This window comes from Cetorhinus maximus, chromosome 3, assembly GCF_964194155.1.
Source record: "Cetorhinus maximus chromosome 3, sCetMax3.hap1.1, whole genome shotgun sequence".
NCBI classification, from domain to species: Eukaryota; Metazoa; Chordata; class Chondrichthyes; order Lamniformes; family Cetorhinidae; genus Cetorhinus; species Cetorhinus maximus.
This window is the reverse complement of record NC_135881.1, coordinates 135,134,255-135,278,433: the sequence shown is the minus strand read 5'-3', so window position 1 is coordinate 135,278,433 and position 144,179 is coordinate 135,134,255. Positions and strand designations below refer to the sequence as shown.

Genomic DNA, 144,179 nt, shown 5'->3' with positions numbered 1-144,179 from the left:
ACACAGTTAATCACTTTATTATGTCAAAGCTGTGCAACTTCCGCCATTGTCTTTCACAATGTTCCATCTAGACAAAAAGTCATAGTGTTACCAATCAGCTGATTAGTTTACACAGCAGTGATTTTTCCTTATTAGCTTTGCTCTCAAAACTTGAATCATAACGTGTTCAAATATAATTTAAATGGGTTCTTAGCAACAATTTTGCTATATAAATAAATTTACAATAGTTGATTTTGAAAATAAGTGTGACTTTTTGAGAGGAAGGTTCTGTCAAAAAATAAACAGCTGATTTATGCACTTTTTTTGTGCTTCAAATGGATTTAAAGGTAATGGATGATAATGACCTTTTCTTGACTATGACCCATGGGTTCCATCCAGTTATATACTATATATTGTTAGAACAGTGTTCAATGCATCAAAGTTTTGAATCAGTTACTTGATTCCCAAAAGGCAGAATGTTGCCCTTGATTGGCGGGCGGACCTGACCAACTTGGCAGCCGGCGGGCAGCCGATCCCTGCCGCCAAAACGGGTCGCGCCGCCATTTTGCGCGGGCGGGCCAATTAAAGCCCGTCCAGCGGGGTTCCGACTCCTGTGTTCATCAGGAAAATTAAATTGGCGGCGGGCATGTTCAGACCGGCGGTTCCAATGGGGAACCGGCAGTCTGTATAAAGAGCGGCCAGGCAGCCTCCTTTAGGCTGTTCACCATGGCCAGTCACCGGGCAGCATAAGAGGTGAGGGCAGAGGAGGAGGGGGACAGGCTGCAGGAGAGGCCAGCAGGGGGCCAATGTGCCCCTTGGTTCTCAGATGCCTGCCTTGCTGTCCTCCTCCAAGAGGTGTCCAACCATTGGGATGTCTTGTTTCTGGAGGATGGGAGGAGGAGGACCCCCCATGTCACCAGGCAGGCGTGGCAGGAGGTGGCAGAGGCAGTAAGCTCTCATGATGCTGTGCGGCGCACCGGAACACAGTGCCGCAAGCGCTTCAATGATTTGCTGTGCTCTGGAAGGGTGAGTACCATGTCGGCCTTGGTCATTTAACCCAGCAGGTAGCCTTAGCCTTTGAGGCCACCCCCCTCCCCCTCACGTCTTAGTGTCATTACTGCGTTGGGCATTTCCTGCACGATGGGTGGGCAAACAGATAGTGACCATGCTTACACCAGCCTTAGTGGTTGAGGAGAAGATGGGTTCTCCCCGCAGCATATGTTGGTGTTTGTCGCATTTGAGTAGTCTGGGGGCGACCTGCAGGAGACGCAGCTAGGCACATACTCAGAACTCCAACACATGTCTTATTGATGGTGATGAGATGGTGGAAGGGGAGCCTCAAGGTGTCGTGGCCAAGAGCCTTCTGCTGGCATTGGCGCCGCACCTAGTTGCGCCTCCTTGTCATGGGCGATAAGACCCGTGTGTTATTCAAAGTGATGGACGCTGAATGTGTCCAAGGTGTCCGTTGGGGGAGAGCTTTGGGACCAGCTGTACTATCTTCTGGGGACTGATCACCAATAGTGTGGACAGGAGCTGCTGGAGGCCTCAGATGAGCCACTGTAGTTGGGGTGTGGCGTGCTGTTACAGAGTACCTGAGCGATCAGCCCCAATAAATGCTCTTTTATGTTCTGCAGGCAAAAACTGAGAGCACAATATGAGGGAGCGTCAGCGGACTGGTGGTGGGCACGCCATGCTGCAGCACCTCACCACGTATGAGGAGCAGCCCACGGAGCTGGGGAGGAGGCAGGCGGCCAGGGCGGCAGGTGTCGGCGAGGCTGGGGTGCTGCAGCCAGGTATTTGAGGGCCACAGTCCCATCCACTCTGTCTCCCCACCATCCAAAGCACTGGTGGTTGCTGCAATCGTTAATGCAGCAACACTGCTCATTCACAGACTGATACAGTCAGACATGTGGGTCATACACAAAGGTCCCTCGGCCCCTTGAGGATGCGCGTCTCTAGCACCTTCCAAAGTTGCCTTATCCCATTTGTGACCACTATCCCCATGGCCTAACATGTCATGGCATCACTGCTCCACATCCAAAGACTTATTGTATCTTAGGAGGGTTTGTACCTCCACCACCCTTTCAGCCAGTGCATCCCACATTACTCTGCCCAAAAGGTCCTCAGCACCTCACCTGTCAACCTCATGGTACTCAACTTAAATAAATGCCACCACGTTAGTCATCCCTGCGCCAAGGGGAAATGTTGCCTTCTGTCCACCCGTTCTATGCCCCTCATAACGGTATGAAGGTCAATAATGTGACCTGTCAATCTCCTGTGCTCCACGGCAAATGTCACAAGTGTATACAATGTTTCCTCATAACTCCAACTCTCTAGGCCAGCATGCATCCAGGTCAGGAACCTCTGCACTCGCCCCACTCCAATGCCATCCCTCCCATGAAGCGCAGGTCACAACTGAACGCAAAAGTGTAGCTGTGGCCTCGACAGCATTTTCTGCACTTGTAACATGACCTCCCTTTTCCTACATTCTATTCCTCAGTTAATAAAGGCAAGTCTGGCTTCGACCTTGTTAAACGCCTTATGTTCCTGTTCTGCTACCTTAACGGGTCTGCCCAGCAAGGTCCCTGTAATCGTCGTGACTTCCCACGGCCCTACCATTACTCATGTATTCCTGTACCTTGTTTGTCTTGCCCAAGTGCTTAACCGAACACTTGTCCACATAACATTCCATGTGGCATTCCTTAGGCCGTCTGACCAGCCTGTCTGTAAGCACGTGTAATGTTTGGGCCTCCTCTTGACTATTTACCACCCCACCAATATTCGTCTCCTTAGATTCTTGAAGGATGAGCGCATTATGAGCCTGGGGGGGAAAGGGATGAAAGGTGTTACTGACTGAATGCTAACTGATGCACTGTCCTTTTTGTTAATTTCAGCATCACCACCGCATGGCCTCCAGCAACACGTCCAGAGCCCCCCCCTCCACACCTGAGGGCCAACACTTGCAACTTGCGTCACATCATTTCAGCGAGCCAGGCACCAGCGCAGCAACAAACACTTCGGTGGGGATTATGACGTTGGCTAGTGTCCCGGGCACAGTGGAGAGGGCACTTTACAATCGCTGGAGGAGATTTCACGGACAGAGAGTGCCGATGGCGCCAGCAGCTGGAGGACAGCAGGGGACCAGGCACATGCTGAGTCAGGCAGTGATGATGTGCCTCTGGAGATGTCAGCCATGCAGCAGCTGCAGGACAAGTGGTAGGGTGCGCGGGAGCATGAGGGTGTGCTTCACTTGGTCTCTGTGGCGGAGGAATACAGGCAGAGTGTCAGTGAAGGCATGAACCTCAGGACAGAGCTTCAGGCTTCCTCCACTGAGAGATTGGCGACTCCCATGGAGAGGGGCTGCAATCGGATTGAGAATCTTCTGATTGGGTTACGCTCTGACCTGCAAGCCCTCACAGCGATAATGGCCACAGGTGGTCATTGGCAATGTGGGAGATGTTCTGGGCACCAAGCGTCGGCGCTCGGTGCCCATCCATCCGTGGTGAGCAGGGAGGTCCAATGGGATCTCACATTGGCACAGCAGCTGCCTGTCGTCTCTGTGAGCTCCTCCCAAGGCACTCCGGATGAGGGCAGCAGCTCCTCCGCCACTCTGCCAGTGACCGTTGCATCCATTGAGGCTGCAACAACTGGGGAGGTGCCAGTTCTGGAACTGGCCACTCCCTCGCAGGCGGGGCCAGCACAGGCTCCATGGGCCAGAGTTCGGCCGCCAAGGTCATCGAGGCCAACAGGACAGCAGAGTCAGCGGGCTGTCTCACAAGCCACTCCGAGCGATGGGGTGGCACCAAAACGTAGCACCCGCAGATGTAAACATAAAGCACGCTAGGCACTCCACGGTTATTTCACTGGTGATTTTGTGTTGGCTCTAGATTAGGGAATATATCATTATGTGCGTCAGAGCGACGTTTGTGGTTTATTTTGGTGGGAATATAGTCCACTTTTCTGACCATGGCTGAGGGTGTTTCCTTTGTGCTGCATTTGTATGTTTCACAGACGTATCATCAGTGTTTGAGTGGACATTGATGTTTCTGTACTAAGCCCTTATTTGCAGCTGAACAGGTGGAAGATGTGGCACCTAAGTGCCACGTGTGGAAGTGCCAGGCAATGCTGGTCCTGCTGATCCATGTGTGTGGAGCTAGCTGAAGGTTCATTGGATTAAATTGTCCCGGGTGTCCCTGCCTCCTTGGTGTAATTGCGGGTCGGCGTGCTGCCCCTCATCATCGCCCTGTGCTTCCTCATCCTCTGAGCCACTGCTGGATTCATCATGTGCAGCCGCATCCAGGGCGTCAAGGTCTTCATTGTCCACTGCATCCCCCCTTTCCAGCGCAAGATTGTGCAGGGCGCAGCACGCTACCACTATCAGAGACACGATCTGGGGGGTACTGGAGTGCGGCTCCCGAGTGGTCCAGGCAACGGAAGCGCATCTTGAGAAGACCAATGGCTCTCTCCACCACAACCTTTGTGGTGCCATGGCTCCTATTGTAGCACTCCTCAGCTTCTGTTCTTGGATGGCGGAGAGGCATCATGAGCCACCTTTGCAGGCGATAGCCCTTGTCATCCACCAGGCAACCATCCAGCCGAGCCGGAGCACTGAAGAGCCCCGGCACCTGGGAGTGTCTGAGGATGTAGGCATCGTGGGAGCTGCCTGGGTACCTTGCACAGACTTGTAGAATCAGCATCCTGTGATCACACACTATCTGCACGTTCATGGAGTGGAAGCCCTTCCTGTTGACGAAGGCACCCGGCTCACCTGCTGGCGCCTTGATGGCCACATGTGTACAGCCTATTGCACCCTGGACGCGGGGGAAGCCAGCAATGGCCGCGAAGCCTCTGGCTCACCATGCCTGACTTGCCTGGTCGCAGCGGAAGTGGATGAAGGTGGATACCTGTCTGAACAGAGCGTCTGTAACCTGCTTGACACAAATGTGGACAGCTGATTGGAAGACACCGCAAAGATCACCCACCGAGCCCTGGAACGAGCCAGATGCATAGAAGTGGAGGGCAACTGTGACCTTCAGAGCCACTGGCATGGGGTGTCCACCCACAGTTAGGGGAGATCTCAGGGCCAATCATCTGACAGATATAGTTGACTGTTTCCCTTGACAGATGGAGCCTCCTTCGGCGCTGCACCTCAGTCATATTGAGGTAGCTGTCCTGCCGCCTGTATACCCTGGCAGCAGGATAGTGGCGTCTTCTGTGGCCCCTTCCACCTTGGACAACCTCTTGGCCCTGCGCCCCTTGTGCCTGCACCTGGCCTCCCAAAGGTGGCTCCCCTGGACGTTGATTGTCCATTCCTGGCCTCCTCCTTATTCTATCCCTCCCTTCTTCCTCAGAGGAGCTGCCTCCAGTGGAGATGTCAGAACCCATACCCAGGCTAAATGGAGGCCTCTGGAAAGCTGCAGGCCTGATTAAGATTACTGTCTGCAGACTGCTGAGCTGAAGCTTCAAAGTACAGAGAAAGCTATTGGAAATCGATCTGAACTGCTAACAATCACACAGGCAAGTTTAAAACACTTTCAGCATTAAATACTTCAGAAAAAACATGAACAACCCCTCTGAGCCCATATATCCCGCCCGTGGATGAGTTTTGTTAAAAAGTCACTTACCCGCCTGCCTGTTGGGCCCGTGCGCCGAGCCGAAGATCGCACGGGCTCCTCAAAATCAGCTTCAATTGCTGAGTTAAGGGCCTTAACAAGGCCTTTAATTAATGGTGGGTACGCGTCGCGCTTCATAGCGTGCCCACCCACCTAAATATCGCGATGGCGTGTGCTGATGTCGGGACGCTCGCCCGATGTCAGCACACGACATTTTAAGCGCTGACGTGCGGGCTCCGCCACCCGCACATCATACATAAAATTCTGCCCATAATTCTGATCAATCTTTGGGAAAAAGTCAATAGATTTGCGGCATAATATTCTGTGCTTGAGTAATGTATCTATTAGACCAGTTCAGAAACAGATTATAATTCATCTTCATGTCTATTTGACAATTGATTACTGAATATTGAAAATTCTTTTTAAATAAAAATACTGGCGGGTGACATCTTCTGGCCACTATGGTAATTACTATGTGCTAAACATATTAGGAAGATTTCCTTGGGTCGTTATTTCTAGCAAGGTCCATTCTTTTAAAATGTTTTGACAATCACACTAGAAACGGCAACAGTTACTATCCTCACCATGTTTATAATCTCAATAATACATAGTGACCTGAAGGAATATTCTCAGCTATTATTGATACATTTAAACAATGGAGGATTATACTACATAGAGATGTTATAGATCAATTAGTAAATATGCATACAATAGTCAATCCCAAATAACCTTTTAGTTCAACCAATAACCACAACAATTTCAATTCAGACATGACTGAATTTGAACAGTATTCCAGGCTGATGAAAATAATGCCTGCACATATAGCGTAGTACAGAAATGTGATACATTGTTGACATTCTCCAGCTTTTAAAAGGCAGAATGCAGAGTTACAAGAAGATACACTGTCTCATATTCATCAAGATGTGCCAGGAATATTTATGAATGATTTAAAAAATGTAAGGTGCACAGAAAGACTAGAAGGAAGTATCAAAATCTGTCTGTTTGTCTTTCTTTCCTTTAGTTTTATGGATACACATTTCCATTGCATAATTCCCACCATCGATGGGAATAAAGCAATTAATGGTGTAGCCATTTGTGGAATATGGGTTTGAGGAAGTAATTATTGCAACCTAATAACCAGAGGAAGAATCAACAACTGACGATGTAGCACAATCAAAACTCCTTTTGACATATTTGATAGCACTGTCACAACAGAACAATTTGACTTATTGGAAATATAAAAGACACCTTCATAAGACATCAGCAAAATATAGAGAGGAGCTTTCAACTTGGAAATATCTGTTTTACCTTCAAAAATGAATCACTGAGACATTGAAAGTCAAGTTGCAATCTAATACTCCTGCTTCACATGCAGAATGCTCCTATTGCCATTTTGAATTGGGCTTTCTTTTTGGTGCCCAGCAGGTTCAACTGAAATCAGCGGGCACTTTTTAAAACATGCTAAATAGGGCCCAAATGCCCTTTTCAATAGCTGTGGCATCCTAGTCGCCAATTCTAACTCAAGTCACAAAAATCAAGGGCATGACCAGTTTGGAGGACACATGAAAGGAATCGTCAGCTGCTATGAGGAGAATTACTGGTTACTTTATATGGACTGCCAGTGTGCTGCTTTGGTGCATTTTTGGAGTTTTGATTGTGCTACATCGTCAGTTGTTGATTCTTCCTCTGGTTATAGAGTCAGACACCTTTTGGCCCTCTTCCTCCTGTCTCACCTTCTGCAAAATCTCTGGCTCTCCCTCTGCCTGGATATCTATCGCAGCTGATTCAACAGATGAGAGCCATGTGAGAGGAATGTGAACTGGTGAAGGTCAACATTTTTAATGATGCTTTTACGTTAAATGTAGTGCAGGGCTGTGCTGACAATGACACCAAGACTATGAATGGGATTCTTACCTTGTCAACCTGAATTAGGTCATTTAACTTTTTGCTGCACTGGTTCCAGGTCACAGGAGCTTACTTTTGGAATTTACTTGCCCAGCCATCTCAGACCTATTTTTCCTGGCAATGTGGGAAGGCATTCTTTTCCATCTGCTGGAAATATGATATTCTTCCTTTATCTGACTTCCTCCCTTAAAGCTGCAAAGTGCCTGGGCTCTCTCTTAGTCAACATTTTTGCCTTTTAGTACATTTGCAAAAACTTGGATTAGAGTCATAGAGTCATAGAAGTCTACAGCACATAAAAAGGCCCTTCAGCTCATCAAGTCTGCACCGGTCAAACAAGTACCTAACTATTCTAATCTCATTTTCCAGCACTAGGCCCATAGCCTTGTATGCCATGGCATTGCAAGTGCACATCCAAATACTTCTTAAATGTTATGAGGGTTTCTGCCTCTGCCACCCTTTCAGGCAGTGAGTTCCAGATTCCCACCGCCCTCTGGGTGAAAAATTTTTTCCTCACATCCCCGCTAAACCTCCTTCCTCTTACCTTAAATCTATGCCTCCTGGTTATTGATCCCTCTACTAAGGGGAAAAGTTCCCTCCTGTCTAGCCTATCCATGCCCCTCATAATTTTATACACCTCAATCATGTCCCCCCTCATTCTCCCCTGCTCCGGGGAAAATAACCCCAGTCTATCCAATCTCTCCTCATAACTAAAACTCTCCAGCCCCGGCAACATCCTGGTAAATCTCGCCTGCACTATCTCTGGTGCAGTCATATCCTTCCTATAATGTGGATTCCAGAACTGCACGCAATACTCTAGCTGTGGCCTAACCAGCGTTTTATACAGTTCCAGCTTTTATATTCTGTGCCTCGGCTAATAAAGGCAATTATCCCAAATGTTTTCTTAACCACCTTATCTACCTGCCTCACTACCTTAAGGGATCGGTGGACATGTACACCAAGGTCCCTCTGATCCTTGGTACTTCCCAGGGTCCTACCATCCATTGTGTATTCCCGTGCTTTGTTTGTCCTGCCCAATGCATCACCTCACACTTATTTGGATTAAATTCCATTTGCTACTGATCAGCCCATCTGACCATCCCGTCTATATCCTCCTGTAATCTAAGGCTATCCTCCACACTATTTAACACCCCACCAATTTTCGTGTCATCCGCGAACTTACTGATCAACCTCTTACATTCAAGTCTAAATCATTTATATATACCACAAACAGCAAGGGACCCAACACTGATCCCTGAGGAACCCCACTGGACACAGGCAACCAGTCACAAAAACACCCCTTGACCAGCACCTTCTGCTTACTGACACTTAGCCAATTCTGGATCCAATTTGTCAAATTGTCTTGGATCCCATGGGCTCTTACCTTCGTTATCAGTCTCCCATGCAGGACCTTATCAAAAGCCTTGCTGAAGTCCAAGTAGACTACATCAAATGCATTGCCCTCATCTACACACCTGGTCACCTCTTTGAAAAATTCAATCAAATTGGTCAGACACGGCCTCCCCTTAACAAAAGCATGCTGACTGTTCTTGATTAATCCCTGCCTCTCCAAGTGTAGATTAATTCTGTCCCTCAGAATTACTTCCAATAGTTTCCCCACCACTGAGGTTAGATTGACTGGCCTGTAGTTCCCTGGTTTATCCCTTCCTCCCTTCTTGAATAACGGTACCACATTGGCTGTCCTCCAGTCCTCTGGCACCTCTCCTGTGGCCAGAGAGGTATTAAAAATTACTGCTATCTCCTCCCTTGCCTCACTCAACAGCCTGGGATACATTTCATCCGGGCCTGACTAATGAATGATATCCTGCACAGACTTGTTAAAGGCAAATCATGTCATATCTGAATGAGCTCTATGATCAAGTAACAGTGAGGCTTGAAGAAGGTCGTGCAGTTAAAAAACAGAAAATGCTAGAAATACTCAACAAGTTAGACAACATCTGTGGAGAGAGGAGCAGAGTTAACACGTTGAATATTCCCAGCCCCATGGAGATGGGCTTGGAGGTGGAAGTCAGCAAAATAGTTGGGAGCTGTGTTGAGATGGCTTCCCAATGTATTCCTGCCTCTGGGGCAGACTGGGATTCAGGTCAAAACAAATATAAAAACAAAAAACTACTGCGGATGCTGGAAATCCAAAACAAAAACAGAAATACCTGGAAAAACTCAGCAGGTCAGGCTGCATCGGCAGGGAAGAAAAGAGTTGATGTTTCGAGTCCCACGACCCTTCAACAGAACTGAGTAATATTAGGAGAGGGGTGAAATATAAGCTGGTTTAAGGTGGAGGGGGGGGAGGTGGGGGGAGAGAAGTTGGGTGGGGAGGTGGTTGTAGGGCAAGCAAGCAGTGATAGGAGCAGATAATCAAAAGATGTCACGGACAAAGGAACAAAGAGGTGTTGAAGGTGGTGATATTATCTAAGAGAATGTGCTAATTAAGAATGGATGGCAGGACACTCAAGGTACAGCTCTAGTGGGGGTGGGGTGGAAAGACTGACAGGGCATCACAGGTATAGATTTAAAAATAATGGAAATAGGTGGGAAAAGAAAAATCTATATAAATTATTGGAAAAAACAAAAGGGAGGGGGAAGAAACAGAAAGGGGGTGGGGATGGATGAGGGAGTTCAAGATCTAAAGTTGTTGAATTCAATATTCAGTCCGGAAGGCTGTAAAGTGCCTAGTCGGAAGATGAGGTGCTGTTTCTCCAGTTTGCGTTGGGCTTCACTGGAAGAATGCAGCAAGCCAAGGACAGACATGTGGGCAAGAGAGCAGGGTGGAGTGTTAAAATGGCAAGCGACAAGGAGGTTTGGGTCTTTCTTGCGGACAGACCGCAGGTGTTCTGCAAAGCGGTCGCCCAGTTTACGTTTGGTCTCTCCAATGTAGAGGAGACCGCATTGGGAGCAACAAATGCAGTAGACTAAGTTAGGGGAAATGCAAGTGAAATGCTGCTTCACTTGAAAGGAGTGTTTGGGCCCTTGGACGGTGAGGAGAGAGGAAGGGAAGGGGCAGGTGTTGCATCTTCTGCATGGGCATGGGGAGGTGCCATAGGTGGGGGTTGAGGAGTAAGGGGTGATGGAGGAGTGGACCAGGGTGTCCCGGAGGGAACGATCCCTACGGAATGCCGCCAGGGGGGATGAAGGGAAGATGTGTTTGGTGGTGGCATCATGCTGGAGTTGGCGGAAATGGCGGAGGATGATCCTTTGAATGCGGAGGCTGGTGGGGTGATAAGTGAGGACAAGGGGGACCCTATCATGTTTCTGGGAGGGAGGAGAAGGCGTGAGGGCGGATGCATGGGGGATGGGCCGGACACAGTTGAGGGCCCTGTCAACGACCGTGGGTGGAAAACCTCGGTTAAGGAAGAAGGAGGACATGTCAGAGGAACTGTTTTTGAAGGTAGCATCATCAGAACAGATACGACGGAGGCGAAGGAACTGAGAGAATGGGATGGAGTCCTTACAGGAAGCAGGGTGTGAGGAGCTGTAGTCGAGGTAGCTATGGGAGTTGGTAGGCTTGTAATGGATATTGGTGGACAGTCTATCACCAGAAATTGAGACAGAGAGGTCAAGGAAGGGAAGGGAAGTGTCAGAGATGGACCATGTGAAAATGATGGAGGGGTGGAGATTGGAAGCAAAATTAATAAATTTTTCCAGGTCCCGACGAGAGCTTGAAGCAACACCGAAGTAATCATCGATGTACCGGAGAAAGAGTTGTGGGAGGGGGCCGGAGTAGGACTGGAACAAGGAATGTTCCACATACCCCATAAAGAGACAGGCATAGCTGGGGCCCATGCGGGTACCCATAGCCACACCTTTTATTTGGAGGAAGTGAGAGGAGTTAAAGGAGAAATTGTTCAGTGTGAGAACAAGTTCAGCCAGACGGAGGAGAGTAGTGGCGGATGGGGATTGTTCGGGCCTCTGTTCGAGGAAGAAGCTAAGGGTCCTCAGACCATCCTGGTGGGGGATGGAGGTGTAGAGGGATTGGACGTCCATGGTGAAGAGGAAGCGGTTGGGGCCAGGGAACTGGAAATTGTTGATGTGACGTAAGGTGTCAGAGGAATCACGGATGTAGGTGGGAAGGGACTGGACAAGGGGAGGGAGAAAGGAGTCAAGATAACGAGAAATGAGTTCTGTGGGGCAGGAACAGGCTGACACGATCGGTCTGCCTGGACAGTTCTGTTTGTGGATTTTGGGTAGGAGGTAGAAGCGGGCCGTCCGAGGTTGGGCGACTATCAGGTTGGAAGCTGTGGGAGGAAGATCTCCAGAGGAGATGAGGTCAGTGACAGTCCTGGAAGCAATGGCTTGATGTTCAGTGGTGGGGTCATGGTCCAGGGAGAGGTAGGAGGAAGTGTCTGCGAGTTGATGCTCAGCCTCCGCGAGGTAGAGGTCAGTGTGCCAGACAACAACAGCACCACCCTTTTCAGCGGGTTTGATGACAATGTTGGGGTTGGACCTGAGAGAACGGAGTGCAGTAAGTTCAGAGAGAGACAGATTAGAATGGGTGAGAGGAGCAGAGAAATTGAGACGACTAATGTCACGCCGACAGTTCTCAATGAAAAGATCAAGAGAAGGTAAGAATCCAGAGGGAGGGGTCCAGGTGGAGGCAGAATATTGGAGGTGGGTAAAAGGATTCAGGTCAGCTGCCTATTGCATGGAGGCAGACAGCCAATCAGTGTGATTAAGGCCCCACTTAGGGGCCATTCTGTGCCAGTTCTGGTATTTGTCCGACGGCGGAGCTACCCTCCTCGCTGTGCGCGCTGGCCGCAGGCTCATTCCAACTCCATGCCCCAATGACAAGGCCATGGGGATGAAAGGCCACAGCCCTGTCCATTAATCGTCCTGCGGAGGAGTTTCCCCCCCATCCCGCTCCCCCTACTGACTTCAGGTCTCCTTTTACATCACATCTCCTGCTGGGGCTGCCAGCTTGACATTACTACACACCCTCTGATTCAGCCTGCAGCCTTGGGAACCCACCCGCTGTCCTCAACAGGACGGTAAGCGCGGAGGCAGACAATTAGGAGGCTGTCTCCTGGAAGGTTGCACCAGTGGGGGAGCTGACAGCCTGGGCAGGCTCAGGACCCCCATATGGGCCTGACGTTGGGTTCCCAAATCCTGCTGTAAAATCTAGCCTAATATTTCAGGTCAATGATAAAACTCTGTTTCTCTCTCCACAGGGACTGCCAGACCTGCTGAGAATTTTCAGCATTTTCTGTTTTCATTTCATCTGCAGGATTTTGCTCTTGTAGTATTGCAGTTGACATTGTGTACGTAGACTTTCAAAAGGCACTTGACAAAGTGGTACACTATAGAACCCAGTTTGTAAAAGTGAAGGAATTGAAGTGGCTGCTTGGACATAAAATTGGTTAAGAAAAAGAGCGTAGACAGTAGTGGTGATCGGCTATTTTTCAGACTGGAGAAATGAGTCTGTCAGGGGTCAATATTTGGACCATTGCTCAATTTGGGATATGGCAGTGACCTGGCATTGGGTATAGTGGGGAAAATTTCATAGTTTGTGGATAGCACAAAACTTGGAAATGTAGTAAACAGTGAGGAGGATAGTAACAAGCTGCAGGAGGTCATGGACTGATTGGTATAATGGACTAATGATGAAAAATGAAATTTAATGCTGAGAGTTGTGAAGTGACCTATCTCTGGAGGAAGGGGAGAGGCAATATCATTTGAAGGTCAGAATTTTAAATGGGGCAGATACAGAGACCTGGGGGTTCACATATGAAAAGTTGATAAATCTGTACAAAATAAAGTGATCATTGCCTTTATAAACGTATAACTGTTATGGTGACCGTTTATAAATCACTGGTTAATGTTGTATGTTGTATGTCTGTTCAGTTGGTCTCACAAAGAGGTTCTGAGTCTTGTATGGTTAAACATTAAGTGTTTATTGATAACACATAACTATGTACATATATACAGAACATAGCCCAAGCTATGAGCTAACTCCATGCTTGCTTCCACACCGGTCTCTGTCCGGTCCACAACTGACTAGTCTCAGGTCATGTGTCTCTTTGCATCACACTGGGGGTGGTACTGTTTCCCCGTCCCACATTAACCCTTGCTATGCCAGATACATTTATACTACATTTAACCCTCATAGGAATATCGTGTCAAATTCTGGGCACCAAACTTTGGGAAGGATGTCAAAGGCTTGGTGAGGGTGACAGGACATTTACCAGAATGATAAATTGGACGAGGGATTTCAGTTATGTGGGAAGACTAGAGAAGGTAGGATTGTCCTCCTTTCACTAGAAGAGGCTAGGGGAACATTTCAAAGAGATGTTCAAAAGCATTAAGGTTTTGATAAAGTAAATATAATGACTGTTTGTATTGGTAATAATAAGGCACTTTAAAAAAAATAATTGCCAAAAGAACCAGAGATGAGAATTTTTTTGTACAGCAAACTTTTACGATTTGGAATGAATTGCCTGACAGGATAGTGGAAGCAAACTCAACAGTAATTTTCAAAAGGGAATTGAATATGTACGTGAAAAAAAAGATTTTCACACCTACGAGGAAAGAAAGGGAGAATGGGAATAATTGGAAAGCTCTTTCAAAGAGCCAGCACAATGGGCTGAATGGCCACTTTTTGTGCAGTAAGATCCTATAAAGATAATCCAAACAGCTGTTATGTTACACTTTAAGTGTACTTCTAGGCACTACCCATTGTAATAAAGTGTTAATAAATCTGGACAGCAGGAAACAGCGGTGAATAACAGAAAATGCCAAGCAAACGTTACAATATATCCAAAATAAATGATGCATAAATATAGATGATTCAAAATTAATACAAGGGCTCCATCTAGTGGAGTTGTGTGTGCAATTCTTGCAACTTGTGACATGTTTGTTGCTATATTAGGTCACCAATCAAAATGGACACAGGGACCACGATGCGTGATTAACCTGAGCCTGTTGTTTCAAATACAAGCAGCGCACCTATGCTGCCTGCTAATTAGTGTGATTTTTGTGTGCAGCCAGCACTAACTCCGTTGTTCATTCCATACATCAGCAGGGGGCCCAAAATCATAACTTTCTTGCACTTCATAAAGCTAACTTACACCACTTCAAGGGGAGGTCCATCATGACTATAGCAGGTGCTGGGGAGGTCATGCAAGGACCTGACTTGAGAAACAATGAAAAATGATACAACATGGCAGAGAATGGACTCCAAGGTTTCCCAATGCTGCACTGAAGATCTTGGAGGAAATGGAAAGGAGGAGAGACGCCCTGTATCTGCAGGGAGCCAGGAGGTCCTCCATATATACAGTCAAAAGTCAATGGGAGCAGATAACTGTGGAGGCCAATGCCAGCAGTCAAGCCCTGAGGACCTGGATGCACTCCTGCAAGAAGTTCAATGACTTCACATGAATGATTAAGGCCAGTGAATGTAACTTTAAATGTCATACGCTACGCACTGTACCAGCAGCTTCAGCCACTCCTCAATTCACCAGACCCCCATCACTCTTCTACCAACATTCTCTAGCATGACTCACACCTAACATTCATATGCTGCACTGCACCCTCGCCCTGCACACACTCAGCACTGCTGCAAGCCTCAAATCCACATCTCACAGTTTTCATACACTGCCAGCTATTCAACCATGACATCCACATCATCCAAACAGATTGCATGACACTCACTGACACACTTCCCTCTCTCTTGCAACACAAGGTGGCACAAAGAGCTGACTGGAGGGGGACAGGCACAGCTGCACATCCTTACCCACATGGAGGAAACTGTGCTGGCCATTATCAGAACAGCCATTGCTAAGGCCGTGACCAGCAATAGGGCAGAAATCATTGAAGGTGGTGATATTCTGATACCTACTCCCCCTCCTCACATCGCACTTCCCCCTCATCACACAATCTTTTCTGGTTTACCAGCTGTATATAATATAAGCATGCATCTCTTACTTTCCCCTCCTCCCTTCACCACAAACTTACTCTTGTGTCATTTAGCTTTCAGATACCCAAGAACTTCAATCTGGCCAGACAGTGGGGGAACACTAGGATGAGCTTGATGTTGAAGACACATTATAACTTGATTTCACACTCAGAGCTGCCAGCTCAGGTTCTTGCACTGCACATATCATAGAGGATAGATTGGAAGTGGTATTTGTGTGTGGTGAGATATCTGACATGAATGAGCTTGAGCAAGGGAAAGGGGCCAGGATAGCACAGGTGCCAGCTTGCTTGAGGCAAGGTCGCATGCAAGTTACATATGAACATACAAACAAAGAACGTGAGTAGGCCCTTCAGCCCCTCGAACCTGCTCCACCATTTAATAAGATCATGGCTGATCTGATAGTAACCTGCAATCTGCATCCCACCTACCCCCGATAACCTATCATCCCCTTGCTTACCAAGAATCTATTCACCTTTGCCTTAAAAATATTCAAAGACTCTGCTTCCACCACCTTTTCAGGAAGAGAGTTCCAAAGACCCTCTGAGAGAAAAAATTTCACCTCATCTCTGTTTTAAATGAGCAACCCCTTATTTTTAAATACTGACCCCTAGTTCTAGATTCTCCCACAAAAGGAAACATCCTCTCCACATCCACCCTGTCAAGACCCCTCAGGATTTTGTATGTTTCAATCAAGTTGCCTCTTACTCTTCTAAACTCCAGTGGAATACGAAGTTCTGCTGCAGTGAACTCAGATGAGGTCATTAATGGTGCAGGCAGTGGAAGAATGCTGATGGGCATGCACAGTAAAACGCTTGGTACATTGGGAAGCCTGCCAGGAAGTTTGTATTCAATATCAAGGAGCATGGAAGAGTTGGGCACCATCTTGGCACAGTGCTTTGTTTAGAGCTCAGGACCCATTCTTTCCAGCAGGGAAGTGGTGGTCACCTCCATTAGCACACTTGTTAGTTAATCATAATGGTGGATGTCCCAGCACACCCAAAGCTGCTTGAGGTCACTCAAAGCCATCTAAAGGCTCCTCCATTGGACACCAACAGCCTTCCACCAGCCAAGCTGCAGCGACTGGGATAGCAGTGCCTATGAACAGTCAGACGGCGTATGGAAGGCAGACACTAAGGGAAGATACAAAGGTGATTAATAGTGTATAAGGTACGTCATGATTTATTAATTTTGTGTGCTATGTTTATTTTCTGGCAGCTTTTATTTTTGCATTGTGGCTAAGAGGACACAGTAACAGACTTCTTCAAAGTCATACAGACTCGAAATGTTAACTCTGTTTCTCTCTCCACAGATGCTGTCAGACCTGCTGAGTTTTTCCAGCATTTGCTGTTTTTATTTCAGATTTCCAGCATCCACAGTATTTTGCTTTTAACTGTTCGCCACTAGTCTGTTTCCTGTCACTCAGCCAACCTCTTATCCACGCTTCTACTGTCCCCTTTATTCCATGGGCTTTAACTGTTAAGAAACAATAGAGGTAACATTACATTACTGGGTCTATTCTATAGGCCATTGTGTAGTGGGAAAGACAGAGAGAAAGAAATTGCAAGGAAATTACAGAGTTGTGCAATAACTATCAAGCAGTTATACTGGGGGAGTTTAATTATCCTAATTTGGACTGGGAAAGTAACAGTATAAAGGGCAAAGAAGGGGAAGAGTTTATCTAGTGCGTTCAGGAGAATTGTCTAGAACAATATCTATATCTGGCCCAATGAGGAAAGAGGCACTATTGCACCTGGTCCTGGGAAATGAAATAGAATCATAGGAAGTTTACAGCACAGAAAGAGGCCACTTGGCCCATTGCGTCTGTGTTGGCTGAAAAGTGGGCCATCCAGCCTAATCCCACTTTCCACAATTTGCTCTGTAGCCCTGCAGGTTATGACACTTCAGGTCCATATCCAGACACCTTTGAAATGAGTTGAGGGTTTCTGCCTCTCCTATCCTTTCAGGCAGTGGGTTCCAGACCACCACTGCCATCTGGGTAAAAAAATGTTTCCTCATCTCCCCTCTAATCTTTTTGCCAAACACTTTAAATCTATGCCTCCTAGTCTTGGACCTCTCTGCTAAAGTAAATAGGCCCTTCCCATCCATTCTATCCAGGCCCCTCGCAACTTTGTACATCTCAATCAAATTATCCCCTCAGCCTCTTCTGTTCCAAGGAGAACAATCCCAGCCTATCCAATCTTTCCTCATAGCTGCAATTATCCAGTCCTGGCAACATCCTCGTAAATCTCCTCTGTACCTCTCTAGTGCAGATAGGTCAAGTGGATCAAGTATCAGTAGGAGAACATTTAGGGGGCAGTGATCATAGTATCATGTGGGTTAGGTTAGCTATGGCAGAGGGGAAGGAGCAATTCTGAGTAAAAATAATTAATTAGGGGAGGGCCAATTTCAATAGGGTGAGAACAGATCTGGCCCAGATAAATTGACCTCCTGCTGAGAGCCCTTCTGCCTCTCCTCCACCTCCCTCTTGTAACAGTTTGTCCTGCTTGGCATGGTCTCTGCTCATTCTCACGGTTATGCTCTTGATCTTAATAACCAATAAACACAGGAAGGACTGTGTGGGAGAGTGTGCTAAAAGGGGTGAATTCAATATTGGATCTGCTACAGAAAGAAAAATAAAGAGGGACAGAAAGATTGGATGAAGGGAAAGCGATTAAAGAAAAACAAAACAATGAGTAAATGTAAATTAAAATTCAACTTTTTAAAAATCTGCCTGAAAAATTCAAAACCTCAAGGAATGGCACTCCAGGTTTGTAATAGTTAATTTTTGGTGCCAGAGGTGTTAACTGGCATCCATCAATATTTATCAAATCGTTAAAAGGGTACTTATGTTTATAACTACTAGCACTAAATATATATATAGTGGGTTTAGTTTCTACTAAACAAATACTGCAACTTCACGGGAAGAATTTTCAGGTTGGCGAGTGAGGGCGGGGCTCACTCACCGAGGTGTAAAATGATGCGTGGTGACGTTGGGCATGCGCCCCGAAGTCGCGGCACATCATTCAGACTTTCAGTTCAGCGGGCGCACACCGGAGTCGGGGGCGCACACCGGAGTCAGCTGCGCACCTGCCGAACTGTCAAAGGCCTATTACGGCCATTTAAATATCAATTAAAGTTATTAACTGAGCTGCCCGTCCAACCTTAATGTTCGTGGGCAGGCGAAGAGCCCAGGCGGTACTTCGCATATTTCATGGAACCTCATCCACGGGCGGGACGAGGTTTCATGAGGGGTTTATAAATTAAATAAATTTTTTCATGAATGTTCCTTGACATGTCCCAGCTCATGTGACACTGTCAAATGAGGGGACATGTCTTAAAATATTTTCTTTTCTTTAAACTTTTAAACCTTAGACTAATCTCCCTGAGGCACCTCTGTGCCTCAGGTAGATTTCTGCGCTCTTTCGCACACATGTGGCACATGTAACGCTGGGCAGGCCTTAATTGGCTCGCCCACGTAAAATTGCGGTGCGGACCCGATCGGGGGCATGGATCGGCTTCACGCCCGCCCCCGCCCACCCTCCACAATACCCCCGATGGGGGGGTAATTTCTGCCCCACATCATTCAATGCACAGTGTGAATGCAATGAAATGCTATTTTGTGAAGCTAACGATGCAGCAGCGTACATCAGGCAGCAACTTTTGGATATTTGCTTTTCACTGCACATCTGTTGCTCATCTGAATTTGCTGTAACATTTTGGCAAAAATAGCAATGAATGTCATTAGCCTCACAGTTATTTTGACAGCAAGTTATGGCACAATAATTCAAGAAAACTAATAATGCAGAACTCCAGCATCAGTGTTATTAGGCTAAAGAATTTGAATTGAAGCATGTACAGGCCTCCTCTGCAATTTATATGACAGACTCAGCTTGCCCTTTATGACATGATGTGAACCCTATGTATACAACCGACTTAGTATTCCAGTGTTCGTAGCTCTTTGCTAATAGTTCTACTTCAGCATATCTTTGTTAAGAAATCTATTGTAAAAATAAGGAGCCAGAATTTACTGTAACAGATGAATGAATGGCAAAGTTGTAAGTGGGAGACAGTGCCCTCTACAGGGATCAGGGCCTATGTGTGTATAGGGCAAGCAATAATGAAGTACTGTGAAAAGAACAGCATAGAGACTGAACTAGGAATGTAAGTTAGAATAGTGACTTCACTGCCAAATCAGGTATTGATGGCAAAATAAAGGGGAGAGAAAGAAAGACTGGATTAAGTGAGAGAGAAAAAAAGGGAGAAAGAAGAAGTGGAAATTGTACAGTTTTGGCATATTCCTGATGAAAGTAATTTCCTTTGGCAGGATAACCTGGCACAAGCCATATATATGCGTTTTTTTGTACTTTTGGCCCTTCCTGCGATCTGTCTGTCAAATCTTACATGTCTGAATTTACATGTCTTACAATGAAAGCCAGTGACACTGCAGGTCCGAGATTTTACTCGTAATGCACTCCAGGTAATTTTGACTGAGAATTATATGGTGTAGCTACTGCCAGCACTAAGCGGAACGGGTACAATGGAGCTTTTTCTGAGCCAGAAGAGTCAGGTACACCTCACCAGTGATTTCTGTAGCAGGGAAATACTTTTTGCAGAGCTATATTTGCCATTCTGCCTATACAGACCTGAATTTGCTTTTCACTATCTCTGATGAAGTGAGACCATAGATAGAATTTTGCCTTGCCTTCGCAAAGTAAGTGCGTCACAGGAACAGATGTGATATTCGCTGCCATGGAAAGCTATTATCGTGGAGAAAGACCATGGGAGCAGGAGCCCCTTAAAACTGCTCCTCCATTCATTGTTCAGTGACCTAACTCCATATATCCACCTTTTCCCCCCATATCCCTTAGTACCTTTGGCTAGCAAAGACCCATCAGTCTCAGATTTAAAATTTACATTTAATGTAACATTGACTGTTGTTTGTGATAGAGAATTCCAACCTTCTACCAACCATTAGGCTGCCCAACCACGAGAAATTGTTTCTATCTACTCTATCTGTCCCCCCTAATATCTTGAAGACTTCATTCAAGTCTCCCCTTAATCTTCTAAATTCCAGAGAATGTGTAACCTCTCCTTGTAATTTAACCTTTGGAGTCCAGGTATCATTCTGGTGAATCTATGCTGCCCTCTGTCCAAGGCCAATATATTCTTCCCAAGGCATGGTGCCTAGAATGGTTCACAGTACATCAGGTGTGATCTGACAAGGAATTCGTATAGCTGTAGCATAACTTCTATCTCCTTGTATTCTAGTCCTCTCGATATAAAGGCCAGCATTCCATTAGCTTTTTTGATTATTTTCTGTACCTATTCACAACATTTTAATGATCTATATTAAAGAAGTGCCAAGCAGCATATAAGTAAAATGCAGCTCACTAGATGTTACCCTTCCCAAATAGCATATACAGATGTCATAAGAGGGTCTTACTGAGGAGATGTGTACAAGAAAAGTGTAATTCATCAAGGAGACAATGGGGCAGCTCTGCCAACCACCCCATAAGAAGCTGCATCCATGTTCATCGGCCTGCATTACTCTGTCTATGCTAGGAAAGTGAGCAGTACATTTAATTTGTATGGCACATGCACAATTCAGGCAGCCATCAGTGATCTTTGTAATATCAATAAGACTGTAATGCGCAATCGTCACGTGACTACACACAGAACAGCGGAGCAATTATGCGGGAAGTTGTCACAATGCACTTTCACCCTTTAAAATTTGCCCTTTTCTGACCTCTTCAGGGCAGAGAATAACTTCAGTAGGCTTATGGGTGACAAAACCTACCCCCTGCTCCTATGGACAATGGCCTAACGAATAGTGGTCTGAAAAGCAGAAGAGCTGTTGTTGCCTTGCTGTCGAGACATTTTCTGGGTGGGTGGCATACATGGACGAATGGCTTTATTAATTCAACCAGAAGTGCCGAGTGGATGATCCATCTCGGCCTACTCCGGAGGTCCCCAGCATCACAGATGCCAGTCTTCAGCCAATTTGATTCACTCCACATGATATCAAGAAACAGCTGAAGGCACTGGATACTGCAAAGGCTGTGGGCCCTGACAATATTCCGGCAATAGTACTGAAGACTTGTGCTCTAGAACTTCCACACCCCCAGCTACAACACTGGCATCTACCCGGCAACATGGAAAATTGCCCAGGTATGTCTTGTACACAAAAAGCAGGGAAAATCCAACGCAGCCAATTACTGCGTCATCAGTCTACTCTCGAACATCAGTAAAGTGATGGAAGAGGTCATTAACAGTGCTTCAAGCGGCACTTGCTCAGCAATGACGTGCTCACTGACACTTAATTTGGGTTCCGCCAGGGCCGCTCAGCTTCTGACCTCATTACAGCCTTGGCTCAAACATTTTAAAGAGCTCAACTCCAGAGGTGAGGTGAGAGTGACTGCCCTTGACATCAACGCAGCATTTTGCCAAGTGTAGCATGAAGGAGCCCTAGCTAAACTGGAGTCAATGGGAATCAGGGGGAAAACTCTCCGCTGGTTGGAGGCATAACCAGCACAAAGGAGGATGGTTGTTGTTGCTGGAAGTCAAACATCTCAGTTCCAGGGCAACACTGCAGGAGTTCCTCAGGGTAGTGTCCTAGGCTCAACCATCTTCAGCTGCTTCATCAATGACCTTCTTTCATCATAAGGTTAGAAGTGGAGATGTTCGCTGATGTTTGCACAATGTTCAGCAGCATTTGTGACTCCTCAGATACTGAAGCAGTCCATGTCCAAATGCAGCAAGACCCAGACAATATCAAGGCTTGGGCTGACAAGTGGGATGTAACATTCGCGCCACACAAGTGCCAGACAATGACCATCTCCAACAAGAAAGAATCTAACCATCACCCCTTTATATTCAGTGGCATTATGATCGCTGAATCCCCCACTATCAACATCCTGGGGGTTACCATTGACCAGAAACTGAACTGGACTAGCCATATAAATACTGTGGCTACAACAGCAGGTCCGAGGCTAGGAACCTTGACTCCCCAAAGTCTGTCCACCATCTACAAAGCATAGGTCAAGAGTGTGATGGGATACTCTACACTTGTCTGGATGAGTGCAGCTCCAACAACACTCAAGATTTACTGCTGTATTAACATACTTGAAAGGTATGTGATTTGACTTTGATAATAGGTGGAACCATTTCAAAACTTAAGTTCTTCAATTTTAAAATAGGGAGTTCTTGATGGAGAGCCATTGATAATATCTGCACGAAAGGGGCAACTGGATAATTGAAACATTGGTTAAGATGTGTTGCACCAAATCACAAGCAAGAAATTCTAAGCTCAAATGCCTGCTAAAGAATATTTTATATGTACTACAAGTGTGGGAAAAGTTTTCATTTATTATTTCAGCTTGATTAATCAGGACCATTATAAGCACAGCAAGTGCTTTACTGTCTCCCATGTCGAATTGGTTTTTCACTTCCCTCCTTAGCTCTGCTGAGAACCTACTTCACAGTTTCTGATCTCAGCCGTGGCCTTGCAAAGGAAGCCCCATGAAAAGAAATGGTTCACCCACTTCAAAAATTCATTACCAAGACTTGTCACAAATGAAAAGCAGGTACAAGTTTAACTAATGTATGTTTTAATTGTGAAGAGTGAAACCCAAGGGCTAAATTTTGTGGAGACGGCACAAGTCCCCTCATTGGGGCCAAAAGCAGGAGGTGATCCTGCTCTGGCAAGCAGCGATACGTGGGCAGCCTCTTAATTGGCTGCCTATGGGGCTGCCGTCCAATTAAAAGCCTCCTCTCAAGAAGGCCAGCAGCTCAGCAGCCTCACTGCTAGAGCTGGCCATTGGGGCATAGGAGCAGGACTAGGTTATCTGATCAAGTTGCTCCTTGATGAGGCTGTAGCTGCAGGGGAGGGAGAGCACCTCAATGGCTGGGCACCCTCAAAAGGTGTTCAGGAAGACTGGAAGAAGCTGGGGACTGGCAGTCATCCTCCAGCAATTGCGAGTGGGTGGCCGTGGAGAACTAGCAGCACCGTTGCCATGGGGGCAGTCGTTGCAACGGGGGGGCCCTCCATGGGCCAAAGAGTGCCCATTGAGAAAGGCTCCCTCCACCATGGCAGTGGGTCTCCGGAAGTGGAAAGTGTTCCTTATTTAGTACTTAAGTGGCTTAATTGGGCACTCTGCATGCACCAATCCACCAATTTTGCTGCTGCTGGCAATATGGCATGATGACAAGAAGACATTGGGCATTCCTCCCACATTGTGCACCCGCCATTTTGCCAGCCCTTCCGCCTCCTCTCAAGTCCCCAAAGGGCCCAGAAAATTCTGGCCTAACTTCCTGGATTCATGACTTGCTTGCACTCTATCTAAACATATTTCCTCGTGGCAAGGATGAACAAAACCTTTGGCCATTAATCTCAGTAACATGGATGCAATTTCTTTTCTCCCCAACCTGCGGATTTTAGGTGTAACTGTAAAATCTGCCCTCAGTTACACTTTTATTCAGATTTTGAAATAATCTGCAAACTTGGGGTTTTACTTTATCTGCTGGTAGAATTGTAACTTCGTTCATGGCCCTAAAAGTTGAGTGCCACTAATGCACCAAATGTTATAGCATTTATTACATTATTGCAATATTTATAGTTTGAGGCACCAAGTTTGTAATGTAAACCATAGGTTCACTGTTGATGTTTTCAGGCCTTTAATTAAGATATTCATGGATACTGAGTGAAGTGCAGGAAATTGGAAACAGGGATTTCTCATCAATCAAGAAAACTCTCAAGTAGAATCAGAACATGATTTTCTTTCAGTGGTATTGTTTTAGGCAGCTCTTGATACAATCTCACTCTCATAAGAATGCCTCTTGGACTTGCAACCCTTCCAAAACCTGCCACTAAATAAGTTATGCAAATAAAATGCCAGGCAATGACCATGTCCAACAAGAGGGAATCTAATCATCACCTTTTGATGTTCAATTGCATTACCATCGCTGAATCCCCCACTATCAACACACTGGGGGTTACCACTGCCCAAAAACTGAACTGGACCAGCCATATAAATATTATGGCTACAAGAGCAGGTCAGAGGCTAGGAATCCTGTGGGGAGTAACTCACCTCCTGACTCCCCAAAGCCTGTCCACCATCTACAAGGTACGAGTCAGGAGTGTGATGGAATACTCTCCACTTGCCTGGGTGAATGCAGCTCCAGCAACACTCAAGAACCTCAGCACCATCCAGGGCGAGGCAGCCCACTTGATTGGCATCCCATCTACAAACATTCACTCCCTCCACTACTGGTGCACAGTGGCAGCAGTGTGAACCATCTCCAAGATGCACTGCTGGAACTCACCAAGGCTCCTTAGACAGCACCTTCCAAACCTACGACCACCATCATCTAGAAGGACAAGGGCAGCAGACACATGGGAACACCACTACCTGCAAGTTCCCCTCCAAGCCACACGCCATCCTGACTTGGAAATATATCGCCGTTCCTTCACTGTCGCAGGGTCAAAATCCTGGAACTCCCTTCCTAACAGCACTGTGGGTGTACCTACATCACAAGGACTGCAGCGGTTCAAGAAGGCAGCGCACCACAACCTTCACGAGGGCAATATGGGATGGGCAATAAATGTTGGCCCAGCCAGTGATGCCTACATCCCATGAATGATTTTAAAAAAGGGCATGGCTGGAGGTGGAAGACATAGGTGATTGGCCTTTAGAATTACAAACCAGAATCCAGCATGAATTAAAAAACACCCGTGAAATGTGAGGCCACACGGCAGACGCATGCATGGAGCAACACCAGGTACCAATGTTAACATTGAGATGCCCAGTTCCCTCACATCTAAAATCCATGGTCAATGATGGGTGAACACTGCATTGAGATGACTGAATACATACATTACCGTGCCATCCCAGTGGCCTGGTGTTACGCATTTACACTGCCACAGAATGGCCAGCATAGATGTGCCAGGAGACAGCAGTGACACTATGTCTAACTATGCTTGCAGGAAAAACACGCTCAACATTCTAGGGAGCATCAGGCAATGGGAGGTGGACTGCCTTTCATTGCTGCGGTGACACCGATGAAGGACAAGGGGGCCATGGAGATCAGGTGGGCCAGCCTGTCACCAAGGGCAAGGCAGGTTTAGAAGCTATGGAGAATGAGTAAAACAATGATTGTGTCCATCATTCCCTCGACTATGTGTGAGCTGTGGCACCTCTATGGGCCTTTAATGCCACTGGAAACTCCTCTCAAGGGAGGCACCAAGGGTTGGTTGAAGGAGCAGCTGTTTTAGTTAAATCATGTCTCTCTCACCAGTGCAGATGAGGAAGAGATGAAGGCTCCAGCTACAACAGAAAACTCAGAGGATGCAACACCTTCTCAGGACATTGCGTCACTTTATTCCTATGCACCCCCCCACCAGCACAGATATACTCACATTGGTGGGCTTTGTTGCACATGTAGAAAGGGCGACACAATCTGGTAAGTGGAATTAATAGAGACATTGATGGCTGCTGCCACTTCCCTTTGGAGGAGTGAGGAGAGGCCCAGCAATGCTCAACTTCATGCAGATGGCGAGCCTCAGGTATCATCGGCAAACCCGTAGATGTTTCAGCAACCGTGCCAAACATGTGAAAACCTGTCAAAGTTTTGAGAGACTCCAGCATGAGTAAAGCCATGAGTGGTCCTATTTCTCTCACTTGTAAGCACATGATATTCTCCATTGAGAGTGGCGACACAGGTGGAAAATAGCACTAAGTCAATGCAGGAGGTGCACACAGACCTAGATAGCATGGCCTCTTCCATTCATTCTACAGAGCAATGGATGGGTGAGACAGGTCAGCAACTCCCTGTTGCCAGGAGTTGAACCCATCCAGGCAACCACGGGGGTGCACAGGGGCCTGAAATGACTAAGGAAAGGCAGGCTGAAGGCAATGGGGACTCCCTCAAGACACTTCAATAGCTGAAGGCAGACGCTTGGCCTCTTTGACAGTGACACTAATTCTGCATGCTGGTCTGATAGCTGAGATGTCCCCTGTACAGATGCATGTGATCCCAAATGTGCCGGGCCCCTCTAAGGCTCAGGCACTCAGAGGAGGTAAGCATGGACATCTAATTCACTGGAGCAAGAAAGGCAGCAGCTTGCCTCCACAACAACTCCATACAGAGCGGAAGTTACTGCAGGCCAATCCATAAATGGATGGGCTAGCACTTGGGATTTCACTGGGTAATACTTGTTTTGCTAAATGTGAAAGCCTTTAATGTTTTATGAGAGATAGGGGTCTTGACAGTCAATATATAACAATTCGTCTATTTATTTTTGTGCGTCAGTTGACAGTGGCCAGATGTGGAATCAATTACATGCGCCATCTCTAAAGGTGAGCTCCTCATGAGCACCTGTCATCTATAACCACGGTAACTGGATTCTGCAGGGGTTTCTGGGAAGTTGCCATGATGTCTACATCCTTAGACAGTCCCAAGTGCCTTAGCTTTCCCGGCCACCTGAATGCTTTCATGTCTGGATCCTGGGGAATGATGGGTAGCTACTGAAGACATGGAGGCATCTGATCCCTGTAAGCATCCCTAATACACACGTACATAAAACCGCTGCCATATGACTACAAGGACCACCATCAAGCAGACAATTGGTCTTTTGAAGATTTAAATGCCTCGATAGATCTGGGAGAGCCCTGCAATATGCATCCTCAAGGGTATCACACACATCACTGTCATTGACTACGTACTGCACAACCTGGCTGTCCAGTGGTAAGTAGTATTTGAGCCAGAGGAAGACACCGAATGAGCAGCATCCTAAGAGAATGAGGATGACCATGAATGACTCAACAGGTGCCAGCCAATGAAGATGGTGCTGTGGATGGTGGTGGTGTGGTGGTGCTAGCTGATTGTGCAGTGACATGCGTGGTTGGGGGATTCATGACTCTCTGATCAGCAGATGCTTCTCAAGAGTACAAGTGCAAGGGATCACCGGACAAAGAAGTTCTTGGCATATGGATACAGAGATGGTAAGGGCTTCTAATGAAAGGTCAGCAAGGCCGCTTCTGGGAGAGAACCTCTTGATATGAACATGGCATCCATGACCTTCTTTAAGCAGTGATGGGTCACTGACTGAGAGATGCCACATAGATCTTCCCTGGAACGAACCGCAGGCAAAAAAGTTGAGTGTCAATGTCACCCTTAAGACAACAGGCATTGGGTGTCCCACACTTCCCATTGGCATCAATTACTGCTCCAACATATTGTACAGCTCCACCACCACCTCCCCAGAGAGACACAGTCTTTGTAGATATTGGTGGTTGGACATCTCCATGAGGCTGAGCTTCTGATGGTAACCATTTCGGCTGGGTAGTGCATTTTGTACCCATAAGGCTGTCCTCTTGCAACATTTGATTAAACTCCAATTGTTTTCAAACCTCTGAGCTTCTTCCTCAAACCAATTTTTTTGCTGTTTATGAACAACACCCTGCTTTAAAAATGACTCAGCAGTGGTTCAAATGTGTGATGTACTCTCAGCTGGGTGCTGGTGCATGGAAGCATGTACCAGTCCAAGAATATCTTCAGGTTCAGTTCTGTTTCCACAATCATATGTATTGGTTGTGAATACACCTGGCACAGACTCAAGAATCGCCTATTCCTCGGGATCATCAGAGGTGGTTGGTTCGTACACCTCTGTAAAACCTGATAAAACTCAAGGCATACCCTTCCTAGAGTCAAAGTAGGGACCGTGAATGATGGTGTGAGAGGAGCCAGTGTCCAATCACATTAATTGTTGACGGCCTCTAGTACCAATGGTGCAAACTACCAGTCTCCCGCCAATATCGTATTGAAGAGGGGACCACCTCTCTTTAGGAAGCCTGCTGGAGTCACTGGAGATCTTGAGCTACTTGCCCAGATACCTGATGCACCCTGGCCAAGCTCCATCACTGATCTGCATGGCCTCTATTTCTGCCTCCATCATCTTCAGCCTCTGCTCAACAGGTAATTGGGATCCATCTATTCAGGAAGGGAAGGAAATGTGGGACTCATGTTATTGTCAGTGATTGCATCAATAATGGGCATAGTGGCCCAGGTGGTTGAAATTAAGACAGCGCAGCAGGATAGCCCCTCGCTAGATGGCCCTGATCTCTGGCCAGGCAATGGGCTTTGACAGCCATGGCTTTACCTTTATCAGAAGCTCGGGGAGGATCATCGTGGATCTGCTCCCAGATCATGTGGAAGTGGCTGTGGAACTCTTCCCAGTGGGTTGTTTTGGTGTTGTAAATGCCCCACACACTATGGACTAATTGGCGGAGGCCATTCAAAAACTCAGGGAATTAAATTAATGACCTTCACCATCTCTCGTATGCTGATAAATGTTGTGGAGCCTATCTGTGAACACGTTTGGCCTTTTGTTAGGGTCCTGCTTGGTGTTAACTAGGACTTGGTGAAAGTCAATGTTCTCCCCCCATTGTGGTTCCCACAGTTGGCCTCCATTTTCCCGTCTGTGCCTTTGTTCAGAGTGTCCCAATCCATTTCTTGTTTTAACTTTGGAGAGCACATGGCCAGAACAACCTGCTTAAGGTCATCCTTGGATAATTCTGGGTGGGTGATCTTAAAAGTCTCCCACTTTGGTGTGAGGAGAAGTGAGTCAGTGTTCATTTCCACTGTCACCCCCTGCTCCTCCTTTAGAATCTTGACCTCTCCAGGGGTAAGGGACCTGTGCATGATTGAGATGAACTGTTGCCATCCCCCTTATCTGCTTGGTCTTGCTCTTAGCCTGGCCTGCTGCTGGGGCCTGGGTGAATTCACACACTGGCATTCTCCCATCTGTCTTGTATGTGAAAGTTGGAGCAGGGAGGGTGAGGTTCTCAACTATACTGGCCCAACAGGGTCTGGAGTCTCCCGCTCTGGTTTGAGAGACAACAAACATCACTAGCCTCTGATGATTTTTTAAAAAAATATACCTTATTCATAAAATATCTGAAAGAACATTACAAAGCATTTCAAAATGGCCATCACAAAAAGTGCAATCATTTTCAAGTTTTCCACATAGATCAAGAGGTGCTTCAATACAATCAATGAACATTACAGACATTTCAACGTGGTCATTACAGACAGTCAGACGGTGCAATGGTATTTAAATTATTTACATAGATCATGTTGCACTCTGAGGTGCTTCAATACAATTGCGATACACAATATTCACTGCATTCATTCAATATGAGTCATACAGCCCGAGGGGTCCATACAATTCCCAGCCCCTCAGTGCACTATGGCTGAAAGGTCTTAGACAGCACATATAATGTGCCTTTGCAAAGAAGGTCTGGAGACAGATGCAGTGGTTTTGCAAAGGCACATTCCACAAAGAGGTGAACAACAGTCTCTTCCCCACCACAGCCACCTCAAGGACAGCGTGCCGAGGGAGTGAGACTCCTGGTGTGTAGGAAGGATCTGACGGGGAAGGCCTTTCTCACCACCAGCCAAGCTACATCTTGTTGCTTGTTGGAAAGTTCTGGCGATGAGGCATTCTGCCAAATGACTTTGACAGTCTGTTCGGGGTACCATCCCACAGGATCCACCCTCTCCTTTTCCCGCAGGCCCTCTAGGATGTTACGTGCTGACCACTGCCTGATGACTTGTGGTCAAAAGTATTTCTCTGCATAAACTTTTCCATGAGGGACAGGTGGTACGGCACGGTCCAACTACTTGGAGCGTTCCGCGGCAGCGTGGCCAGACCCATCCTTCGCAACACCAGGGACAGGTAGAACCTCAGCACGTAGTGACACTTGGTGTTTGCGTACCGAGGGTCTATGCACAGCTTGATGCAGCCGCAAACAAAAGTGGTCATCAGGATGAGGGCGATGTTGGGCACGTTTTTTTCCCTCTTTATCTAGAGACTTGTACATCGCGTCCCTGCGGACACGATCCATTTTCGACCTCCAGATAAAGCGGAAAATGGCTCGGGTGATCGCCATCGCGCAGGAGTGAGGAATGGGCCAGACCTGCGCCACGTACAGCAACAGTGAGAGTGCCTCACACCTGATGACCAGGTTCTTACCCGCAATGGAGAGGAAGCGTCACTCCCACATGCCCAGTTTTCTTTTCACCATAGACACTCACTTCTAACACATGCCCCGGTCCTTCCGAACCACATCCCCAGCACCTTCAGGCCTTCAGACCTGACGGTGAAAGGGACAAAGGATCGGTCAGCCCAGTTCCCAAAGAACGTGGCCTCGCTCTTGCCATGATTTATCTTGGCTCCTGAGGCCAGTTAAAACTGGTCACAGATGTTGATCATTCTGTGCACCGACAGCGGATCCAAGCAGAAGACGGTGACACCATTCATGTACAGGGAGGCTTTGACCTGAGTGCCTCCACTGCCTGGGATCGTCTCTCCTGTTATGCCCAGATCCTTCCTGATGGACTCAACAAAGGGTTCTATGCAACACACAAACTGGACAGAGGAGAGAGGGCAGCCTTGCCTGACTCCAAATTTAACTGCCCTCTGTTGATCGATTTGTGCCTGCAGCTATCTGATGCCTATTTGATCTATTTAGCTTAAGTGTCAGCTGTGCTCAATTGGTAGCACTCTTACCTCTAAGTTACTATACTTCTGCAGCTACATTTATCTCAGACAGTAGTACCTGCTCCTACCTGACTGTTATAGCTCTAACTTTCTGTCAGATATGCACTTTTACATATATTCGACGACAAACTTGTACACCTTCTATTACAAAGACTAGTACAAGAACTAGGACTAAAATAAGAGCTAAGGAGGTTGTGAACTGAAATCTGAGACTTTGGTGTGAAAACACCATCTCATAAATCCTTAATTTTCAAAGACATCTCCTTAATTTTATTGACTAATTATGATATAACTTGTTAGAAGATGGAGTGCCAATCGTCCACACAGCTCTGTTGGTACCGACGACGCCCTCCAAATCAATGAAACACTAGTACCCAAATTATACTTGTTTACTCCTTGGTTGCTGACAAAGGAGCAAACATTGACCCTTCAGCCAACAACTCAAATAGTTGAAAGTAAAAATAGTTGATGAGTCATATGGACTCGAAACAGTAACTGTATTCCTCTCCTCAGCATGTCAGACCTGCTGAGTTTTTCCAGGTATTTTTGTTTTTGTTACCTCAAATAGTTGATTGTATCATACAGCACAGAAGGAGGCCATTTGGCCCATCGTGTCTCTGCTGGAATAATCTGGTTATTTATTTAATTTTTTTTGGAAGATTTCTGTGCACAAATCGGTTGCTGCGATTACTATATTTGCAACAGTGACTGGACTTCAAACATTTTTCATTATATATAAAGCTCTTTGGGACGGCCTAGGGTCCCAAAAGATGCTATATAAATACAAATCTTTGCGTACTCTGGTTCTTTACTTTCTGTCTGCAACTCCCCCCTTAAATTTGATCAGTGTTTTTTTTTACATTTGCCCACTTTAAAAACCTTTTCAAAACCCATTGTTCAGTCAGCCTTTCTAATTTCTGCTTTTGTAGATCTATCTTTTGTAGATAAGTGTCAATGCAAATAGCCTTTGCTGTTTATCTGCCCAATGCAGTGTCAGAAAGCTGGGTGGGTTTTTGCGCTGCAGATCTCTGTAGAGGTTAAAACGACCATAGAGTGAGCTGACCCCTGCTGGATAAGCTGCTCTCTCAGTTCCCCATTCCGGGTTTCACTTCTCTCCCGTGCCCGGGACACAGGAAGAAACAGCGGACAGAAGAGGGAGCTCGAAGGAAGAGGCCGCAGCTGAAAGACGGGTAAGTTTCGTGCTGTCTGGAGGGATCCTGTATTTGCCAGAGGTGGGGGGCGTCTTGCATTGAGCTTTCAGCGTCGCCACGTACAACACTGGTTTTGAACATGATTTAAAGGGGCAGGATGCCGCATTTAGTTATCGTGGGCTATCAACTCCAGGTTCCCTGTTTCTGTCTGTCTCATGTTTCTCCCTCTAGTTTCTCTGTTCCAGGCCCCGCTTCTGATGGCGATGCTGCTTGCTGCCCTGACTGCATTAACACAGCCAATAATCTGTTCTTGCAGCATCGGCGGAGAAGAAATCAGTTAACGTTTCGAGTCGTCATGGCCCTTGAAGGGCCATGAAGGCTCGAAACGTTAACTGATTTCTTCTCCGCCAATGCTGCCAGACCTGCTGAGTTTTTCCAGGTAATTCTGTTTTTGTTTTGGATTTCCAGCATCCGCAGTAGCTTTTAGCTTTTTGTTTTTATAATAATCTGTTCTTCCCTTGTGCACCCAGACCCAGAAAACTGGCAGGGTTTGTGGTTGGGATTTGATACATGGGCTCATTGGCCGTTATATTTTTTTTCTTTTCTGGTTCCTGTCCACTTGATAGTTGGACTGGAGTCAGCCTAACTTGCACTTGGGTGCCCGTGCAGAGGAGTTCTTCCTGGAGAATGAGTTGGATGGGAAATGATTGATTATTATAGACCTCAGGTATGCCTTCAATAGTGGAGCAGAGGTGTCAGCTGTGGCTCAGTTCATAGCACCCTCGCCTTTGAATCAGAGGGTTGTGGGTTCATGTCCCACTCCCAGAAAACCAAGAACTGTGATTGTACTCGATAGAGTTGCAATCTGTGACTGTTGATAACTCGAAAGAGTTTCAATAGTGGAGCAGGGCATGCGCTGTTGGGAACGCACTAGAAAGGGGTTTTATGTCTAAAACTTAAATACTGCTGGAAAAAAAAACAAAGACTAGCATTTATTTGGCACCTTTCATGACCACTGGCTATCTCAAAGTGCTTCACAGGCAATTAAGTAACTTTTGAGTATGGTCACTGTTTAAATGAATGAAAAATCGCAGCAAATTTGTGCACAGCAAACTCCCACAAGTAGCAATGTGATAATGACCAGATAATCTGTTTTTGCGATGTTGATTGAGGAATAATTAATGGCCAGGACACCAGGGATAACGTCCCCCCGTGTCTCCAAAATAATTCTTTCATGGAATCCGAGTGTCGCCAGACATGTGTCTATTGCTCAGCCTTAAGTAATGTCATGGGATCTTTTACGTTCACCTTAGACGGCAGACAAGACCTCAGTTTTAACATGTCATCTGAAAGTTGGCACCCCGACAGTGCAGCACTCCTTCAGTGTTGTACTGGAGTGTCAGCCTAGATTCTTCTGTGCCCAAGCCCTGGAACCCACAATCCTTTGACTCAGGTTGTGAAGGATATTGAGTCCCATGACTGGGGTTAAATATTAAAAGCCCTTTAGCTACAATGAATGCCAGTAACAATGCTACTGTAATTAGAATCCAGCATTACTATAGTAGTAATCAGTGAAGGCACAGTACTATTTTCCTAAACTATTTTTTCTTTTTGAAGGTGGTTTCTCATTCTGGCGAATGGTTCCACGCGTGCCCCCATCCCTGCATACTTTATTTAAGTCTCATTAGGATTACTAAGTCTGGTGGAATCTATTGTTGGAGTTTTCATTATGTGACATTCCATCATGTGAGCCTTGATCATGTGAAACCGATCATGTGATGCTTGATCACATTATTTGACCGTGTGACATTTGCCTACTGTTTGAAAACGTTGCTTTACATACAACTATTTACAAGTATTGCTGTACTTAGCAACATTTTTCTATCACTAAGTGCAAACTAAAATAACTTTTTGTTACAAAAAATATTGATCAGTCAAATTGCAACATAACTGATAAATTGAAGGACACAGGAAAAGAGATTTAAACGTACGTAATTTTAAAATAAATATTTGTGATGATTCTATAGTATTGATTGCAATGAGAAACACCAAAGAAATTCAAATTATTCTGTGAAAACATCATTGATATAAGTAAGTTCTAACTAAAGATTTTGTACTATTTTGAGATTTACAAGACAGCAATATGTGTAGACTCTCCACTTATCCGCTGCCTCTGATTTGTCACACTGCTTGCCCAACATCCAATATTAGCTAAGCAGAAATTTCCTCCAACTAAATATTGGAAAGGCCAAAGCCAATATCTACAATATCCCTGCCACAAACTCCATTGCCTAGCCACTGACTTTATCCTAGACCATTTGCAACCTTTGCGTGTTGAGCTGAGCTCCCAACCCACATCTCTCCATCACCAAGATTGCCTACTTCCATCTCAATAACATCAATCAACTCCACCCCTGTCTCCACTTACCTGCTTCTGAAACACACGTCCATGCTTTTATTACCATTACTCTCCACTATTCCATTCCAATCCAAACCTTGTTACCTTCCTACATTGCACCCTCTGAAAATTTGTGCTTATCCAAAACTCTGCTGCCTAGCTCGCACAAGCCCCATTTACCCATCACCCCTGACCTACATTGCTCCCATCTGGCAAAACCTCAATTTTAAAATTGTGCTCCTTGTTTTCAGATCCCTCCATGACTAGGTCCCTCTCTTTCTCTCTACCTCCTCCAGCTGTACAATCCCTCCTGAAAGGTCTCTGTACTCTTCCAATTCTTGTCTTTTGCATATTACCAAATTTAATCACTCCTCCATTTGTGGCTGTACCTTCAACTAAACCCTAAGCTCTAGAATTGACTGCTTAAACCTTTCCACTTTGCTACCTTTCCTCCTTTAAGCTGCTCCTTGAAACTTACCTGTTTGAGAAGTTTTTGGTCACTTGTGTTAATATCTACTTACATGGCTTTGTGTGAAATTTTGTTCGGTAATGCACGTATGAAGTGCCCTGGGATACTTTAATACTTTAAAGGCACTATAATAATTAAGCTGTTATTGAGTGACAAGTTGCTACACTATCATGCTGTCTATAATTATTTGGAGCAAGAATTCTTATATTTAATAACATTTAATCCCTGTTTATGTCAAGTGGTCCAATTATGGCTTTGAATTTAAATCCTGTGACAGCTGTGGCTCAAATGGCAGCACTCTGGTCTCAGAGTCACAAGGTTCCGGTTTCAAGTTGCACTCCACTCCACTCCAGCGCTTGAGCACAGAAACCGGTTGACACTGCTGAGGCGGTGGTGTAGTGGTATAATCAGTGGACTGGTAATCCAGAGACCCAGGGTCATGCTCTGGGGTCCTGGGTAATTTGAGTTCAATAAAAATCTGGAATTAAAAGTCTAATGATGACCATGAAACCATTGTCGATTGTCATAAAAATCCATCTGGTTCACTAAAGCCCTTTAGGGAAGGAAATCTGCCATCCTTACCTGGTCTGGCCATGTGACTCCAGACCCACAAGCAATGTGGTTGACTCTTAAATGCCCTCTGAAATAGCTTAACAAGCCACTCCGCTCTCAAGGGCAATTAGGGAAGGGCAATAAATGCTGGCCCAGCCAGTGGTGCCCACATCCCATGATCGAATTTTTAAAAAATTGAGTGCTGCATTGTTGGAGGTGCTGTCTTTCGGATGAGGTGTTAAACCGAGGTCCCATCTGCCTGCTCAGGTGGATGTTAAAGATTCCATACTTTGAAGAAGTGCAGGGTAGTTATCCCGGTGTCCTGGCTAATATTTATCCCTCAAACTGCATCACAAAAACAGATTATCTGGTCATCATTACATTGATGTTTGTGGGCGTTCGCTGTGTGCAAATTGGTTGCTACATTTCCTACATTGCAACAGTGATTGCAAAAGTGATTCATTGGCTGTAGCATTTGAGACATCTGGTGTTTGTGAAAGACACTATATTAAATGGAAGTCTTCCTTTTCACTAACTCATGCTTCCTTCCTCCTTCCCTCAAACACAAAATACAAACAAAAATAAAGTTCTCTTGAAGTCTGGTTTTTCTTAAAATTTTCAGGAATTTCCCCAGAATGTTTTTTGAGTCCATTAATAAGGATGCCTTAATTAGGGCATTGCTTTCTACTCTTGTCTTTCTACAATACTCGGTTCATGTCAATTACAACAAACTTTTACACATACTAATTTATAGATCACTGTTCCCTGTCTCTTGTATGCTCTGTGCTCTGCAGTAACTCCTTCCACCATCAACATATCTTCATTAGATGTGTTACAAGCTGCATTTCTGGTTCCAGGCAACTGCAGAGGCAGTTTTTTATTATTATATCTGTTAGATGCTGCTTGGTTATTGGCCATGACAATCAGGGCACTGTGTTGTGTCAGCCGTGTGTACAAGGACTGTTTCTCCTGGGTTGTCTGCAGCAGTGACAAGGGGGGGCCAATCACCCATCCTGGGATCTCCTGGGCAATCCTGGAGGGTTGACAATCTTAAGTCTTACAAATATCACAAGTGTTAGACCCAGTCCTTTAACTTACAGACTTTTGATTAAGCTAATTACGAACTAAAGCACTTGTGGGATCCCACTAAAGATTCAAGATATACAGTAACCCTTGCTGAATTAAGAGGAATAACTATGTGGTTAGCACAGGTTGTGATGACTGAATACATACATGTTTACCCATGAAGAGCTGACATTTTGCCACCAGAACAGCACATTTCTTTTGTTTAAATACCTGTTAGTATTTCCTAAGAGCTGTATATGTCACAGGACTTTATCTCCACTTCACATTAAATACACCAGGATTGATACTTAGCACGACAGTTAAAACGTGGTTGTGCAAAGTACCCATAGTCCAAGCGGGTCTAACTGTTAATATTGAGTGTTAGGATTAAAATGGAAGGAAAGGGCATCAGTGGCATTGTCAGTTTAGTGCAAAGAAATGGCTTAATGAGATTGTCACTTGTTTCGAACTTGGCTTGTATTGGAGTCCTTAGAACAATGTATTCTTGTTATGTTGTTTGTTTAGCTGTGCAAAGCTGATGATTCCAGAATTACAACCTAACCACTTGAAGATTGGATATTCTAATCTGAAGTTTCAGATGTAATTATTGTATTGCATCCAGGAACTTTTGTGGTTTTAAATGGCTAGCTCAGTACAATTGAACATTGCAACATTGAAGTCTCCTCCTGTGCTAAAATCTTTGGTGTTCTTAATTGTCTTGTTGTGTGGTAGAGGTTTAGACAAGGCTTGGGGATTATCTAGATTCCAAAAGGGATGTTGCCTGAGTCTGTAGTCTTTTTAACCAGAACTATTTATTTACAGCAAATATTTACACATTTGGACCTCCACATGAGGTAAGAGCTTCTGCTCTCTTCAAGATCTCTCCTACTATTCAGTCAAATGATCTGACACCATTATTACATCAGCTACTAGTATGCTTCTGATAACCCTTTATCCTAAAGTAATGTCACATTAGGAAACTTGAGGCCATCTGGAAAATCCTGGTCAGCCTCCTTTGGCAGTACTTAACAAGGCATAACAAGACTCTTAATGAGTTAATTAGTTGCCAGTTCACCTGACACCAGTCATCAGTAAAGTGCTGGAATCTATTATTAAGGAAGCCTTAACAATGCACTTAGAAAATCATAGTATGGTCAGACAGAGTCAACATAGTTTTACGAAAGGGAAATCGTGTTTGACAAATTTATTAGTGTTTTTGAGGATGTAACAGGCAGGGTAGATAAAGGGGAACTAGTAGGTGTAATATATCTGGATTTCCAAAAGGCATTTGACAAGGTGCCACACAAAAGGTTGATAGGCAAGGTTAGGTTTCATGGAGTCGGGGGTAATATATTAGCATGGACTGAGGATTGGTTGAAAGACTGGAAGCAGCGAGTAGAGACATAAATGGGGCATTTTCAAGTTGGCAGGCTGTGACTTGTGGAGTGCTACAAGAATCAGTGCTGGAGCCTCAGCTATTTACAATCTATATTACTGATTTAGATGAAGAGACAGAGAGTAATGTATCTAAGTTTGCTGATGATACAAAGCTAGGTGGAAATGAAAGTTGTCAGGAGGACACAGAGAGGCTGCAAAGAGATATAGACAGGTTAAGTGAGTGGACAACAAGATGGCAGATGCAGGGTGACATGGGGAAGTGTGAGGTCATTCCCTTTAGAAAAGCAGAATATTTTTTAAAAGGTGTGAAACTTGTAAATGTTGATGTTCAGAGAGTCTTGGGTGTGCTCATCCAATGAACTTGGAAAGTTAGCATGCAGGTGCAGCAAGCAATTAGGAAGGCAAATGACATGTTGGCCATTATTGCAAGGATTTTGGAGTGCAGGAATTAAGAAGTTTTGCTACATTTGTACAGGGCTTTGGTGAGACCACACCTGGAGTATTGTGTGCAGTTTTGGTCTCCATATTTAAGGAAGGATTTACTTGCATTTGGAGGCAGTGCAGCGAAGGTTCACTAGATTGGTCTCTGGGATGAGAGGGTCGTCCAGTGATGAGAGGCTGAGTAAATTGGGCCCATACTCTCTGGAGTTTAGAAGAATGAGAGGTGATCTCATTGAAACATACAAGATTCTGAAGGGGCTTGACAAGGTAGACACAGAGGTTGTTTCCCCTGGCTGGGGAATCTAGAATATGGGGGCACAGACACAGGTAAGGGGTCAATCAATTAGGACTGAGATGAGAGGAAATTTCTTTACTCAAAGGGTTGCGAACCTCTCCAACCTAGAGGTTGTGGAGGCTCCATCAATGACTATATTTAAGACTGGAATAGACAGAGCTTTGGTCTCTTGGGGAATCGGGGGTATGGGGAGCGGTGGGAAAGTGGAATTGAAGCCTAAGATCAGCCATGATTGTATGGAATGGCGGAGTGGGCTCGATGGGCTGTATGGTCTACTCCTACTCCTGTCTCTTGTGTTCTTGTGTTTGTGCCCGCCTCGTGGGAGTGGGCAGCTCTACTGGCTGCAAACCTGCCTCAGCAGAAATAGCCGATATGGGGAAAGGGGGTGGGAACCCAGCAGGTCAGTCAGCGCTGGCAGCTTACGGCCCTGCCTGCCTTCATTCCCAACCTTGGCAAGGAATGCAAATTCTGTCATTGTGTTTACAAGAATACTTTAAACTGATAAATGTTAATCCAGCCCAGCCAATTACTGCCTGTCAGTCTACTTTCAATCATCAGCAAAATGATGGAAGTTGTTGCCAACAGTGCTATCAAGTGGCATTTACAGAGCAATGATCTGCTCACTGAAGATCAGTGTGTTTTGCTAGGGATACTTGGCTCCAGACCTCATTATAACCTTGGCCCAAACATGGACAAAAGAGCTGAGTTCAAGAGATGGGGTGAGAGTGACTGGCTTTGACATCAGTGCAGCATTTCAACATGGCATCAAGGAGTCCTAGCAAAATTTAAGCCGATGTGAACTACGGGAAAAGCTCTCCATTGGTTGGAGTCATACCTAGCACAAAGGAAAATGGCTGTGGTTATAGGGGGCCACAGGAGTGCAGGAGTCGCTGCAGGAGTTCCTCAGGGTAGTGTCCTGGGCCCAACCATCTTCAGCTGCTTCATCAATCACCTTCCCTCCATCATAAGGTCAGAAGTGGGGATGTTCACTGATGATTCCAAAGCATTCAGTACCCTCACAATTCCTCAGATACTGAAGCAGTCCATTCTCTCATGCAGCAGAACCTGGATAACATTTTGGTTTGGGCTGAAAAGCAGCAAATAACATTCACATCACACAAGTACCAGGCAATGACTATTTCCAAGGAGGAAAAATCTAACCATCTCTCCTTGACGGTCAATAGCATTACCATCACTGAATCCCCCACCAACAACATCTTGGGGGTTACCTTTGACCAGAAACATAACTGGACCAGGCATATAAATACTGTGTCTACAAGAGCAGGCCAGAGGCTGGGAATTCTGTGGCAAGTAACTCGCCTCCTGAATCCACAAAAGCCTGTCCACCATCTACAAGGCACAAGTCAGATGTGTGTTGGATGAGTGCAGCTCCAACAACATTCAAGAAGCTTGATACCATCCTGCTTGGCACCCCATCCACCACCGTAATAATTTGTTCCCTCCACCACCAGCATACAGTGGCAGCAGTTACTGAAGTGCATACTAGATGCACTTCAGTTACTCACCAAGCCTCCTTCAACAGTACCTTCCAAACACGTGACCTCTACCACCTATTAAGACAAGGGCAGAGGCACATGGGGAACACCACTTGCAAGTTCCCCTCCAAGCCACACACCATCCTGACTTGGAACTATGTCGCCATTCCTTCACTGTCTGTCGCTGGGTCAAAAACCTGGAACTCCCTCCCAAACAGTCCTGTGCCTTCACCTACACCGGTTGGACTGATACGGTTCAAGAAGGCAGCTCAATACCACCTTCCCAAAGGCAAATGGGCATGAGCAACAAATGCTGGCCTGGTCAGCGGTACCTCCATCCTATGAAAGAATTTTTAAATAAAAATTGTTGAGCCAGAAGCAGTCCATTGCACTGAATTGTAGCTGAGTCTAAAAGCATCAGCGCTGCATTTAAGATAAAGGCAAAAGTTCCATCATTCAAAAGAATTCCTATGGAATTTAGCAATTTGACATGTGAAAATAGTACTGTCCATGAATGTGCATTCTTTCCAGAGTTGTGGAGAATATTGCTATAGATTTCTTGGTTGGGAGTTCAGGTGAGTAGACTCATATATTTTGCTAGGATTTGCTATCTAATTTGCAAAAAGTAAAATATCTAAAAAGGACTGAATTTAAATCTTGATTCTTTTTTGTTTCTTTTTCTTAATTATACTTCATTATCATTTCTTTTCTTTAATTTCTATCTTTTTAGCTATATTTATGCTTATCTGCGCAACATTCTGGGCAGAAATTTCATGTAGCAGACCCGTTCACAGCAGTGGGTGCGGAGGGGGGCCAGCAATGGATAGGGCAATGGATAGGGGAATCTGTTTGCTTCAGCAAACAAATCAGGGATTTGCGTCAACTTTTGCCTTTAACTCAAATCATGGTATTAGCATCCCACTTCCCGGTTTCCCACCAATCAGAGTGTGGGTGTGATGATGACCCACACCTGTCAATTGAAGGATTTCTATTTAGAGTGACATTGGGAGGGGTCAGGGGTCAGGTCTCTCACTGAGTATACAGTGACCAGGAGAATGGATGTGCAATGTGGAAAGGTTGCTTCCCTGGAGATTATGCTGCGGACTGTGAGCAGGGCCACGGAGAGAAATCTTTGGCCCTGGTGCTTCTCCTGTTTCCAGGCCTCTTATTCCCCACTTTAACCCTTTCCCTCACATCCTTCGGCTGCCCATATTTGGGAACCATAGTCAACATAGCAAAACCTCTTGGCTTTTGTACTCCACGTCTCTACATATAAAACCCATCGAAAGCTCAGGTTTCAGTATGATACACTTTACAAACATGGCTTTGTCAGACAATTACACACAACCTGGCCGTACATATTATGCACCCAGCTTGCTTGCTTTCAACCTGGCCTTATGCAATATCCAGATCACAACATCCAAAGACTTACACCTCAAACAACAATCCCATGTACAAATGAGAATATCTCGAATTAACAGTGATGTATTGTATTCGCGCATGACTCCTGGTTTCACTTCCAAGTTTAGAAATGGCAAAACCTTCCAGTAAAGTAGCACCAGCCAATTCACCTGCAGTAATGTGCTATTTCTATCCACACAAGTGGGCTTTGTTCACAGAAAAATTAGGCTTTTTGCATTGAATAATAAATATTTTCTCATTTTTAAATTGAAACTAACCAGACTTACAAATGCCCAGCATGGAGCATATAATAGAAGTGCAAATTACTGCAGATGTTGGAAATCTGAAATATGAACAGGAAATGCTGGAAATACTCAGGCCAGGCAGCATCTGTGTAGATAGAAACAGAGTCAACACTTCAGGTCCATGATCTGCATTAGTTCTGACGAAGGATCACTGACCCCTGTTTCTCTCTGCACAGATGCTGCCAGACTTGCTGAGCATTTCCAACACTCCGTTTTTATAGGAGTAAAAATAACCCCCTTTTCCAGCCCTCCAAAAAGCAACCCGACTTCTTGTGAGCCCCTCATTCACCTTCAGCAAGAAACCCAGCTGTTCAGATCTGATTTGGCACAACATAAACATAAAACATAACTTAACTTTTTTTTTAAATTTATGAAGATAACACAAACAAACAGGTAAGAGCTTATGGAATCCAAGGCAATTTGGCAAATTGGACCCAGAATTGGCTAAGTGGCAGGAAGCAGAGGGTGATGGTCGAGGGGTGTTTTTGTGACTGGATGCCTGTGTCCAGTGGGGCTCCAAAGGGATCGGCGTTATATACATATATATACGAAAATTGGTGGGGTAGTAAATAGTGAGGAGGATAGCCTTAGATTACAGGAGGATATAGATGGGCTGGTCAGATGGGCTGATCAGTGGCAAATGGAATTTAATCCAGACAAGTGTGAGGTGATGCACTTGGACAGGACAAAGAAGGCACGGGAATACATGATGAATGGTAGGACCCTGGGAAGTACCGAGGATCAGAGGGAAATTGGTGTGCATGTCCACCGGTCCCTTAAGGTAATGGTAGTTAAGAAGGCATATGGGATACTTGCCTTTATTAGTCGAGGTATAGAATATAAGAGCAGGGAGATTATGCTGGAACTGTATAAAACGCTGGTTAGTCCACAGCTAGAGTATTGCATGTAGTTCTGGAATCCGCATTATAGGAAGGTTGTGATTGCACTAGAGAGAGAGACTGCAGAGGAGATTTACCAGGATGTTGCCTGGGCTGGGGAATTTTAGTTATGAGGAGAGATTGGATAGACTGGGGTTATTTTCCCTGGAGCAGAGGAGATTGAGAGGGGACATGATTGAGGTGTATAAAATTATGAGGGGCATAGATAGGCTAGACAGGAAGGAACATTTCCCCTTGGTGGAGGGATCAATAACCAGGGGGCATAGATTTAAGGTAAGGGTCAGGAGGTTTAGAGGGGATGTGAGGAAGAATTTTTTCACCCAGAGGGTGGTGGGAATCTGGAACTCACTGCCTGAAAGGGTGGTAGAGGCAGATACCCTCATTACATTTAAGAAGTATTTGGATGTGCAGTTGCGATGCCATGGCATACAAGGCTATGGGCCTAGTGCTGGAAAATGGAATTAGAATAGCTAGGTTTTGACCAGCGCAGACTCAATGGGTCAAAGGGCATTTTTCTGTGCTGTAGACCTCTATAGCTTGTTGAGCAAAAAAAAATATCAAAGCAATAACTTGATAATTTTTAAAAAATGAGTACTTAATAGAAATGACCATTAAAAGTGCCAGGCAGCAGAGCTATTAAAAACCTTTCTTGTCTTTTTGCTTAAGAAGGAGAGCTAGAGAGAGACTAGGCCCCAAATGCTGGTCACCAGGGAAGGAGGAGGGGACTAGAGCTGAGCTTAAGGTATTAGGTTTAACTAACACTGACCTTGCGTTTGCCTCTGGTGTCGCACACTTTGAGCTGACTTCAACAGAATTCATACGGGAGTGGGGGTTGGAAGCGGGTTGCCTTCAGCCTGGATTTTCTCTTCTCTGAGTGCAGTGTGTGGATAGGTTTTTTTGGGAGGGAGGAGTAGGAGGAGGGTGTGTTTGTGTGTGTCTCAATCTCACTCTCAGGGTTCTCTCTCGCACACATTCACGCGCACACACATTCTCACACGCTCACTCACTCTTTGCAACTTTAGTGAAAAAACCCAAATTTCTCAAGTTTCTCTTCCTAACGCTGCCTCCTTGTCCTTCAGTGGGGAACCTACAATGCACGTTTTCTATTACTTTTATATACTTTCTGATTGAGAGCTCTCAAAGTTACACAGTAACCCCAAGTACAGTTTAATTATGGTCCTGTAAAATTCCAATATTACCTCCTTTCTTTTGCATTCTGTACTTCTAGACACATCAAGGATTTGTTTGTCTTTTTCATGGCCCTATGTACTTGTACTCTATCTTTTTAAGAACCTGTATCTGCATAATAAGATTCCTCTGCTCCATTTAATGTCTTACTCTTGATATCTATATCTCCTTTCCCCATTCTTATTTCAAAAATTTATCACTTCACGTTTTTCTACATCTACTGCAGCTGCCCAATCTTAAACTAGTAGAAAGAAGGGTCAATGTCCTGCTATGGACTTGCACAACTGGCATTCACTCACTCACCCCCGGCCTGGGAGGTTTGGAGATCAATATTGCTGAGGAGGAGTTCTAGGGGGCTGTGAAGGTGGCAAGGCGCGCTTCCTCTCAGCCTTGTTTAAATCTCCAGCTGCCCTGAGCCTTGCTGTTGCTGCAGCCGCTACTCCTCCTGTCCTCCCCATCTTGACTCCTGATGCCTTTTAGTGGGCTGTCACCTGTGCCGGAGGGCAGAAACATGGCCAAGGGTGGACTACATGACCCAGAATGCAGCCTGGCTATCAAAACAAACGGACTTGGGCTCTCATTCCAGGACAATCCGATCTCGAGTATTGGAACTTTGTCCTGGAGTAGAGTGCCCAATGGGTGTGTGTTTGCGAGCAAAATAAGGGCACTTGAGAGAGGGGGCAGTGCTGCCAAGCCCAGGTCCCCTGAAGGCACGGACCCTGGTGATTAGCACTCATCCCCCTGTCTCGGACCCTGGCTGTGAGCACCCAAAGAGAAGCATTGGCCTCTAGACAGGAGGAAGAGGCCAGCCTCGCAAACCAAGCAGGTGAAGAAATAGCTGAAGAAGTGAGAAGCAGGAGTACAATGCCGCGCAGCTGGATTCAATGCCCCAAGGGGTTCAATGACTTCATTAGAGAAGGAAAGGTGAGTGGTGTCCCACTTTCAGGCTCCAACCCTCAAGCCTGATTCCTGAATTCCCCAGCATTCTCCTGCACACCTCAGAACAACACATGTTGCAGATCCACTCATTCCTCTGTCAAGGCAGCTCATCATCTTCGTCAATGTTGAACTTATAAAGCAGCCATTCTTTATTTTACAATCATTCTTCTAATTAATGATTTTACTGTGTCAAACTGTTTAACTATAATTTAATGTACAACTTTACAGTTGCATGCAACAAAGAAATGGGAAGCTTTCTTTTTCTCCTAAAACTGAATAAACTTTCTGCTCATTTGCTTTAGGATGTGGCACACACGACTACTGGTCATTGCACTCGCTTCCATTCAGACATGTTGTATATCTGGAAAGTTTACTTTTCTCCGTCACATGTTTAAAGGTGTCAAAGTTTCTACTCCACTAAAGGTAGATCCTGGAAAACCCCTCTTTCTCACTCCTTACCTGGAATCTGGAGAAATTGAGAAAGGTGAGAATAAATATTGACCTACACTCAATATAATTGCAAACAACAACCCGTTTAACTCCAACTGGGAAGGATAGATTTAGAATTTTCCCATTCCCTTTATCTTCCAGTTAGTTTGCTTTGATTATAATTAATTATGAAAAGTTTCTGAATATGATTTATAGACTAATAGGTTTCTGGCAGTCCGTTTCATAATTCAGGTATTAATTCAACTGTGTTTCTGACGGCAAGCTAAAATGAGTGAAATTGGAATGTTTTGTAAATGTTGACAGGCTCCAAAGATTGAATCATTTTTAAGTAATTAATTTTCAGGTGTTAGTAAAATAGAATTAGAAGGGGAAACTGCAGCTCATCTGGCATTCCCAATACCCCTTTGTTGTGTAGTTTAGTACTTTTAAACAACAACAACTACATTTAGATAGCACCATTAATGTAGTAATATATCCCAAAGCACTTCACAGGAGTGTTATCAAACAAAATTTGACCCAAAACCATGTAAGTGAGGACAGATGACAAAAAGCTTGGTCAAAGAAGTAGGTTTTAAGCAGTGTCTTGAAGAAGAAAAGAGCAGTAGTAAAGTGGAGAGGTTTAGGGAGGGAATTCTTGAGCTTGGGGCCTGGGCAGCTGAAGCTGGTGAAATGATTAAAATCAAGGATGCATAAAAGATCAAAATTGTTGGATTGGAGATATTTCAAGGTGTTGTAGGGCTGGTAGAGGTTATAGAGATAGGGAGGGTTAGGATGTGGAGGGATTTGAAATCAAAGATGAGAATTTTAAAATCGAGGCATTGCTCAACCAGTGTAGGTCAGCAAGAGCAGGGATGACGGGTAAAAATGAATTGGTGTACGTTAGGATATGGGGAGCAGGGTTTTGGATGAGCTCAAGTTTATGGAGAGTGGAAGTTGGAGGCCAGCCAGGAGTGTATTGGAATAGACAATTCTGGAAGTAACAAAGGCATTGATGAGGCTTTCAGCAGCTGTTGAGCAGATGAGTTCCTCCTCCTAAGTTAAAACCTCACCCTTGGTATCAAATTATAGAATGTGATCCCAATGCACTAATTTGAAAATCCTGAAATTCAATGTAATAAAGTGACCTTCACCTAATTTGGTGACCTTGGAGCTATGGCCTTGGTTATGGGACTTTATTCAAGGCTATTTTCCAGTTATGTGTTGTTTGAATTACTCATCTGTTTTGAGTTTTGACTCCTGCAAGTTAAAAATTGTGAAGAAATGATGATCTTTCAACAAATATAGAGTTACTTTGGACTCCAGTGTGTAAAAGTATTAACTCTGTTCACTTCTTTTCAGCTAGGGAATTGAGTTTAGTGGGCCCTCTAGAAGGTCCAGCTGTGAAGAGCTACTCTGGATTTCTGACCGTGAATAAGTCCTACAATAGCAACCTTTTCTTCTGGTTTTTCCCTGCACAGGTAAATGTTCATTATAGCATGTAGAAACTAAAGATCCTTCTCTAAATACTCCAGAAAGAGTGTAACATCAGCTGAATGTAGATTTTTTGACTTGTTTGGATTTATATATCAAAACTTTGTAAAGATTCTAAATTGACAAGGGTGGAAGAGGAAACTTGCTATGCTCACATTTAACCATTTGTCACACTGGAAGTAATAATCATACATGGTGCAGGGAATGTTTATCTGGGAGGGTCGGAGTTAAGGGAAATAATATCTTTGACCACTTAGTCTCTATTGCAGAATTCATATCTTGAAAATAATTTGCAGCTGAAGTAAGAAAAAAATCAACCAGTTTTATGTCAAAACCTTGAAGAGTGGTAAAATTTAGAACAGGGTTCTTTCTCATAATGTGTATTTCCTTGTTAGATGGTTATAACTTTTTCCTTTTGAGTTCTTCCTTTCCTTACGATGCTGCTTCTGCTGTTGTGCTGCTCTACACCAGCTGCAACCCTCAAAGAAGGCCAGGTTTCAGTGTATCGAGGAAGTGAATTTCTGTGAGCATGGGGGTGATCAGAGATGGAAACACTCCCTGATTTCCCCTCCTCCCTAGCCAGGGTCACCGTCAGCAATTAGAGCGTTTCAAGAGGTTAAAAATCCCAAACAAATCAAATGTTTGCATGAAAGTTGTTGCACTCAGCAATTTTTAACATGCTATCCAACTGACATCTGGTGACCTGTACAAATTTTAGCCCCGATTTTTAATCTAACCAGCACAAGGAGAATGGGGCAGGTTTGGGTCAGATACGTGATTTACACTCCGCCAGATTTTACTCTGTGTTGACTTCAGAGGTGTATAAAATCAGACAGGTTGCATCAGACATTCCCCTACAAAGACCCCTGAGATTGGGGAAGGAGCCATCCACCCCACCCCTGGGATCTTAGTAACAGCTGCAGACTTCCTACTGCTCCTGTGGCCTGCTCTGGAGTCCTTCATGCCCAACTGTTAATCAAGCTGAATTCCAAGTGGGGAATTTGTCAAAGGGGCAAGTTGAAACTCCACAGCATGCTGAGAAACCCGCAGCCCACCCTGTTAATATCTTGACTATAGATGCAGGACTGTTTAACATTCCCCATTCCACTATTTATAAATTTTAATGCTGAATTAATTTCTGCCTCTAAAATTGAACCTGTTGATCTCATGTATTACACAAATAGCCATGATACTTTAGGTTTAACCTTTAAGCATAGAATGGTTTTTTAAAAATCCAGGAAAACCACCCCTAGAAGTGCAAAATTAATTTCCTCAGTCTTGCTAAACTTTCCTCCAGAGGGCAGTAGTAGGTTAGCTTCACATCTTACTCCCATCACTGTAGCAGCTTGTGCATAGCGATTTGCTTCCCAGACATTTTAAGCAAATTGCCTTGCAGATCTCGTGTGTTTTTCTGTCTATTTCTGTTTATCTATATAATCCACATAATACATTAAAGACCATGCATGTAACTTGCACTGCTTGTTTGTCACAATTACTCCATTACCCCTGTGTTATCTCCCGGTCTACCAATGCTTTAACTTAAAATTCCCATCCTCATGTTCAAGCCTCCTCCCTATTTTGTGATCTCCTCCAACCTTACAATACTCAAAGTTGTGTCCTCCAACTATGGCCTCTTATGCACTCCTTCAAGGAAGTAATAATCGAACTATATTTTATTCTGGTCAAAACACGCTTTGAATCAATGAAACCTTGAATACTGTATCTAGTTTTGGTCACCAAGACGCAAGTGCTGGAGGCAGTGTAGAGCCATAAGACTGATTCTTCGTATGAGGAAAATTGGGGCTTTTCAGTCTCGAAAAGAAGAATCGGAGGATTGTGTTGTATCTTTATACTGTTTCATTGAAGAATAGTGTAAAGAAGTAGAAAGATTTGCAGGCTGATTAACAATCTGTTATAAATGCTTTTGTTGTTTGATGAGTTCCCCTTTTCTTGACGAGCCATGAGTGGCGGGTGGTGGGTCGGTGGCTGAAGCAGACAAAGGAGACTTAAATGGACATGAAAAGCAACAGAGGACTGGAGAGAGAACAGACTGAAAAGCGGACAGAGGCAGCCACAGAGGAATGGAAAGAAAGCAGGGAATTAAATGGTAGTAGTGAAGGCGAGTGGAAGGAAATGAGGATGGAAAGAACAGCTGAACTGGATAGAAATGAGGCACGATGGATAGAGAGGAGAGAGTACAGGCTGTCAAAGTGGTCTGAAACACGAGTTGCAGAATGAGCATGGGGAGGAAGTGGAGAGAGGCAGTCACAGAGGAGAGTGGGGAAGCCAACATAGAGAGAATGGGAACAAAACAGTGAGAGCCAGACGCACAAAGGGATCAGGGGACATCAAGATGACAAATAAGATTTGTTGAGTTATATAATATCAGTCAGTAAGAAAATCATATCTAAAAACATAAAGAAACCAGATACCGACAATAGTCATTTGCTATTGTTTAAAATCATGACATTGAACTGTAGTTGGAGGGCCGGGGGGGGGCGGGGTCAGAAAAATCTGGAGGGAGTTTGGAGAGACAGGAATCTTGTTTCAGTAAAACGCAGACAGACGACAGCTTCGTACCTTACAGGACCAAATATTGGGAGAAACTGAGATGCATCACAGGTATATGGAAACTTAAACCTCACCAGATTAAACTAGGTGTGGCATCTAATCATGGCTAAAGTAACATGTGGTGATCTTCCTGTAGGTATAGGAATTGAATGTTACATGTAAAACTTTAAATAGATTTCTATAGATTTCCCTGTGGTATTTTTCAAGCTGAATCAGAACACAAGAGTCCTGACTTAACACCCTTAGTTGTCCTTGTATCACTTTTCTCTTCTTTTTGTTTCGATTGCCTTCTCACCTCTATTCATCTCCTGTTTCTGCTTCACTCCTTGCTCTTCTGCTCCTTTGTCCCATTATTCTGCCCTTTTGCATGTGAAGTGGTGGGTGACATGACATGGAAGGGAGTCACCAAGGGTGCAGTTTGTACTTCACAGATGTGGCATAAATGTAGCACCCAGCAACTCCCTTCTCATCCACCCTAGTTTCTCTCCTACCTCTATCCTACTACCTTTCCCATCTTTTAGATGAAATATTAAACTGAGGTCTCTTCTAACCTCTCGGGTGGATGTAAAAGATTCCAGGACACTATTGGAAGAAGAGCAGGGACATTCTTCCTGGTGTCGAGGGCAACCAACATATTAAAATCAGATGACACATTGCAGTTTGTGGAACCTGACTCTGCACAAATTACTTGCTGCATTACACAATGCCTACACTTCAAAGGTACTTCATTGGCTATAAATGCTTTGGAACATATGGATGTTGTGAAAGTCAATATATAAATGCAAGTCTATCTTTTTCTTTTTGTTGCTATCCTCTTGAACTGCATGGTTATCACACCTCAACAGTCCAGGTTGAAATCCATCATCGCCTAATGGATAAAACAACTGTATAGTTCCAACATAAAATGAGTTTGGGGCTTCTTAAGTTAAATCTTAGTGTGTGTACCAAAATGAAAAATACTCTGTAATTCCTCATAAACTGTTAATCGTGCTCAATGATACCTGTGAAAGACTCCCCTTGCTGAGTAGAAGGTGCTCTGGGGTTGTGATAAAGGCTAAACTAGAATAGGAGAAGATTCCTGATGCACTTGGCTGTATCTTACCTGCACAAGGACTGCTTGACTGAATGATGAATATGGGACAGGGCAGTAAAGAAAAGTATCATTCTACAGACCCAACACCCTTCAATCTGATGCACAAAAGCACATCTGAAATCATCATTTAAAAATAAATACTTTTATAAAAGTGTGATTTTCATTGTGCAGCACAGCAGTTTTTTGAGACCAGCTGCTGGTTGATTTTACAATCCTACTGGATCCAACAAAAATCCAATTCTTAACCATCTGCCATAGTCAGCCCTTTCCCCACGGACTTCTAGAGGCACTGAAATTTGCAGGGTCTGTAAAGACTCTTTTATTTGTTGCACTTTTTTTCCCAGGTTGTGTATTAAACTTACTATCTGTTAGTTCCTGTTCATTTGTCTTTTGGGTTTGTTTTGAAGAAAAACTGGTTCTTTCCCCTTGTGGATGCAATTTAAATAGGTTTTAACGTTGTACAATCATTTCTTCCCCTTATCCTCATGGGCATTTTCCCCAGACCCTATGCCATTCATCATATTAGTGTTTTTATTTGTGATTTAATGATAACTGTGTATGCTTTTACAGACACTGCCACAGAATGCCCCTGTATTGCTATGGCTGCAAGGTGGCCCTGGAGGCTCATCAATGTTTGGGCTTTTTGTTGAACATGGACCATATGTTGTCACTAAAAATCTTACATGTAAGTATAACTTTGATCTTATAAGGTGGATATGTTGACTCCATATCCCGAAATCTAGCTGTTATTCTTCCTTTGAAATGTGTGGTTTGTTTTCCCCATGAATGCTTTGAACAGGCCGCTCAGTTATTTTTAAAAAATCACTTGTTTGAACTTTTCAATTTATTCTGAATTATTGTTTCCTGCTTTAATGTAAAATGCTAAGCTGAATTGTATATAGGTCGTGAACTGATGTTGAATTATATATTTTTTAACTTTGCGCTTCAAGAAAGGAGCTACAATAATTCTTTTTTGCAAGTGCTTGTTTTCTGCTTGGATACTGCCCATGCAGTATTTATTTGACATTGTATGAATGAAGAATTGGCACTCCACTTCTCCAACACCCCCTCCCCTTCCCTCCTTTTGTTGCTAAACAGATGTAGGATTTTGTTGGTGTTGTGAGATAGCAATGGTTTCTCACTAACTGATGTATGCTATTTCAGATTGGAAGGTAGCAAATGTAACCCCGCTATATTTAAGAAAGGAGGGAGAGAGAAAACAAGGGAATGCAGACCTATTAGCCTGACATCAGTAGTAGGGAAAATGCTAGAATCTGTTTGAAAAAATGTGATAACTGGGCATTTCGAAAATAGTGGTAAGATTGGGCAGACTCAACATGGAGTTATGAAAGGGAAATCATGTTTCACAAACCTGTTGGAGTTTTTTGAGTATAGATAAGGGAGAACCGGTGGATATGGTGCATTTGGCTTATCGGAAGGCTTTCGATAAGGTCCCACACAAGAGGGTTAGTAACCAAAATTAGAGCTTGTGGGATTGGGAGCAATATACTACCATGGATTGAGGGTTGGTTAAGGACAGAAAACAGAGAGTAGGGATAAATGGATCATCCTCAGGATAGCAGGCTGTGACTAGTGGGGTACCGCAAGGATCAGTGCTTGGGCCCCAGCTGTTCAGAATCTATATTAATGATTTGGATGTGGGGACCAAATGTAATATTTTCAAGTTTGCTGACTAAAAACAAAATTTGATGGCAATGTGAGTTATGAGGAGGATGCAAAGAGGCTTCAAGGAGATTTAGACAAACTGAGTGGGCAAGGACATGGCAGATGGAATATAATGTGGAAAGATGTGACGTTAAGCACTTTGATAGGAAAAACAGGAATGCAGAGTACTTCTTAAATGGGGAGAGATTGGGAAATGTTGATGTCCAAAGAGACCTGAGTGTTCTTGTTTCTAAGTCACTGAAAGCTAACATGCAAGTGCAACAAACAATTAGGAAGGCAAATTCTATGTTAGCCATTATTGCAAGGGGATTTGAGTACAGGAATAAGGAAGTCTTGCTGCAGTAGTATAATGCCTTGGTGAGACCACACCTGGAGTATTATGTGCAGTTTTGGTCTCCTTACCCAAGGAAGGATATACTGGGTATAGAGGGAGTGCAATGAAGGTTCACCAGACTAATCTCTGGGATTAAGGGATTGTCCTATGAGGAAAGATTGCGAAGATTGGTCCTGTATTCTCTAGAGTTTAGAAGAATGAGAGATGATCTCATTGAAGTATACAAAATTCTTACAGGGCTCAACAGGGTAGATGCAGGAAGGTTGTTGCCCCTGGTTGTGGGTGCTAGAACCAGGGGACACCATCTCAGTATAAGAGCCATTTAGGACCAAGATGAAGAGGAATTTCTTCCGTCAGAGGGTGGTGAATCTTTGGAATTCTCTACTCCAGAGGAATGTGGAAGCTCAGTTATTGAGTATATATAAGGCAGAAGTTGATAGATTTCTAGATACCATTGACATTAATGGATATTGGACGAGTGCAGGAAGATGGTGTTGAGGTAAAAGATCAACCGTGATCTGGTTAAATGGCAGAGCAGGCTCGAGGGGCCAAATGGTCTACTCCTGCTCCTGTGTTCTTATATCCCTACCCTCACATTCTTTCATGTTCATTAATTAATCATATAAGAGCACAGAACTTACTTATATGCGTGAATAGCGTTATACTGGCAGTAACTCATATCCAGCAGGTAGAAACCAATGCTCCAAATTGTGGTGCAGATTGGGAACTTCAGGTTGTAGAAACAAACCTGGTGCTGGTAGTTCATCCACGTTTGTGGTTCTTTTGTGAAAATTTTTCATTACAATTGAATATTTGTTTATTTCTGGCGCTTTGAAATTAATTATGAGGTTAATGCCTAAAAATAGTGGGATTGAAATTTATGAACTGATCTGAATTTTAACGCTCTTTCTGTTCTTGGCGGCCACCTTCTTAGGTGGATTAGACAAGCTGGAAATTGGCATAATGACACATCACTGGGAGTGGGACTGGGAAATGTTTTCCCACCTTTGGTACAGGTCATAAGTCCTCAGTCAAATTTGACCAAATCTTAATGAAACATAAAGAGCCAGCAATTTTGTTGGCTTTGAGAATTGATCATCAAAGAGGACTAATCTTTCAAGTTTTAAATTCAGTGACTTTTGCTTGCTAATTTAACAATTTCTTTTTACATATATATATGCTCAAATCTAGTGAAGGCACGGAAGGTACCATGGACATCAAAATATTCAATGCTGTATATCGACAATCCCGTAAGTGTTCTTACTATTATGTGTTTCTTTTAAATTTGTTCATGGGCTGGCTAGGCCAACATTTATTGCCCATCCCTAATTGTCCTTGAGAAGATGGTGGTGAGCTGTCGTCTTCAACCGCTGCGGTCCTTGTGGTGTAGGTACACCCACAGTGCTGTTAAGAAGGGAGTTCCAGGATTTTGACCCAGCGACAGTGAAAGAATGCTGAAATATTTCCAAGTCAGGATGGTGAGTGACTTGGAGGGGAACTACCAGGTGGTGGTGTTGCCATCTATCTGCTGCCCCTGTCCTTCTAGATGGTAGTAGTCATGGGTTTGGAAGGTGCTGTCTAAGGGGCCTTGGTGAATTCCTGTAATGCATCTTGTAGACGGTACACACTGCTGCTACTGTGGATCAGTGGTGGAGGGAGTGAATGGTTCTAATTGTGGTGCCAATCAAATGGGCTGCTTTGCTCTGGATGGTGTCAAGCTTCTTGAGTGTTGTGGGAGCAACCAAGCAAGTAGGGAGTATTCCATCACACTCCTGATTTGTGCCTTGTAGATGGTGGACAGGCTTTGGGGAATCAGGTGAGTTACTCCCCACAGGATTCCTAGCCTCTGACCTGCTCTTGTAGCAGGTATGTATATGGCTAGTCCAGTTGAGTTTCTGGTCAATGGTAACCCCCCCCAGGATGTTGATAGTGGTGGAATTCAGCGATGCCATTTAACATCAAGAGGCGATGGTTATCTTTTCTCTCATTGGAGATGGTCATTGCCTGGCACCTTATTTGCATAACTTATTTAATGGCAGGTTTTGGAAGGGTTGCAAGTCCAAGAGATGTTCTTATGAGAGTGAGATTGTATCAAGAGCTGCCTAAAACAGTGCCACTGAAAGAAAATCATGTTTTGACTCTACTTGGGAGTTTTCTTGATTGATGAGAAATCCCTGTTTCCAATTTCCTGCACTTCACTCAGTATCCATGAATATCTTAATTAAAGGCCTGAACACATCAACAGCGAACTTATGGTTTACATTATAAACTTGGTGCCTCAAACTATAAATATTGCAATAATGTGATAAATGCTATAACATTTGGTGCATTAGTGGCACTCAACTTTTAGGGCCATGAACGAAGTTACAATTCTACCAGCAGATAAAGTAAAACCCCAAGTTTGCAGATTATTTCAAAGTGTTAATAGAAGTGTAACTGAGGGCAGATTTTACAGTTACACCTAGGCCGAAATGTTCCGGCTGATGTGCGGATGGCGTAGCCCGCACGTCAGTGCGTAAAATGACGTGCGCTGACGTCGCATGAGTGTGCCGACATCAGCGCGCGCCATCGCGATATTTCAGTGGGCGGGCGCGATCAGTTTGCCCGCCATTAATTGAAGGGCTCGGTAAGCCCCTTAACTTGCCAATTATGTACAATTTTGAGGGGCCCGTGCGAACTTTGGGTCAGCGCATGGGCCCAACGGGAAGGCGGATAGGAGATTATTTAAGAGAACTTTTGCAATGTCGGGATATGTGGACTCAAAGGGGTTGTTCATGTTTTTCACAAAGTTATAATTGATGAAAGTGTTTAAACCATACCTGTATGATTGTTAGTAGTTCTCATCGATGTCCAAGAGGTTGTTGTGTAAAGTGAAAGCATTCTGCAGACAGCATTCATTTTTGGCCTTGCAGCTTTCCAGAGGCCTCCATTTAGCCTGGGGCTATGGGTTCTGACCTCTCCAGTGGAGGCAGATTCCCTGAGGAGGAAGGGAGTGATAGAATAAGGAGGAGGCCAGGACTGGACAATCAGCCTCTAGGGGAGCCACCTTTGGGAGTACAGGCACAGGCACAAGAGGTGCAGGGCCAAGAGGTTGTCCAAGGTGCAAGGGGCTGCAGAAGACGCCACTATCCTGCTGTCGAAGGCGAAGCAGCTACCTCAATATGACTGAGGTGCAGTGCCGAAGGAGGCTCCGACTCAAGGGAGACAGTCAACTATATCTATCAGATGATCGGCCCTGAGATCTCCCCTAACTGTGTGGGTGGACACTCCACGCCAGCGACTCTGAAGCTCACAGTCGCCCTCCACTTCTATGCCTCTGGCTCCTTCCAGGGCTCGGTGGGTGATCTTTGCAGTGTCTCCCAATCAGCTGCACACACTTGTGTCCAGCAGGTTACAGACGCTCTGTTCAGATGGGTATCCACCTTCATCCACTTCCGTTGCGACCAGGCAAGTCAGGCACAGCGAGCCAGAGGCTTCATGGCCATTGCTGGCTTCCCCCACGTCCAGGGTGCAATAAGCTGTACACATGTGGCCATCAAGGCGCCAGCAGGTGAGCCCGGTGCCTTCATCAACAGGAAGGGCTTCCACTCCATGAACGTGCAGATAGTGTGTGACCCCAGGATGCTGATTCTACAAGTCTGTGCAAGGTACCCAGGCAGCTCCCATGACGCCTACATCCTCAGACACTCCCAGGTGCCGGGGCTCTTCAGTGCTCCGGCTCGGCTGACTGGTTGGCTGCCGGGTGACAAGGGCTATCCCCTGCGAAGGTGGCTCATGATGCCTCTCCGCCATCCAAGAACAGAAGCTGAGCAGCACTACAATAGGAGCCACGGCACCACAAGGGCTGTGGTGGAGAGAGCCATTCATCTTCTCAAGATGCGCTTCCGTTGCCTGGACCGCTCAGGGGGTGCACTCCAGTACCCCCCAGATCGTGTGTCGGTGATAGTGGTAGCATGCTGCGCTCTGCACAATCTTGCACTGGAAAGGGGGGATGCAGTTGACGATGAAGACCTTGACGCAGTGGATGTGGCTGCACATGATGAATCCAGCAGTGGCTCAGAGGATGAGGAAGCACAGGGCAATGATGAGGGGCAGCGCGCTGACCCGCAACTACACCAAGGAGGCAGGGACACCCGGTACAATTTAATCCAATGAACCTTCAGCTAGCTCCACACACATGGATTAGCAGGAACAGCATTGCCTGGCACTTCCACACGTGGCACTTAGGTGCCACATCTTCCACCTGTTCAGCTGCAAATAAGGGCTTAGTACAGAAACATCAATGTCCACTCAAACACTCATGATAAATATGTGAAAAAGAAAAATGCACCACAAACATAAGACCCTCAGCCATGGTTACAAAGGTGGACTTTATTTTGTCCAAAACAAAAACACTTGTTAGCGATCACACAAATTTGGGTCCCTATTCAAAGGCCAACACCAAATCACCAGTGACATACCCGTGGAGTGCCTAAGGTGCCTTATGCTTACGTTTTCGGGTGCTACGTCTAGATGCCACCCCATCGCTCGGAGAGGCTTGAGAGACAGCCTGCTGACTCTGCTGTCCTATTGGCCTAGTTGACCTTGGTGGGCGTCCTCTGGCCTGTGGAGCCTGTGCTGACCCCGCCTGGGAGGGAGTGGCCAGTTCCAGAATTGGCACCTCCCCAGTTGTCGCAGCCTCAACGGAAGAAACGTTGACTGCCAGAGGTGCGGAGGAGCTGCTGCCCTCATCCGGAGCGCCCTGAGAGGAGCTCACAGAGACAACAGGCAGCTGCTGCGCCAACGTGAGGTCCAAATCTACCTCCGTGCTCACCGCAGATGCATGAGTACCGGTGCTTGGTGTTCACAACATCTCCCACAGTGGAAAACACCACCTGTGGCCATTACTGCTGTGAGGGCTTGCAGGTCAGAGCATAACCCAATCATATTTTGATCCATTTGGTGGAAGCCCCTCTCTGAGCGTCGCCAATCTTTCATTGAAGGAATCCTGATGCTCTGCCCTGAGGGCGAATTCTTCACGTGCATTCTGCCTAGACTCCTCCGTCACAGAGAGCAACTGAAGCATTCCCTCATGCAACCCTGCCAGATGCAAACGCACTTCCTGCTGCCTGTCCTGCAGGGACAACTCCAGAGGCACGTCATCAGTGCCGGACTCAGCATGTGCCTCATCCCCTGCAGCCCCCCTCCGGCTGCTGGAGCCATCGGCACTCTCTGCCCCTACCATCTCCTCCAGCGATTGTGATGTGCCCTCTCCACTGTGACCCGGGACACTAGCCAACGGTAAAGTCCCCAACGAGGTGTGTGTGTCTGCGCTGGTGCCTGGCTGGCTGAAATGACGTGCCACAAATTGCACTTGTTGGCCCTCAGGTGTGGAGGGTGGGGCCGCAGGGTCGAGGTGTGGGTCGCTCTGGTGGTGATGCTGAAATTAACAACAAGGATAGTGCATCAGTTAGCGTACAGTCAGTTCAACCTTTCATCCCTTCGCCCCCCCCCCCACCCCCCGCCCCAGCCTCATAAGTCGCTCACCCTTCAAGACCCTAAGGAGAAGAACATTGGTGAGGTGAAAAAGAGTCAAGACGAGCCCCAAACATTAAACGCACATGCAGACAGGCTGGTCAGATGGCCTCAGGAATGCGACATGGTATGTTATGAACCATAGGAGTGGTGAGAGTGCAGAGGTACCTGACCTGGATGCATTCTGGCCTGGATTGTTGCGGGGCTGTGGAAACATCGCAAACAGTTGCGACATTTGCCGTGGATCACAGGAGATAGAGAGGTCACATTATTGGCCTTCATTCCGTAAGGAGGGGCAGAGACCGGGTGGGCAGAAGGCAACATTTCCCCTTGGCGCAGGGATGAGTAATGTGATGGCATTCATCCAAGTTGAGTGCTATGATGTTCGAAGCTGAGCTGCTGAGGACCTTTTGGACAAAGTAATGTGGGGCGCACTGGCTGAAAGGTTGGTGGAGGTCCCAAACCCCCTCAGATGCAATAACTCTTTGGCTGTGCAGCAGCGATCCAATGGCATGTTAGACCATGGTGATAGTGGTCACAAATGGGATAAGGTGACTTTGGAAGGTGGTGGAGACGTGAATTCTCAAGGGGACGAGGATCCCTTCTGTATGACCCACACGTCAGAGTGTCTCAGTCTGTGAATGAGCATTGTTTCAGCATTAACGATTGCAGCAACCACCAGTGGTTTGGATGGTGGGCAGACAGAGTGGATGGGACTGTGGACCTCAAATACCTGGCCGCTGGACCCCAGCCTCACTGCCCCCGGCCGCCCTGGCCTCCTGACTCCTGCCCAGCTCCATGGTCTGTTCTTCAAAAGGCGTGAGGCGCTGGAGGAGGGCGCGCCCACCTCCAGTCCTCTGGCGCTCCCGGGCATTGTGGTGAGTTTTTGCCTGCAAAACAAAGAAGAGCATTTATTCGGGCTGCTCGCTCATGTACTCTGCACGCCGCACGCCACACCCCAACCACTGTGGCCCATCTGAGGCCTCCAGCGGCTCCTGTCCACACAACTGGTGATCAGTCACCAGAAGATGGCACGGCTGCTCCCAACCCCCTCCCCCAACGGCCACCTTGGACACATTTGGCGTCCATCACTTTGAATATCACATGGCTCTTAGCGCCCATGGCAAGGAGGCGCAACTAGGTGTGGTGCCGATGCCAACAGTTGGCACTTGCCCAAAACACCTTGAGACACCCCTTGCATCATCTCATTGCCACCAATATGACATTGTGTCATATTGTGTCCAGCGGCCTCCCCTGCAGGTTGCCCCCAGACTACTCAAATGCGACAAACACCAACATATGCTGCGGGGAGAACCCTTCTTCTCCTCAACCACTAAGGCTGATGTAAGCATAGTCAGTACCCATTTGCCCACTCACTGTGCGACAGATGCCCAATGCAGTAACGACAGCAAGACATGGTGGAGGGGGGGGGGGTCAAAGTCTGCCTTCTGGGTCGAATTGCCAAGACAGACATGGTACTCACCCTTCCAGAGCGCAGCAAATCATTGAATCGCTTCCTGCACTGTGTGCCAGTGTGCCGCACATCATCATGGGCGCTCACAGCGTCACCCACCTCCTCCCACGCCTGGCTGGTGACATGGGGGGGCCCTCCTCCTTCCATCCTCTGGATACAGAAGGTGCCGATGGATGCCCACCTCTTGTAGGAGGACAGCAAGGCATGCATCGGAAAATCGGGGGGCACAGTGGCCCCCGGCTGGCCTCTCCTGCAGCCGGCCCCCTCCTCCTGCTCATGCTGCTGTCCACTCGGACCTCCCTCCCTCTCTCCATGAGTGGCCATGGTGCACTGCCTCCCGCCCCCCGACTATTTTCCCGTTCTCCACGGGAATCGCTAACCCACTGGGCGGGCCTTAATTGACCCGCCCGCGGAAAATGGCGGCACGGCCCGTTTCTTCAGTGGCAATCGGCTGTCCGCCCGCCGCCGAGTTGGTCGGGCCCCCCCAACGAATGTAAAATTCTGCCCCTAAAATCAGGTGGAGAGAAAAAAAATTGCATCCATGTTACTGAGATTAACGGCCAAAGGTTTTGTTCATCCTTGCCACGAGAAAATATGTTTAGATAGAGTGCAAGCAAGTCAAAAATCCAGGAAGTTGGGCCAGAATTTTCTGGGCCCTTTGGGGACTTGAGAGGAGGCGGGAGGGCTGGCAAATGGCGGGTGCACAATGTGGGAGGAATGCCACCCACTTCTTGACATCATGCCATATTGCCAGCAGCGGCAAAATTGGTGGATTGGTGCATGTCGAGTACCCAATTGAGCCACTTAAGTAGTTAATTCAGAAACATTTTGCACTTCCTGAGACCCGCTGCCAAGCAGGGAAATTTCCCAGTCAAACTTGACAGCCTGTCAGCAGGCTCCGGTGGAGGGAGCCTTTCTCAATGGGCAATCTTTGGCCAATGGACTGCCCCCCAGTTGCAACGACTGCCCCCATGGCAACGGTGCTGCTAGTTCTCCACGGCCACCCACTCGCAGTTGCTGGAGGCTGGCTGCCAGTTCCCAGCTTCTTCCAGTCTTCCTGAACACCTTTTGAGGGTGCCCAGCCACTGAGGTGCTCTCCCTCCCCTGCAGCTACAGCCTCATCAAGGAGCAACTTGATCAAATGACCTAGTCCTGCTCCTATGCCCCAATGGCCCCAATGCTGAGCTGCTGGCCTTCTTGAGGGCAGGCTTTTAATTGGACGGCAGCCCCATAGGTAGCCAATTAAGAGGCTGCCCACGTATCGCTGCTTGCCAGAGCTGGATCACCTCCTGCTTTTGGCCTCGATGAGGGGACTTGTGCCGTCTCCACAAAATTTAGCCCTTGGGTTTCACTCTTCACAATTAAAACATACATTAGTTAAACTTGTATCTGCTTTTCATTTGTGACAAGTTTTGGTAATGAATTTTTGAAGTGGGTGAACCATTTCTTTTCACGGGGCTTCCTTTCCGAGGCCACGGCTGAGATCAGAAACTGTGAAGTAGGTTCTCAGCAGAGCTAAGGAGGGAAGTGAAAAACCAATTCGACATGGGAGACAGTAAAGCACTTGCTGTGCTTATAATGGTCCTGATTAATCAAGCTGAAATAATAAATGAAAACTTTTCCCACACTTGTAGTACATATAAAATATTTTTTAACAGGCATTTGAGCTTAGAATTTCTTGCTTGTGATTTGGTGCAACACATCTTAACCAACATTTCAATTATGCAGTTGCCCCTTTCGTGCAGATATTATCAATGGCTCTCCATCAAGTACTCCCTATTTTAAAATTGAAGAACTTAAATGGTTCCACTTATTATCAAAGTCAAATCACATGCCTTTTAAGTATGTTAATACAGCAGTAAATCAGAAGGGTTAGCAGCAGTTGAATCAAAAGTAGTATACTTAAGTGTAGATACAATCTCTGCAATAACTTATTGGTTTAATACATCCTTACTACTGACTGAGTTTCACTTTCTTTTGCCTTCCTTCTGCTGCTTAAGGATTTTTGTCAAAAAGCAATGCCAAGTATATTGCCCTTTTGTTGTTCAATTGCAATACTCTTCTATCTATTTATACAAAAGCCTCTTGCATTGCACTGCCAATGTTACACTTTGTTCAGTTGTGGTTTGTTGCTTTTACATACACACAATTGAAAACAAAAATGAGAAAAAAAGGCTGTTATTTCCAGCTGTTTTTTTTTTGCTGAATTTGAGATGCACTGAAACTGTTGTTGAAGTAATCATAGAAATTGCAGCATTGAACAAAACCATTTGTTCCATCATGCTTGTGCCTGATCCAGCTGTTCAGTTGCAGCTATCTGCTCTATTTCCATTTCCATGCAAAGAATTTTCTCTTAACCTCTTTACTGAGCGATGATTGATGACCACTCATTACTGAATCCCCAACCAGAAGTTCCCTGTTTGTGCTTCCAAACGTTTCACAATTTTAAAGACATCTATTGAATTACTTCTTAACCTTTAATGCTCCAGTGGAATCAGTCAAACTATCTGATGTCTTTTTTCTTACTGTAGATCCTTTCAACACGTTGGTGAATCTACACTCATGCCTTAGAAATTCCATCATCTGCTTTGTGGGTGCTAAATGGCATCTTAAGCCTTCAATTTAGTAGGCAGGAAGCATATACTCATAATAGGCCAGAAATGCGCCACCAACCTTTAGGTAAATGCCAAAAAATTGGCCTGCAATGCCTACATCTGAAGCATCCAAACGAACATGTGAGCTAGGAGCAGGAGTAGGCCATTGAGCCTCTCGAGCCTGCTCTGCCATGGCTGATCTGATTGTGGCTTCTACTTTCCCCATACCCTTTGACTCCCTTGTCAGTCAAGAATCTATCTAACTCAGCTTTAAAAATATTCAATGACCCCTGCTTCTTCTCTCTGGGGAGAAGAATTCCACAGACTAATGACCCTCTGAGAGAAAAAAATTCTCTTCATCTCCGTCTTAAATGGGAGACCTTTTATTTTTAAACTGTGTCTGAGCTCTAGTGTCCCCCACAAGGGGAAAGATCCTTTCAGCATCCACCCTGTCAAGTCCTCTCAGGATCTTCTTTGTTTCAATAAGATCACCTCTCATTCTTCTAAAATCCAATGGATACAGGCCAAACCTATCCAACCTTTCCTCATAAGACAACCCCTTCATCCCAGGAATCAGTGGAGTGAACCTTCTCTGCACTGCTTCCAATGCAATTATATCCTTTATGAAGTAAGGAGAGCAAAACTGTACACTGTACTCTAGCTGTGGTTTCACCAACGTCCAGTCCAACTGTAGCAAAACTTCCCTCCTTTTATGTTCCTTTCTCCTTGCAATAAACGACCATATCTCACTTGCCTTCCTAATTATTTGTTGCACCTGCGTATAAATTTTTTGAGATTCATGTACCAGGACACCCAGATCCCTTTGTATCACAGAGTTATGCAAACTATCTCCATTTAAATAATATACTGCTTTATATTCTTCCTGCCAAAGTGGACAAGTTCACCTTTTACTCCACCTGCCAAACCTTTGCCCACTCACTTAAGGATATAGGGCAAAGGGATGTAGATAGATTATGTCCTCTTCACAACATACCCTGCTATCTATCTTTGTGTCATCAGCAAATTAAGCAACATATATTCAGTCCTTTCATCCAAGCCATTGACATAGATTGTAAATAGGTGAGGCCCCAGCACTCTGATCCCTGTGGCACTCCATTGGTTACATCTTGCCAACCCGAAAATGACCCATTTATCCCTATTCTCTGTTTCATGTTAGCTAACCAACTCTCTATCCATGTTAATATATTAACCCCTATGAACTCTTAATTTGTGCAGTAACCTTTGATGTGGTACCTTTTCAAATTCCTTTTGGAAACCCAAATACAGCACAGTTACAGGTTTCCCTTTTATTCATGTTGCATGTTACTTCTTCGAAGAACTTGAGTGAATTAGTTGAACACGATTTCCCTTGCATAAAACCATGTTGACTCTGCCTTATTTCATTAAGATTTTCTAAGTGCCTTGCTAACCTCCTTAGCATTTCCCCTATGACAGATGTTAGGCTAACTGGCCTGCAGTTTCCTGCTTTCTGTCTCCCTTCTTTCTTGAATAGAGGAGTTAGATTCGCTATTTTCCAATCTGATAGGACCTTTCCAGGATCCAGGGAATTTGGAAAATTAAACCAATGCATCTACTATCTCAGCAGTCACTTCTTTTAAGATCCTGGGATAAAGCCCAACAGGACCTCTGGACATGTCAACCTTTAATTCTAATAATTTTCTCAGTATCCTTTCCCTGGCGATTGTAATTGTTTTAGGTTCCTCCCTTCTCAACTCTTGATTTACAAGTATTTCTGCAATGTTATTTGTGTTCTCTACATGAAGACAGACACAAAATATCTATTCAATGCATTCTCCATTTCCTTCTTTCCCACTATTAATTCCCCAGACTCGCTCTCTAGAGGAGCAATGCTCACTCTATTACTCTTTTCCTTTTAAAATACTTTTAGAAACTCTTACTATCTGTTTTCATAGTTCTAGCTAGTTTTCTGTTATACTCTAATTTTTCCCTCCTTTTGTTTTTATTTCAGTCATTGTTTGAGGATTTTAATATTCTGCCCAATCTTCTGACCTGCCGCTAATCTTTGCAGAATTGTACGCTTTTCCTTTCAATTTGATACTATCTTTAACTTCCTTTGTTAGTCACAAATGATACATCCTTCTCCTGGAGTCTTTCTTTCTCACTGAAATGTGCCTTTGCTGAATTTTACGAAACATCTCAAAATGTCTTCATCTACATCTTTACTGACCTATCCTTTAACTTCCTTTCCCAGTTCACTTTAGCCAGCTCTCTTCTCATACCCTTACAATTGCCTTTATTTAAGTTTAGAGCACTAATCCTAGACCCACTATTCTCTCCCTCAAACTGAATGTGAAATTCAATCATGTTATGATCACTGCAGCCTAGGGGTTCCTTTACTATGCAGTCATTAGTTAATCCTGTCTTGTTGCACATTACCAAGTCTCGAATAACCTGCCCTCTGGTTGGCTCCATAATGTGTTGCTCAAGAAACTGTTCTGAAAACACTCTTATGAACTCATTTTACAGGCTACCTCGGACAAATCAGATTGACAAATCTATATGTAGATGGAAATCACCCATGATTATCACTGCACCTTTCTCACAAGCCACCATTACTACTTCCTGTTTATTTTATTCATTCATAGGATGTGGGTTTCGCTGGCTCGGCCAGCATTTATTGCCCATCCCTAGTTACCCTTGAGAAGGTGGTGGTGAGCTGTCTTCTTGAACTGCTGCAGTCCATGTGATGTAGGCACACCCACAGTGCTCTTAGGGAGGGAGTTCCAGGATTTTGACCCAGCAACAGTGAAGGAATGCTGATATATTTCCAAGTCAGAATGGTGTGTGACTTGGAGGGGAACATCCAGGTGGTGGTGTTCCCATGTGTTTGCTGCCCTTGTCCTTCTAGATGGTAATGATCGTGGGTTTGGAAGGTGCTGTCAAAGGAGCCTTAGTGAATTCTTGCAGTGCATCTTGTAGATGGTACACACTGCTGCTACTGTGCGTCGATGGTGGAGGGAGTGAATGTTTGTTGATGTGGTGCCAATCAAGTGGGATGCTTGACAGCTTCTTGAGTGTTGTTGGAGCTGCACTCATCCAGGCAAGTGGGGAATATTCCATCACACTCCTGACTTGTGTCTTGTGGATGATGGACAGGCTTTGTGGAGACTGGAGGTGAGTTTCTCACCACAGGATTTCTAGCCTCTGACCTGCTCTTGTCACCACAGTATTTATATGGTTAGTCCAGTTCAGTTTCTGGTCAATGGTAACCTTCAGGATGTTGGTAGTGGGGGATTCAGTGATGGTAATGCCCTTGAACATCAAGGGGTGATGGTTGGATTCTCTCTTGTTGGAGATGGTCACTGCCTGGTACTTGTGTGGCGCAAATGTTGCTTACCACTTGTCAGCCTAAGCCTGGATATTGTCCAGGTCTTGCTGCATTTGGACATGGACTGCTTCACTATCTTGAGTCGCGGATGGTGCTGAACATCGTGCAATCATCAGCAAACATCTCCATTTCTGACCTTATGAAGGAAGGAAGGTCATTAATGAAGCAACTGAAGATGGTTGGGCCGAGGACACTACCTTGAGGAACTCCTGCTGTGATGTCCTGGAGCTGAGATGACAGACCTCCAGCAACCACAACCATCTTCCTTTGTGCTAGGTATGACTCCAACCAGTGGAGAGTTTTCCCCTTGATTCCCATTGACTCCTGTTTTGCTAGGGCTCCTGGATGCCACACTTGGTCAAATGCTGCGTTGATGTCAAGGGCAGTCACTCTCTCCTCACCTCTGGAGTTCAGCTCTTTTGTCCATGTTTGAACCAAGACTGTAATGAGGTCAGGAGCTGAGTGGCCCTGGCAGAACCCAAATTGGGCATCAGTGAGCAGGTTATTGCTAAGTAGTGACATTTGATAGCACTGTTAATGACCCCTTCCATTACTGATAATCGAGAGTAGGCTGATGGGATGGTAATTGGGCGGTTTGGATTTGTCCTGCTTTTTGTGTACAGGACACACCTGGGCAATTTTCCACATAGCCGGGTAGATGCCAGTGTTGTAGCTCTACTGGGACAGCTTGGCTAAGGGTGCGGCAGGTTCTGGAGCACAAATCTTTAGTACTATTGCAGGAATATTTTCAGGCCCCATAGCCTTTGCAGTATCCAGTGCCTTCAGCCATTTCTTGATATCACATGGGCTGAAACGAATTGGCCGAAGACTGGCATCTGTGATGCTGGGGACCTCCAGAGGAGGCTGAGATGGATCATCCACTTGGCACACCTGGCTGAAGATTGTAGCAAATGCTTCAGCTTTATCTTTTGCACTGATGTGCTGGGCTCTCCCATCATTGAAGATGGGGATATTTATGGAGCTTCCTCCTCCAGTGAGTTGTTTAATTGTCCACGATGATTCAGGACTGGATGTGGCAGGACTGCAGAGCTTAGATCTGATCCGTTGGTTGTGGGATCGCTTACCTCTGCCTATCACTTGCTGCGTATGCTGTTTGGCACGCAAGTAATCCTGTGTTATAGCTTCACCAGGTTGACGCCTCATTTTAAGTATGCCTGGTGCTGCTCCTGACATGCCCTCCTGCACTCCTCATTGAACCAGGGTTGAACCCCTGGCTTGATGGTAATGGTAGAGTGGAGGATTTGCCAGGCGATGTGGTTACAGATTGTGTTTGAGTACAATTCTGCTGCTGCCGATGGCCCACAGCATCTCATGGATGCCCAGTCTTGAGTTGCTAGGTCTGTTTGAAATCTATCCCATTTAGCATGGTGGTAGTGCCACACAGCACGAAGGAGGGTATCCTCAATGTGAAGCCAGACTTCGTCTCCGCACTGACTGCGGCAGGCAGGTTGGTGAGGATGAGGTCAAGTGTGTTTTTCCCTCTTGTTGGTTCCCTCACTATCTGCCACAGGCCCAGTCTAGCTGCTATGTCATTTAGCTCTCGGCCAGCTCGGTCAGTAGCGGTGCTACCGAGCCACTCTTGGTGATGGTCATTGAAGTCCTCCACCCAGAGTACATTCTGCACCTTTGCCACCCTCAGTGCTTCCCCAACTGGTGTTCAACAAGAATGAGTACTGATTGAACATCTGAGGGAGAGCGGTATGTGGTAAACAGCAGGAGGTTTCCTTGCCCATGTTTGACCTGATGCCATGAGACTTCATGGAGTCGGATTCAATGTTGAGGACTCCCAGGGCAACTCCCTCCCAACTGTATACCACTATGCCGCCACCACTGCTATTTAGCTTAAAGTCCTCTCTAGTGCCCTAGTTACACCACTTGCTGGAATAGTGGTCCTAGCACGGTTCATATGAAGACTGTCCCATCGGTACAGCTCCCATTTTTCCCAATACTGATGCCAGTACCCACTTCTCCCACACCAACCTTTGAGCCACGCATTCAACCCTCTAATCTTATTTGTCCTATGCCAATTTGCTCTTGGTTCAGGTAATAATCCAGAGATTATTACCTTTGAGGTTCTACTTTTTAATTTAGCTCCTAGCTGCTCATACTCCCTCAGCAGAACCTCTTTCCTAGTCCTGTCTATGTCATTGGTACTTATGTGGACCACGACAACTGGATCCTCCCCCTTCTACTGCAAGTTCCTCTCTAGCCCAGAACAGATGTCCCGATCCCTGTAATTGGGCAGGCAGCACCGCCGTCTGGTCTCTCGCTCTTGGCTACAGAAACCTGTGTCTATCTCAGCAATTGTTAATCCCTTTGCAGATGCAAATAGGGGACCTACCACTTGTTTGAGGCTCCCAGTGCAAGATTGGTTAGGAAAGCCAGGGCTACAGGTGGCCCTTAAAGGGGTCACGTGTTAAGCCACAGCCAAAAAAAAACTATTTCAATGTGTTTACTTCAATATGGAACCGAGAGGAGCAAGCCCCTTTTCTTGTTGCCTCCACACCTCTTTCTTCCCTCCAAGACCATGTGACATACTCCATTTTTAGCACCCAGGTTCTCATCTCAACCACCATTGAGTGAAAAGATAGTCTCCCTTCAGCCAGGAGAGGTGGCTGCGTAGTGGTAATGTCACTGGATTAGTAATCCAGAGGCCCAGACTAATGCTGTGGGGACAGGGGTTCAAATCCCACCGTGGCAGCTGGTGGAATTTAAATTCAATAATAAATTTTGAGTATAAAGCTAGTCTTAATAATGGTGACCATGAAACTATCATTGATTGTTGTAAAAATCCATCTGGTTCACTATGTCCTTTGCCGAAGGAAATCTGCTGTCCTTACCTAGTCTGGCCTACATGTGACTCCAGACCCACAACAGTATGGTTGACTCTTAACTGCAATGTGGGATGGACAACAAATGCTGGCTTCACCAGCGATGCCCACACCCCATGAAAGAATAAAGAAAAAAATATATAACCTGCTTCTTAAACACACAGGATGACACTGCAGGAGGTGAAAGCAAAGGGTTGAACTGAGGGCTACCTCAACCCATGCAACACCAGACTAACTCACTAATTTTTCTTGCCCTCCATTCATGTTTTGAGAAGTTCTAACTCCCTCTATTTTGTTTAATAATTAAAAGCACTGAGTGAGCTATGTCTATGAACGGAGAAGCAAAGAAAATGTGGAGATAAATCTGTAAAAGCCAGTGTTATGCTGGGGAACTTGCCCAACCATGTTGCAATTGGTGTCCAACAGTGGGAACCTGTGTATGTACAATCTTTGTATCTGAGACGATTCCAATAATCCCAATATGTAGGGGAGCAGGAGAGACTACTAATGGGTCAAACCAACTCAAACCCCTGAAATCTTCTCATGGGCTGCCAGTTGAGAACCGTAATGTAGAACTCTCACATTTTGGACCCTGAGACACCATTAGATTGGAGTCGGCACAATATTACTGTATACCAGATTATCTCTTTGGGTGGATTTCGGTAAAGATGGTACAGCTAACATGGAGCTAGATTCAACTGTGATTTTTGCACCATATTCGGCAGTGATATAAATTTGATGAGAAATTTCAGTACAATGAATCATGTCGAATTTCATGTTGTGCTGGTGCAGGGAATCCCCTCTGCAGCTGTAAGTTGCACTGTAATTGGTACTTGGAAGCAGTATGAGTCAAGAATCTGGCATGTTGCTGGTTCTTGCCAACCACCTAACAAGAAGTGATGTCAAATCCCAAATCACCAAAAACCCTTCTAAAATATGTCACCAAAATCATAATTAGAATATAATTTGGGAAGGGAAACCTGAACGTTTCTTATTTATTGTCAACTTAGATGCATGTATGTAGAAAAGACAAACAAGCAATAGAATAGCAGGAAATGCATAAATGCATATATTACAGTAAATAAATACACAAGAGGATCTTCTGTGGCATTGCACATAGGAAGTTTCAACCAATTAGCAAAATTTACAGCAATTTGGGAAGCAGACAATCCAAGATGGTTGAAGCATAGGGGTTTCTCTGCAACATACGCTGTGGACCAGGGAGGTGCAAAACTGATCCACAGGTCCATCACATGTGGAGATTGTAACTAAAATGTGACAAGTTTACAAAAGTCATTTCCATTATTATTGTGTGCATTGGAATTCATAATGGGAAAAATTGACAACAGGACAAAGACACACAATTAGATGTATTAGCATAAACATCTCTTTTAAAAAAAAAATTCCATGTGTAATGGCTTTTTATTCAGCATGCTTAGAATGTGGAACTTGCAACCACATGGAATATTTGAGGTGAATGGCATTGATGAAATTAAGAGGAATTTAGATAGGTGCAAGAGGGAGAAAGTATTAGAAAGATATGGGCCAGAATTTTAAATCTTGCAGGTAGGTGCATGCCCGACCCGAGCAGATATGAATAGTGCAAGATGGCATGTGGTAAGTGTCTCAACGTCATCCCACAAGCGAGCAATCTTTACCCGTGCGCACCCACCAACAATTAAAGGGCCACTTAAGACCATTAAAAAGGCAATTGATCCCGACTTTATAGTGCCCATGCGATTTTGCACTCATCGCACAGGCAGCCCGCCTTTAACAAAACCTCATCCAAGGGCGGGATGAAAAGGGTCAGCAGCATTGCCATTGTGAGTAGTGAGGAGTTTAGCCGATTGCTGCTGGTTGCTTATTTGAACTTGACAGCTTCATCTCTGTTCTGAACTTCAGTTTTAGCATTTCTTGGCTTCATTTCAGGACTCATTGGTGTTTCCAAGGTCCCTGGAGGATTTTGACCGTGTGGACCCTTCCAGGTATCAGACATCCTTCTGTTACCCTGGCAATGTGGATTATGGTCTCCGCTAGTGGCACCTCCTCTAAGGAGGAAGAGAGGGGCAGAAGGGAGAGGAGGCCAGGTGTCCCTATGCAGCTTCCAGGGGAGTGACCTGTGGGAGGAGGGGCACAGGCACAAGGGGCGCAGGGCCAGAAGGAAGTTAAAGGCATGAGAGGCCACAGAAGACGCCACTATCCTGCTGCTAGGGTTTACAGGCAACAATGCAGCTACCTTAACATGTCCGAGGTGCAATGTCGAAGGAGGCTGTGCCTGTCCGGGGAGACTGCGACCTCCATTTGTCAGATGATTGGGCCTGAGATCAGCTCCGACTGTGTGGGTAGACACCCCATACCAGTGGCTGTGAAAGTCAGTGGTCCTCAACCTCTATGCCTCCGGCTCTTTCCAGGGGTCAGTGGGGGATCTTTGTGGGATGTCCCAATCAGCTGTCCACGGTTGCGTTAAGCTGGTGACTGATGCTCTGTTCAGGCGGATAATGACATTTATTCATTTCCGTACGGACGAGGCTGAGTAAGCCAAAGGGTTTGCAGTGATTGCTGGTTCCCCCCACATCCAGGGTGCTGTCGGCTGTACACGTGTAGCCGTCAAGCCGCCAGCGGGTCAGTCGGTGCCTTCGTCAACAGGAAGGGCTTTGATTCAATGAACGTCCAGATAGTTTGTGACCACAAGATGCAGATTCTGTAAATCTGTGCAAGGTGCCCTGGCAGCTCCAATGATGTTTACATCCTCAGGCATTCACCAGTGCCAAGGCTGTTCACTGCTCCAGCTCGACTGGATGGATGGCTAGTGGGTGACAAGAGCTATCCATTGAAAAGGTGGCTTATGACACAACTCTGCCACCTAAGAACAGAGGCAGAGTAGAGTTATAATAGGAGCCATGCCCCGACAAGGGCGGTGATAGAGAGGGCCATAGATGCGCTTCCGATGCCTGGACCATTCAGGGGGAGCACTACATTACCCTCCAGAGCAGGTGTCACTGTTAGTGGTTGCATGCCGTGCTCTCCACAATCTGGCTCTGGCAAGGGGGGATCCATGGGAGGAAGAGGATCTTGAGGCAGCTCCACAGGGCACAGAGGATGAATCCAGTAGTGAGTCAGAAGAGGAGCATGGTGAGGACATGGAGGCAGGTCTCTGTATCCTTCAGGGAGGCTGGGACACCAGGGACGCCTTGATCTGACATTTCTTCAGCTAGGCTGCCAAAGACCTGCTTCCACCTCATGCCAGGGGTGCCGCCTCCATCCTGGTTGTTTGAAATGACCCTTTCCTTTGAAACCAAAGTCCACTCAGTGCCTGTGCAGTAAAGTTTAGAGCCATTCATGTCTGGCATGAGATACTGGCGTGCCCTGCACCTACAGAACAAGTAAAGCGTGCTCAGGCCTTTAAGACAAAAGCAAAATTTATATCATGTTGGCACTCACATCAAATGAACATAACAATATCTGGTGTTAGAGAAAAAAGCAGTACTTCTTCGAGGTAGGCACTCCTGGCAGTGAATTAAACACTGAGATAAATGCAAAATACTGCAGATGCTGGAAATCTGAAACAAAAACAGAAAATGCTGGAAAAACTCAGCAGGTCTAGCAGCATCTGTGGAGAGAGAAACAGAGTTAACGTTTCGAGTCTGTATGACTTCTTCAGAGCTGAAGAAGGCAGGAGCAGCTGCTGACGTTATCCAGAGTGCCCTGAGAGGAGCCCGCAGAGATGACAAGCAGCTTGTGTGCCAACATGAGGTCACCCTGGACCTCCTTGCTCACCATTGATGGATTGGCACCTAGCTGGGATACTGGGTGCCTGATTCATCTCCCACACTGGCACTGACCTCCTGAGGTCATTGCCTGTGTGAGGGCTTGCAGGTCCGAGCGCAACCTCAGGAACCCCTCACTCTGTCCCTGGAGCTGCCTCTCCATGAGAGTCGCCCACTGTCTCAGTGGAGGAGGCAGCGCATTCACTTATGACGAGCAACACAGTGCTCATGCTCTGCATGGACTCCTCTGTAACAGAGACCATGGCACGCACACCCTCATGGATCTCCACCAGATCCTTCCGCACATCCTGCATCCACAAATGACATCCAGCATCTGCCGCCTAATGGATGACTCCAGAAGCTCATCATCTGCCTTTGAATCGGCATCGTCCTGGTCTCCAGCAGCCCTTCAATTGCTGGTACCCTGGGCACTCTGCCTCTGCCTGCTCCTCAGGTGAGTGTGAAGTGCCCTCACCGCTATGCCCCAACATTTTAGCCGATGATCTAATGCCCACCAAGATGCCGGTATCTGCGCTGGTGCTTGGTGCAGAGAGGGGGTGTGGCGTAGGTGATTCTAAAGCCCAGTGCTCCTCTGGCGTCAAGGGTGGCTCTTTAGGGTCCTGCATTTGTGGGCAAGCTAGCGATTCTAGGGGAGAACAACGACATGTCATTAGTTTAAGTCATCACACTGCCACTATGCATGCCTGGTGAGACAATGGAGATCTGCATCATGGTGCCATTGTCTTTCAATGATCAATGGGGACTCCAGGTTGGAGGCTCCCATTAATGATGAGACTACACAAGAATTCTTGCACAATCCGACACTCTCACCTCTGTGCACTGCACTCTCACCTTCGTCAGAGACCCCTGCCTCTTCATGACCGGCTGACTGAGGCGGGTGGTGGCTCTCCGGCTCCAAGACATCCATTTCATACCTCATCAGAATGAGGAAGTTTGGGGGGCCTTTGTTTTTCTTAGTTCTTTCATTGGTATTATGGCTTCTCTTCTCCTGAAATGACCGAGAAGCATTGAATTGTCCTCTCTCTGCCTGCAGCCACATTGCAACCTGACAAACCAACTCCCCCCTACAACCCCCCCAGGGCACCGTGCAGGGCACATCGAGTTGTGGCCCTCGACCCACAAGGCACTCAGGCCATGCAGCCAGTGCTCACCCCCTTGGCCGGCGCTGGTGTCAGTGACTGTTGGCACTCAGACTCTAACACCCCTGAGCTCCACGGGGGGGAAGACTAGCCCTTAACACTTCTCCACACTGACCCATGCCAACTCGGTACTCATCCTTATCAAGCGCAGCAGATCATTGAACCTTTGTGGCACTGCACCCGTGTGCGCCATCCAACATTGTGGCCACTGACCTCGGCTGCCACCTCTTCCCAGGCTTTTTTGGCCAGGTGCGGTGGACTCCTCCTGTATCCCTGAGTAGTAGAGTGTCCCGCCTGACACCGACCTCCTCCACAAGGACCGTGAGGCACTCATCCAGGGAACGGGGTGCTGAGTGCCCACCCGACTTGCCCTCCCGCCAGGCATTTCCAGCAGCTGGTGAGGCCATTGTTTGAATGAAATGGTTTCCTGGACAGACTCCAAAGATTCTCCCCGGCAGCCTTCAGGGAGCTGCTCTGCCAGTTTTAAAGTGCCCGCCATTGTACCTGGCACCCGATAGGCTCCCGCCCCCGCCAGGCCCTTCCCGACCATTGAGAAGACACGTTTCACACTGGGCCGGCCTTAATTGGCCATTCAGCATGAAACCGTGTTATCAACGCGACCGCGGCCAGGAGCGGATTCCACATCCGCTTCTATTCTGGCCAACTTGGCGCACACACCAAGTGTGAAATTCAGGCCTTGGTGATAGGATGAAATGCAGTAAAGTGAGAGGCGGCTCATGTGGAACATATACCTGAATTTTTCAGATGGTGGAGTCTCACTTCCCGCCATCCGAAGATTCAACGGGAACACATCCCCACTCCAATCTGATTGGCCGGCAGCTCTCCAGTTCCTGCAGTGGACAGCAGACAAAATGCAGGAGGACACTTGAGACTAAATTTGGGCACCGGGGCCTAGGTAAGTTCATAGGGTCCCAGAGCGGAAATGGTAGGGAAGCCATGAGGGGGCGTGAAGGGGGTAACTGGGCTCTTGGGGAAAGGGCTGGTCGGGGAAGGGATGTCCACAGGCCACCGGACCTTAAAGCCCGACTTCAGAAGGGGGCTTCTGATGGAGGCACCCTCCCCCATGCTGCCCGAGATGTAATTCTGTTGATTTTTGACCTTCCCTCATGCAAGTTCAATCCTCCTGCCAGCCTAAAAATTGAGGCTGGGTAGGAAACAGCCCTTAAGTGGGCGGGCAGGAACCAGGAAGGAATCCTGCCCTTTCAATTTCACGCTACCCCCCCCTCCCCCCGCCTAAAAACCCTCTGATGGGGGAGCGTAAAATTCTGGCCATAAACACAGCTGCAGATCTGTTGGGCTCAACAGCCTGTTTCTGTACTGTACACACTATGCAGTGGCAATTGTCACTCAACATTTACAAAATTAAGGCCTCGAGAATTCATTTTTGTCAGGTGAAATGGGAGTACATAGTGCCATTTCACTTCAGTGTATGTCATATGGAGCTAATATTTAATTATTCTTGGACACTAGGTTGGCACTGGCTTCAGCTTTACTGACCAGGATGAAGGCTATGCACGGAATGAAGATGATGTGGGAAGGGACCTGTACAGGTCAGTCCTCTTTATACTTGTTTTTGCATATTTAAACTTTAAACAAATAGAAATTTAACTTCCTGTTCCTTAAATGCCCTCAATGTGATCTCTTCAATTTATGTTGCTGTGTCGATCTGCATCTTTTGATACTATTCTTGTTGTTAGGAGAAAGAGCAAAGTCTCTTCACAATTAGATCAGAGTTTATTTCAGCCTATGCACTAGCGTACCTCTTTCACTTTTTAAGTTAATTCTTTCTACCATACTTAATTATTTCTTTCTTTAGAGCTGAATTCAGAATTTGCATCAAACATAAAATGTTCTTTCCTGTAATTGCTGACCGTTATTATCTCCACCGTGGTCTAAAACAGCCTAGTTTCATGTACAAAATCAATTTCTAAGAAAGAGTCTTCAACTTCACCAGCCCACATGACCTAGTGCCCAGCTTAAAAATTTATTAATTAATTCCACTTTACATCTTTTTAATGAGTCCTCCTCATCCTCTAAACCCATATTTTTTTCTATAGTTGTGCTGAAGTTAGTACTTGATGAATACCTTGAAGAAGAAACCGATTCTTTAAGGTCCCTGTTAGGAAATAGAGATAGTTTAAGTATGTATTTGTGGGTGTTAGGAATGAGTTTTAATTTTAAAGCTTAAGTTTGATTTGTATTTCTGTATCGGTGTGTTAAGAGAGGTCAAATGGAGTTTTAGTTTCACTTTAAAAGGCTGCTTGCATTTCTAATGAGTTTACGACTGCTATAAGTAAAGGTAAACACACAAGTAGAAAAAGTGTTGTTGCCTAGCAACAGGGCCAGATAGGCAGGTTCCTCCCATAGACATACACACAGAAGAAGGAAGACAGCAGTTTGATTTGGAAGCTGTTGGAGTTCAGCTGGGGGGTCATAACAGTCCCCCTGTCTAAACTGATACTTCTAAGGGGCTTAATAGAATAAGGCCTTTGTGAAACTCGCATTTCAGGCACCATTATTAATTAAATTTTCAGAAAACTGTCATAAAATGGGGATAGGCTCTTTAGGTAGTGGACTTTGGTTCATACTGTTCTACTTCCCCATCTTCTAGCCAAAGTTAGGTTCACCTATGTTATCCTCGATATTCTCCAAACCATGTGCTCAGAACATTGCACATGAACTTGCTCTTCAAAAACAAAGTGAGTAAAATACAAACATTCTTTTCTCAGCCTTCACTGGTGACAAATTTATGAGGTTGTTTATATTGGGTGTAGGATTGGTAACTTCCTCTAATCCACTTTGATGCTGTACTTTTACCCATGCTGCTTTAACTAAGGAAAATTAATTCCACTTTTTAGTGACAACTTCAATAATTAACTATAAATGGATGACTGCACTCAGCTGGCAACTGTTTTCAAACCTGTAGTGAAATCGCATTGCTTTGCTAGCAGTGTTGTAGGTGTTGTGCTTGTTTACAGTTATAACCTTCAATAAAAAAGTCAAATTTTGTACTTGAGTTGTTGGATGAAAAGTCCAGCTGCAGGCTTGGCAAAAATGGATCATTTAAAATGTCTTTTTTTTTGCAGTGCCCTTATCCAGTTCTTCCAGATATTCTATGAATATCAGCAGAATGATTTCTATGCTACAGGAGAGGTGGGTAATGTAATTTTGTATTTTTGTAATCTTTGCCTCCGTTTCAACTCTGTTCTTCAAAAAAAAAATGGGCAGAATCTTCCGTTTTCATTGGGTTTCTTGTGCGCTGACTGATAAAGCGGTGAGGCACCAACACTCTGGAGGAGGAAGGCCCTCCATATCTTCTGCCCATCAGGCAGTTGAGTGGACAGTGGCAGACCTTCCGCCTGACTGAGGATCCCAGAATGCGACATACTGCCAGCCAATCAGAGGCTGACAGCACTTGCACTCAGCAGCGCCACGGAAGAGGCCGTGGCTGCTACCGGAACCCCCCCCCCCCCCCCCCCCCCCCCCCCGCCCCCACCCCCAGAGCCCCAGAATCACGGAGTGACCCAGGATAAAGGCTAAGTGCTGTTGGGGGTCTCATGGGGTGAGGGACGTTGGGGGCAGTAGCACCACGGGGGTTGGCAGCAAGTGCAGGGTGGTGGCTGTCAGTGGCCACCCACCTTGCCCATGTCCATACTCTCAATCATGCACAGATTAGTGGACGCCGCCCCCTCGCTCCAGCTGACATGCAGCCTGCACAGTTTAACTGGTTGTACAGGCCGCATGTCAGCATGTTGTCTGGAGCTGAGAAGATTGCAGTAGAGTTGGGAAGAGGCCCTTAAGTGGTCATTGTTTGACAATTTGAGGTATCAAGTAGAGGAGGGGCAGGAACTTCTGATGGAAGTGGGAAAGCGCGGGTATCAATCCCTGCCTCCTGTAGGGGAAGAAGATTCTGCCGTATGATATTTATTGGTTACGTAAATAAAATTCAAAAAACATATTTCAAAAGGCACAACTGTATAATTTATGAAAATCGTATTGACATATATTACCTTTTCCCTTTTCTCCCATTCCAGGATATTTTAGTAGATATAAATTTCTGATGGTCTCTGTGTTTGTAATTTCAAAATGTAACTTGGAACATTGTGAGGAGGATACATTCATGTTCAAAATGCTGGTTAAGAGTGGTGTAGAGATTGTTACAACTGGTCCCCGGGCGAGGTCCCCCAATTTGTTAACTTCCTGAACGGGATCCCAATTTTGTTATGCTCCTGGGTGAGGAGGAATGAGCTGGCTCCCCTTCGTTATTCATCCCCCTCGGTTAGTCACAACAAGGTTAATTTAAAAAGGATCCCTTCCCTCGTGGATATCTTTTCCCAGTCCAAATGTATTTATGTTTTAGAAGAAGTCAATTTAACCAAGTTTTCTTGAGCCAAAAAAAATGTTATTAGTTACTAAAAACCCGAGAAAAATAATGAAATGCAAAACACATATACACAGATCAGAAATGAGAAGTTGAATCCAAATAAAAGTTAAAAAAGATATACGTATCAGTCTTTATTGTCCATGAGGAGTAGATGCTGAAATGTTGCAGCCGTTAATTTGGGTAATTCTGGTAGAGCGACTTTGGCAGTTTAGCAGTTGGTTTGGAGACACGTGGTTCTGCAGTTTGGCTGAAGAAGCTGTCCTATTTCTTTTCCTTGATTGGGTCTTTGCTGACTTGACTCCAGCAACAGAGAGAGAGATATAGCCTTTTGCCTGCAAACCGCAAGGGTGCCTAGCTGACCACCTTCTGCTGTCACATCACACTAGCACACACAGATCAAGTTGGCATCTAGCTTTTTAACCCATTTCCTTGTGTATTCCTGGAAGGGAAAAATGTCCTTCATCCAGAGTCCGTTTTTTTTCAACTCAGATCATTTCCACATTCTGAGAGAGAACTCAACAGGAGATGGTTTTGGATGTGTGCTGGGGTGTGATAATCAGTCTCCATTGTCTCTGCAACCACAGGAGATTAAAGTTCAGTTTTTTGCCTTCCATCTCTTCCTTTCAAGTGTCTCTGTCAGAAGTAGGCCTTGATACCTTTTAGGTGCGACATTCCAGGTTCTATGTGGACTAGTCAGTCAAGTATAATCTACATGGGAATTTTACTGAAAGTGGTTACTGTAAATTCTCAGCCAGCTTTTGCTCAGTGTCTTTGCTTGTATGTCTGTTTTAAAAAACACATGTCTCCCTTAAAAAGTTCAATATGTATGTAAGTAATTTGGGTCTGTGATCCACTTTCATGACATGATTAGCCGTTTATGTTGGTGCAAAATTCTTAAAGCTGCTTTAGAGCTATCAGTATTCATTAAATTTGATCATGTATACAGTTCAAAATTTCAAAACCAGTGTCTGTGTAAAGGAATTTATTACTTTTCAGAGCAACTTCAATGAAGTTTGTTACAATTGTTTAGAAAATCTGTTGTGACTTGACTGTGCTTGCCAGCTTGTATCCTGTTATAATTCTTTTCCAGTGTCCATATGGCTCAGTTAGCAACACTCACGCATCCAACTCAGGAAATGGTGATTTCTCAAATATAAATGGCTGGAAAATCAGTAGGCACCATTACAGGCATGTAATCCTCCACACTTGGTTTTCTCTCTCCAGCCACCCTGGCAGTTATTAATGCCAAAGCACAAAAGGGAAAAAATTGCCTTTGACCTCATAATCGAAGCTGAAACTTTAGTCCAAAACTGCATGGTTAAAGTGTGCTCTTTCAGATAAAATGTCAAGCCAGCTGGATGTGGAAAATCCCATGGTACTTTTTGATTTAGAGCAGGGAGTTCGCCTTGGTGTCCTGGCCAGCATTCCAACCCTCAGTCAACACCACCAAAAGCAAATGAACTGGTCATTCAATCCATTTCTTGATTTTGGGATGCCACATCTGTTTAAATAACAGCCAGTGTACTGTAAATAATTTCATAGGGTGTCCTGAGAATTGGATAAGACACTATATAAATACAAGTTGGTATTTATCCCTTGGTTTGATGTACATGGATTTTAGAGAAGCTTTTGATAAGGTGCCACATGGTAGACTGGTTGGATAAATAAAAGCCCATGGGATCCAAAGGAAAGTGGCAAGTTGAATCCAAAATTCACTCAGTGGTAGAAACCAAAGGTTGATGGTCGACCGGTGTGATTTGTGACTGGAAGGTTATTTCAAGTGGGGTTACACAGGGCTCAGTAATAGATTCCTTGCTTTTCATCATATATGGATGTTTATATATATATGTGCATATAAAAATATACCTCTATGATTTAGACATAAATGTAGATACAGCAGCAACAAATTATATTTATTTAATGCTTTTAACGTAATGCCACATCCCAAGGTGCTTCTTGGGAGCATTATAAAACAAAGTATGACACTGAGCCATATTAGCAGATATTAGGTTAGTTCACCAAAAGCTTTGTCAAAGAGCTAGGTTTTAAGGAGTGTCTTAAAGGGGAGGCACAGAGGTGTAAGGAGGGTACACCAGCGTTTGGGGCCTAGGTACCTGAAGGCACGGCCACTAATGGTGGAGCAATTAAAATTGGGAATGCAGAAGAGGCCAGATTTAGAGGAGCGCAGATATGTTGGAGGGTTGTGGGGCTGGGGAGATTGCTAAGATAGGGAGGGGATGGGCCATGGTGGGATTTGAAGACAATACATTGCTTGACTAGTGTAGGTCAATGAGCACAGGGGTGATAGGAGAATGGGACTTACTGAGAGTTAAGACACAGGCAGCAGAGTTTTGATGACTTCAAGTTTATGAAGGATAGAATGTGGGAGACCAGCCAGGAGTGCATTGGAACAGTGGCATCTAGAGGTAACTAAGACATGCATGAGGATTTCAGAAACAGATGGGCTGAGGTGGGCAAAGTTACAGAGGTGGAATTAGGTGGTCTTAGTGATGGCAAAAATATGAGTTTGAAGCTCTCCTGGAGATCAAATGTGACACCAAGGTTGTGAACGATTAGCTTAATCTCACTCGCCAGAGAGAGGGATGGAGTCAGTGGCTAGGGAACGGTGTTTGGAGCAGGGACTGAGAACAATGGCTTCAGTCTTCCCAGGGTTTAATTGGAGGCAGTTTCTGCTCATTCCAGTACAAGCAGATGTCACATAAGCAGTCTGATAATTCAGCAACAGTGGAGGAGGAGATAAGTGGTGGTGAGGTAGAGCTGGGTGGCTTCAGCATACATGTGAAAACTAATTCTGCATATTTGGATGATGTTGCCGGAGATCAGCATGTAGATGAGAAATAGGAGGGGGCCAGGGATAGATCCTTAGGGGACAACAGAAGTAATGGTGCAGGAGCAGGAAGAGAAACTATTGCAAGTGATTCTCTGACTATAGTTAGATAAGAATGAAACCAAGTAAGAGGAGCCCCAACCAGCTGGACAACAGTGGGAGAGGCGTTGGAGGAGGATGGTGTGGTCAGCCTTGTCAAAGGCCTCTGGCAGAAAAGGATGAGGAGGGACAGTTTACCTTTGTCACAATCACAAAGGATGTCATTTGTGACTTTGAAAAGAGCCGTTTTGGTACTGTGGCATGGATGGAAACCTGATTGGAGGGACTCAAACATGGAGTTCCTTTAAAGGTGGGAATGGATTGGCTGGGTTATTTTCTTTGGAACAGAGGAGGCTGAGGGGAGCTGAGGCGTATAAAATCATGAGGGCGCTAGATAGAGTGGAAAGGAAGGACCAATTTCCCTTAGCAGAGAGATCAATAACAAGGGGTCATAGATTTAATTCTATGCATGCAATGTACATGTGCATATTGGAATGTAGCTGAAACTCTGGCTGGCAGTGGGCACAGAGGTCCAATTTTTTTAAGATATTCTATGAATATCATGAACTTCATTTTGAAGCTACGTTGGAGTTGGGAATGATTTCTATGCCACAGAAGAGTTAGATAATTGTATTATTGCATTCAACAAATTTTTGCTTTCATTTCAATTCTTTTCTCCAAAAATGACCTGCAATATTTATTGGTGAAACAGATGGGGTTGAATTTTCAGTTGATGGGCGGGTGCGCTTCCGATCGGCGCCCCCATTTTACGTGGACGGGCCAATTAAGGCATGAAAGAGCGCACTCATCTCCCTGAGGCTAAGTGCAGCCCCAGGGAGATCGGCTGTAAATGTTAAAAAGCTCAAAATAGAAAAATAAAATTTCCCTTACATGTCCCATCATGTGACAATGTCACATGAGTTGGGACAAGTTTATAATTTCCAAAAAAACTTCATTAAAATTTTTAAAACCCTACATGAAACCTCATCCTGCCCGTGGATGAGGTTCCATGCTTTTTCTAGTTTGCGCCGGGGCTCTTGGGCTGCCCGCCAACCTTAAGTTTAGACGGGCTGGTCCACTAATTACTTCAGTTGCTCTGTCAATGGCCTCAATTGGCCATTGACAGGTCGGCTGGCGCGCAGCTGATTTTGCTGTACCCCCGCCTTCCTGAAAATTTAAATGGGGCGTGGTGTTCCGCCCAACGTCACCACGCATCATTTTACGCGTCGGCGAGCGGGCCCTGCCCCCGCTTGCCGACGGTAAAATCCAACCTATGAAATTCAAAAGAAATATTTCAAATGATATAAATGTATATTTTGTGAATTTAGTGGATAATGTCCATATCATTTTAAGAATTTGACATAAACATGATGGACCTATTTTTGTACTATTCTTAACGAGCATTGTGAATACAAATCTTTCCTTTTCTTAATGGCCCAGGTCTGCCTAATTCATTTGCAAGAGGTGCAAAACATTTTCATGGTTGGGTCTCATTTTAAACTGATAGATGAGCTGTTCTTAATTTTCTAGCATTTTTTTTATTCATTCACGGGATGTGGGCTTCACTGGCTGGGCCAGTATTTATTGCCTATCCCTAGTTGCCCTTGAGAAGGTGGTAGTGAGCTGCCTTGAACCGCTGCGGTCCATGTGGTGTAGGCACACCCACAGTGCTGTTAGGAAGGGAGTTCCAGGATTTTGACCCAGCGACAGTGAAAGAATGCTGATCTATTTCCAAGTCAGGATGGTGAGTGGCTTGGAGGGGAACGTCCAGGAGGTGGTGTTGCCATCTATCTGCTGCCCTTGTCCTTCTAGATGGTAGTGGTCATGGATTTGGAAGGTGCTGTCTCAGGAGCCTTGGTGAATTCCTGCAGTGCATCTTTTAGATGGTACACACTGCTGCTACTGTGTATCGGCGGTGGAGGGAGTGAATGTTTGTGGACATGGCGCCAATCAAGCGGCTGCTTTGTCCTGAATGGTGTCGAGCTTCTTGAGTGTTGTGGGAGCTGCACACATCCAGGAAAGTGGGGCGTATTCCATCACACTCCTGACTTGTACCTTGTAGGTGGTGGCCAGGCTTTGGGGAGTCAAGAGGTGAGTTACTCGTCATATGATTCCTAACCTCTGACCTGCTCTTGTAGCCACAGTATTTATATGGCTAGCCCAGTTCAATTTATGGCCAATGGTAACCCCCAGGATGTTGATAGTGGGAGATTCAGTGATGGTAATGCCATTGAATGTCATGGGGCAATGATTAGATCCTCTCTTGTTGGAGATGGTCATTGCCTGACACTTGTGTGGCGCGAATGTTATTTGCCACTTGTCAGCCCAAGCCTGGATATTGTCCAGGTCTTGCTGCATTTGGACATGGACTGCTTCAATATCTGAGGAGTCGCGAATGGTGCTGAACATTGTGCAATCATCAGCGAACATCCCCACTTCTGACCTTTTGATGGAAGGAAGGTCATTGATGAAGTGGCTGAAGATGTTGGGCTGAGGACACTACCCTGAGGAACTCCTGCAGTGATGTCCCGGAACTGAGATGACTGACGTCCAACAACCACAACCATCTTCCTTTGTGCTAGGTATGACTCCAACCAGTGGAGAGTTTTCCCCCTGATTCCCATTGGCTCCAGTTTTGCTAGGGCTCCTTGATACCACACTTGGTCAAACATTGCATTGATGTCAAGGGCAGTCACTCTCTCCTCACCTCTGGAGTTCAGCTCTTTTGTCCATGTTTGAACCAAGGCTGTAATGAGGTCAGGAGCTGAGTGGCCCTGGCGGAACACAAACTGGGCATCAGCGAACGGGTTATTGCTAAGCAAGGGCCACTTGATAGCACTGTTGACGACCCCTTCCATCACTTTACTGATAATCGAGAGTAGACTGATGGGGTGGTAATTGGGCGGTTTGGATTTGTCCTGTTTTTTGTGCAGAGGACTTACCTGGGCATTTTTCCACATTACTGGGTAGTCGTCAGTGTTGTAGCTGTACTGGAACAGCATGGCTAGGGGTGTGGCAAGTTCTGGAGCACAAGTCTTCAGTACTATTGCTGGAATATTGTCAGGCCCCATAGCATTTGCAGAACCCAGTGCCTTCAGCAGTTTCTTGATATCACGTGGAGTGAATCAAATTGGCTAAAGACTGGCATCTGTGATTCTGGGGACTTGTGGAGGAGGCCAAGATGGATCTTCGACAAGATGGTAGCAAATGCTTCAGCCTTATCTTTTGCACAGATGTGCTGGGCTCCTCCATCACTGAGTTGTTTAATTGTCCACCACCATTCACGACAGGATGTGGCAGGACTGCAGAACTTAGATCTGATCTGTTGGTTGTGGGATCACTTAGCTCTGTCTATCACTTGCTGCTTATGATGTTTGGCACACAAGTAGTCCTGTTTTGTAACTTCATGAGGTTGACACCTCTTTTTTAGGTATGCCTGGTGTTGCTCCTGGCATGCCCTCCTGCACTCTACATTGAATCAAGGTTGATCCCCTAGCTTGATGGTAATGGTAGAGTGGGGGTTATGCTGGGCTATGAGGTTACAGATTGCGGTTGAGTACAATCCTGCTGCTGCTGTTGGCCCACAGCGCCTCATGGATGCCCAGTCTTGAGTTGCTCGATCTGTTCAAAATCTATCCCATTTAGCACGGTGGTAGTGCCACACAACAAGATGGAGGGTATCCTCAATGTGAAGGCGGGACTTCGTCTCCACAATAACTGTGCGATGGTCACTCCTACCGAATACTGTTATTGGCAGCTGCATCTGCGGCAGGCAGGTTGGTGAGGACAAGGTCAAGTATGTTTTTCCCTCTTGTTGGTTCCCTCACCACCTGCTGTAGACCCAGTCTAGCAGTTATGTCCTTTAGGACTCACCCAGCTTGATCAGTACTGGTGCTACCAAGGCACTCTTGGTGATGGACATTGAAGTCCCCCATCCAGAGTACCTTCTGTGCCCTTGCCACCCTCAGTGCTTCCTCCAAGTGGTGTTCAACATGGAGTAGCACCGATTCATCAGCTGAGGTTTCCTTGCACGTGTTTGAACTGATGCCATGAGAGTTCATGGGGTCAGAATACGATGTTGACATCTCCCAGGACAACTCCTTCCCGAGTGTATACCACTGTGCCGCCACCTCTGCTGGGTCCGTCCTGCCAGTGGGACAGGACATACCCAGGGCTGGTGATGGTGGTGTCTGGGACATTATCTGTAAGAAATGATTCCATGAGGATGACTATGTCAGGCTGTTGCTTGACTAGTCTGTCAGACTGCACTCCCAATTTTGGCACTAGCCCCCAGATGTTAGTAAGGAGGACTTTGCAGTGTCGACAGGGTTGGTTTTGCCTTTGTCGCTTCCAGTGCCTAGGTCGATGCTGGGTGGTCCATCCGGTTTCATTCCTTTTTTGAGACTTTGTAGCGGTTTGATACAAAGCTTGCCAGTCCATCTCAGAGGGCATGTAAGAGTCAGCCACATTGCTGTGGGTTTGGAATCACGTGTAGACCAGACCAGGTAAGGACGGCAGGTTTCCTTCCCTAAAGGGCATTAGTGAACCAGATGGGTTTTTTACAACAATCGACAATGGTTTCATAGTTTCCAGATTTTTTTTCATTGAATTCAAATTCCACCATCTGTCATGGCGGAACCTGAATGCAGGTCCCCAGAGCATTACTAGTCCAGCGACAATACCACTACGCCACCACCATGACAGGCAGCTTGTCAAAATGGAAGGGTTGTGGGGTGGTGTAGGAAATTTCCACCATTTAAAGGGGGTCAGCAACAGTTAGGGGTGGCCAAGGAAGGATCAGTAGCTGGTGTGACTATCTTTATAAAATAAATAAGAAAAAGGTGCAGGAGTCAGCCATTTGGCCCTTGAGCCTGCTTTGCCATCCTATAAGACCTTGGCTGATCTGATTTTGGCCTCAACTCCACTTTCCTGCCTGCCCCCATAACCCTCGACTCCCTTGTCAATCAAAAAACTGTCAAACTCAGCCTTGAATATATTAAATGACCCAGCCTCCATTGCTCTCTGGGGTAGAGAATTCCAAAGAAACTCTCTGAAGCCAGGAGGTGCATTTGTCCTCCCTGGACCCCAGAAGAACCATTGCAGGAACTTGCAGCATTTTCAGAGCACCTTCCTCTTTTAAGAACTACTCAGTAGGCTACTGTATATACATATTTATTTGGCAGAGCTTATGCTGCACAGTGGAAGCCCAGAATTGCAGCGGAGCCTGATGTGTCATAGACTCTCAATGTTCATATATTGAGTAGGGCATGATTTGGGCATGAGCACTGCTCACCTATGTCCCAGTTCATTTCAAAATTGTGCTGAGAATGGTGGAGCCGGGAGTAGGGTAGTAAGCTCTGTGCCGTGATTCTGATCATTTTATTGCTTTCTTCCCACTCAGTGGAGAGATGAAAATCAACCACTTTGTCTTTTCGCCTTCCTCTGTTGGTTACCAAGGAATCATAGAACAACTACTTTTTTTTTAAAAACTCATTTGCTCTGTTCTCCCTTGCGGTTAACTGGTGGCTTGGTTGGAAGTCTTGTAAGTCCATAACTGGATGAGTTTTGTCAGTGGGTAATTAGTCTCTCAAATATTTTATTTAAAATACAAGATCCCCTGTGGCTTAGTGGCTAAATACATATTATAATGTGGTGCTGTGCCATGCTAGCCAGGAAAGTCTTCAGGTTGATCCCTGTCTTTTGGCAAATTAACAAATGGCCCAATATTGTAGAATTGCTACATTTGATCTTGGTATACTTTGACTAGAGAGGATTACTTTGGTCATAGCTGCAGTTCTAATTACCTGTTTAGTGGTGCCTTGTTAACTGCTGTAGACACCAGCTAAGAATAGGATTGGACTCAGTTGAGATGTACACTCATGAGCCAAAAGCCTGCAGACGCATGCTGTTTAGACTTGCATGTGAATAATGAGCACTTGCGTGTGATATTGGTGAGTTACTGATACCTGCAAAGGTGTGCCCTACAACAAGGACTGATACTCAAAAGACGAGAGCGGGGGAGAGATTGCTCATTCCTACACAGAGATTGTATTTTAAACATATATACATATCAATATTTTATTAAAGATCATTTTTGATCACCTCTTTCTTTCAACATTTACCATTGTAATCTGATATGTCAACATTTCCTGTAAAATTTTGATATGCCAAATGTCAAAATGGAGTTGTGGGCACTGTGGAGTGAGTTTCTGAAGTCTATCTCCAATTCTGTTGTCACTTTGTAATAGATTAACTTCATTTGTCAACACCATAGGCAGTTTATTCATATATAATTGTGGCCTTGTTATTGAATGCTGTTCTTTTGTTTTTGCAGGTCTATGGCCACATTTTTCTTCTGCTTTCCCTTCAGCATATAATCAATGTTTTAAAAACTACTGGAAAATGTTATATTACTAATGCTAATTTGCATAAAATATATTTTGGCTTTCTTTTCAAAGCATTACTTTGGTTACAGGAATATAGAGAATTAATAACATCAATGCAAGAAGTGGGGTTGTGAATGGAATGTTTTACTGAAGTACTTATATGTATGTCTTTTAACATCAGTCCTATGCTGGAAAGTATGTGCCTGCAATTGGTTACCATATTCATATCCACAACCCTACTGCCAAAGTAAAGATCAACTTCAAGGGAATGGCCATTGGCGATGGACTGAGTGATCCCGAAGTAGTAAGTGGCTTTGTTATAAATTAAGCAGAATGCTTGAGTTGTAATTTAGTTTTATCATGATAAAAGGAAGTCAATTCTCAGACTACTTCCTCTTAACTTCAAGATGCTAATTTTTACCATATGTTCATCTTGCCAGTAACTACTAGATTACTTTAAATTATACCTTGCTGACCATGCTGATTGCAGCCTTTGACTTTGAAAAATCACTCTTCAAATTTTGAAATTGAATTTTTGTAAGGCAACAAAGTTACTCCTTTGTTGTGTGTCTGTTGCACAGATGTTAGGTGGTTACGCGGAGTTCATGTACCAGATTGGGATCATCGATGAGAAACAAAAGCTGTACGTCCAGCAGCAGACAGACATAGGAGTGCGTTACATCCAACAGAAGAAATGGGTGGAAGCCTTTGAAGTATGTACCAGAGGCTTGGTCTTGGTCTTAAAATTGGAAACATCTGAGTAGTGTGAGGGTCAGTGGAGAGCATGATGGGGGGTCAGAAGTTCATTGCTTGATGGCATGTTGTTCAACTTAAAAGCAATCAGTGTTGCGATATTCTAATGAATGCTCTCCCTTTCCAAATCTTTTCAAAATGTAATATAATCAACAGAACAATTCTGAATTGTATGTAAGTGTACAAAGTGGTATCCTTTTGTACTTGCCCAAACTTGTCATTAGATCAGTGAGTTAATGACAACTGAAAAGCATAAGGAAAAGGACTTAATATTGTAATCTAATGTTATGAGTCAAAAGCTCACGTGCCTGATTAAATGTTCCTTGTTTCTGCAGAAGTGAGAGTAGCTTGAGTTAAATCCTGTTCTATTGATTGGCAGCCTTTCCTTTTCTAGTTCACTGTGCTATTTATCACTACAAATGTAGTGATAATATTCATCCCTGCAAAATCAGACTCAGTTGTTGAACTATCCTTGTATTTCACTCAGATCATTTCTTCTTTCTGTACTGACACAATTCCTTGTTGAATAAGTGCCAAATGAACAAGTTATTCAGCAAGGATGTTTATTATTCTCTCGCAACAGCTCCACAATTTTTTAACATGTCTGTAGTTCTTGCACTGTCACAATAACTCTGTTTATTAACAACTTATGATGCAGATATTGTGAACAATTTCATTGACAACTCCATTTGGTGACAACATTTACTTCCACAACAGAATATGTATTTTCCCTTCCCCATTGATGTTTCTGTCCCAGTTTTCTGCTCTCTCTCCTAAAGGCCATGTAGTAGAGTTTCACAGGCATCTGCTGCTCTTCACGACCCCATCATGTTTAAGATAAAAGCAAAATACTCCAAATGCTGGAAATCTGAAACAAAAACAAAATGCTGGAAAAACTCAGCAGGTCTAACAGCATCTGTGGAGAAAAAAACAAGAGTTAACGTTTCGAGCCTGTGTGACTCTTCATCAGAGCTAAAGAGAAGTAAACATGTGATGAAATTTATACTGTTTAATGGGGGGGTGGAGCAGGTGAAGTTGGATAGAAGACTAGTGATAGGTGGGGGCAGAGGAGAGATTGACAAAGATGTCATGAACAAAAGGACAAAGGAGGTGTTAATGGTAATGGTAAGGGCTAAAGGAGTTGCTGATAGTGGCATAAAGGTAAGAAAGCAGAATGTGATAATAGCAGAACAAGGGTAAGCACTCTGAAAAGAACAACATGAACAAGTAACAGATGGCCCTTGTGGGGGTGAGGTGGTGGGGATGTAAGATCGAAAATAGGATAAAAGATGGGGATAAAGGTCACTGGAAGTCTCCAACTTCCACTTTCCGCAAGCTGCCTCAGACCTCCTTGCAGGTAAGACCGACATGTGCAAGCTATTAATGGGATGCAGAATGGTTTCACGCCGGCCTCTGTCAGGAATGGCGACTCGCCATGATGGGTGGCAGCACCTGTTCTTGCCGTCATTTCATGCCAGGGGAAACAGACTTCTCCGCTCCTGCCGCATTGTCCTCCCCTGCCCCCCATTAAACCCGCCACGGGGGGACTGGAAAATTTCACCCCTTAAGTCTGTGCCTCTAGTTAACGACCTTTCAGCCTTTGGAAACAGTTCATTTTTATTTTCTCTTTCTAAATTCTTCAGGTAAATTTACATGTTAATTAAAGCAATTATATTGGTTGTTCCATTTTTAATCATAAACCACATGCAAAATAATAGTTTCCTTTAGCAAGTTAAAGTAATTATCTTGTGGATGGCTATCTCTGCATTTATCTCTGCATGTCTTAAGTCTAGGTTACATCTTCAAATAGAGCAAACATTATGCCACTTAAAATACTATAGAATTTACAGCTGCTTTTAGTTAGAAGGAATGTGACACTGACCCATTTTGCAAATTAATTCTGTGGAAGAAAGGAAAAGGGGGAAATTATATAAATGTCGATAATGACCTATTTATATGTGGCAGTCTTTATGCGGTTACCACACAAAGCAATATTAAATAGATACATTCATGCTCAAACGTTAATCAACCAGCATTCTGATCTAAGCTGATTAGGCAGGTGGCGCCAACTATAGCTATGTTGCATCCTGACTGGCTAACTGACTAGTGGTTTGCAATACAGTAACACGGATCATTAGACTGAAGATGGAAGAATTCCCCACTGTCCAATGGGCCCCCCCACCATAACATGTTTCACCTTATTTTGTTAAAATCTCATTCATTTTTGATGTATTACAGCTGAGCCAAAATCTGTTATTTCCTGATGTTCACACATATGCTTCCATCAGACCCACTGGATAGCCATCATAAGCTGGTTGGGTTTACCTTGCCTAACCTAAGGATACTGAGACACGTCATGGTGCTTGTACTGCCAACACACATCAAGATAGTCAGGGAGCATTTGCACTCCCAGAAGAGAAATTAGTATTCTTTTCATTCCTAGAGGGTAATGTGAGGGTTCATTTATTCTCTAGTGTGTCAACATCTGTAGGGTGGGATTTTTTATTTCAAATTATGCTGTAGGTAGGGAGATCTTAAAGAGAAGAAATGCTTTTTTTGACAGAATCTGGCATTGACTTGATTGGCTTAAAAGCCTGATTCTGTGTCATAACATTCAAAGATTTACAAGTATAGTGCTCCTTTACAAGAGACATTGCATACCCTGAGAACAAGATCTTGAGGGGCTTTAAGCGACTCAGTAAAGGTGAGGATGTCAAAGTAGTACATGTAATTGGAACCTACTTTCAGTCACCATCCTTCAGTTTATGGCAAGGATTATTGGATCAGTTTCAGGAGTGGGAACCCTGGCTAGCTCTTTCTCTTTAGCCTGATACATTGATCTCATTTTTAACTCCCTGCATTCTCCATTTCTATCCTGAGGCCAGCTAACTTAGTTTAGTCCGGTGGTCAATTCTGGGACCTTCTGGTTTGCTATGATTTACTACTTCTACGTAATGCAGTATATTTACTCAAATGGCTGTCCAGGAGCCTTATGATTTTTTTTTGTTTCTATAAGATCCCGTTACCATATTTTAGAAAATCAAGTCTTCATATATTTGATAAAATTTCAGTTCTACTTTAGAAATTAGTAATTAATCTTAATGTACAGTTGACAATATTTGCTGTTTTCCTGTTTCATGCTTTCTGTATTTATTACTTTCCTTTAGGTGTTTGATACTTTGTTGAATGGTGACACAATTGAATATCCGTCCTTCTACAAGAATGTCACAGGGTGTACCAACTATTTCAACTTTCTGCAGTGCACGGTGAGTGACTGGAATCTTAAAACTATTCTTACAAGCTTCGTGCGTTTTAGAAGGTCCTCTGCGTTTCAATGGAGGAACTGAGAAAGACAAAAAAAAATTACCTGATGGCATCTTGCATACTTGGGTAGTATTGTGGCGTAACATAGGTCACTTCAGTAAAACATTTCCAAAGTATAACCTTTCATACATCTGAAAAATTATTAGTGTGATAATCAAGTAACATGGTAAAGACCATAAAACTGTAGTCCATGAAACCTACTGCAGTATATAGAACCTATTATCCACTCCACTTTTATTATAATGCTCTGGTGTAAACTACTTCTTCGTAAATCAGCAATAAGCTGTCTGAGTTGCTCTATTTTAACTCTTAGGCGGAATTGTCCCAGATTTGCACCAAGTGCAGTAGCAGGTGGGAAAAAGGATGTTTTACCTGCTGGCCGCAATGGTGGGTTTTCGCGCCATATTGTCCTGATCCCGCCACTTGCATCATGCATTCCCGGAAACACGCTAGGTCGTTGAGGGGGCGGCCTCCCATTCCCCCGCCCCATTCAGGCCTCAGTAAACAGGGCACCATATTTAAAGGCCGCGCCTGCAAAAAGCTAACACTCTTCAAGGGATAGGAAGCTGCTGGGAACTGATGGCTGCTAAAGGAAGGAGACGTGCTGCCCCCAGATTTAGTGACACCTCCCTTGAGCGCCTGCTGGACGCAGTGGAGGCCCGTCGGGATGTCCTCTACCCCCACTCTGGGCAAAAGCCAGCAAGCAAGGTGACAAATCCAGCATGGGAAGCTGTGGCAGCGGTGGTCAGTGCCAACGCCCTGCAAAAGAGGACAACCACCCAGGGCAGGAAGAGGATGAATGATGATCTCTGTTCTACCAGTGTAAGTCACTCTTCTCATCACCCTCAACTCACACACTCTCAAACTCATCACACATCCACAGGGATCTCACACTTCAAGGGACAACACCACTAACTCTCACACACACCCTCACACCTCCTTCAAGCTCCTGTCTGCATCCCGTCCATGGCTTCACTCACCACACAAACATTCCACGCAGTGCCATGTGTCCTGCTCACACTCTCTCCATCTGTTTTCATGCTGGAGAAGCTGGCTCACAACAGAAGGGAGAGGTCACAGACTAGGGTGGAGTGGCCCACATGAGGTCCCTCACTCACTTTGAGGACCCTGCCATCGCGCTGACTGGTGAGGACATGGGCCATGCCTGTGGTGACGGTGAGGTTAGCGGCGAACATCAATGTGAGGGTCCTGCACTACATGATTCCACTCTCAATGCAACTGTGAGTGTTCTCTCTCCTGCTTTTGACTCTGCTGTCATGCATTAATTATCTGTACTTTGGTTCACAGGGAGCTCTGCCAAATGACCAAAACCCTCAGCCAGCCAGTCCCTCAGCACCATCCAGATCCTTACCTCCAGCCAAGAGGACACCTCCTCCATTGAACAGCTGGAAATAAGCAACCTGGAATACCCGTCACAGTGCTTACCCACACCCTCCACTAGCGCAGAGACCTCGGTTGAATCTAGATCTAGAGCAGGCTCAGGTTCACAAGCTGGTGGTCACTGCACGGACACGTGTCTGCAGCAGAAGGAGACAGTTTCAGCCGAGCTCCCTGGCACTCAGAGGACTGCTGGGGAAGAGGCATCTGGATTTGGCTTTCCAACTCATCCTGGAGTGTCAGCAGAAGGCGAGGGAACATCACGCAGTGCTGTTGGAAGCCCTCAACAGAGGGGCACATGAGTCAGAGGAGTGCGTCCACCTGCTCGCTGATGAAGTGGTGCCCACATATGTGCGTAAGGAGATCTCCATGGGAAGGATGACAGACATCATCAAGACCCTGGTCGAGCAGAACATGGAGATGTGAGCAGACCTGCAGTCCATCACGGGGGCCATGGGTGAGTTCCTGCAGTGGCAACGTGAAAGAGAAATGGGGCATTTCGATATCCCTCCAGGTGCTCCTTCCCCTCAAAGAGTCAGGCCAGGGCCCTTGGGCATATGAAGGGAGGAGGAACAGCAGCTGGACACCCCTGGGTCATGCACTCAGAAATCCCAGATGCTGCCCTCTCCCTCTGAGTCCCCTTTGCTTGTGACTCTCTCAACCTCATCCTTTGTCACTGCAGAGGGAGCAGCTGGCCCACAGGAGGACGGCCAAAGCAAGCTGGGGCAACAAGGCCTCAGCTCTCCAGAAGACCCACACCAAAGTCATCAGAGGCAAAAGGGCCAACCATTGCACAGGCTGTCTCCACCCCTGCTGCGGATGTCAGGGCAGCGCCTAGAAAAGTTAAGAATTTCTGATCACAAGTGGTTGCACGGGTGAACACATTTTATCACTTTATAATCTGAAAATATATTCACTTTCACTGAATAATGTTTAATGGTGTCTGTCAGCTTCATTTACAGACTTCGTACGTCCCCTGCACCCTCCCGCCCAACTTAGCAGTTCAGCACGCGGCCAGACCACGAGTGATTCTGGAGAGTGTGTGCTCCAGGAGCCTCCTGCAAGCATTCTCTCACGCACACGGACCCTCCCTCCATCACACTCCTAATCTCCATGTTCTTATTATTTTCAATGGTGCCTGCTGAGGTTCTGTTTTGGTTGTCCATTTGAGCTGACCTGCATCTCCATGCACCTGCCGATCGTACGCCCATGCAGCACCTGTGCCTGTCCAACACAAGGCTCCATTCACTTTCAGTTTTGCAAGACGGTTGTAGTGAAGTGTGTCTTCAGCTCCTCCACTCTTTCCCTTCCCCAGTCACCCATGTCCTTTCTCCCATCACTGTTGACCCCCCCGACATCACCTTCCAGTTCCCCACCATCACCTACCAGCCAAAACCCTTTTCTTTCCAGGATGTCCAGGGGAACACACACGTTCCCTATCTTCCCGAGAATCCCACCCCCATCCACATTGATCTCCCCGACCCCCTCCTTCCCATCCCCAGGGACCATGTCTGCCCCCAAGTCCCCATCAACCACCCTCGCCATCCCTTCTCCCGCTACCAGTGCATCCTCAGCCTCCGCCCTATCAGCTCACTCTGCCCTCTCTCGTACTCACCATACCCTCCTACCACGCCCACCCTAAGTTTGCTTCCCAGGAGACAGTCATTGACTCCACAGACCCCTCCCTTGCACGTTCACCTGGACAGCTTCACCCCCCTTGCTCCTTCCTCACCCAGAATCCTTCCAAAGTCCGTCCTTCCCCAAAGTCCTGCCTCAATCCGAACTCCTCCTCCTTCCCCGCCAACTCTTTCCTTTACACCTTCCTCCTCAGTTGCTGCATTCTTCTCCCATTACACTCTCCTCCCCCCACACTCCCTCCGTCCCCCAAACCTCCCCTCCCCCCACGCACCACAGTTCTCCCCCTCCCAACCTTATCCTCCCCCGGTACATCTTCCCACCTTCCTCTCCCAGTAAAACCTAGACCTGACTCTCCCAAACTCCAGTACACCTACTTTTCCCACTCACAGCTGGACCTTCCACCCCACCTCCTCGACGATCATCCCCAACAGACCATGGTCAAGACGCTGATGTCCCGAAGCAGAGCCTCAACCATGACCTTCCACCTTCAATGAGCTGTCTGGCGGCGGAGCCATGTCCATGAGAATCCACCCAGAATGCGGTGCACACGTTCCTCCAGGGTCCAGTTGCTGTCGGGCTTCAGCATCTTCGGCTCCTTGGAAGTCCGCGATGTGAGCAAGGCCCTGATAGTAAGTCCTGACTTCTGCACGTCATGCTTGTCAAGACGTGTTCTGCACCAGCATGTTTTCCCACCGACGTGGGTGGTAAGTTTGTGGGAAGATGATTCTGGTGAGCAGGGCTTATGATGATGTGCAGATGCATTAAAATGATGTTCCCGGTGTGCGGCATTGGGAAACTCAGCCCACCATTGACGGGCCAAGCGGACGATCGCAAACTGCTTCCATGATGGTGTAAAACTAATTTTTGGCCTTCAGCCATATTGTCTGCTCACGCCCGCCATGACGCTTGATGCCAACAGGGACGGAAAATTCCGCCCTTAGTCTCTGGCACTGAAAAATAAACAGACATGAAGTTTTATTCCTTCGGATTTTAATTATCTTTGGAGATTTAAAAAAATAAGAAAAATAATTTTTCTTTTTGTCTCTTTTATCTTTCCCTTAATCCCATAAATTTTCCCCCTCTATTTACTTTCTATGATCTTTACATTGAATTAGCTATTCTAATTTACACATCCTGCTTCAGAATCTGCATGCTTCAGGAAGAATGTGCCAATCTGATTGGATAATCAGATTGCTTGCCCTGCTTACACAGGTCCCAGACCTCTGCACAGGCTGCTGTGCCAAAATAAGTTTCTAATCACAGCATGTTCCAGTGAAAAAACCCATTGGGGCACTGTTTAAAATTAGGGGTCGCCCTTTTAGGACAGACATGAGGAAAAATTTTTCTGAGGGTTGTGTGACTTTGGAATTCTCTGCCTCAGAAGGTGGTGGAAGCAGGGTCATTGAATATTTTTAAGGCAAAGGTAGATAGATTCTTGTTAGGGCAAGAGAATCAAAAGTTATCGGGGTTAGATGGGAATGTGGAAATCGAAACACAAGAAGATCAGCCATTATCTTATTGAATGGTGGAGCAGGCTCGAGGGGCTAAATGGTCTACTCCTGTTCCTATTTCTTATGTTCTTATGGAAGTCAGTAGACTACTGTAAGTATAATGAATGGCTAGCACCATTTGTTCTCCACTGACTTTAATACCCGGATCAATATCTTTTCGATGGTTATTGCACACAGTACTCCATGTGCAGTCCACCAAACACCTTGTGCATTCCAATATGTTTTTCATGTTGTATTTAAAACTGTACTGTCTAACAGTGCACAAAATGCTTGACTTTCACAGGTAGTGCATAGAGATAACCAGTTGTTGACTGATGTCCAGCTTTATTCCCAATATTTATTCACTGCAATAGAATTTGGGACTGTACTTTGGGAATAACTAGCACAAAAAGATTCTACGCCCCTTCTAAGTCCCACTCCCAGGCTAAAAAGGTTGGCAGGCAAACTCTTCTTGGCTCCCTACCAATGTGTCTGTAAAACTAAACGCTGAGCACACTGGGGGGAAAAAAATCCTTGAAATCATCTCGAGCAATAATGTCCATCCTACAATTAGGTGACAAAGGCTGTCAGAATACCACAACACCTTTCCCTCTAATTCCTTTTTGTTACCAACTTGGGATGTGTCTAACTTCCATCTTCTGAAGAGCAGAAACTGAAAAGTGTTTGGTGAGTAATGTGTGGAACCTTGGGGAAACACATTGATACACATAACATATTACACTGAGCAAACTGCCAACACAACACTTCTAATGTAACAATCCTTCAGTAAGATTATTACTCTGGAATCCTGTTCATTGCCAGGGAATTGAAAGCTGAAGCCTATGAACTTGTGAAAAGTGCAACTTGTGGTAGTTTGAATGTTTCATAGTATTCAAACCATTGCTTCATTTTTTTCTTAAAATTATTTTTTTCTCTGCCACATTTATAAATTATATTGCAGTGTTTGATTTATTCCCAGAATAAAAAATTTTGGTGGGTCAGAAATGTTACTCTAATAAATATAATATGACCTATTCCTAGGCATCATTCAAAAATAGCTGAGGTTGGAATAATTAAACACCAAAGCTGACAATGTACAGCAGCTTGTAATTTTTTAATGCAAGTTTACTACATAAATCGCCAGTTCTACAAATTGCAGTGCAGTGTAAATAAAAAACATATGTTATCCTAAAATGGTAACCCATTGTCCTTTAGCCTACAAAACAAGCCTTCTGCTTTCTTTTTCTTTTCAATATCGATCAAAAGTCAAAAATTTGGCATGTAGCATTTCCTGCTTGAGGAATTTCTGATGGCTGATGGACTCTATCCTCCCCTCCACCCTCAGTCTTGGATGTTGCAGGCATGCGCACATGGACATCCTTCCTGGTCTTGTCTGCAGCCTTCAAATTCCATTTTGATATATAAGAATTACAGGATCATGGCATAACTTGCTTTACTGGATTTCAATTTTGTACTTTTGAGAAGTTTTACTGGATGGTCAGCAAATGTAAAGCAAACATTAAAAAGGTGCAGCTTTAATCTGACTCAAATTTGTGAATTCCACAATTGTTAAAAACCATTAGTTGTGGAAGTGGGGAATTGGAATGAATTGATCTGACGACAGAAAATCATGCGTGTCACTAGTGCTATTTTGTACCACAAAGAATAATGTACACATTCTACTCTAGAATCAGACATGGTGATATGTGTCATTGGATCATTGGTGAGTAGCACAGTAGAAATTGGTATTTCTGCCCTATTAGGTTTGCATGCTGTTCACAATGCATTCCTGTGTCATTCATAATAAAAATTACAAGGAATATGAAGGAATGAGGCCATATAAATGATGTAATATCTGAGCAAAAGTAACGTTGACAAATACAGACATTGCACTGCGTAATATTACAAGAAATTATTCTTGGATGATCATGTAAAAATAATTTTCTATTGCTAGTCCGATGTTAAAGTCAAGTTCCTTTTACCTCATGTGTTTTCTATGATTAGCAATTGCTCTCCTGTAATATGGCAATGAAAATCTAAGTGCAACCTTCAAATCAAGTGGAGTTAGAGGATGGAATAATTTGGCCAGTACAGAGGGAGAACTGCAACATGGGAAGCCAAAAGAAGTTAAACAGGAAAGGCAGAGAAAAATTGGGAGTAGGGAGGGCGGAGTAGAGGAAGAGGGAAATTGAAGCTGAGTTAGAGGCTTGATGCAGATGGGCGAGAATGGTGGTGAGTGGGATGAGTACATTTTGCTGCAGAGGTGATTTTCTCTTGCAATTTGCAAATTAGGAATTTCTAACTATTAAGATAAAGAGTATTCAAAGTGAAAGTTTTGAACTGCTCAACCCATACCTTTTAACTAACCTTATGTAACATAATGCAACTTATAATGTAAATAATTTTGTACTCTACATAATTTTAAAATCTTCTATGAAAATGATGTTCCTTGATATATCCATGATATTGCGAGTATCTAGTTCATGGTTCATGAGTTTTAGAATATACCTTTTAGTTTTAGAATATAACATATAGTTTTAAGAATTCAAGTTTTAACTGTAGAAAATGGGGTACATGCAATGTAAACAAATTGGGGGGTTATTACACTTAAAAGATCAGAATAGAAGAGGTAGAGCTATAAAACGGCAGGTGAAGAAACTTAAACAATGCATGACCTAGCTGAAAACAGAAACTGAAATGAAAAGGGAAACATAGAAACTGGGAGGGTCAGTTTCCTTTCTAAGGAAACAATAACTGAACCTGAGATTTGGAAACCAAAACTTCTGGGCAGACTGAAAGCAGTTGAGGCTACGTAAAGGGATACAGAACCGTCCAAGTAGTAGTTGCAGCTTGGAACTGGTGTGCGCAGTTTGCAGGTTGCTGAGAGAAGATAGCCAAAGTAAATGACAGTTAGATAGACCTGCACTGTAAGTGGATCACAAAACTAACTTCATCATTCACTGTGTGGAATGCAGCTGAGGCTTAATCTCAATTTGAATTTTGTGAGGGAACAGAAACTAGTGCAAGAATGTACAGTGGTCACCAGAGTCTTGTGCCAAAGAAAGTAACCAGCAGATTACCTTGGCAGTATTGAAAAAATAATCAGAACATGGGACTGAAGCATCCACAGTCAAGAGATGGTAAATTAAGTTTTACATCTGAGAATAGCTGAGCTAAGGAGAATTAAATTAGTCTCCAGAGGACTGTTGCATACTTATAGGTGGTCCCAAAGAAGTAAATAACTTTAAGATTGATGCGTCTTGTAAGAGAATTCTTGAGGGAAGTAAGAAATAAACTTGAGTGCATGATAATATAATTATAAAACATATTGTTAAGTTATATACTGCTTGTTTTGTTTAAGTCTGTTATATACAATAAAGTTTGTGTTTTTGTTTAAAAACGTGAAATCTTGTGGCATAGTTCTATTGGTTATAACAAGCAGTTCAGATTTCTCTTCAAATGTTAACAACCCCTAACCGGATCATAACAATGATTTTGTTTTTAACAGGAACCTTTGGATCAAAATTATTTTGGTGCCTATTTATCACGGCCTGAAGTGAGGAACTCTATTCATGTGGGAAACCTAACCTTCCATGATGGATCAGAAGTGGAGAAACATCTTTTGAAGGATATTATGCAATCAGTGAAGCCATGGGTAGCCATATTAATGAATAATTATAGGGTAAGAGTCACTTCTGTGGAGATGAGGCCAGTGGAACCAATTCTCAAAATATAAGCTTTGGTATATTTATTCTGGATTTATAGAAGCTGTATTTTGTGAGAATGACCCCAATGTTTTGGCCAAATTGGAGAACACAATAGAGTGGTGGAACATGAAACAAGAACAGCAAACACTTATATTTGTAGTACACATATAAAAGCATTCCAAAAAGCTTCACATAGGTGTAATAAAATAAAAGGCTACCGAGCTAAGGAAAGATATGTTATGAGGGATGGTCAACAAGTTGGGTTTTTAGGTGGACCTTAGAGAGGACTGGGACAAGAAAGTGGAGAATTTTAGAGAGGGTATTCTAGAGTATGAGGTCATCAGCCATGGCTTCTTCTGGTGAGGTGGGGGGAGAGGGCAATGCACAAGAGAACATATTCAGAGGAACATGTAGTTCTAGCATGGAGGAGGGGACAGCAACAGAAAGGGATGAAGCTGTGGAGCAACTTAAACACCAAAGTTGAGAATTTTTATTTAAGGTGAAGGTGAACTGAGAGCCAGTTTTAAAAGCAAGTGGACAATACCAGAAGAGGGGGAACCATTTACAGTATTAACTAGCTTGGGGGCCAGGTATTAAAATGGAATTACAGTGAGCAGGAGACAGGTCTCATAGATAAGATGAGCTTAGAACAGAAGGGAGAGAAACTAGAAAGGGATGTGATTCAAGATTAGTCTCTTAGGGGATCTGAGGGGAGTTTTGGCTTAAGTGAGCATGGGGAAGGGAGGAAAGCAGTAGATGTGGCTGAACAGATTGTATCTTAGTAACAAAGAATTGATCATCTCATATTTGTTGGAGGTGAGAATGGAGGGTTAGAACGGAGTGTTTGAAAAGATAGTTGGTAGTGGAAATAAGAAGCTACTTCACCCCAGTGAACAGATACAGATCTTGTGATGATAGCTAATGCGTTACCTTCAATCTGTACCTTTTAGACTTGAGGGAAACGAATGTAAGCGTCATACCAGGACTGATGGCCAGGTTAGAAGGTACCAAAAGTTTTGCTAGAGAGCAGGGCATCGGGCATGGAGATGAGGGAGCGATTAGGCTAAAGAATAGCTACAGGAAATATCTTGGGATGGCTGTCCAGGCAGTTGAGAGTTCGATAGTGCAATTGCCTTGGCTGGGGAGGTGAGAGGGGAGAAGTTTTTTTCAGGACAGACACTAATAAGTGGAATTGGAAAAGAATAAGCAGATGCAAGAAAAGTGCTTTTATTTTGTTATTTACAAGCGATTTCTTTAAGTGATAGGGCCCTTTAAAATTTTTTGGGTGCAGCCACACAGGCACGTCACTTAAAGGAGCCGATTTGTGTGCGGCTTCAGTGGAAAGGTTCAGGCAGTGGCACAGCTTAGAGGGTTCATTGGATGCAGGCAGTTAGGAACACAAGGAAGCAATTGAAGATGGCATTGTCAATAATCAAGACCATAAGAGACCATGGGAAATGATGAGTTCAAGTGAGAGGCTATGAATCTAGGTAAGAAGGTTCATGTGGAGTGCAAGGTACAGTGAGGACAATGGGTTAGTGAATTCAGGGAAGATGGGCAAGGTAGGCTGAGATGGAGATGGACAAAATCGCCGAGGTTGAAGAGTAGCTCCATGAAGCAGCTGAGAGAGGAAATGAAGGAGGATATCTTGGGGTAAAACTTGGAGTGAGAGTTGGGGATTTTGCAGGCAGTGAGGGATTTAAAGGAGAGCCGAAAGACAGGTGAGATACTTGAAGCAGATGGAGTTGCGGGAAGAATAGGGGAAGGCCGAGGCCTGATTTGGTGATAGGGTTACACAGTAACTGTGGCCGTTTAGGTGGGTCAAGTAGTGGAAAGTGTAGCCAGGCAGGAGGCTTCAATAAGGGGAAAGATGTTGCCAATGCCATGCCACATGATGCATAATGTGTAATAATATACACAATGGCATTGATAATATTGGGTTATGTTTGATTTGGTTCATGGTTTTTGCCCTTTAAAGCACAATTACTAATCACTCAAAGGTGCATATTTAACTTTTTTCCAGAAAATTAACAGTGTTGCATTGTCCACGATTATGTAAACTACCCAACAGTTAACCAAATTGGAAATAAGCATTATTTTACAGTTTGACTTCCATCCCGTTAAGGCAACTGGAGGCGATACAAGTTCAGGTCAACTACTGCATAAAAATGTATCATTTCTGGGCAGAATCTTTCACTCGGTGTGCGGGCATGTGCCCAACATGCTCGAGTGTGAAATAGTGCACGATGACGTCAGGTGAGCATCCCGATGTCATCACGCACTTGGGCAATATTTCAGTCGGCAGGCACACGTGAGAGTCAGCAGCGCACCCGCCAACAATTGAGAGGAGTATTAAGCCCATTGATGGCACAATTAACTGGGATTTTCCACTGCTCGTCCAACATTACGGTTGGCGGGCAGGCAAATCGACCGGGGGCCTTTGCATTTTTCAGGAAACCTCATCCAAGGGTGGGGTGAGGTTTCCATCATTAAACAAAAAAAGAATTAAAAAGTTTGCACAGAATTTTCATGTTGTATGTGTTCAGGTGACTGTGTTTCTGATGCGTGGGCATTTTTTCCATGTTTTAAAACCAGTTTTTATTGGATTTGATTTCTTCAGCTCCCTGACACAGCTCTCTGCCTTCAGGGAGCTTTCTGTGAGTGTTCCCATCGCCCGCGCTGACTTCAACACTCGCCCTCCTCCCGCCCCTACCTCGGCAGCACTGAGCATTTCAGCGCACTTTTCACGCTGGCTGGCCATTAATCGCGGTTGGGGGCTGATCGCGGGCAGTGGGCCATTTCCCGGCCGCACCGACTGTGCCCGTCCATCAACCTCAAAATTCTGGCCTCGGTTTCCTTTATTCTCATCAGGAGTATGGTAGTATAGTGGTTAGGTTACTGGACTCGTAATCCAGAGATCTGGGGCTGGATTTTACACTCCCCTGCCGGCATGTTTTAATGCAGGGAGCCTTGTAAATAGAGAGCATGGCCTGCCTGCCGCCTTCCTTTCAGCCCAACCTGTCTCCCATTTTACAGGGGGCAGTGGAGGTGATGGGTGGATTCCCCTTCACCTACCTTCCCACCCACCTCCACATTCAACAGATCATTCACTGACATTTCTGCCATCTCCAACCTGATGCCAGCACCAAATACATCCCTCCCCTCTTCTTCCAGCATTCCAAAGGGACTGTTCCCTCTGCGACCATGGTCCATTCCTCAATCGCCCCCAGTGTCTGCTCCCTTTCTCACAGCAATTTTCCATGTAAGCACAGGAGCTGCAACACATGCCCTTTTACCTCCTCCCTTCCCGCTGTCCAAAGCTGCAAACACTCCTTCCAGGTGAAGAGATTTACTTATACGTTTTTCAATTTTATTATACTCTCTTTGATGCACATGATGCAGTCTCCTCTCCATCGGGAAGACGAAGCAGTGACTGATTTGTGGAATACCTCCATTCAGATCTTAAGCGTGAGCATAGCCCCAAGCTTCTGGTCACCTGTCATTTTAATTTTCTGCCCCATTCCCACTCTAACATCCGTGCTTGGCCTGCTACTGTTGAAACTCAATGTAAACTCGAAGAACAGCATCTCATCTTTCGATCAGACCACTTCACACCCTTCTGGTCTCGGCATAATTCAATAATTTCAGACTTCAGTAATTTCAGATCGTATCCTCGTTCCCCATTTTTCAGGGAACAATTATTGATGATTCTGCTGTTTCCATTTATGCCTCCTCTAAATCTAACTTCTGTTCATTTACTTGTCCCATTACCATCGCCTTTTGCTTTTCACCATAATCCCATTAGTCAGTTTATTTCTCCTGTCTTTCACTGTGCTACAGGCCTTCACTTTGTTCTTTCTCCACCTTCCACCCTTTCCTTGCCGCTTCACTCACTTAAAATCTATTATATATCCAACTTTTGCCAGATCTGGCAAAAGTTCATTGACCTGAGACATTTGCTCTTTTTCTCTCACCACAGATGCTGCTTAAATTGCTGAGTATTTCCAGCATTTTCTGTTTTTATATGAGCCCCGGTGTTGTTCTCAATGGTAAATTTTGTCTTTTTAGAATTGGAAGTTAGGAGCATGTTGAAGTTTGTGATAACTTTCCTTCTGCTGTTTGTCTTCTGCTTTATAGGGAAGCAGATAGTTCCTGTCACACACGGTAGAGTTTCACAGAAACAAATTTGTTTAGTTAATAAGCCTAAACTTATTTAATATCATGTTGGGTGGAAACTTGTCAGTTCCTGAAACTAATTCATGGATTGTTATCAAGACTAATTAGGCCTCTCAGGCCTGCAGTGCATAATGTACTTTAGTCTCTGCCTTGTGTTCAGGGATCACTTGATTATTTCCACATTGCAACACGCACTGAACAGCTGTGAGGGTTTTGTATGGAACACTTAGCAATCATTCTACCCTTCAGATACAATTCTTAAATGTACCATAGGTTTTCTAAAGCATAAGAAAATGCCATTTCATCCAATTTATTGGCTTATTTTACATGTATTGTGCTGAATGTTTAAATATGTTGTATGACAACAAGTGAGCTAGCAAATTGTACGGTTAAGTGTCATGATCCATGGGCAAAGGATGGTTATATTTACATTTGTCAACTTATAGACTTAATGGATTAGATTTTCATCCTTGAGACGGGTAGCAGGAGTCCGGAAAATTTCTGGTTCAGCCCCCCTGCCTTGGGAGAAAGTGCCCGCAAGGATGGGATTTTAATTGTGGGGTGGGTGCGGGCACGGGCACAGGCACAGGCTGCAGTCGGGCCAGCCGACCAGGGAAAAAGTTTGGAGGCAGCCACAGGGAGTGCCGGGTGCCAAGTTGGGCTGTTTAAAAGGCCCGCCTCGGTGCTGTGGGAATTCACCTCAGTTAAAATAAAAACAGGCCCTCACCCCATACACTGCCCATGCCCCATCCATGATACCTCATGGGTCACCACCCATCCCCTATGGCCCCTCATGCCTCCCATGCCAAACCTCACACCTCCCAAACAACCCCAATGGTCCTCATGCCAAGATATGCCCCCCAAGCAATCCCTATGTCCCCACACTACCTCATGCTGCCCAAACAACCCCTATGGCCCCTCATACCTCCATTCCAAGCTATGGCACTTCCGTGCCCATTCACACAATGTGCAGTGTATAGAACCAATGAACAGTAGGATGTGGAAAAAGAAAAGCTTTTTAAAAAAAAACAAGTCATTCATTGATAACTTTCTGCTTACTTAAAAAAAAAACTCCTTTTTACTAATAAAAGTGTTAATCATCCAGATCCTTTAAAGTATCAATAATGAAAACCACAAGCCCTCGAAACCACCTTGTGTAAATAAATGTTGTGAAAGTGACAGCATAGATCAGAGAGCCAAAACTGTTAATCAGGCAATGTTTTCTCTGACTCGGGTGTTTTAGTACTCCAAAGGATGTCTGGGCTCTCAGCCAAGAATACATAATGAGGCCTCCCAAAAATCCGGTAGCTTGTTGAATCATCTGAGCCCCAGGGAAGATATTGCTTGATTGACAGATTTGGCTTTCTGTTTGCTACCAATTTCATAATGTTTATTTGCACAAGATAAAGAGATTTTAGTTGCTTGCAGTTTCTACTATTGACACTTTAAAGGATCTGGATTATTGACACATTTATTGTCCTGTGGTAAAAAGGGTTTTTTTTTAAGAAATTTGAAAATTTTCAATGAATGACTTTTTTGAAGAAAGCTTTTATCACACATCCTACTGTCACTATAGGGTTCATTGGCTCTATATAAATGTACAGTAGGTGAATGGGCATGGAAGTGCCATAGCTTGGCTTGGGGGACATGAGGGCCATACGGGCTGTTTGGGAAGCATGAGGAGCCATAGGGAATGTTTGGGGCGCATAGCTTGGCATGGAGGGCACGAGGAAGAGCTTTTTAACTTGCCTTTCAAAAGATCCCCTCATGCAGACTGTGGTTCTCTGAGGTGGTGTGAACCATAAAATTTTGAGAAGTTGGTCTCATTCCATGAAAATTGCAGAGGACTAGGACATGCCTATCCCCTCAATGGAGCCGGCCCGGTCAGCAGTTTAGGCTATGGGCATTTGACCGGAACCAGTCTGCAATCTTAAAAGCCATTCCAGAAAATTAGAGACCCTGAGTGGGGGAGAGGGATTGGGAATCCTAGAATGGGGTCCCGGCTGCCATTTTTAAGGGGCTCCTGAATCATCGTGACTCGGCAAAAATCCAGCCCTAAGTTCTAGTTCCTTCAGCATGTATTCTGTTCCAATATAGCGGACGTTTGTGAAAGTCCTTCATATTTCCTTTTCTCTATTTTCTTCCTTCAGGTGTTGATGTATAGCGGACAACTTGATATAATTGTAGCAGCTCCTTTAACTGAACGTTTTCTGCTTACTGTGCCGTGGTCCAAAGCTGAGGAATTCAAAAATGCAAAGCGGGACTTTTGGTTCATCAATCCCAGTGACACTGAAGTGGCCGGCTACGTTCGAAAAGTCGGTGACTTTTATCAGGTACCACAATTACAGTTATCTGTTGAATCTTTTGAGACCCCAAAGGGTATTTCCTGGCTTTGAGTTCTTGGGCAGGATTTTTCCCGTGGGCTTCAGGACCCTGACGTCAGGCTTAAATGGGGATTGAAAGCTTGCACGTTGTGAGGCTCGCTATCCAATTGAGAATGGCGGGAGTGATCTTGAAGCTGGAGGGCCAATAGGAGTTCCTCTGGCTCAGAAAACACAGCAGACTGCCTTTTCATGTAACTGAGACAGTGGGTGCCCCTAGATTGCGGCCCCCTCTCTCCAGCCTTTTTAAACTGTCAAATAAAAAATGCCCTTAGCCACCGGGCCATCGTTGTCAGGGAGAACATTCCAGTTGGCCTTTGACAATAGAGACTGGATTTTTCCAGAGTTGGGCAGATTCCAGAGGCCTTTAAAAATGTCAAGCGGGACCCAGATACAAAAGTCCCACCTCCATTTCCAGCAGATCCAACTTTTTGCTGGTGGGCGGAATGGGGCAGGGCGTGAATCACACAGGCAGGAAACCTGAACTCAGGCCATTTGAAATTAGTGCTGAGTTCAAAACATCCCCATTTTCTCTGTTCCAAGGCCTTAACCCGCAATATAGGAACCACAAATTTATGGGGGAGGCATAAGTGCTCTTGAAGGGCAGATAAGGTGTGTTTAAGTGTCATGACCTGAAATTATTTAAATCCCCAGCCCTTTAAACATGAAAAAATGTTGGCTGTGGCTGCCAGTTAAAGTAAAAAAGCAAACCCACAGCTGGAGTGCATTGGTTGACAGAACACCTTGTGTAGCTTTGAAAAAAAAAATTAGCCATCTGTTCCTGCAGTTTCAATAGAGTTCATTGTTGACATTTCCCTAGTGCTATTATTACAGCTGAACCCATGATGAACCCAAACCATTTATTTCAACAGGGGAACTGAATCCTAGGCCTTTAAACAATCCTTATTAGCTTAATAAAAGCAAAATACTGCAGATGCTGGAAACCTGAAATAAAAACAAAGTGCTGGAAATATTCAGAAGATTTGGTAGGACCTGTGGAGAGAGAACCAAAGTTGATGCTTCTAGTGGAATATGGCTCTTCTTCAGAACTGACTCAAAACATCAACTCTGTTTCTCCCTCCACAGATGCTGCCAGACCTGCTGTTTCCAGCACTTTGTTATTATAACCCTAATTAGTTGCCTGCTGCTTTTGGGCAGGTAGCTCTGTTGCCTCCTCCCCACCCCACCCTCCTCCATCCTGCTTTCGGGAAAATGGCCCGGGGGTAGGATGGTGCTAAAAACTGGTATGGCAGCCGGCTGCGCAAAATTACGGATCCTCCCCTCTGGGTCCCTGCTCGCCCTCGTCAGGGCCTAAAGATTCAGCCCATTTTCTCAAAATGTTCCAACAGCAATTCCTAAGAATGTGGCTTTTTACACAAAATGGAAGTTGCACCTTTTTTTATATCATCTGTTATTAGCAGAATAGCTTACTTGAAGATTAATAACTACCCCATTTGTAACAGCTGTAACTACTTTCAGGATTTAATACAATCCTGCATAACTGCATGACAAATATTAGAGATGAACTAGTGTCCTTCAGACTAAAGCAACTAAGATATTTACTTATAACTAAATAGCGATATGAAGCACAAAAATTAAGCAAGTGCAAGCTCGATGTAAAGAGCCATAAAAGGAGAAGTGTATAATGGAGTTAATTATGCTATGTAGTAATCTCTTTGGATGGAATATGAGTATCTCTTTAGTTTTGGTAGCTCCGGTCACTGGCCATACATGTTCAGTTGATGTGCCAAATGCTGGAGTTTTGTATCACTGATACTGGGAACAAAACTGAGTCTTTTGCCTGATCAAGTACTGAAATTTCATTTGGGTGACAAACGTCAGTTTTTAATATATTATTAAAGCATCTCCATACTTGTTTCCGTTGACGTAGTCTTTCAAACTCACCACCCTCATTGACTCTAAAGGCTTCCTTCCATCATGCATTGGGCAGGATTTACCTGCGGGCTGCGGGACCCTGATGTCAGGTCGAAATGGGGGACCCAAGCCTACATTTGCCAGGGGCCAGACCAGGGGAGCTATTTTCCTGGAGGTGGCCTTTTGTGTGTTCATCTTCCAATTAAGGCGAGCTTCCGATGTTGTTGGACCAATTGCAGGGCTGGTATCCTCAGCAGCACTACTGGGCACTAATGAGGTAGGCCTGAGAACATAACAACACCTCAAAATAGAATCACCTTCAGAGAGGTAAAAATAATTCAATATTTTAGAGGGAGAAAGGTGACATGCCCCACAGAAGAGAGGAGAAAGCCCTCTGGGGGAAGTATAGGTGCTGCAGGTGGATTTTCCTTTCTGTAGCCCTGTTACTGGGGCACGTAGTCTCTGGCACTAATGACCTCCTGATCTGCTGCAGGGAAGCCACCTCTATTGAGCTGACGTTCTCCATGCGGTGGGAGGGGTGAGTGCCCCTCCTCAAGATGACCTGAAAAATCAGCCCTAATTTGGATTAGCTGCCCACCTTCGTTAGTGTGGGCACTGATCCACTTCTGGGAAACCTCAAGCGGCGGGGATGTGTTGGAGAGCCATCCCAGTGCAGCTCACCCCTATTTTCCCACCCCCATCTCCATAGGGCTGGGAAAATTCTGCCTTTGGGCAGAATTTTCTGCCTGCCGGGTGGGCGGGCCCAACCCAATCTCCGGCGGGCAGGGAGCCGATCCCCGCCGGAGAAGCGGGCCCCGCTGCCATTTTACTGGGCGGGCCAATTAAGGCCCACCCATCGTGACGTCCGCGGGAAGCGCTATGCGCTTCCTGTGTGGGCAGGGGGGGATTCCCCAAAAGCAAGAGTGCGCTCTTTCACACATGTGCATGAAAGAGCGCACATCTCCCTGAGGTAAGCTGCCTCAGGGAGATCACTGACACTTTTAAAAACATTAAAAATAGAAAAAAAAAATCCTTAACATGTCCCCCTTATGTGACAATGTCACATGAGATGGGACATGTTCATAAATTACACTAAAACTTTATTAAACTGTTTAAAACCCTACATGAAACCTCATCCCGCCGGTGGATGAGGTTTCATGTTTTCTCTATTTGCCGCTGCGGCTCCTGGCCTGCCCACCAACCTTAAGGTTGGATGGCAGGTCCTTTAGTTGTTTTAATGATCCTGTCAATGGCCTCAATTGGCCATTGACAGGTCGGAGGGCCCGCAGCTCGTTTTGCTGCGGGCTTGCCTTTCTGAAAATTTAAATGGGGCGGGATGACGTCGGGGGTTCCGCCTGATGTCATCCCGCCTCATTTTATGCATCGGTGAGCAGGCCCTGCCCACTGCTGGCCAACGGCAAAATTCAGCCCCTTGAGTTCAAAATCTTGGTCTTCATTTATGAATCCTACCGTGGTGTTGCCTCTCCCTACCTTTACAACCTTCTACTGCCGATGTGCTAATGTTCCTACTCTTCCAAATTTGCATCCTACCACCTGCCGTTGCACCTTGTGTAAGAGAGCCATAGCCATCCTTGCTGAATAGTCGGGAATTAATTCTATTAGCCATTCCACCCCACTGGCTCGCTCTCTATTTTCAAAAGCTTACTAAAATCTAACTCTTCAATCATGTCCTTGCGATCTTCCCTAAGATTTAGCGATAGTACTCTTATCTCTTAAGTCAGAGGATTGCGGGCACAAGTTCTGTGAGAGAGACCTGAGCTCATAATCTAGGCTGACATCTCATTGCATTACTGAGGAAATGTTGCATGTCAGAGGCCACATCTGCTTCTTCAGGTGGACTTAAATCAACCAATATCACCAAAACGGATTATCAGTTCATTATTTCATGGGCAGAATCTTCTGTTTGGCGGGCGGGGCCCCCTCACCAACGCAGGGTGACGTCACCCCGCGTCATTTAGATTTTCAGGCTGTGTGCCGGCCAAACTGTCAAAGGCCTATTAAGGCCATTAATAAAGTAATTAACATGATTAATGGACCTGCCTGTCCAACCTTAAGGTTGGCGGGCAGGCTGGGAGCCCAGACGGGCTTCTGAAAAAACATGAAACCTCATCCACGGGCGGGATGAAGTTTCATGAAGGTATTAAAATTTTTATAAAATGTTTATATAAAAGAAATTGACATGTCCCAGCTCATGTGACAGTGTCACATGAGTGGACATGTCAGTAATTTTTTTCGCTTTATTGAAATTTGCAAACCGGAGCTGATCTCCCTGAGGCTGCACTTAGCCTCAGGGAGATGAGTGCGCTCTTTTGCACACATGCGTGGAAAAGTGCACTCCCAGCTTAGGGAACCCCCCCCTGCCTGCCCGCAGAGGGAGTGCATAGCCCCTCCTGGAAGACGTCACACTGGGTGGGTCTTAATTGGCCCGCCCACGTAAAATGGCGGCGCGCCCCCAAGTGGGGGCATTGATCGGGAACCCACCCGTCATGCCCATTCCCGCACATCCCCCCCCACCATCGCAACAGGGGGAATATGTTGCCCATTATCTTTTTGTGTAACCTTATTGTGCACACATTGGTTCCTGTGTTTCTGCTAATAGGACATTGACCACACTTTAAAAATAGTTTATCGGTTGTAAGGTGCTTTGGGGCATTTGGAGGTCATGAAAGGGGCTATATAAATGCAAGTCTTTTTTTTCTCTTGATGCAAAAATTTCAATTTGCTGAATAATTTGTGGGTTAAATTCACATAAATTTTAATCCAGGCAATCATGTGAATTAATCCCTGCACATTATGCACTCTTTGATAACTTGAACTCTAAAGATTCATCTGTAGCATTTTACAGACGATTCATTTCATTAAAGTTAAAGCAGTTATACCCAAATTATGCACCCTTAGAAATCATGTTTCATTACACTGGTGCAAATTCAGCAGCCCATAGATGCCTCAAAACTCATCCAGATGGCAATAGCCATGAGACAGGAAGGAGGAAGTTTGCGATTTTTTTCTTAAACCACAAGCAGCATAATGCCATTATGCTTTCACTTTGATCACACGTGTGCAAAGCATGGTATTGAGTGGTGTGGGAAAGAAACCATAACTTGGAAGCTGAATTAAACTTCAAACCATGTAAAGGGAGTGTCTCCTGTGTTCAGTATATAAGTGTGAGTATCTCCCTACAAACTGAAGTACAGGTTATTAACGATGAGTTCTTAGATTATTACTCCAACACATTTCTTTTGGGGTCAGGAATCTCCAACACATTTCTTTTGGGTTCAGGATTTTAACAAATAAAAGTAATGTCAATTAAAACAAAAATAATGTCTCCTCGTGAGAAAAATGCTGAAAATGCACCTTAGGTCAGTCAACATTTGAAGAACAAGAAGTTCATGTTTTGGCTAGAGCATTTTATCAAGTAGTTCTTTTTAAATTGTGTCAAGTGTTGAGTTTAACAGTAACTTGTGCCATGAAACATCATTGCTGTATTTGAAAGAAAGAAAGACTTGCATTTCTTTATTTCCTGAGTGCACCCATTAATTATCTGATCGGCAGATTTTAGACTTTTTATGAATTTTTTTTGGCTGCTGCTGGTAAAATGAAAGGTGAGATATTCACTACCAACTGCAATTAGAGCATATAGACAGAGCCCTGTTCCACTGAAGTGTAGACTGCAATCATATCTGGCCAGATACTCTTTTTAAAAAAAAACAAAATCCAGTGATAGGGCACAGTAAAACCATCTAGTTGGTATTCTCTGCACTGCTTCGAAAAGAAACAAATTTATTTAATGGCTGAACTGTTCTGTTTCCTTGTGCCGTTTTATATTAGCCAGTCCACTTTTCTGAATTTCCTTACCCGTAGGGCACAGATGCAGTGTTCTGTTGAACTTCTGTTTGCTGTGCGAAGCCAGGTTGTTGTGCTGAGTGGTCCCTTTAAGATTGACGCGTGACCACGCATGTGCACATCTGAAAAGGAAGGTTGCTTGTATGTGACCTGTTTGTTCCCTGCGTGGCACATTTCCGATCACTGCACGTCCACACACGTGCAAAGCTGAGTGTGAACATTGCACAGATGCCTTAAGTGGGGACTGGGGACTAAGGCATAAAGCTGGCAGTGACTAATTGTTTCTCAACTGCCAAGTTAAAATTTGAAAAACACAGTATTCCACTCCTAAGTGGAACTGGGGAGAAAATGCAGCCCATTAACTGATCATATTTCGGGTGCTAATTGGATAATTCAGCCCTATTTAAACAACAGCCGTACTTGCTATTGTAGATGGCAGGCTGGCAGTTATAGTCCTGCTCAGAGTGTTATCCTGCTTGTCACTTCCACTTTAAATTAGTACAGATGACTAATTTTTTTGGTGTGAAAGTGGAATTTGGAATTTTTGGTTTTAAGACTTAATTGCATTAGTTGCATTTTCCATTATCCTTGTCTCCTGGATCCCTCGTTCCTTTGGATTTTGTAAAAGCCACATGTAATATAAGAGCTAAAATGGTGAAAAACAATTATTTAGGGCTTTCTCAAGTTCATGGCTGATATCCTTTGTTTCGCTCGTTATTTACATATATTCTCATTCCCTCACACACAGGCGCATCTTTCAGCTATTGTGTTTCAAAGGGTCAAGTCTTCAGGTGTAGCTGCAGGAGTGTTCAGATTTCAGTCAAGGCTTCCTGTGGGAATCTGAGTTGGTGGTGACAAGTTTCTTCAATCAGACCCAAATAAGAGATCCTGTCTCTGTAGCTGAATATGTCTAAGCTGCAATTTTGCCTTGTGTGATCCTCATCCTCTTAAAACCTGCAAAGATGCGCGTAGGAGTACCCTATCCAAAAGATAAGGAGCTCTAACTGCAGCTATACAAATAGTTGATGACAAAAGTTACAGTACAGCTTTAAAGAGCTATTGGGAAGGCCACAAAAAGGTTCAATAAATTATTTTGTTCCACAAGACCAAAACAATGCAAAAATGATTAATTTTTGTCCTTGTCCTTTTAACATCAAGGAACCAACTGAAAGGACAGGCCTCCATAACATCCTAAAAGAAATGGCCTCTCCTTCTGATTGCATTATGGGGAAAGAACCTACATTTAAGTAAATGTGGAGACCGCATTAAAGCTTGTGCACAATCCGCACAAGGGTAGGCCTCGGACCTTCACATCCAATAATACTAGCCCTCAGCACCCGCTGTGCTGGAGGCAACAGGCATCACTTCATTGGCCTCGAGGAATTTGTGTAGTTTTTCTTCTTCTTCCTGACTCCAGATTTTAGTCTCAATTTAGTCATCAAAAATTGGAAACAAAGTTATTATTGCTTTAATTAGGTCATAGCTATAATTTTTTAAAATGCCTAACTAACATTGTAGGTTAGATCAAGCATTGATGCTGTAACACTAAATGGTAGGACATGGACTCAAGTCCATGATTTCACAGAGCATAACTTCTGAATCATAGCTGTAACATTATGAGAATATGCCAAGCTGAGACCAGGTGTGACAGAAGGGTGAGAATTTTTTTTTTGGAAGTTAATTCTGAGGAAAGGCATCAAGAGCAAAGCCAATATTTATTGTTTATCCTAGTTGCCCTCCAGAAAGTGATGATGGAGATATTCCAACAGTGCTGTTAGTTTAGGAATTCCAGGATTTTAACCTTGTGATGATGAAGGAAAGGTGATACATGTCCAAGTCAGTGACTTGGAGGGGGGCTTTAAAGCGATGGTGTTCCCATGCGTCTCCTTCCCTTATCCTTCTAAATAGTAGAGGTCACAGGTTTGGGAGCTGCTGTCAAAGTTGGTACAGTGCACCTTATAGATAGTACACAGTGCGACAGTGGTGGAGGGAGTGAATATTTAAACTGGTAAATGGGATGCAAATCAAGCAGGCTGCTTTATCCTTGATGTGGTCGAGCTTCACCGAGTTATTGGAACTGCACACATCCAGGCAAATGGAGAGCATTCCATAGAACTTCGGACTTATGCCTTATAGGTGGTGGAGAGGCTTTGGGAGTCAGGGGGTATGACACTCCCTGCAGAATACTGAACCTGCTATAGTAGCTATAGCACGTGTGTGGCTGTCCAGTTGGAGTTTCTGGCCATCAAACATGTTTCCCAAGAAAGAGAATGTTGCTTGGCACATAATCAGACTTGAGGGTAAGCATCCTGTTTAGAGACTTCTGACTATATTATTTTACATAATTCTGGCCTTACTCTTAAGGGAAAGAGTAAATACTGAGTTTCAGTAGTTGCAGATTTTTTTTTAAGTAATTTGTTTTAGGCAGAAGACCATTGATGCATTTGGCCTACCCATCTAGTTATTTACTATCTTTCCTTGAGATATCCCTATCACACGTAAGATACAAGAAGCACAAATCCTTTCAGACACCAGGAATTTGCCTATTTCCTATTGAAACCCCTAAAATTTAATCATATGTTTACCATGATTCTTATTTAAGCTATAAATCCAGTGAGACTAAAGGAATTGCAAATTATGAATGCTGTTTTAAAACCTACATTTCAACTAAATTTTACATATGTTTTTTCTAGAGGCATAATAATAAAGTGGAGTGTTTTCCAATTCTCAATGATCCAAATAACTCCTGATTTTGTAGATAGATCTTGTTGTCCGAATTAGATTTTGAAAGAAATTTTAAATCAATTGAATTTCTTTACTTCTACTTTACAATAGAACTAATACTGCAGCTCTGTTTTTCTTCAGTGTAAAGAAAATTTAGATGAGGTGGCCAGTGGGATCGGTATATCACAAGGCTGTATGACATAAATTTGTGATAATGGCCCAGATCTTTCAGTCTCTAGATCATTGGAGACCGGACGTCCAACCAAGGTGCATGTCAGAACCCCTTGGAAATCCTGGCACACTGACCTCCATTCGGAATTTCCCAGGAAGTTTGAACATCCGACAGACAATTCCCCTGATCCCTGGGACCCTCTGCCAGAGTCAAAGGCTTCAGACAGTTCCAATGTACTTACCTGACTAGTTACCCAGGAAACGTTAGACAGAAAAATCCTCATCTAACTCCTGGGTAACTAGAAAACTGACCCTCCCACCCCCACCTCATTACTCACACTGACCCCCTCCCTGACTACAGCCCCCAACCTGACTACCCACTCCTCCACCTACCCACCTGCCACCTCACCCATCTGCCACCCTAACCACTTTCCCCACCCTCATTCCACCCTACTACTTACCACCGTACCCACCTGCCCTTCTACCTACTTACCTCAACCACCCTGCCCACTTACACACTTATCTCACCCACCCTACGACCCAATCCATTCCCTCATTCACCCATCCACTAACATTCAGCCATTCACTAACATTCACACTGGACATTAAACTGACCATACGGCAGCTAGTGCCGAAAGTATGGGCCTATCCGGGAGTGCTGGCCGGCAGGATTTTCATCCAGTGGAGGATGGCCTGAATCAGGAGAGTGTAGGCCTGAGGCAGAGATGGAGGTGGGTCGATGCCGAAGTGGCCAGGTTAAACGGTCCGCCTCCATTAGCCTCCAGAGACACTAGCCCAGTTCTGGAGATCAGTGTGAGGCCCATTCTAATCCAACCCCCTCACCCCACTGAACCCACTAGAGCAATAGCTACATAAACAGAACAACCTTATTACATGTGGAAGCCTTTGAAATGCTCATAAACCTGCCAAAACAAACACACATGTATAGCCACTAAAAACCATTGTCCTCTTCAAAAAAACTCATAAATCTATTAGAATGAACAAGCTCACATCCTCCTGGACAACCGTGTAAACAACCCCTGCTAGGCAGAATACATTAATGGTCTGAAAGGTAGCCAAGCATTCAGATTGACATTTCCCTGAACAACTGTGCAAACTAACCCTCCTAAACAGCATATATTAGAGCACTTGAAGATCACCAGATGCTCAGTCATCTGTCAAACCTTTAAAACAGCTAAACAGGTGGCTGAGCTGAACTTCAAGGAAAAAAATGAAAGCTATGGGGGAATTTCACACAATCATGTCTGGATTTCAAACTGGGTTAGTCTTTAAAAATTGTGCAATACAGAATAGCACTTTATCCAATGGATAATCTAATGCATATGAAGATTTTTCTACTTTCACAATTCTGTCCTTTTACTTGACAGCTTGCCAGTCATCAGAATTAACAACCTGGCAACTACATTATTTAATGGCCACTTATCTTTTCAAAACAAAGCCTTTTCATCATGCACTATTGTAAAAACAGATATAACTTATGCTATAGCATTTCATAATGGCCTGTAAAGTAGGCAACACCATTTGTACTGACCTGTCATATGGTTCCCAACTCCAAATCATGGTTCCTCCATGGTTCACATCTTTGCTGCTGTGATTCATGTCGCCTTCCAAACCCACCCAGCTCCATCAGAATTGTCGGATTTCCCAAAATGCCCACTTAGGCAATGGTGCTGGCAACATTGAGGCAGCAGGTTGCGGGCTCCTGCACCCCCACACCCCCACCCTTTTCCCGCACCAATGAAAATTGCCATTGCTGGAAATGAGGATGGAAATCCTTGCTCTGGCTCCACCAGCTATTTTTAAAGCCCGCCCAACATCGGGTTGGGAAAATCCAGCTCATGAGATCTGATTGATAGAGATTGTTGGTAAGTGAGTGATGGGAGTGTAGCGATTTAAGCAGTGTGTGAGCCTTATGGTGCAGTTGGTAAGTTCTGGCATTTGAAGGTGCATTCGGGGACTTAGACTTTTTATGTGAGATAGGATTATTTAAATTCTTTTGACACTCTAATCAAGTCCTTGGGACTTAACTCTGGCCACTGACTTCCACAGTTATCTGTTCCCACTGCTCTTGAATGTGTGTCTGGAGGGACACCTGGCCCTCTACAGATACACAACATCTCTCCTCCTTTCCATCTCCTCCACCAGGACTTCTGATTCCACATCCAAAAAATTTGGATACTGCTGTCTCCTATATTGTGCCAGTCTTCACTTCCTGCATGGTTCCCAGCAGCTGCTCCAGCCACAATGCATCTCCCATTTTAAGAGGTGCAGGCTGGCTTTGAGTGGTGCTAGGAAGTTGCTATATTGGGCCCCATGCTGATGTGCGCAGCCAATGAACAGCACAGTTAGCACTGGCTGCACACACAAATCATTGTAATGAATAAGCAGCACAAAGTTGGCATGTTTCCTGTTTTCACTAAATTAGCATGGGCTATCAAATTTAGCCCCCATCCTCTTTTGATTTCTTACATGTTCCTACATGAAGGATAGATGATGAAAGGCTGTTTTCCCCTGGCTGGAGACTCTAGAATTGGGGGTCACAATCTTGGGATAAGGGGTCATCATTTAGGCCTGAAATGAGGAGACAATTCTTCACTCAAAGGATTATAAATCTTAGGTCTTCTCCACCCTAGGTGTGGATGCTCAGTCGTTAAGTATTTTATGACAGAGATCATAAAATCCCAAGAAAATAAGAGAATCAAGGGATATGGGAGTTGGGTGGAAAAGTGGAGTTGAGATAAGAAATGAGCCATGATCATATTGAATGGTGGAGCAGACTTCAGGGGCCATATGGCCTATTCCTGCTCATATTTCTTATGTTCTTATAACAGGAGATGCCTGGGTTTTTGTTTTAAATTTGCTTGATGTTAGTGAACTCATTCAATAGATATGGATCATTCCTCGTTGAGCTCTCTTTTGAATAGTTATGAACGATGCCCTGACACCGAGCTAATGTTCCCTGTTTATGAAATATTAATGTTAAAAATTAATACCTAAAGCTAAATTGCTGCATGTGCCCACCTGGTTCAGATTTTTCAACCCTCCTCGTTGTTGAATTATAACTAAATAGAATTTCCATACAACTCCTTTAACAAACTAAATGATGCCTTAAAATTATATTGTGCCTTTAACTTAGGAAAAAAAGCATTCCAAGGCATTTTAAAGAGGTTTGAAGGGGAGTAAAAAAGCTAAAATAGGTAAAGGAATAGATTCTGCAATGCAATGGGAAACTTAAGAGAGGTGGCTAAAAGTAATTATGGTTAAAAATGTTAAGAGGCAAGAGTCAATGTAGGTCAGTGAGAGCAGGGCTGATGTGCGAGTGGAACTTAATGTGTAACCGGTATGGGCTAGTGTTCTGAACAAGCTGGGACTATATGGCGGGTGGAGGGTATGTGGTCATCAAGGAAGCTGTTGGAGAAATCAGATCAAGCCTCACCTCACCTTATTTTGTTTAGTCCATCTTCAAAGAAATGATGACTTCATGTTCATGTGACTGAATTATATGGTCCAGAGCATGATGTGTAGTTATTGTTGCATCCCTGGTTGTACAATATTGTACAAGTGGATGAGGTAGTGTGAGCTCTGATTAGTATGAGCTCAGAGCACTTATAGGAGCAACTGGCACCACAAAACCAGAGATTATCTATGGTAGAAAAGGATTTGTGACAGTTACTGTTCCTTCTTTCTATTTTTTACAAACATACGAACAAGAAGCAGGAGTAGGCCATTCAGCCCCTTGAGCCTGCTCTGCCATTTAATAAGATCATGGCTGATCTGATAATAGCCTGAAATCTGCATCCCACCTACCGTCGATAACCTGTCACCCCCTTGCTTACCAAGAATCTATTCACCTCTGCCTTAAAAATATTCAAAGACTCTGCTTCCAACACCTTTTCAGGAAGAGAGTTCCAAAGAATCACAACCCTCAGAGAAAAAATTTCGCCTCGTCTCTGTTTTAAATGAGCAACCCCTTATTTTTAAATAGTGACCCCTAATTCTAGATTCTCCCACAAGAGGAAACATCCTCTCCACATCCACCCTGTCAAGACCCTTCAGGATCTTGTATGTTTCAATCAAGTTGCCTCTTACTCTTATGAACTTGAGCAGATGCAAGCCTATTTTCTTCCTTCCTTGTGTTGCTGACAATCTCCAGAGGGAATTATCTTATTGCATCCTTCTACCGAAAGCACTTGTAAGTCACTGCGTGGAGGTGTAATCACGATGATGTAGTAATGTTTGATTATTTCCCCCAAAGATATCTTTCTTTTTTCTCCTCTTCCATCTTTGGGAAGATGCTTGGTTGCAGACCAGGAACACGGTGAGGGAATGAATCTTGTCACAACATTCAGCTTTGCAACCATCTTCAGCCAGAAGTGCCAGGTGGATGATCCATCTCAGCCTCCTCCTGAGGTCTCAGCATCACAGATGCCAGTCTTCAGCTAATTCAATTCACTCCATGTGATATCAAGAAATGGCTGAAGGCACTGGATATGGCAACGGCTATGGGCCCTGACAATATTCCGGCAATAATACTGAAGGCTTGTGCTCCAGAACTTGCCACGACCCCAGCAAGCTGTTCTAGAACAGCTACAGCACTGGCATCTACCGGACAATATGGAAAATTGGCTGTCCAGTCCACACGGAGCAGGACAAATTTATCCTGGCCAATTACCGCCCCATCAGCCTACTCTCGATCATCAGATCGATTGAAGGCGTCGTCGACCGTGCTATTAAGTGACACGTACTCAGCAATAACCTGCTCACTGATGCTCAGTTTGGGTTCCTCCAGGGCCATTCAGTTCCTGACCTCATTAAAGCCTTGATCCAAAATGGAAAAAAGAGCTGAACTCAAGAAGTAAGGTGAGAGCAACTGCCCGTGACATCAGGACAGCATTTGATTGAGTGTGGCATCAAGGAGCCCTAGCAAAACTGGAGTCAATGGGAATCAGGGGCAAAACTCTCCGCTGGTTAGTCATATATTGCACAAAGAAGATGGTTATGGTTGTTTGAGGTTAACGGTCTCAGTCCTGGGACATCACTGCAGGAGTTCCTCAGGGTAGTGTCCTAGGCCCAACCATCTTCAGCTGCTTCATCAATGACCTTCCCTCCATCATAAAGTCAGAAGTGGGGACGTTCGTTGGGGTTGCACTTTGCTGAATCCCCCACTATCAACATTCGGGGGGGGGTTACCATTGAAACTGAACTGGACTAGCCATATAAATACTGTGGGTACAAAAGCAGGTCAGAGGCTGGAAATTCTATGGAGAGTAAATCACCCCTTGACTCCCCGAAGCCTGTCCATCATTTACAAGGCACAAGTCAGGAGACTGATAGAATATTCTTCACTTACCTGGATGAGTACAGCTCTGACAACATTCAAGAAGCTTGACACCATCCAGGACAAAGCAGCCCAATTGACTGGCACCCCATCCATCTTCTTAAACATTCACTCCCTCCACCACCAATGCACAGTGGCAGCAGTGTGCACCATCTACAAGATGTACTGCAGCAACTCACCAAGGTTCCTTCAACAGCAACTTCCAAATTTGCAACCTCTACCAACTCGAAGGACAAGGGCAGCAGATATATGGGAGCACCACCACCTGCAAGTTCCCCTCCAAGCCACACGTCATCCTGACTTGGAAATATATTGCCGTTCCTTCACTGTCGCTGGGTCAAAATCCTGCAACTCCCTCCTGAACAGCACTGTGGGTGTACCCACACCCCATGGACTGCAGCGGTCCAAGAAGGCAGCTCAGTACCACTTTCTGAAGGGCAGTTAGGGATGGGCAATAAATGCTGGCCTAGCCAGTGATGCCCACACCCATGAATGGCGCTTCCAGTGTGCGAAGCCTGCTGTGCCATCTCTAAGTCTCCCACCACCTCCCAGAATCTATTCCTTTGCCTTTTTTAGCTTTTTTCCGTCTTCAACTGCTGTGCCCCAGTCATCTGTAATAGTTTCAATCTGCTCAAAATTAAATACTTTGGGTCAAAATTGTGAAATTGTTGGTTACTAAAAATCGACAATTGCACTCCAAAAAGATAACTCTTAAGTTGAGTAAAATTTCAATATATACAGCCTATATAATGGTAGTATTTTGTGTCTGGCTCTAGATTCTAGGAGGTAAGTTTGGTTCACAAAATGTCCTATGTGAATATATGCTTGTTGTTCAACTTCATTCAGTATAGTATGAGGAATGCTGTAATATTTTGTGCAGGTTTTGTTCTCCTTCAGCTTATTGTTAACCACAAGAATTCATTCATCTTATGCATTAATTTCACATAGATCCATGTGGTAATCTAATATGTGAAGGGGATGTGGTTAACCCTTGAAGGAAAGAGACCCCAAGGAGGAAATTCTCAAGTTTATGAAGCAATCTGCAAATCATACATATTTCAGGGCATTTTGACCAGATAAAATATACGTGAATTTGTGAAGAAATTGAAGGGTTGGGGGGTGGGAATGTGGGATGGACAGTTTTGACATAACATTAAATACAAGGTTTGTAACCAGAGGATAGATGAATGAGTCACGTAATCCTGGCATTAAAAGCAAAAAATGGGATAATCTGACACTAATAATGGGCAAATTATGGCATTTATGGTACAGTAACTATGTTCCTGAGAAGAGAGGGAAAGAAAGAGAGACTTTGATTTATATAGCACTATTCACAATCTCAGGACATTTGTGCATAGCAATTTCCAGCTAACAGTAACGTGATAAAGGCCAGATAATCTGGGTTTTTGTATGATGTTTACTGGGGATAAATATTGGTCAGAAAACCAGGGATAACTCCCCTGTTCTTCCAAATAGTGTTATGGAATCATTTATGTTCACCTGAGAGGGCTGATGGAGCGACAGTGTGACATCTAATCTGAAAGACCACACCTTTGACAGTCCAGCACTCCCTCGATACTGCATTGAACTGTCAGCCTAGATTTTTGTGCTCAGGTCTGTGGAGTGGGACTCGAACCCACAACTTCTTGACTCAGGCAAAGGCGTTACCAACTGAGCCATCGCTGACACTTCCTCTAAAGTAGAACTTTAGAAAATACATTCTGACAAGTTTTCAATTTAAATTATATCTTAGTGGCGTCTTCAAGCAATTCTATAAGGTTTGTAAAACTAGGCTCATTGCGAGCAAAGATAAATACCAAAATTGGGTGGTTTTTGTGTGTGGGGTAAGGGACGTGGGAGAGGAGTGGGAAGTCAGAATTGTTTTTAAAAAATCAAACAAACCCAGGCATGGATGACGAATCTGTTCCCGGGCGAGTGTCCATCGTTTAAATATCTTATCTCTGTTCCAACTTTAACACTGACCTCGGGAAGCAGAGCAGAAACCATAAGGAATTGTCAGTGTGATTTATAAACAATGGGCAGGATTTTTCAGTCAGCGTGCGCCCACGTGTAAAATGACGCGCGATGATATCGGGCGTGCGTTCCGACATCATCGCGCTGAGTAGCGATGTAGGGCTGATATGTAAACGGCCTATTTAAGGTCATTAAGGATTTAGTTAAGGTTATTATAAATGCTGCCTGTCCAACTTTAAGGTTGGCAGGCAGGCAGGCGAAAAGCCCAAGCAGCCTTTGCGTTTTTTTAGGAAACCTCATCCACGAGCGGGATGAGGTTTTCTAAAGCTTTTATTAAATAAAGTTTTAAAAATTCATTAATATGAAAAATATCCCAACTCGTGACACAAGTCACATGAGGGGACATGTTTAAATCAATTTATAACCCTTTTATTTAATCTTTTGAACATCGATTCAATCTCCCTGAGGCAGCTCCGTGCCTCGGAGATTTCTGCGCCCCTTCGCACGCATGCGTAAAAGGGTGCTGGCCCCGACTCTCCCTCCTCCCCCAACCCGCACAGGTAGCGCTACCGGCTGCATATTACACTGTTTATGGCCCGCCTGCATAAAATGGCGGCGCGGAGCCGATCGTGGGCAACAATCAGCTCTGTGCCCAAGCCCGCCCGCCATATGAAACACGCTGCCCAATGGCTGGAACTTTCCAGGCCCATTGTCAGGCTTGGAGGCGGGAAGGTGGGAGGGAGTTAGTGGAGGTGGTAGTGAAGGGTGCCTGACATCTTCCTGCTGCCATGTCATTTTGCCAGCGGCAGGGAAGTTGCCAGATCAGCTACCCATCTTGGCCTGTTGCCACATTAGGAGGTCCCACAGCTTCACAGTGCACTCCGTGGGGACGGGGAGTAAAGTTGGGAGCCCTCCGTTTTGGGCACACCATGGTGGTGGCATGGCTGCCTTTGCAATGCCCCACCCCTACCCCTGCCACTCGTTGGGGCCTGCATGCCTGGCCCCAGCAACCCCCAACCCCACTTACCTTTCTGCAAGAGCACTCAGCCATTGAGGCACTTTCTCCTTGGAGCTACAGCCTCAGCAATGGCCTTCGTTAGCAGGGTTGCTACTGAGCTGCTGGTCCTCTGATTGGCCCAGCAGCTCTTGGGGCACATCACCATCCTTAATTGGCCACCACTGGCAATATGCCTCCCTGTATCCTGCCACCAGCTGAAGCAAGGTTGCCTCCCATTTTCGGCTTCAGCGCTAGAACTTCTACCACCTCCACAAAGCTCAGCCCAATGGCTCTGATAATTACAAGGAGGGAGTGGAGAAGCAGGCAGCTGAAGGGTGGCAAAGATTGCTGGATGGAACAGGCAAGTGCTTTTCCAGCACTACTTATGGTTCAAACTCTTTCGAGTTATCAACAGTCACAGATTGCAACTCTTTCGAGTACAATCACAGTTCTTGGTTTTCCAGGAGTGGGACATGAACCCACAACCCTCTGATTCAAAGGCAAGGGTGCTATGAACTGAGCCACAGCTGACACCTCCTACTTATGGTTCAAGAGGGGCAGGAGTGTTACCCCTCCTAATAACTTTCCTAGCAAACGGATCACACCCTCCACCCTCCCCACTATGATAAGATCCAGTGCCCTCTCTAACCGCATTCTCCTTCCTGGCCTACCCCCAGTCTTCTCTATCGTCACCCTACGATTATCTCCATGGTCCCATCCTGATGTTTTCCCAGGGCTGTGATGTCTCTGGGGGTCACCCCACCAATCCACCCATGACCCATGATCACTCCCGAGGCCTGGGAAACCTGGCTGGACAATATTAAAGCTGGAACGGAGATAAAATCTTAGGCATGCAGCCTCATTAAAATATTTAAATAAGGAATCCACCTCATGAGAGCAGATTGGGCATCCATCCCTGCGTTTGTTTGCAATTAAAAAAAAATTTAACTTTCTACTCCCAAACCCACCAAATTGCGGGGGTTAAAATTGTCTCCAGTGAGTTTAGTCTTACAAATCTTCTAGAAATACTTAAGGAGGACACTAAAGTATGATACAATTTTAATTACAAATGCCAGAAGTAATTATTTTTAAAGCTCTACTTCTTAAAAAAAGTTAGGGCACCTGAAATTACTCGTAGTAACCAGATTGCTGACAGCTGTCTTAGCAAAAAAATGCACAAGGTGGTGACATTAACTAGACTTTAATTGGGTGAAGTGGCATTTGAAAGGGGGCCGTTCTATGGCCTGCTACTAACCTTATTTATATGTTATGGACATCCTTTAGATTTTACTCTTTCCTTCAGCATCAGGGAGATTTTTAATTGTTTCTAGTCTTACATAACTTGATCTGACAATACAGATAGTAAGCATGGCCCATTGGAACTAACAGACCCAACAGATTAAATGCCTCTCATTCAATTACCTTGTGTCCTTATATCTTTTGTTGAACATGGCCTTTGCAAAATGTATATTGGAACAATGGCAAATTTGGTCAAATGTACCATTCAACAAGTTTCAAATCAGTGGTGTAAGCATTCATTCAAGGATATGATGGCAGTTGTATGCAAACAATTATCACAGAGCATGGTGGAAAGGTAACCTATGAGTGAAGTTGTGCAGTCTGGTCCAATTGCATTGTTCAGGGAGATGTATTGAAAGCAAACAGAGTAAAGGTAAACCATTGTGAACACATTTCATAAAAACATAACAAAGAAATCGGCTTCTCAAATTCCTCCCCTTTACAAAAAAGACTAATTTGACAGATGTAAAACATTTTCCCATTCGGCATTAAATAAAAATATTTTCTGGATCATGGAAACAGCTGTTAAGCCTTATGTCTTGTGTTTCATGAAAGCCCTTTCTGCAGAAGGTCATCCCTTTGAGTAGGTCACAGTCCAAATATTGTTGTTTTTTGTTGATTTTCCATTTATGTGTCCACTTTAATGCAATCCTATAATTCTGTGTGAAATGAAGGAAATAGTTTTGATGAATTAGTAGTTTACTTTTGAGTGGGGCTTTCTTTGAGGTCACCCTATGTACATTTTTGTGTGGAAAGAGGTCAACTGCTAAGGAAATGTCCACATCCAGACACAAAACTGTAGCTATATCCTGCAGACAAGCTGTTGGTCCTTCAACTTTCATAAATTATTCTAATAAGTAGTCCGGGGGAAATCTAGAACTCCTGCAAGTTTAAAATAAGGCCTCCTGCTACGTTTCTTCATTTTGCAGGGAGGAAGTCTAAATTTAAAAATTACCAGCACATTCGTTAGACACAAGTTCTGCTTTATTTTATACAAAAACAGAATTACCTGGAAAAACTCAGCAGGTCTGGCAGCATCGGCGGAGAAGAATAAAGTTGACGTTTCGTGCCCTCATGACCCTTCAACAGAACAGGGTAAAATTAGGAGAGGGGTGAAATATAAGCTGGTTTATGGTGGGGGGAGAGAAGTGGGGGGGGGTGGTTGTAGCGACAAGCAAGCAGTGATAGGAGCAGATAATCAAAAGATGTCACAGACAAAGTACAAAGAGGTGTTGAAGGTGGTGATATTATCTAAGCGAATGTGCGAATTAAGAATGGATGGCAGGACACACAAGGTACAGCTCTAGTGGGGGTGGGGTGAAATAAGACTAACAGGGCATAAAAGGTATAAATTTAAAAATAATGGAAATAGGTGGGAAAAGAAAAATCTATATAAATTATTAGAAAAAACAAAAAGGAGGGGGAAGAAACGGAAAGGGGGTGGGGTTGGAGGAGGGAGTTCAAGATCTAAAGTTGTTGAATTCAATATTCAGTCCGGAAGGCTGTAAAGTGCCTAGTCGGAAGATGAGGTGCTGTTCCTCCAGTTTGTGTTGAGCTTCACTGGAACAGCAAGCCAAGGACAGACATGTGGGCAAGAGAGCAGGGTGGAGTGTTAAAATGGCAAGCGACAGGGAGGTTTGGGTCATTCTTGCGGACAGACCGCAGGTGTTCTGCAAAGCGGTCGCCCAGTTTGCGTTAGGTCTCTCCAATGTAGAGGAGACCGCATTGGGAGCAACGAATGCAGTGGACTAAGTTGGGGGAAATGCAAGTGAAATGCTGCTTCACTTGAAAGGAGTGTTTGGGCCCTTGGACAGTGAGGAGAGAGGAAGTGAAGGGGCAGGTGTTGCATCTTTTGCGTATGCATGGGGAGGTGCCTTAGGCGGGGGTTGAGGAGTAGGGGGTGATGGAGGAGTGGACCAGGGTGTCCCGGAGGGAACGATCCCTACGGAATGCCGCCGGGGGGGTGAAGGGAAGATGTGTTTGGTGGTGGCATCATGCTGGAGTTGGCGGAAATGGCGGAGGATGATCCTTTGAATGCGGAGGCTGGTGGGGTGATAAGTGAGGACAAGGGGGACCCTATCGTGTTTCTGGGAGGGAGAAGAAGGCGTGAGGGCGGATGCATGGGAGATGGGCCGGACACAGTTGAGGGCCCTGTCAACGACCGTGGGTGGAAAACCTCGGTTAAGAAAGAAGGAGGACATGTCAGAGGAACTGTTTTTGAAGGTAGCATCATCCTAACAGATGCCACGGAGGCGAAGGAACTGAGAGAATGGGATGGAGTCCTTACAGGAAGCGGGGTGTGAGGAGCTGTTGTCGAGGTAGCTGTGGGAATCGGTAGGCTTGTAATGGATATTGGTGGACAGTCTATCACCAGAAATTGAGACAGAGGGGTCAAGGAAGGGAAGGGAAGTGTCAGAGATGGACCTTGTGAAAATGATGGAGGGGTGGAGATTGGAAGCAAAATTAATAAATTTTTCCAGGACCCGACGAGAGCATGAAGCAGTACTGAAGTAATCATCGATGTACCGGAGAAAGAGTTGTGGGAGGGGGCCGGAGTAGGACTGGAACAAGGAATGTTCCACATACCCCATAAAGAGACAGGCATAGCTGGGGCCCATGCGGGTACCCATAGCCACATCTTTTATTTGGAGGAAGTGAGAGGAGTTAAAGGAGAAATTGTTCAGTGTGAGAACAAGTTCAGCCAGATGGAGGAGAGTAGTGGTGGATGGGGATTGTTCGGGCCCTCAGACCATCCTGGTGGGGGATGGAGGTGTAGAGGGGTTGGACGTCCATGGTGAAGAGGAGGCGGTTGGGGCCAGGGAACTGGAAATTGTTGATGTAACGTAAGGTGTCAGAGGAATCACAGATGTAGGTGGGAAGGGACTGGACAAGGGGAGAGAGAAGGGAGTCAAGATAATGAGAAATGAGTTCCGTGGGGCAGGAACAGGCTGACACGATCGGTCTGCCGGGGCAGTCCTGTTTGTGGATTTTGGGTAGGAGGTAGAAGTGGGCTGTCCGAGGTTGGGCGACTATCAGGTTGGAGGCTGTGGGAGGAAGATCTCCAGAGGAGATGAGGTCAGTGACAGTCCTGGAAACAATGGCTTGATGTCAGGTGGTGGGGTCATGGTCCAGGGAGAGGTAGGAGGAAGTGTCTGCGTGTTGACGCTCAGCCTCCGCGAGGTAGAGGTCAGTGCGCCAGACAACAACAACAACACCCTTGTCAGCGGGTTTAATGACAATGTTAGGGTTGGACCTGAGAGAACGGAATGCAGTAAGTTCAGAGAGAGACAGATTAGAATGGGTGAGAGGAGCAGAGAAATTGAGACGACTAATGTCACGCCGACAGTTCTCAATGAAAAGATCAAGAGAAGGTAAGAATCCAGAGGGAGGGGTCCAGGTGGAGGGAGAATATTGGAGGTGGGTAAAAGGATCCGTTGAACGGGGATAGGACTCCTGCCCAAAGAAGTGAGCACGGAGACGAAGACAGCGGAAGAAGAGTTCAGCATCGTGCCGAGCCCGCAATTCATCGAGATGAGGGCGTAAGGGTATGAAACTAAGTCCTTTGCTGAGCACTGAACGTTCAGCGTCAGAGAGGGGAAGGTCAGGGGGTATAGTGAATACACGGCTGGGGCTGGGATTGGAAGATGGGGTGGGGACGGAGGGACAGGCAGGGGTGGAGGGTCCTAGATGGGTGTTGGTGTCGATGAGTTGTTGGAGCTTGCGTTCCTTAGCACTTGAGAGAAAGAGAAAAAGTTTCTTGTTAAGGCGTCAGATGAGACGAAGAATAAAATGAAACTGGGGGCACGCGCAGCTTTGAAAAAGGGTGCGGCGGTGCTGCTGGAGGGAGAGGTCGAGTGTGTTCTTATGGCGGCGCATGGCACTGAGTGTGGATCTCAGAATGTGACGGAATCCCTGTCGTTTGCCATTTTAACACTCCACCCTGCTCTCTTGCCCACATGTCTGTCCTTGGCTTGCTGCATTGTTCCAGTGAAGCTCAACGCAAACTGGAGGAACAGCACCTCATCTTCCGACTAGGCACTTTACAGCCTTCCGGCCTGAATATTGGATTCAACAACTTTAGATCTTGAAATCCCTCCTCCATCCCCATCCCCTTTCCGTTTCTTCCCCCTCCTTCTTGTTTTTTCCAATAATTTATATAGATTTTTCTTGTCCCACCTATTTCCATTATTTTTAAATTTATACCTTTTATGCCCTGTTAGTCTTATTTCACCCCACCCCCACTAGAGCTGTACCTTGTGTGTCCTGCCATCCATTCTTAATTCGCACATTCTCTTAGATAATATCACCACCTTCAATACCTCTTCGTACTTTTGTCTGTGACATCTTTTGATTATCTGCTTCTATCACTGCTTGCTTGTCGCTACAACCACCCCCCCCTCAACTTCTCCACACCCCCCCGCCCCCCACCTTAAACCAGCTATATTTCACCCCTCTCCTAATTTTACTCAGTTCTGTTGAAGGGTCATGAGGACTCGAAACGTCAACTTTATTCTTCTCCGCCGATGCTGCCAGACCTGCTGAGTTTTTCCAGGTAATTCTGTTTTTGTTTTGGATTTCCAGCATCCGCAGTTTTTTGTTTTTAACTCTGCTTTACTTTATGTTTGCTTTCACAATTAATGTATAGAGAGAGTCAAAACTTAAAATATATTCAATATGGAATAGGAATGTTCTTTCTGTCTGGTTAGTTTATACACTAGATCTTTTCTCTCGAGTTTTTGTTCATAACGCAATTTGATTTTTAGTTGTAATTTTGTATTTTCCTTAATTGAGATTATTTTCACTGCTGTACTGAATGGCTTATGTTACTATGTTCATGTGGAATAACCTTAGGATTATCTTGTAACATTGTAGACAGTTTTCCCTGGGGACCAGGGCAATGCTCAGTCGATGGCTGGTGATGGGCCATTGGAGTTGTCCATGAGGCAGCAGCTGCTGGATGTCCAGCAGGGTGTGCGGGAGGATCTGGTGGAGATGCTTGAGGGAATGCGTGCCATGGTGTCCATTGTGGAGGAGTCCCTGCGGAGAATAAGCACTGCATTTACCCTCATGGCTGAGTGCAATGCCTCCTCCATCAAGAGAGTGGCAACTCTCATGTAGAGGCTTCTCCAGCGACTTAATCTGGGGGTCCTGGGGATACACTCGGACGTGCAAGCCCTCACACCGGCTATGATCTCAGCTGGTCAGTGTCAGTGTGGGAGATGGATTGGGCGCCCAGTATCCCAGCTAGGTGCCCATCCATCAATGGTGAGCAGGGAGGTCCAATGTGACCTCACATTGGTGCATGAGTTGCTTGTTGTCTCTGCGGGCTCCTCTCAGGGTGCTCCGGATGACAGCAGCAGCTCCTCCACCCCTCAGCCAGTGACCGTGGCATCTGATGAGGCTGCGATGACTGCGGAGATGCCAGCTGTGGCACTGGCCGCTCCCTCCCAGGCGGGGCCAGCACTGGCTCCACGGGTCAGAGGACGCCCGCCAAGGTCATCAAGGCCAACAAGACAGCAGAGTGAGCAGGCTGTCTCCAATGCTGGTGCCAGTGAGGGGGCAGCACCTAGACGTAGCACCCACAAACGAAAACTTAAAGCACCTTAGGCACAACATGGACTTATCACGGGTGAGATTTTGTTCCTCCATTTTTCTTTACATTTTTTAATGGTGTGATTGAAAACACCGATTAATGTTAATTTCAGCAATGTTTCACATTCACAAGTAAGTGAGATGTTATTTTGTGCAACTAGCCTCTGTTATGTGTTCTGTAGATGCAGGGTAGGCCATGATGTTATGACGGATGTGTGTCTCCTGAAACTTTATTGCAAAGGCACATAGTGTATGTTGTTGACCAAGGAATTGGTCCTATCAGGGATAGAGTATGGACCCTGCAGCCCTGGTATGTGGTGGTGGTTCTTATTAGGTAGTCTAGCTGAAGGGATCAAAGCATCCCAGGTGTCCCTGCCTCCCTGGAGGTTGCCCAGGTCAGCGTCCTGGCCCTCAGCGTTCTCCTGACCGTGCTCGTCCTCGGACTCACTACTGGACTCATTGTCTGTTATCTGTGCAGCTGCGTCAAGATCTTCTTCCTCCACTGTGTCCCCCCTTTCCAGCACCAGATTGTGGGGAGTGCAGCATGCAACCACTATCAGTGACACACGATCTGGGGAGTATGGAGTGCGCCCCCTGAATGGTCCAGGCATCGGAAGCACATCTTGAGAAGACCTATGGTTTCCTCTACCACCGCTCTTGTGGAGGTGTGGCTCCGGTTGTACAGCTACTCGCCCTCTGTTTTTGGGTGACAGGGAGCAACCTATTGGGGGGATAGCCCTTGTCACCCAGCAGCCATCATCCTGTCAGGCTGGAGCACTGAAGAGCCCTGGCACCTGGGAGTGTTTGAGGATGTAGGTGTCGTGGGAGCTGCCTGGGTACCTTGCACAGACTTGTAAAATCTGCATCCTGAGATCTCACACTGTCTGCACGTTCATGGAGTGGAAGCCCTTCCTGTTGAGGAAGGCACCGGGCTCACCTGCTGGTGCCTTGATGGCCAGATGTGTGCAGTTGATTGCACCCTGGACACAGGGGAAGCCAGCAATCGCTGCAAAGCCTCTGGCTCGCTCCGTCTGGCTGGCCTCGTCCATACGGTAATGAATGAAAGTCAGTGCACACCTGAACAGACCGCCTGTCATCAGCTTGAAGCAACTGTGGACAGCTGATTGGGAGACTCCACACAGATTCCCCCACTGAGCCCTGGAAGGAGCCAGAGGCATAGAAGTTGAGAGCCACTGTGACCTTCAGAGCCACTGGCATGGGGTATCCACCCACACAGTCAGAGCTGATCTCAGGGCCGATCATCTGACAGTTGGAGATCACAGTCTCCCTTGAGAGGCGGAGCCTCCTTCGGCATTGCACCTTGGGCATATTGAGGTAGCTGCATTACCGCCTGTAAACCCTGGCAGCAGGATAGTGGCGTCTTCTGTGGCCCCTTTCGCCTTGGACTTCGTGTTGGCCCTGCACCCCTTGTGCCTGCACCTCTCCTCCCTCAGGTCGCTTCCCTGGAAGCTGCATAGGGACACCTGGCCTCCTCCCCCTTCTGGTCCCCTCTCCCTCCTCAGAGGTGGAGCCTCCAGCAGAGAGCACAATCCCCATTACCAGGGTAAGGCTAACATTTTTTCTTATTCTTTTACAGGATGTGGGCGTCACTGGCTAGGACAGTATTTACTGCCCAACCATAATTGCCCTTGAGAAGGTGATGGTGAGCTGCCTTTTTGAACCGCTGTAGTCTATGGGGTGTAGGTACACCCACAGTGCTGTTAGGGAGGGAGTTCCAGGATTTTGACCCAGCGACAATGAAGGAATGACGATATGTTTCCAAGTCAGGATGGTGAGTGGCTTGGAGGTGAAATTGCAGGTGGTGGTGTTCCCAAGCATCTGCTACCCTTGTCCTTCTAGATGGTGGAGGCTGCGGGTATGGAAGGTGCTGTTGAAGGAGCATTGGTGAGTTGTTGCTATGCATCTTGTAGATGATGCACACTGCTGCAACTGTGCATTGGTGGTGGAGGGAGTGAATTTTGAAGGTGCCAATCAAGCTGGCTGCTTTGTCCTGGATGGTGTTGAGCTTCTTATGTTGTTGGAGTTGCACTCATCCAGGCAAGTGGAGAGTATTCCATCACACTCCTGACTTGTAGATGATGGACAGGCTTGGGGAGCCAGGAGGTGAGTTGCTCTTCACAGAATTCGCAGCCTCTGACCTGCTCTTGTAGCCACAGTATTTATATGGCTGGTCCAGTTCAGTGCCTGGTCAATGGTAACCCCCAGGATGTTGATAGTGTGAGATCCAGCGATGGCAATGTCATTGAATGTCAAGAGGAGATGATTGGATTTTCCCTTGTTCAAGATGGTCATTGCCTGGCACTTGTGTGGCGCGAGTGTTATTTGCCACTTATCAGCCCAAGCCTGGATATTGTCCAGGTCTTGCTGCATGTGGACATGGACTGCTTCAGTATCTGAAGACTCACAAAAGGTGTGGAACATTGTGCAATCATCAGCAAACATTCCCATTTCTGACCTTATGATGGAGGGAAGGTCATTGATCAAACAGCTGAAGATGGTTGGGCCAAGGACACTATCCTGAGGAACTCCAGCAATGATGTCCTGGGACTGATATGATTGACCACCAACAACCACAACCATCTTCCTTTGTGCTAGGTCTGACTCCAACCAGTGGAGAATTTTCCCCCTAATTCTCATTGACTCCAGTTTTGCCAGGCCTCCTTGATGCCACACTTGGTGAAATGCGGCCTTGATGTCAAGGGCAGTCACTCTCTCCTTGCCGCTGGAGTTCAGCTCTTTTGTTCATGTTTGGACTAAAGCTGGAATGAGGTCAGGGTGGCCCTGGCAGAACCCAAACGAGCAACAGTGAGCAGGTTATTGCTAAGTAAGTGCTGTTTGATAGCACTGTTGTTGACACTTGCCATCACTTTGATGATGATTGTGAGTAGGCTGATGGGGTGGTAGTTGGCCAGATTGAATTTGTCCTGCTTTTTGTAGACAGGACATACCTGGGCAATTTTCCACATTGCTGGGTAGATGTCAGTGTTGTGGCCGTACTGGAACAGCTTGGCTAGGGGCGCAGCAAGTTCAAGAGCACAAGTCTTCAGTACTTTGCTGCAATGCTGTCAGGGCCTATAGCTTTTGCAGTATCCAGTGCCTTCATCTGTTTCATGATAACACATGGAGTGAATCAGTTTAGCTGGAGACTGGCATCTGTGATGCTGGAGACCTCAGCAGGAGGTCGAGATGGATCATCCACTCGGCACTTCTGGCTGAAGATTGTTGCAAATGCTTCAGCCTTGTCTTTTGCACTTATGTGCTGGGCTCCCGCCCAACCCCCATCATTGATGATCGGGATGTTTGTGGAACCTCCTTCTCCTCTTAGTTGTTTAATTGTCCCGCACCATTCATGCCTGGATGTGGCAGAACTTCAGAGCGTAGATCTGATCCGTTGGTTGTGGGATCGCTTAGCTCTGTCTATCGCATGCTGCTTTCACTGGTATGCAAATAGTCCTTTGTGGTAGCTTCATCAGGTTGACACCTCATGTTTAGGTATGCCTGGTGCTGCTCCTGGCATGCCCTCCGACACTCTTCATTGAACCAGGGTTGATCCCCTGGCTTGATGGTAATGGTAGAGTGGGGGATATGCCGGGCCATGAGGTTACGGATTGTGGTTGAGTACAATTCTGCTGCCGCTGCTGGCCCACAGCGCCTCATGGATACCCAGTTTTCAGTTGCTAGATCTGTTAGAAATCTATCTGATTTAGCATGGTGGTAGTGTCACACAACACAATGGAGCATATCCTTAATGTGAGGACGGGACTTCACCTCCAGAAGAACTTTGAGGTAGTCACTCCTACCGATACTGTCATGGAAAGATGCATCTATGACAGGTAGATTGGCGAGAATGTGGTCAAGTAGGTTTTTACCCTTTTGTTGGTTCTCTCACCGCCTGCTGCAGACCCTTTAGGACTTCAGCTGGGTCAGTAGTGGTGATGCTGAGCCACTCTTGGTGATAGACCTTGAAGTCCCCCACCTAGAGTACATTGTGTGCCTTGTCCACCCTCAGTGCTTCTTCTAAGTGGAGTTCAACAAGGAGGAGTACTGATTCATCAGCAGTTGTGGGGTAGTATGTAATAATCAGCAGGAGGTTTCCTTGCCCATGTTTGACTTGATGCCATGAGACTTCATGAGGCCCAGAGTTGATGTTGAGAATTCCCACGAAAACTCCCCCCTGCATATCACTGTGCTGCCACCATCTTCTCAGGGATGGTGATGCTGGTTTTGAGACATTGTTGTAAGGTATGATTCCATGAATATGACTATGTCAGGCTTTTGCTTGACTAGTCTGTGGGACAGTGCTCCCATTTTTGGCACAAGCCCCCAGTAAGGAGGACTTTGCAGACTCGAGTGGGCTGGGATTCCCTGGGTCAATGCCGGGTGATCCGTCCGGTTTCATTCCTTTTTGCAGGCTTTGTAGTGGTTTTTTATACAACTGAGTGGCTGGCTATGCCATTTCAGAGGGCATCTGAGAGTCAACCACATTGCTGTGAGTCTGGAGTCACATGTAGGCCAGACTAGGTAAGAGCGGTAGATTTCCTTTCCTAAAAGGCATTAGTGAACCAGATGGGTTTTTGCAACAATCAACAATGGTTTCATGGTCACTATTACCAAGATTAGCTTTTTAATTCCAGCTTTATTAACTGAATTTAAATTCTGCCAGCTGCCATGATGGTATTCGAACATGTGCCCAAAGCATTAGCCTGGGCCAGTGGATTGCTAGTCTAGCAACATTGCCACTACGCCACTGCCTCCCCTATTGATCTGTAATCCCCTGTGTTTTCTCTCTATCCTTTCTTGGAATGTGGGGTTAAATTTTTCTACCTTCCAACTTGAGGGCCATTCCAGAATACAGTGTGCGTCTACTGTCTTTGCAACCACTTCTTTTGAAACCATAGGACATAGGCTGTCAGGTCCAGGGGATTTGCCAGCTTTTAATCTTATTAATCTCTCCAATAATTTTTCTTTACTAATATTAATTATTTTAAGTTCCTCACTCTCATTAGCCCCTTGGTTTCCCACTATTTCCAATATGTTTCTTGTGCCTTCTACTATGAAGACAGATACAAAATATTTCTTTAATGTCTCTTCATTAACTTATCCCACATTATAATTTCTCCTATCACTTTCTCTAAGGGACCCACGTGTACTTTTGCTACTCTTTCCGCTTTTAGAATCTCTCTCAGAATTCTATTTCTTGCTAGTTTATTCTCATATTTTGTTAACTCTCTGTTTATCAATTTCTTGGTTATCCTTTGCTGATTTCTAAACTCCCCCCCCAAATCTTCAGGCTTGACTTTTTTTTATCAACATTGTAAACTTCTTTTAACTTAAACTATCCTTAACTTCTCTAGTTAGCCATGGCTGTACAACTTTTTCCATAGAGTTTTTATTCCATAAAGGAATGTACAACACTGTAACTCCTGCCACTGACCAGAAAGGTGTCAGGAACAGTTGTGCATGCAAATTCGACCCACTGTGCAGCCGCCGGCACATGTGAAATTGTTCCTGACTCCTTTCTGGTCAGTGACAGGATGGTATTTTTGCTTTATTTTGAGATGGTTTGAAAAGGAACTGGCAGTAAAACAGGCTTAGCCAATGAACTGATACTTCATGCCTCACTCCCATTCCACTCTGGGCCTAAAAAGGCACCCAGGGGCTTTGAAAGAGAAATGACTGCATCTACAGAGGGGTTAAAGACCCCACACGGAACACTAATTAACTTGCCACAATCCATAATAAATCAAACCATGAACATATATTTTGTTTATGTGTAATATATGAGCAAAATATATTGAATGTTATTTTTTTCCCCCAGCGTGTTAAAACTTTAGGAATTTCATTTATTGAATTTCCTCATTATATATCTTCCTCATTTCCTGAATCATCAGACACATGTTTTACAGGGATACAGTTGCTAAAATATAGGTAAACACAATATAAGAATGTGCAAATTTTTTTTATTATTAAGGACTGCACTGCCCTAAAAATGAATAACTTGAACATTATTGTTAGCCTGCGTCAAGCCAACTTGTTTGTATTATTGCAGCCAGCTGACACTGCACATGTGCAGGAAGTGCTACCCCTAGAGCACAGCGAGCCATTCAAAAGCCTATTGACTTCGACGGGACCGGAAGATCCTGCCAGTGGGGAGGGGCTGGTAGCCAGTTAAGAGGCTACTGCCTCCACCACCATCCCATTAAGAATGGCAGCCTACCTCCAAACTGCCTGCCCAACCAGAGAGCCAGCAGTTTGACAGCCTTGGCAGTGTCACTGATAGACGTGGCTGCTGGGAGATTGAGAAGGCACCCTCGGAAGACCAGCAACCATTTTTTTTAATGTTCCTGGGCCTGACAGGCAGGCCCTGGCGATCAAAGAGGTGAACCCTCTAGCAATAGCTTCAGAGCTGTAGAGTCATCCATTGCTGCTTCCCCCTGTGGGCCATTTCCCACTGTTAAATGAAGGCAGCCCCAGCAACACCCCCCCCAACACGAGAAGACACTCGGAGGTTGCCACAGTGAACCTGGTGGTCTCCCCTTACAGTGGGGGAGCCATGCTGATGTTAGTAAGATGCTTATCCCGATTGTCTCCCTATGCCTTCCGCCACTATTTTTCCAGCCTTCCTGCCTCCCACCCCATCTCTGGCTGGCAAAATTCTGGCTGTTAAATCTGTTTCTCTATCCACAGATGCTGCAGAAAATTGGGAATTAGTATTGTACCCTTTTTTGCAATTGTTTCATAAAATTTATTAAGATTAAAGGAATTCAGAATTTTCCATGGTGCATTGCATTATTTCAAGCTTTTTAAAATGCCAGCGGTTTCCTAATTTTAAACTAGCTTTAGGTAAATAGCCATTGTTTCAAAATCACCTTCCCTAAATCCTGATCCTTTAACTGAAATTTTTGAAGGCTCAACCTGATTTCCTCAAAGTTAACATTTTTTAAAGTAAAGAATCTAGCATGGTACATTGATGACAAAATGCAAAAGTGATCTAACTCATCATGATCCAGAATAATGGATCTGAGTTTGCAACTGCATTTCTTCACTTGCCATTCTTGCATTTGCTGCTGGGATGTTTTGAACAGGGGCCAGCCACTTCTTTTTCACCCCATAGATAAGGAGAAAAATTGGAAGATGAGTCATACAGAATATCCCTTGCAATATCTTCGGAGTTATCTTATGGCACAAAAAGAGACCCGAGCTGCATCAATTGAGGAGTGCCACATGGCACAGTTCAAGTCCCACCTCAGGACCTGATGGCCTGGGAAGGTGCATTTAAAACGCAGCCAAACAGGTTGAGTTTCAACCTGTAAACCCTTCTTTGGCACGCAGGTGGTAAGATTGGGGAAGATTCTTGGTCAGCCATGTGTTGGAAGGAAAATTGGAGCCTCTGCCATTCCATAGCTCCAGGCTATAACATGCATGTAAAAGTGCATGTTGTTTCAGCAACTCTGACTCCCTGAGTGAACTGTAACACACCGTCACCACGTGGCACAGACCACTGAAATGAAAAGAAAGAAAAACCTTGATAAAATGAAAAAGAAGGAGAGGCAAATTAAACTGCTGCATGATCTGTACTTTAGAAAAGTTTTTGCCAACGAGATAACTTTTATTCTTAAAGCTTCAGAGCAGGGAACTTTGTATATTGGTTATAGATTTTATTGTTGACAATCAGGCAATCTTCAGACAGCATTGATCTCCAATATGCATCAAGTACACTCATAAGTTAAGTCCAGGAGAGATTCAGTATAAATGTTAGCAACAGGTTGTAATTTTTATTTTGTTGTATTTAAGTTTATTAAAGTGCATTCTATGTTTTCTGTTTAAGGTAATTATACGAGGTGGTGGACACTTATTGCCATATGATCAACCTGAAAGGACATTTGACATGATTGACCGTTTCATCTCCAAAAATGGACGATTCCTTTGAACTGTATTGTGGAATACAGTCTTTCTTTTTTTTTAGTTTATTATATCTTATGCTTTAAATGAGACATCAAAGTGTGAAAGCATGCAGAATTTCCCTTGCATATCTCTACAGTTATTTTGTGGCAAAGAAGAGACCTGAACTACATCAATGCTCTGATGAAAAGTCATCAACCTGAAACGTTAACTTTGCTCTTCTCACCATAGATAATGCCTGAGCTGCTGAATATTTCCAGCATTTTCTGTTTGTATTTTGGATTTCCAGCTTCCACACTATTTTGCTTTCATAAAAGTGTAAAAAATGTGTGATTTGATGTAATTTTTATATCAGTTCTTACGAGATACGAAATGTGATTGGAGAAATAAATGCCTTCATATTGCCAATTTATCATTCCCCAGTTTTATGTATGAAGTGTTGCCAGCCCCCTATGCCCAACAGCCATAAAAACGTCAAAGAACATTTCCTCAATGGGGTGGGGTGGGGGGGGGGGGCGAAATTAAGTAGACTTTGAGTAAATAAATTTCACATTTACAATGAAGTATGTGGTTTTTTTGTAGTTATACATAAGAACATTTTCTCTTTGGAGGCAGCTACATGTTTGAGAACCAGTCACTTTAACCCTTGGTGACCTGAAATGTCATCCCTGAATATTCATTTTAAAAACTGGTAGCCAGAATGAAAGGAAACAGTAAGTAGATGAGAGGAAAAAGACTGTTGAAAGAAGGATTGAAACCACTTAGCGATGAGCAGGGCCGTATTTTACTTGAATAAAGGAATTTTGAAGATGCTTAATAAGTGTTTTGTCTTGGTTTTTATAGAGAAAATTAAAAATGGAACTGTAGGGGTAGCTGAACGAACCATTACTGGAGACAAACATTTGATTTAAATTAGTAGGACCAAAAGTAGGACTGTCATCAGGCCTAGATAGAATGCCCCCTCCCAAAATACTGAAAGCAATTGAGAGGAGATAGCTCTAATCATAAGTTTTCCAAAACTGTTCGGAAACATGAATTGTGCCAAAGGACTGGAGAGTGTCAAGTATAAATTCCCTATTTAAGAAAATGGAACGGCATAAACCACAGAATTATAGACAAGATAGGCTGGATTTTTATGGTCATTGCCTGGCACTTTTGTGGCGCAAATGGTTCTTGCCACTTATCATTCCAAGCCTGAATGTTGTCCAAGACTTGCACAAATTGCTTCAGTATCTGAGGAGTCACAAATGATGCAATCATCATCGAACATCCCCCCTTCTGACCTTATGATGGAGGGAAGGTCATTGATGAAGCAGCTGGAGATGGTTAGGCCTAGGATGCTACCCTGAGGAACTCCTGCAGTGATGTCCTGGAATTGAGAAGACTGACCTCCAACAACCACAACCATCTTCCTTTGTGCCGAGATATGACTCAAACTAGTGGGGATTTTTTCCCCCTGATTCCCATTGACTCTAGTTTTGCTAGAGCTCCTTGATGCCACACTCAGTCAAATGCTGTCTTGCTGTCAAGGGCAGTCACTCTTACCTTACCTCTTGAGTTCAGCTCTTTTGTCTATGTTTGGACTAATGCTAAAATGAAGTCAGGGGCTGAGTGGCCCTGGCAGAACCCAAACTGAATGTCAGTGAGCAGGTTATTGCTGAGTGAGTGCCACTTGATTGTCCCCTATCGAAGACCCCTTCCATCACTTTGCTGATCATTGAAAGTACACTGATGGCAGCAATTGGCTGGGTTGGATTTGTCCTGCCTTTTGGGGGCATGACATACCTGGGCAGCTTTCCACAGGTAGATGCCAGTGTTGTAGCTGTACTGGAACAGCTTGGCTAAGGGCGCAGCTAGTTCTGAGCACAAGTCTTCAGTACTATTGTCAGGGCCCATAGCCTTTGCACTATCCAGTGCCTTCACCGTTTCTTGATATCACTTGGAGTGAATCAAATTGACTGAACACTGGCATCTGTGATGCTGGGGACCTCCGATGAAGGCCAAGGTAGATCATCCACTCAGCATTTCTGGCTGAAGATTGTTGCAAATGTTTTAGCCTTGTTTTTTGCACTGATGTGCTGGGCTCCTTCATCATTGAGGATGGGGATATTTGTGGAACCTTCTCCCCCTGTTAGCTGTTTAATTGTCCACCACCATACACGACTGGATGTGGCAGGACTGCAGAGCTTAAATCTGTTCTGTTGGTTGTGTGATCGCTTAGCTCTGTCTATTGCATACTGCTTTTGCTGTTTGGCATTCAAGTAGTCCTATGTTGTAGCTTCACCAGGTTAACACCTCATTTTTAGGTACGCCTGGTGCTGCTCCTGGCATGCCCTTCTCCACTCTTCATTGAACTGGTGTTGACCCCCTGGCTTGGTGGTAATGGTAGAGTGGGGGATATGCCAGGCCATGAGGTTACAGATTGTGGTTGTATACATTCCTACTGCTGCTAATGGCCCACAGTGCCTCATGGATTCACAGTTTTGAGTTGCTATATCTGTTCAAAATCTATCCCATTTAGCACGGTGGTAGTGCCACACAACGTGAGAGTATCCTCAATATGAAGTCGGGACTTCATCTCCACAAGAACTGTGCTGTGGTCACTCCTACTGATACTGTCGTTGATACTGTTCTGTTGAAGGGTCATGAGGACTCGAAACGTCAACTGTACTCTTCTCCGCCGATGCTGCCAGACCTGCTGAGTTTTTCCAGGTATTTTTTATTTTTTGTTTTGGATTTCCAGCATCCGCAGTTTTTTTGTTTTTTTTTGTTTTTATCTCTGTCATGGGGAGATGCACCTGCAACAGGTAGTTTGGTGAGGATGAGGTCAGGTAAGTTTTTCCCTCTTGTTGGTTCTCCCACCACCTGCTGCAGATCCAGTCTAGCAGCTATGTCCTTTAGGACTCGGCCAGCTCGGTCAGTAGTGGTGCTACCAAGCTTCTCTTGGTAATAGACATTGAAGTGCCCCACCCAGAGTACATTCTGTGCCATAGCCACCCTCAGTGCTTCCTCTAAATGATGTTCAACATGGAGGAGCACTGATTTATCAGCTGAAGGGAGGTGGTAGGTGGTAATGAGCAGAAGGTTTCATTGCCCATGTTTGACCTGATGCCAGGATACTTCATGGGGTCCAGAGATGATGTTGAGAACTCTCAGGGCAACTCCATCTCGACTGTAAACCACTGTGCTGCCACCTCTGGTGATGATGATGGTGCCTGGGACATCATCTGTAAGCTATAATTCTGTGAGGCTGTAGCTTGACTAGTCTGTGAGACAGCTCTCCCAGATGTTAGTAAGGAGGACCTTGCAGGGTTGACAGGGCCATTTGTCATTTCTGGTGCCTAGCTCGATGCCGAATGATCTCTCTGATTTTATTCCTTTTTGTAGACTTTGTACCTGTTTGATACAATTGAGTGGCTTGCTAGGCCATTTCAGAGGCTATTTAAGAGTCAACCACATTTCCGTGGGTCTGGAGTCACATGTAGACCAGGCAGATTTCCTTCCCTAAAGGGCATTAGTGAACCAAATGATGTTTTACAACAATCGACAATGGTTTCATGGTCACTGTTACCGAGATTGGCTTTTTAATTCCAGATTTACCAACTGAATTTAAATTCCACCAGCTGCCATGGTGGGATTTGCACCAGCATCCCCAGAGCATTAGCCTGGGCTTCTGGATTACTAGACTGGTGACATCATCACTACACCACCGCCTTCCCCCTCCTTTCAGATCCCCAAGAACTACCAACTAATCAGGCTGTGGTACAGGACCAAGAAGTGAAAGATGAAGAAGAGACTGATGATGAGGAAACACCATCACTTAAACCTACAGTCGAAGCCAGCAACTCTGATACTGACACTGCTTGTAATTTAAAGGGTAGTAGAGGCAGGATCTGCACACAGTGAGATAATGGGCTTGAGTAGGTTCCAGCTTGCCAGAGGGTGAGGCCCCACATTGGTTCTGCTGAAGAGGACTTAGATGAGGACTTTAATTAAGTGGCATAAAGCCACTGGATAGGGGCACAAAGCCAGGCAAAGGCACTTGCAAGACAGGCACTAATGGAATGCAAAACAGTGATTAGTTGACTTTTGTATGGAATATTGGATTTTTTTTTTGATAAAGTTATTTTGGAATGTTTGTTTTGTGGTGGTTTTCATTTCAGCATTGTGGTCAAGAGGACTCTGTGATGGTTAGTAACAGGCCGAAGGTAAGATGTGGGACTGTGAATGCGGAATTGGGATTGTGATCACTGTTACCACAGTCGGATGATCCCGGACAATTTAGCTGGAAGAGGGATGTGTTGGGTGCCTCCTTCCTTTCTCCTCTTCAGCTGTCCTCCATATCCCTTGTGGCAAGGACTGTGTCCTCGTGATGGCGAGTTTGTACAGGAAGCAGCAGACTACGATGAATCATGTCGCATGTTCTGTAGAATACTGCCGAACTCCTCCAGAGCAGTCTGGCAGGGGAAGCTTTGTTTAAACACCCCCAATGGATTCCTTAATGACATTACGGTGACAACATGGCTCTTGTTATGTGCATGCAGCCCACGTCAGTGTGGTTTATGTACTGGATTCAGGAGTCAGGTGATCAGAGGATAAACCTTGCTGCCCAGTTGCCACCCTATGGTTTCTTATGGTGGTTCAAATACTGATGGTGCAGTGGGCTAGCGCAGAATAAAGGCAGCATGATTGCTACCAGGATACCGGGCATTGACTTACATGATGTGCTGAGTATGGCTGCACACCAGCTGGACATCTGAGGAAGTAGAATAGCTATGTGGTTGTGGTACACCTCTGAATTTACGTGTGGTGGCTGCAAAGTGACATGTGCAATCAATTGTCCCCTGTACTATGGGAAGCTCGCTATCCTGGCAAAGCCTGTTTCTCTCTGTAGAGAGAGGGAATAAAATGTACTCCCCTCCCTTTGCATACGGAGTCATCTCCCTTATTTAGCAGTGTATGGTGAACTGCAAGATGATGGAGATGTCCCATGCTCCAGCCTGGGTGGAACCCAACATGAAGAGGCTCATGACCACGGTCACCTTCTCAGCCACTGTCAATGCCACCTTAGGCCTGCTGAGGCTGCAGGTCTGCCTGAAACTGGTGGCCAATTTCAGTGAGCACGTCCTTAGTGAAATTAAGGTGCCTTATACTCTGTTTCGCACTGAAATTGAGGTATATATGACTTCCACTAGAGTCAAATTATTACAAGCTGATTGATATCACAATCTGCCTACCCTCCAGGCTTCTGACACTTGATCACAGCACCCAAACCAGTAGAAACATAGAAACTAGGAGCAGGAGTAGGCCATTCGGCCCTTCAAGCCTGCTCCGCCATTCATTATGATCATGGCTGATCATCCAACTCGATAGCCTGCTCCCGCTTTCTCCCCATATCCTTTGATCCCTTTCGCCCCAAGAGCTATATCTAACTCCTTCTTGAAAACATACAATGTTTTGGACTCAACTACTTTCTGTGGTAACGAATTCCACAGGCTCACCACTCTCTGGGTGAAGAAATTTCTCCTCATCTCAGTCCTAAATGGTCTACCCCATATCCTCAGACGGTGACCCCTGGTTCTGGACTCCCCCACCATCGGGAACATCCATCCTGCATCTACCCTGTCTAGTCCTGTTAGAATTTTATAGGTTTCTATGAGATCCCGCCCTCATTCTTCTGAACTCCAGTGAATATAATCCTAATCGACTCAATCTCTCCTTATATGTCAGTTCCACCATCCCAGGAATCAGTCGGGTAAACCTTCGCTGCACTCCCTCTATAGCAAGTACATCCTTCCTCAGATAAGAAGACCAAAACTGCACACAATATTCCAGGTCTGGTCTCACCAAGGCCCTGTACAATTGCAGCAAGACATCCCTGTTCCTGTACTTGAATCCTCTGGCATACCATTTGCCTTCTTTACCGCCTGCTGCATCATGCTTACCTTCAGCGACTGGTGTACAAGGACACCCAGGTCTCGTTGCACATTCCCCTCTCTCAATTTATAGCCATTCAGATAATAATCTGGTTTCCTGTTTTTGCTACCAAAATGGATAACCTGACATTTATCCACATTATACTGCATCGGCCATGCATTTGCCCACTCACTCAGCTTGTCCAAATCACACTGAAGCATCCCTGCATCCTCCTCACAGCTCACCCTCCCAACCAGCTTTGCATCATCTGCCTACCCAGAATGCCATCCAGCTTTCCTTAGGCCAGAAGTGTGCATGAGTGACGTAATTACCATTTTGAAACTGAAATCCATAGCACCGAAAATATAGGCACCGTGCAACCAAATTTTGTGGCGGGGACCTTATCTGTAATTTTGTCACGTAGTTATTCTGTCATGGATATTTCTTGATTTTCTGACTAGGTATCTGACTTCCACACCATCTCACTTCCTTAGTTAAGATATTTCTTATGCCTCTTTCTGTTATGAGTTAGACGTGGTGGTAAAATAGCCACATCCATGGGTTGGGCTTGATTTCATGCCCTAAATAGTTTTTCTAGCAATTACACATCAAGCAAACCTCAAAGGTTT

The 144,179-nt window shown here is 45.1% G+C and overlaps 1 protein-coding gene across 4 annotated transcripts; it reads left to right on the top strand.

Moving 5' to 3' along the window:
* Positions 1-31,961: 31,961 nt before the first annotated feature.
* cpvl (carboxypeptidase vitellogenic like) lies at positions 31,962-138,042 on the top strand. 4 transcript variants are annotated; one of them, XM_078539032.1, is made up of 14 exons: positions 31,962-32,169; positions 43,519-43,591; positions 45,279-45,460; positions 46,765-46,883; positions 51,131-51,245; positions 53,772-53,830; positions 74,803-74,882; positions 76,419-76,485; positions 87,171-87,293; positions 87,571-87,702; positions 90,910-91,008; positions 99,101-99,274; positions 105,626-105,808; positions 137,561-138,042. In XM_078539032.1, the coding sequence occupies exons 3-14, from the start codon at positions 45,280-45,282 to the stop codon at positions 137,660-137,662; spliced, it is 1,434 nt and encodes a 477-aa protein (XP_078395158.1). In that variant the 5' UTR covers positions 31,962-32,169; positions 43,519-43,591; position 45,279; the 3' UTR covers positions 137,663-138,042. The 4 variants fall into 4 exon arrangements, with proteins under 4 accessions (XP_078395158.1, XP_078395157.1, XP_078395156.1 ...); XM_078539031.1 differs by having other exon boundaries at positions 43,516-43,591; XM_078539030.1 differs by lacking the exon at positions 43,519-43,591.
* The last annotated feature ends 6,137 nt before the right edge of the window (positions 138,043-144,179 follow it).

What these genes read in the sequence shown, in the direction of transcription:
- cpvl (XM_078539030.1), top strand. Translation starts at nt 45,280, where the DNA reads ATGTGGCACACACGACTACTGGTCATTGCACTCGCTTCCATTCAGACA. An exon ending in AATGGGTGGAAGCCTTTGAA is followed by an intron (nt 87,703 to 90,909) that starts GTATGTACCAGA and finishes ACTTTCCTTTAG; the next exon opens with GTGTTTGATACTTTGTTGAA. An exon ending in AAGTCGGTGACTTTTATCAG is followed by an intron (nt 105,809 to 137,560) that starts GTACCACAATTA and finishes TTTCTGTTTAAG; the next exon opens with GTAATTATACGAGGTGGTGG.